Below are 144179 nucleotides of genomic sequence, written 5' to 3' on the forward strand. Positions count from 1 at the left end.
TCTTCTTCGCATATCAAATCTTACTTTTTGAACTCCAAAACCCAAACAAAATGATTTCGGATATGCAATCATGAATAGAACTTGTCAGGCTCTACAACGTCAATTTTGCATCCGAATCAGGAAAAAGCAAGCGTCAATCACCTTCTTCGCATATCAAATATAACTTTTTCGAATTCCAAAAACAAAAAAATGATTTCGGTCATGCAATCATGAATAGAACTTGTCAGGCTCTACAACGTCAATTCTGCATCCGAATTAGAAAAAAACAATGATCTTCTTCGCATATCAAATCTAACTTTTTCGAACTCCAAAAACCAAATTCCAAAATCCAAATAATAATTCGGTCATGCAATCATGAATAGAACTTGTCAGTCTCTACAACGTCAATCTTGCATCCGAATCAGAAACAAACAACAATGATATTCTTCGCATATCAAATCTTATTTTTTCGAACTCCAAAATAAAAAAAAACTTAATTCGGTCATGCAAGATGATTGTCGAACTTGTCAGGCTCTACAACGTCAATCTTGCATCCGAATCAGGAAAAAAGCAAGCGTAAATCACCTTCTTCGTATATCAAATATAACTTTTTCTGAATTCCAAAACAAAAAATGATTTCGGTCATGCAATCATGATAGAACTTGTCAGGCTCTACAACGTCAATCTTTCATCCGAATAAGAAGAAAAGCATCAATCATCTTCTTCGCATATCAAATCTAACTTTTTCGAATTCCAAAAACAAAAAAATGATTTCGGTCATGCAATCATGAATAGAACTTGTCAGGCTCTACAACGCCAATCTTGCACCATCATCAGAAAAAAAACTACAATGTTCTTTTTCGCATATCAAATCTAACTTTTTCAAACTCTAAAAACCAATTGATATCGTTCATGTAATCATCAACAAAACTTGCCAGGCTCTACAACGTCAATCTTCCATCCAAATAAGAAGAAAAGCATCAATCATCTTCTTCGCATATCAAATCTGACTTTTTCAAATTTGACTTCTTCGCATATCAAATCTTACTTTTTCGAGCTCCAAAAACCAAACTCCAAAATCCAAAAAAATTAATTCGGTCATGCAATCATGAATAGAACTTGTCAGTCTCTACAACGTCAATCTTGCATCTGAATCAGAAAAAAACAACTATGATTTTCTTCGCATATCAAATCTTATTTTTTCAAACTCCAAAAACCAAACTCCAACCCGGTCATGCAATCATGAACAGAACTTGTTAGGCTCTAAAACATCAATCTTGCATACGAATCTGGAAAAATCATCAATGATCTTCTTCGCATATCAAATCTTACTTTTTTGAACTCCAAAACCCAAACAAAATGATTTCGGATATGCAATCATGAATAGAACTTGTCAGGCTCTACAACGTCAATTTTGCATCCGAATCAGGAAAAAGCAAGCGTCAATCACCTTCTTCGCATATCAAATATAACTTTTTCGAATTCCAAAAACAAAAAAATGATTTCGGTCATGCAATCATGATTAGAACTTGTCAGGCTCTACAACTTCAATTTTGCTTCCGAATCAGAAAAAAAAACAATGATCTTCTTCGCATATCGAATCTAACTTTTTCGAACTCCAAAAACCAAATTCCAAAATCCAAAAAAATAATTCGGTCATGCAATCATGAATAGAACTTGTCAGGCTCTACAACGTCAATCTTGCATCCGAATCAGAAACAAACAACAATGATATTCTTCGCATATCAAATCTTATTTTTTCGAACTCCAAAATAAAAAAAAACTTAATTCGGTCATGCAAGATGATTGTCGAACTTGTCAGGCTCTACAACGTCAATCTTGCATCCGAATCAGGAAAAAAGCAAGCGTAAATCACCTTCTTCGTATATCAAATATAACTTTTTCGAATTCCAAAAACAAAAAAATCATTTCGGTCATGCAATCATGAATAGAACTTGTCAGGCTCTACAACGTCAATCTTGCATCCGAATAAGAAGAAAAGCATCAATCATCTTCTTCGCATATCAAATCTAACTTTTTCGAATTCCAAAAACAAAAAAAATGATTTCGGTCATGCAATCATGAATAGAACTTGTCAGGCTCTACAACGCCAATCTTGCATCCGAATCAGAAAAAAAGCAACAATGATCTTCCTCGCATTTAAAATCTTACTTTTTCGAACTCCAAAACCCAGCCTACAACTGATTTCGTTCCTACTATCATGAATAGAACTTGTCAGGCTCTGCAACGTCAATCTTGCATCCGAATCAGCGAAAACATCAATGATCGTCTTCGCATATCAAAATTTTCCGAACTTCAAAACCAGCCTACAATTGATTTCGGTCATGCAATCATGAATAGAACTTATCAGGCTCGGCAACGTCAATCTTGCATCCGAATCCGAAAAGCATTAACAATCTTCTTCGCATATCAAATCTCTCAGGTTAGTACCCCGAAAACCAATCAACAGTTGATTTCTTACATGTAATCATGGATAGAACTTATCAGGCTCTACAACGCCAATCTTGTATCCGAATCAGAAAAACGTCAATGATCTTTATCTCATATCAAATCTCACATTTTCGAATTGCAAAAATCAGCCTACAACTGATTTCGGCCATGCAATAATGGAAAGAACTTGTCAGGCCTACCATATTTATCTGTTCACCATATTTATCTGACCACCGCCTTTTCCATCGGGGTCTCTTATCTGTATCAGACCACCGCCTTTTCCATCGGGGTCGCATATTTATCCGACCACCGCCTTTTCTATCGGGGTCCCTTATTTATCAGACCACCGCCTTTTTCATCGGGGTCCCAAATTGTCGACATCCGTCTTTTTCACCGGAGTCCAGACTCTATCAAAGCTTTTAAATTTTACTCACAAGTTTCCGTCGTAGATTCGGCATCTACCGTCCACGCCATTGTCGTAATCTGACGTTTCGCCTAGCTATTCTTCCTCCGCATCAGGACCGCGTCACCGGCCACTGAAGCGACTCTCACGCTTCGACTGATGGGGCGGTGCCACCCGCTTACCCGGTCGAAGCGGAGCCGTTCCTCCGAAGGGCTCCCACGCTCAAGTAATAGAGCGGAGCTGGTCCACACATCGGCTCCCACGCTTCGACAGGCGGATATGGTGCAACCCGCTTATTCGGATCGAAGCGGAGCTGGTCCTCCAGGCGGCTCCCACGCTCAAGTAATAGAACGTAGCTGGTCCACAGGTCGGCTCCCACGTTTCGACTGACGAGGGTGGTGCCACCCGCTTGCCCGGATCGAAGCGGAGCTGGTCCTCCAGGCAGCTCCCGCGCTCTGCCGAATAGAGTAGAGCTGTGGCTGCCTGTTCCGCGTCCGTCGAAAAAGTGACGAGTTCACTGTCATGCATGCGCTTTTATACTCGAAGAACATGTACTGTTAGCGATGCGGTAGTCGTACGTCATTTCGTTTTGTTTATTTTCAATTTGAGCATTGTATGCAGTCCAGCAAAATAGGTTTTAGATTCAAATGCAGGTGGTCCGTTTTTTAGTGAATAATTTAAAGAATATTTTTTTCGTTTTCAATTTTTTTTTATTTCTTTTTTTATTTCTTGGTTACTATTTTTAAACATACAGAATTTTCATTCACGCTGGTACATATATATACTACATATATAACTATGAAAACCAATTTAACTGGATTTCACATTTAAGACTTAGAACGGGGACATCTCGTACCAACCGCTCTGTTACATTATTAAGTAAGTAATGAATGATTATTTGTTCACGGTAATCTGAAACTACACTTTTATGACTACAAAGTACGCCTATTCTTGGGAAAATGGGACTACCCACAAAAGGTGTAAATTGTGTTTACTCTCTTATGTGTACTTCGCGTATACGTCAGAATGTGCATACTTTTCAGTTCATAGCGCAAATTGAAAAATGCGTTATATTGAGTCCTATTTTCCGATTTAAATGCATAATTTTTACTAGAGGCCTGGATTTTATTGTTATGTGATGTGGACACAAAATAGCGGATTGTGAGATTTTATCCACATAAACCATTTCTTCCTTTTCATGTGTTGTTCTTTGATGAAGAAGATTGAATGCAGTGTTGGCAGAGTCATATTTTCTATCCGCGTTTCTCTTATTCAGGCCTCTAATTTTTACCCCCTGAATAAAATTTAAAATGCATACTTTTCACACCCAGAAGGCAAGCATTCATCGATGCATCATACACACTTAATTCTATTCACCGGGCTCGGTAAATGAATTACCGATTTCTCAACAGCTGAGCTCTCGGTAGTCACCTCGGTAATCGAATTATATTACCGAGTTCTCGGTACAGCATTCATGGTAATGAATTGTCAAAAAATACCGAGCAGATTTGTAATAGTTACTGAGCACTCGGTAAAAAAATACTGGTAGTTCTGTAAAAACATAACCGGCTTCTGTAATTCAAAGTACCGAATAAATTGTAATTTAATTTACCTCTTCCTCATTTAAAATTAAAAAAAACAACAAATAAAATTTCAGTTCTTTATTAGTCTTTATATATAAATATATACAAAGCTTTTGCGTCAGAATTTTTGGTTTTCTGCATCTTTCTTCTTCCAGTGCCATTACTTCACTCCCATCTCGGAGAACTACCTCCGAAATAGCGGGATAGGCCTCATTGTCGCCCTGCAACTTTGTTCCTAGAACTGTAGAATGTAATTTGTAAAGAAAAAAAATCTAGGGAAACAGTAATTTTATAAAAGTTACATACCTGCAGTATTAGTATAGATCCGGGTTCAGAATTTAGACAAAAATATGCTTGTAAGCAGCAGCGGCATCATGAACGGGCGATGCAATTTTTGGTTATTTTATTTGCCTAGAAAATTAATGAAATTTATCAACAAATCTATTGTAAATTGGAAAATAATCTTATCAATGCTGGTAAAAATACTGGACCTTACCTGAATATTTAATTAGGACCGGTGTTACTATACAAATGCGAAAAAACTCGTGCAAAGGAAGTGATCATCAGATATTTCGATTCGCAGAAAAGACGCCATATCAGGCGGCACTTGATTTGATCCTAAACTGAGAACTCGGTACTTGTTTCAACGGATGCTCAGTAAAACGCATTTAAGTTTACTGAGTAATCGGTTTATTTTTTGACAAGTGCAGAACATTTTTTAAAAACAGAGTTGATCGGTAATGCATATTGCCGAAACTCAGTATTCTTTTTTAAACTACTGAGATAGCGGTAAAAATGATTGCGTATATCAGCAAAGTATTTTCAATTAACTGAGCTCTCGGTTTAAATTTGCTTTTACCGAATAAAATCAGTAAACAATATTACCGAGCTGAAATTCTCGATTTAAGTGTGTACACAAGAAAATTTTAAATAAAACATATTTTCAGAACAAACCCGGATAAAAATGTACTATTGGTTCATTAGTGTAAACAATTGAATTACCATAAAATGTACGGTATACAATAGGATACATTGTTTCTTGATGGTTGCACAGATTGAATCAACACTGAGGATACAATACATCAACATATTTCTCTAATGTAACTATACTTGCAATTGTTTTTGAAACGTTTTCGTACATAAGTTTCATACATTGATAACTTTTGAAACGTTTCTTTACATTGCATATAAACTATATAACAATATTTGCCTCATAGCGCCAAATATGCATTTTTTCCCTTTAAATTGTATTGTTGAACAGTAGAGCTGTCACAACTGAGAAATTAAAATCGTATTGTTTTACTATACAAACACAATACAATCCATTGTATTTTGAACAGTTTTGATCGGATATTTCAACAATATATTAACCATACACTCTATTGTGCGACGAAAAAAATGTATGGAAAAATCTCAGATTTTGTATAGTTACGATACTTAACAACCCGTACATTCTATTGCGAAAACTTCATTTACATTTGAGTAAATGGTTCATAACAATGCATTCTAATGTATTTGTATGGTTTCATTTACAATATAATCTATTGCCAATTGAATGTTATTAATAGTAGTGTTACAATAAATTGTATTGTTATTCTACTGTATTTTTTATTCGGGAATAGCGATGGTAGCGATAATAATAAGGAATTTAAATAAGTAGCAACTTAATCTACATTGGCTTCAATGCTCCTTTGCAGTATGGAGGCGTACTATGCTCCATCACTAAATGTTCCATTAATTAGATTGATTATTTTTTACATTTTTATTTAGTTTAACATACCCTTACCATCGTTCTAGCTATTCCTAATAACCGTAATGGTTCGCTCAACCAGAATATCCGATTATATTGCACTGAAATGGACACCAGCTTTTTCTCGTGAAATAGATTCAGTAGAATAATACGAATTCGTGATTTCTTCAGTATATAGCGCTTCAACATCAGTTTCCATAGGTTCCAGGGATATATCCTTTCGGTTCATCCGGCTTAGTGGTGCAACCAGAAACGCGAGGACGGTGTCTATATACACTTGAAAACAGAGACCTTTACCACTTCGTCGTCAACCTCGACCTCATCGTTAATAAAACCTCCAAAACGTTCCTTCACGATGGTCGTCATCCTCGTATGTACTCCTGCGAATCCAAATCCTCCCCCTTCAGTTCCTGCTCGTCTTTGACCTCTTCATCCTCATCAGACCCTCCGCCGGAAATGTTCCGCTTCTTCAATCCACATCCGAATAGGAATGCGATCCGGCAGACCGTGACTTCGAACGGGAATTTCTTCAACAAATAGCGCTTCGGCATTAGTATCCATAGGTTCTAGGGATATGTGTTTTGGTTCATCCGGCTTTTTTTTTTTTTACAAGGGAGAATGCATTTACACACTAACCCAGTACACGTGCATTGTAGTTGCCAAACTACCACACGGAAGTGTACTGGAGTGTCGGACTCGACCATACCGGTAATACCGACTAAACTCCCTTGGGCTCCACCATCGTTTCCCCAGGAACTACCTCGCAGTACTACTTCTGGGGATGGCAGTACTAAGCTGTACTCGCTCATTATCGCTCACACAGGCACTCGTCCCATGCGAGACTGACTTGGGTGCTCGCCCACCATTCACTCCATTTGAGTCTTACTTGGATGCTCTCCGCTGCCATGCCTCGAGGTGTCAATAGCGGTAACTGCCTGGGCCTACAGATATTACGCTACGACACTCCTGCCTCAGCACGAGCAGATCAATCACACCACTGCCGAAGCAGACCACACGCTACCCTGCCGCCGAAGCAGCTTCTCCAAAGACCATTCGCTCCATGTGACCCTTTTTCGGGTGCTCACTCTAACACTCCACTGCCATGCCTCGAGGTTTCGATAGCTACCTCGACTCCTACCTCAGCATGTGCAGTCCATACTCAGACTTCTGCTGCGCTTCGAGGTGACAATAGCGGCGACACGCTATGACACTCCTGCCTCAGCCCAACCAGATCACTCACTCCCTGCCGAAGCAGCTCACGCGCTACCCTACCGAAGTAGGGACACTCCCCAACTCACTCTAACACTCCACTGCCATGCCTCGAGGTGTCGATAGCGGTATGTAGGGACAAATCAACGATACTACGCTACGACACTCCTACCTTAGCATGTGCAGTCCATACTCAGACTTCTGCTGCGCTTCGAGGTGACAATAGCGGTGACGCGCTATGACACTCCTGCCTCAGCACAAACAGATCACTCACTCCCTGCCGAAGCAGCTCACGCGCTACCCTACCGAAGTAGGGACACTCCCCATGCCAATTGGCACTCCCTGGGCTTGTGCTTTTGAAGCGGCACACAGTCGCTTTGATAGAGTCTGATTACGGGCACTTGTGGTTTTTGGGAGGGATTTTAGCAGAGCCCACTGCTAAATCCCACCACGCCCTAGGCAGTTCTCCCTGACTCGCAGACAGCTGGGGAGGGTCGTCAAGCCCTTGGACATGGTCCATGCTGTCCCTGCTGTCCCTGCTGCCCCTCCTGCTGCTCATCCGGCTTAGACACTTGAGAAGGGAAACCTTTACGTTTTACAATTTATTTATATATAAAAAGACTTGTAGTACCTGATAAGTTCTGTTGTCGTTATTTATCCTATTTTATTGAAAAACTCCTCCATTGCCATCTTACGTGAACACAATATCGGAAAATGAAAAAAAGCTACTTTTGGTCTGAAACTATATTTTTCGAAAATGGCTGCTATTGCTTGTTACCGATTGAATTTCTTAATATCTCACAAGATTACTTTTTAAGCATTTTTATTTGCTGTTCACTTTATCAGTAATGTGTAAAAAATAGTTCGCATTTATATATAAAATCTATGCATTTTTTGACGTTTATCTTGTATTCTGGAAAATGTGTGAAAAATAGTCATAAAATGCATAGATCAGAATTACCGTGTTGGGAGTGACTTAGCTAAGAGGATTAATGTACACTCCTTAGGTTTTCGACGTCTTGGGATGGGACACAATTTTTAGTCTAATGCCCTGGCACAATGATGGTGCCTTTCGCGTGTATTATAAAACAAGAAAACAAGAATAACAAAAAAGCAAATAGGGGAAAAACAATGTTTTTTCAATAACTCCGAACGCAACCCGAATAAAAAATACAGTAAAATAACAATACAATTTATTGTAACACTACTATTAATAACATTCAATTGGCAATAGATTATATTGTAAATGAAACCATACAAATACATTAGAATGCATTGTTATGAACCATTTACTCAAATGTAAATGAAGTTTTGCAATAGAATGTACGGGTTGTTAAGTATCGTAACTATACAAAATCTGAGATTTTTCCATACATTTTTTTCGTCGCACAATAGAGTGTATGGTTAATATATTGTTGAAATATCCGATCAAAACTGTTCAAAATACAATGGATTGTATTGTGTTTGTATAGTAAAACAATACGATTTTAATTTCTCAGTTGTGACAGCTCTACACGGATACAAATTTCATCCATTTGCTTCAAAAATATACATGTTTATTTCCAAAATGGTAATATGTTTGAATCAAACATATTTATTTTTGAAACTAAATTAAATCCCTGTTTGTTTTATACATTCACTAGTGGGCAGCCCCTCGCTCGCTCTTGCAAAAGTAAACAAACACTCGAGTTCGGATCGGATCCGATCGGAAGCAGCAGAGGAGTAGAAGCAAGAGTAGAAGCAGATGTTTTCTTGCTTCCAAATTAATGATAAGGATGTTTTTTAGGTACAGAAAGGTAAGTAAATGAAATATGAACGTTTGAGTTGTGAAATCTGGTAGTCAAATGCTACCAGAATATGAAAATTGGTAGAATTGTTATCAAAATATTATGAGTGGTCGAACCAAAACAATAATAATCGTGTTTGCTTCAAACATTTAGCTGGTTGAAACAACTTGAAACGCACATTTGATTCAAAAAAAGTTTTAGTTCGCTTCAAATGCAACAATATGTTTGATCCAAACATATTTATTTTTGATGACAGAACAAACTGAATTTATGTTTGGATGTACCTAAAATATGTTTGTTCTTAACGTAGTTTTTTCTGCGTGACTGTTCAACAATACAATTTAAAGGGAAAAAATGCATATTTGGCGCTATGAGGCAAATATTGTTATATAGTTTATATGCAATGTAAAGAAACGTTTCAAAAGTTATCAATGTATGAAACTTATGTACGAAAACGTTTCAAAAACAATTGCAAGTATAGTTACATTAGAGAAATATGTTGATGTATTGTATCCTCAGTGTTGATTCAATCTGTGCAACCATCAAGAAACAATGTATCCTATTGTATACCGTACATTTTATGGTAATTCAATTGTTTACACTAATGAACCAATAGTACATTTTTATCCGGGAAGGGCCGATTGGGTCAATTTTCAATAGCGAAAAACTAGGAAGGATTCCGCGTCGAATGCAACCTGTTGCAAGGATAAGGTTATTGTAGTTGCAAGAAAATTCCATTTGTACAAAAATGATAGCAAAGAACTTGAAAATAAATAAAAATAATGAAATAATGAAAATATATATATGTATATAATAATTAATAAAATTTCTCATCTGCATACGAACCTAAAACTTTTGAGCTAAATTTGGTTCAACTGCATACGATTCGCAAACAGAAAATTAACAAACAAAAAATGACATGCGACATTGCGACGACCACATCACTAACGTTACATGTTCTCGAAGTATGAGAGCGCATGCATAACAGTGAACTATGGTCGCTACAGAGCTAACATCCTCAGCAACAGGAGCACAGCACGCCGCAGAGCCGCTATCATTCATCACCAGGCTACGCTCTCTCCGACGGTTGCGCTCTCGTGATAAAAAAGCGATTTCTCCGAGTTTTGCTACTGTTTTTTTTCCAACGGCAGATGGAGACGGAGGAGACTCCGTACGATGCGGCTGCTTCCACGGAAAGGAAGCACAAGCGGAAGAAGACCGACCCGGTGGCTATCATCGATGGCAAGCAACTCAAACGCCAATTGCTGAACAATAACACGTTCAGCACTCTAGCAAACGAAAACGAGGCCCATTCCTCCAAGTCGAAACCGGTCGTTTCGATTCCGGGAACACCCGGCGCGAAGAAGCAACCACCCCTGGTTGTGAAAAACGTGGATTTCACAACCCTAGCGGGTAAAATAGAATCGTGCGACGCTAAGCTCTCGTACAAAATCACCCGATTTGGTACGAAGATTCACTGTGCCTCCGATGACGACGTGACGAAGGTGCGTAAGGTACTCGAGCAGTGCGGCTTCGAATACTACACACACGACAAGCCATCCGACCGACCCTACCGGGTTGTGCTTCAGGGGACTACCGTTAGTGGCTCCGGAAGTGCTGCTACATCGGCTGAAATTGAGCACAAACTTGATGCGCAGGCCGCGCACATTATCAAGAGGAAAGGCGAATGTGCAGCTCTAGACGAGGCCTTCTACTTGGTTCACTTCGCGAAGGGTCCACCACCTTGCTGAAGCTGCGCGAGATCAAGCAGATTGGCCAAATCATAGTGCGGTGGGAAGCCTACCGAAACAAGCGGGCCGATGTGACGCAGTGCATGAACTGCCTGTATCATGGCCACGGAACGCGGAACTGCCACCTGAAGAGCAGGTGCAACAACTGTGGGGACAACCACAGCACGGAAAAGTGTCCGTCTAAAGAAGCCAGCACCAAGCGCTGCGCCAACTGTTGCGGCGCTCACCCAGCTACGGACCGTAGCTGTCCCAAGCGTGCCGAGTACCAGCACATACGGCAACAAACAACCACGAAGAACCACCCCGGCCAGAAGGTGGTTAACAAGCGAGCAGTTTCAACTTTCCAGCGTTACCAAACAAGCGTTACCAAACAAGCCGGTAGCAGCAGAAGAGCCGAAATTCGTGAACCCTCGAACCACGATCAACACCGGGACCATCCATCGTCACATCGATCCCCGCACCAGGGCAGGTGTGAATCAGAGTGCACCACCAGTCGATACCTCACCCGAGGTTGGCAAAGAGGAGCTCTACAGTTCAGCTGAGCTATGGGCTATCTTTACAGAATTCCGCGGGAGAATGCTGCGGTGCAAGACCAAATCGGACCAGGTCGATGTCCTAGGCTATATGGTGTGCAAGTATGGGGTCAATTGAGCCCCACTGCATCCGCATCGCCAATTGGAACGCTCGCTCTGTAAGGGCGAAAAAGATTGAGTTGGGCAATTTCCTTGCCCAACAAAATATCGACGTAGGAGTGATCACTGAGACCCGGCTCAATTCATCAACTAACTTCTCGCTCCCAAATCACACCGTAATCAGGCTAGATCGGCCTAATTCATCTGGAGGCGGCGTGGCGGTACTTGTTAAACAAGGCATCCGCTACCAAATACTTCCTCATCCGAAGACAAGCGTCATCGAGGCAATTGGCGTGAAGATCCACGCCCTCCATGGAGACGTCCTATTGTTTGCTGTCTACATGCCCAGACAATGTTTGGACACCGATGGCACGTCGACACTCTTCGCTGAAGACCTGCAAAAGCTCTCCGCCAAACCAGGATTCGTGGTGGCTGGTGATCTGAACGCCCGGCATCCGCTCTGGCAAAATCACCGACATAACAGGAACGGTAACCTCCTCGCTGACCACCTCAGCTCAGCAACGTGTACTGTCCACTTCCCGGATGACCCCACATTCCTTTCTCCAGCTGGACATACGTCTACTCTGGACGTGTTTCTGTCTGACCTGCCACTGAAGAAACCAATCACCCATCACGAACTGAGCTCCGACCACTACCCGGTGGTGTGCGAACTGGACTGTAAACCTACGGTCGCACCGCAGGCTATGAGACGAGATTACCATCGAGTCAACTGGGTGGCTTTCAGTCGCCTAGTGGACGCCCGTCTCCCTGAAAATGCGGACCTATCATCCATCGAGGCCATCGACAACCAACTTAATGTCTTTGAGGAGGCAATTCATGTCGCCGAAAACGCATGCATCCGTTGGGTACCCGTGAGACGGCAATTTACCCAGATTGACGCTTCCACCCAGCGGCTCATCCAGCAACGAAATGCCGTTCGTCGACAGTTCCAAAGAACCGGCTGCGAGCTCAAAAAGCTAGAGCTGTCGATTCTCAACAGGCAGATTGGGGATCGTATGACGACCATCCGAAACCAACAGTTCGGAAGCAGCATTTCCCGATTGAAAGACCACTCGAGGCCGTTCTGGAAGGTGGCCAAACTACTGAAGAAACGACCAACAGTTGTTCCACCTCTGAAGGATGGCACCGGAGACACTCTGGTTTCTCCGTTAGAGAAGGCCAACGCCATCGCCAGCAAGCTCGTCGAGGCACACAACCTCGGTGCTGATATGACGAGTCCCCACGAATCAGCGGTACAGCACACCATCAACCAACTTGAGCAAGAGGACGCCCGGTCACCTGTTGATCGCGTGACAGAGGACGAAGTTCGAGCTGCAGTCAAACGCGGTAAGAACATGAAGGCTCCCGGAAACGACGCTATCTTCAACTTAGTTTTGAAGAAACTTTCTGGAAAGGCATTCCGCCACCTTGCAGCAATCTTCTCCAGGTGCTTCGAAGAAAAGTACTTCCCAACTAGGTGGAAGATAGGGAAGTTATCCCCATTCCGAAACCTGGGAAGGACCCTACGGCCCCAACGAGCTACAGGCCCATCACGTTGTTATCGGCAGTCAGCAAGCTATTAGAGCGGCTCATCCTCCAGCGGCTGATGGCGCATGTCGAAGAGCACAACATTATCGTGCCAGTACAATTCGGCTTCAGACGAGGGCACTCCACCGTCCACCAGCTGGTCCGTGTGGAGAACACCATACTCCGGAACAAGGCGCTCTCCAACAACACTGCGATGGTTCTCCTGGATGTCGAAAAGGCGTTCGACAACGTATGGCACGATGGGCTCGTACACAAACTGGTTCAGGCAAATGTTCCAGGCTACCTCGTAAAATGGTAAGGAACTATTTGTCAAATCGCACGTTCCAAGTCCATCTTTCAGGTGTGAAATCGGATGTCATGGCAATCACGGCAGGCGTTCCCCAAGGCAGCCTTCTGGGTCCAATGCTGTACAACTTGTACACCTCTGATGTTCCACAGCTCCCAGCTGGGTGCATCCTAGCGCTCTACGCCGACGACAGTGCCATCATAGCCAACGGGCGGACACCGAAGGACTACCGTTCACGACTCCAGCGAGGGGTAACAGCATACGTGACGTACCTCACATCGTGGAAGATAAAGGTAAACAAGGCCAAGAGTCAAGCCATACTCTTCCGGCATCGACAATCACCAAAACTTCTACCGCCTCCAGACTGCTTCATCCGGGTAAACCGCTGCCCTGTTGAGTGGTCCAACGAAGTCGGATACCTCGGCGTCACGATAGACAACAAACTGATTTACCGCTCCCACACGGACATCCTGAAGCGAAGGTGCATCGGACTGTTGAAATCGGTGTACCCATTGATCAACCGCCGGTCCCGTCTATCACGCCGAAACAAGCTGGCTACCTTCACAGCGATCATCGCTCCGGTGGTCAACTATGCGATGCCGGTGTGGGGAACATGCGCTGCAACCCACGTCAAGAAGCTGCAGGTGGTGCAGAACAGATTCCTCCGAACGATTTTGGACGCTTCGTACGACACGAGGATCAGCGAGCTGCATCGTGCTGCTGGGTGCAAGACAGTGCAGCAGAGGATCGAGGAGTCGATTGACAGCTTCATAGTAAGTGCTACCCACTCCAAACACCCGCTCATCCGAGCGCTGGTCAACTAGGTTTTCAAATTATTAGGTTAAGTAGGTTTTCAAATTAAAATTAAACACATATACCCATGTATACACACACAGAACACAAAACATAATTCCACACACTCATCACTGATGAGAGAGATACAAGCAAAGGATGAAAAAGTTGAAGTAAACTTATATCACTTAAAAAGTAGACATGTATACACACAAATTTATAAAATAAAGATATATATAATGGAATAATGGAATGAACTATGGTGACTTTTTCGACGGACGCGGAACAAGGAGCTACCAGTTCGCTCTATTTAGTTAAGCGTGGGAGCCGACGTGAGGACCAGCTCCGATTTGATTCGGGTAAGCGGGTGGCACCACCCCTGGCAATGAAGCGTGGGAGCCAACGCAAGGATCAGCTCCGCTTCGATCCGGGTAAGCAGGTGACACCGCCCCGGTTTATGTTTTGCACCGAAAATGAATTTTTCACCCCCGCCTTCTTCTCGTCCATAAATTGGGCAGATTGAAACACCTAGCTGTGTATTCATCTTGGTTCTATCCATCATTGCATGACCGAAGTCAACTGTGGGCTGGTTTTTGGAGAAGAAATGCTAAAATTTGATATGCGAAGAAGATTATTGATGCAATTTCTGATTCGGATGCAACATTGATGTTTTAGAGCTTGGTAAGTTCTATCCAGGATTGCATGATCGAAGTCAACTGTGATAACTATTATAATAGCCTTATGTCATTTTTAAAACGGTTTCTATTGAAATCAAACGTGGGTACATCGTTGAGCATAACATTTTTCCAAACTAAGTGCGAAGCCGATTTGTATAAAACAGGGGACGTTAGCGGGAACTACGTGCTGGAACATTGAAAATCGCCCGACGTAGAAGATCAGGGCAGAGTCTATCCGGTTGCCACTTATATTGCTTATATCGAAGGCAAACGTGCTTCGAAGGAAAGATCGACGTTGACGTAAGGTCTCAAGCTTTATTGACTGACATCAGTTTTCGTAGGGAGGCAAATAGAGCGGATTGTCCCATAGTAATCTCCGTAACGCGAAACGTACAAAAGAACGTTGGATTCTTTCGATTCGAGATGCATGAATTTCCTGGTAAGGGGCCCATGGTCGGACGGCGTATTCAAGAAGGCTGCGGATAAGCGAACAGTACAGTATTTTTAATTTGGGACCAAAATCTATGCGAAATGCACTTTGGGAGGATCCACTTCCAAGCCAGTGACGGAATCCAGATAGGCGTTTCACAGGACGCTTGCTCACATTAACCTATTGTCAACCTTAGATCGTTGATAGTTGAAGCGGGAACGAGTTGCACCAGACTGAAGGGCGAAGCTAACCGGTGTGGACTCGCCAGCAACACGTCGAAGACGAAGTACATGACAGGAAGAGGCTCAAGAGAGGACAAGATTATAAGCCACACACCACGAGTTTGTATCGGTGGTAACGAAATCGAGGTGGTTGTGTGTACTTGGGCTTACAGGTGATATCCGATAATGATACCAGCAGAGAAACTCGGAGACGCATCATGGGAGGAAATCGTGCGTACTTTGGACTCCGCGAAACGCAAAACGATCGAATAGAGTTCGCCGCCGTACCAAACTGACTATCTAGTTCTCTACGGACACGAGACCTGGACGATGCTCGTGGAGGACCAACGCAGACTAGGAGTTTCCGAAAAAAAAAATGCTGATTACCATCTATGGTGGGGTGCAGATGGCGGACGGCACGTGGAGGAGGCGAATGAACCACGAGTTGCATCAGCTGTTGGGAGAACTATCCATCGTTCACACCGTGAAAATCGGAAGCCAGAATGTCGGACAGTAATCCGTTGAAAATGGTTTCTCGACAACGATCCGACGGGAATAAGAAGGCGAGGTGCATAGCGAGCAAGGTGGATCGATCAGGTTGAGGGCGATTTGCGGACCCCCGCAGACCGTGAGGTTGGCGACGTGTAGCCGTGGACTGAGTTGAATGGAGAAGACTTCTATGCACTGCACAGGCCACTCCGGCCTTAGTTTGAAAATAAATAAATGAATAAGTTTCCCGGAGTCTGGATATATTTTCGGCATAGAAAACAGAACAAGATTTCAACAAATTCGCTTCAAATTCGGTTACCGCTAGTCTTTTATTTTCCTCAATTTCTTAGGACCTAGATGCGCTTAAAAATAGAGTGCTTCTTAAGTCAGGTGCGCGATAATCGCGCTTACACGTACTTGGTTTTGTAGAACCTTCGTCTTATTTGTCGGTTTAGAGTTTCCACTCTCATATAGAAAAGAAATAACCAAAAATGTTACAATCGAATATTTTTTTTAGCTAGGTAGGGTCTTGTTTTCCTTTATTCGTGTGTTATTTGTCTTTCGAAATACTAAAAGATAACTCGGGCATCTCATACCTTATTAATAATATATATGTGTATACTTATCTCGCATTCGTAGTTTCATCCATCCAAAATCCGGTGTTGCGCGTAGTCATGGCCATATCCCATTTAGGCGACCCGATCCATCGTGAGCTTCTTGTCAACGAGGGCTAGCGTGTCCTTGATAATGACCACAATCAACGGGATACTCCCGAGCACCATGCACACACCCATACAGTAGAAACAGATCTCGTAGCCACCGGACAAGTCCCGCAGAAGACCTGGAGAGTTTTGGGTTTTAATTTGTTCAAAAAGTGTAACATGTTTCGATAATAGTTAGTTTATTAGTTTTCGAACAACCGTAATCACACGATCGAGGGCGGAAGAAACGACGACGTTGATGCGGGACGTTGGAGGCGACCAGGACGTGCACGACGCATCAAAGACATACGCGGCGAAACGGAGGACACACGGTATCAATATGCGAAAAAAAGAGAACGGAAAGAGAAAGAAAGAGAAAAGATACAGATCTGTCCATTTGCGCTGGGCAGGGGGAAGTGTTTGGTTTCGACCGAATCGGATCCTAGTTTATCGTGCCATTGGCAAAAACACATTATCTTGAATTTTCATCATTCGAACTGTGGATCACTAGGGGGTCCGAAACGGGTCGAAGTATAAACCTGCTAGTGGTGGCACCGAGATAGCACCAATACTCTGAAACATCCGGACCAGCCCGTAGCTCGAGCTGATCCTGTCCGTCCCGAACAAGTCGGCCAGCAGCACCGGCATCAGTAGGTACCAGCTTCCCAGGCACAGTCCGTAGCATCCGGCACTGCACACGATCACGACCCACGTGTCGCTCGTGGGGATCGTCAGCACGGCCGTGCCGGCTCCCAGTATACTGTGGAGTAAAGTGGATCAGTTTCGGCTGGGAATCATTAGAAGAGTACAATGCTTCGGAGGTCTTACCAAACAATATAAGCCTTCTTTCGGTCGAACAGATCCAAATCAGATAAATATCCTAGAGCTAAACGGCCAATCAAATCCAGTGCTGCGCTGACCGCTACCAGATAACCCGCCTCCGTTTTCGTGTAGCCTGGAACGTAAAAGATGACATGTTTAAATGTTTGGTAATTTGGGGGCTATTTTATCATTTTGGTAAATTATGCGATTTACAGGATGCGAACAGCTGCATATGAAAGTAAATTGGAGACACAAAAAAACATACTTTTCCACTGAACAAACTGGCGCTTCAAGCAATAGAACGTTCCAACACGCCCTAATCTAAATGTATGCTACACAACGCAGACATTTCAATGTTTTCTGTATTTTGCGATGATCTCCAACCAATATTTGCATATTTGCTAGCACTTTCGGCCACGCAATAAAAAAATGAATAACCCTCAAGAGTTTAACGAACACTCCACGGTGAAGGAATGAGATTCAAAATTATTTTTCTGACTAAAACATTGTTTTAATAACACTTTAATGTATCTGACAGTGCCATATCTACATTTTATGAGACCTATTCAAATTTACTCTAGCATATTCGAATACGATCCGTTCCAATTTATTCAGAACACATATTTCTTCTTATCCTGTGTATCACATTCGTTTGTATCCTGGAAAGATAAAAGAATCTTATAAACACTATCCAATTTTTAAATCCAATCTTTTCAAACCTTCAGATCGTCTTCATTGCGCTGGATCCCATGGAGTAGCTGCTTGTACTGGCTCGCCCCGGTCCTGCCCCACAAGAGATACGATCCAGAAACGGACACTGCGGTACCACCTCTCCGATCCATTCCGGTTCGATTTCGCTCACCGTTCGGAGGTATCGATTCCCTGTTGCCACCAATTCGGTGAACAGCACGTAGCCGGGCCTAGCTCGACCGCAGAGGACACTGGACGGATGGATGCGTGCTACGGTTCGATTTCCCAGGCAGAGGTAAGAGTTGTCCCGTTGCAGCTCGGCGATGTTCTGATACAGGCCCTTGAGAAGGCATTTCACCACTGGAATGGGGTCATTACCGCACGAACTTGGCTTGATTCCCATCATGCTGCATATGTCAAACAGCTGTGTCCGTACCGAGGCCGCGTGTGTCAGATGACGTTCCATGAGAAAATTTTCATAGCACCACTGTTTCGGTTTGCTTTTGGATTTGAACTCGTTGAACACATTGAGGAGGGTAATGTGATCGCCGCATTTGGCGTGGAACTTGGAATGGGCGGTTAGTTGCTTGTCTCGTTGTTGACTTTTATTGAGGAACACATTTTCACCGGATAGCATTGCTACGATGGTGAGTATTTCGTCAAAACAGCCAAAATCTGGAGCACTCAGGACGATTTTGGCGTACTTGGGATCCAAAGGAAGTTTGGCCATTTTCCTTCCTAGTTGAGTCAGGACAGGTGTGTTGTTACCAATAATCGCATCCAGCGCTGAAAGTTCTTCCAACGCGCTTTCTATGGCTACCGCGGGTGGTTTGTCCAGAAAGTCGAACTCCCTGCAGTCGATGCCCAGTGCCAACAATTGGAGGGTAGAAGCGGCAATACTGCACCGCAAAATCTCCGGTGAGCTGTAATCATCCATGGCTTCAAAATCCTTTTTGGAGTAGGTCCGATAGCATACACCGTTTTCCAGACGACCTGCTCGACCCGTCCTCTGCCATGCCTGAGCTTTCGATATCCAGGAAACCTTGAGGGTGTCTATTCCCGTGACTGGATCGTATATCCGTTGCTTCGCCTTACCGCAATCGATGACGTGTTTTATGCCGGTAATAGTGAGTGACGTTTCCGCGATATTGGTGGCAAGGATGACCTTTCTTGTGTTCGGTGGCGCTGGCAAGAAGGCATCCATCTGTGCGTGTTGAGACATAGCGGCGTACATGGGATAGACTGTCATTCGCATGGTAGCATTACCAGAAGAAATCTGACGAGAATAGTGAAAATTATGAACTGCGTTTTGAAATACACTTTGCAGCTGTCGCGCAAAGAAACACGTCGAATATTGTATGACCGCTTACCTGCAATTGCTGTTTGGCCAACCTCCGAACCAAGGTTGTAGCCGATTCGATCTCCTCTTGCCCGGTAAGGAACACCAAAACATCGCCACTCTCCTGTTCCTTCTCGTGGATTTGAAAGATCGTTGTTATACAAGCTTCCAAGTAATCAACATTGTCCATCGCCTGATAAACCCTCACAATGTGATTGCTTCCCTTCAGATACAGCGCCGGGCATGAATTGAAGTACTGTTTGAAGTGATCCATGTTCATGGTGGCCGACATCACAATCACTTTTAGCGGATCCATCATCGTCCGGCGTGTTTTCTGGGCCTTCTTAACAATGCCAAACAGCACGTCCGTGGCTATCGTCCGTTCGTGCGCTTCATCCAGAATAATCACGTTGTAGCTCTTCAGCAGTTGATCCGACAAGGCTTCCCGCAGCAACGTTCCGTCTGTCATGAACTTAATTTGGGTGTTCTCCGATGTGACATCTTCGAATCGCACCGAATAGCCTATGGATTACGTTCCGGATAATGGAATATGGCGAAATGACTTTGTAATTGTAGTTGATGTGTTTTACGGAAATTTTCATTAATTATAATTAATATCTTTTAACTTCACGATTGCAAACACAATTTGCGCAAAACACACCATCCAAAATAAATGCACTACCAACCTACGACATCGCCGATGATCGATCCTTGCTCCTGAGCCACCCGTCTCGCCACCGTGATGGCGGCCACTCGCCTGGGTTGCGTTATGGCAATCTTCTTTCCGCCGTGAATTCCGGCCTCGTACAAGTACTGCGGAACCTGGGTACTTTTTCCAGACCCGGTTTCGCCCATTAAAATCAAGGTTTGTGATTCCTTCACCTGTTCGACAATCTTGTTCCGGACGTGGAAAATTGGCAGTCCCTGTCGCTGTCGATTGATGAGCTGAGCACTGGCTGGCTGTCGAAAAGTGGTGGTCGACCCATTGTTTTCCGCCGATTCCGCACCAGAACCCGGAACCGGATCCTTCGGGTAGGCTCGTTTCATTGGAAGCACTGTTTTTTCCGGTTTTGTTAAACTTTTATCTTGATTTTTCCACGAAATTAAAACCCGCACGACGCGAAAAAACAGTTTTCACGTTTTTGTGAACTCTTCTGAGAAACGTCATTTGACAAACGAATGAACTCTACAAACTGCGCATGTTTTCATCTGATGAACGCTCGTGGAAAATGAATCACACATGGGGTGGCTGTAAAATTTGTATTGATGACGACAAACATTTTTCCCGCGAAATAAATATGGTTTTATAAAATACTTTAAATAATAATTATATTTTATTAATTAATCATAAATTTGTCCGTAACAAACTAACCCGCATAATTACAAACTGAACGTGGATATTTTCATTCACGGCCGGCAAAACTATCCTTCACTGTTGCGATGATTACCAATAAAGTTAGCAGCAGTAGGGTGAAACGACCTATTATGGAGTGGTTAAGCACCATGTCAAAACAAAATTGATTTAAAAAATTACCTGTTGGTCGTTTTTCATATTGTAGTAGTTGAACAGGATGCTCGTTAACTATTATTTCGTAAATATTACGTCAATTGTCCTGAACTTCTGTTGTTTTGTTTTTAACACAATAAAAATAAACTACCGCAATAATAGGACGCACCTGCCTATCGTTGCGACATTTTTTTAAGGTCAGTCCTATTGCTGCGGTATTGTATGTAATTCTTATGGAGAGCGATATCGCAACAAAAGGACCTTAGCACTACCGCAATAATAGGCTCAAAGGATTCAAATTTTTAACGAAAAATGTTGATTTTTGATCATTTTGAACGGAATTTTGTCAAACAAGAGCTGTTCTAGTCGTTAATTCGAAGAGTTTTAGTGTATCCACAATTGTTTTTAATGCTATTATATCCAGAATGAACTACTTTAACACTACCGCAACATTGGGACATGAACTACTGCATGTTTTTCGCTTAAGCAGCTCGGAGAAGCTGATTAAGCGGAAAACGTACTTTTAAAGGAACTTTTGGTTACTTGGGGGCCGACCCATCCCCAATTTCGATCCCGAATTTCTGTTGCTATCGGCTTCTGGTGACAACGACGATAGAGGTCGTTGATTTGAGATCCAGGCCCGAATTATATACCGCAGGCATCTGTTGATGAACACATGCAGCCGTTGAGTGTTCTTCACTGATACACACCATGTTTCGGTAGCGTAAAACAGCACAGATTTCACGTTAGAGTTGAAAATTCGTGTTTTGGTGCGTTCACTTATATGCCTGTTTTCCAGATATTTCTTAAACTCGCAAAGGCAGCCCTTGCTTACTTGATTCGTGCGCCTATGTGCGCCTTGATCTTGTGCCTATATCTTACAATCAAGTAGAAGTGCAATGCTTGTTTCAAATCAAGTTCAGGTCATTCTGCCCAGTTCAAAGAAATCAAATGACTTATTGGATTTTTTTGCGTGCCCCATAGTGACATTCCAGAATACGCGAAATAATGTGAAGTTCGGTTCGTAAGGCCTCCAACGGCCTCCAAAACGTTTTCGGCAACTATCAACACCCTTGCCAACAGATCCTTGGATACATGCAAAGAAACGTTATACTGATCTTTTTTGCATTGCAATACACTGAAGGCCATCTGAAACGTTCTTGAGTTCAAGTCGACAGATCTATAATCCAGTAGAAGCGCAATGCTTGTTTCATATCAAGCTCAGCTCTTCCTGCTCAGTTAAAAAAAATCAAATGATTTATTGGAAATTTTTCTGCGTGCCCCATAATGACATTCTAGAATGTGCGAAATATTCTTATAAATCCTATAGGTCTTATAGATCTTATGACCTGAACTCAAGAACGTTTCGGATGGCCTTCAGTGTATTGAAATGCAGAAAGATCGGTATAACATTTCTTGGCAGGTATCTAAGGATCTGTTGGGAAGGGTTTTGATAGCTGCCGCAAACATTTTGGAGGCTGTTGTTGCGTAGGTCTTACGAGCCGAACTTCAGAACATTTCGCGCATTCTAAAACGTCATTACGGGGCATTTATATGCACATAACCTTTCGCTTCTATGGTAGAATTCAATACCTGAACTCACGGATATTTTGGATGAACTTGAGTGTTTCAAAATAGTATTTTTAACACATAAAATTGATTACATATATGTCAACAGTTTTTTGTGATATTTTTCCCTCATGTTTGGCACAATTTGGTTTATTTTTTTTTTCGTTTTGGCTGATTATTTAGAAAATGAAAGCCAATTTGTGTAGTGATTTTTTACAATAGTTCGAATTATAACGTGCGTTTGTGATTGCGGTGGTACGCTGCTTTAGTGAAAAATTAAACTATTTCCGAGGAACATCGGCTGATGAGTGTCGTATGTTTGTCATAATTCGCCGCATGTAAAATCAGGATTCGCAGCCGCAACCTGCGACCGAATTTGGTGAGATTGTTTCATTATGGATTTGCTACTATTTCATTTCAACGTTCATTTCATTTTTTATTTCTAAACCAAATACGCGCTGGATTCGAGAATCCGGAAGTTTGTTTATTAAAACGTTGTTAAAACGCTGTTTGTTAAACAGGCGGGGCTTATTGTAAGCAAAAGTGACCTCGAACTGGTCATGAAATACCAGGCAGTCTGGAATGGGTCACTGGAGCTGCAATAGAGCTAGCACTTTCTAACTCTCGGATTAAATCTGACTGTTAAATCATGTAATACAGACAGCTTTCTTCTATAACATCACTGCCAGACAGTGGGGATTAGATTGGAGGCACAGAGACACTCACATGTTTGGCACAATTTGGTTTATTCCGTGATCAAATTTTATGAAATAAGGCTTGCTGACGTTTGATCATCTTTCTCTTGCACGCGTACAAAATAGATGGGATTTGTTTTCATCGGGAAACTCTTCGGAAGCGTTGCCCGATGAAAACAAATCTCGCTTAACTTTTCAAAAGGTCCTAAGTAACATTTTTTTCATGATTTAATCTGAATAATGCAATCAACGTATTTCATGTTAATCTGTGGATTGCAATACTCAAATTAAATCATGAAAAAAATGTTACTTAGGACCTTTTGAAAAGTTAAGCGAGAAATCACATCTGTTCTGTGTGCATGCAAGAGAAAGATGATCAAACGTCAGCAAGCCTTATATGATCATAACGCTTAGATCAGGGATATGGCTTTCAATATCGGTAATTACAGTAATCAGATAACTTGGAAACGTTCAAAATCACTTCTTCTTGATATATTTCATGTACGAGCACTTTGAAGGAGGTGAATGTCGTCCCAGCCTTTTAAGGGTTAAGCGCCGTAAGATATCGCAGAGGAGGCGAATGTCCCCGGTTGCTGCGGCTCTCTCTCCTTCGTCTGCCAGAGCCCAGAGAGTCCGCCCACGCTTGCTTTTCCCGTCCACATGAGCGTTTCACTGCCTTCTCCAAAGCCGAGTATCGTTGCCGGGCTAAGACTTTAGCTCCTCTGGTTTTTGATCACTCTATCACGGCTTCGGCTTCTCTTCGCTTCTCTATCTTTCTCCAGGTCTCATCGTTGATACATTGTTTTCTCTGGGTGCGCAGTTCGCTTAGATTATTCTCGCTGGTGACGATGAAGGCATTTGGGCTTATTCTACGAGTCGAGTGACGTGAGGTGAGTAGATTTTAGCAATTCTCACGTGAGGTGACCATGTTATTCAAATGGGGCTATACGACTCTTCTCACGTCATTCGAGCAAACTCACGTCACTCCACTCGTAGAATAAGCCCAATTCTTCATGGCGGTCCATTGGTCTTCCACCTTCCGGAATATCTGCAGCACGTGGTTTTTCAGCGGAGGACCGTTTCACGTGGTTTCACCGTGGCATCTTCCGGTCGGCGTGTGTTGAACCGTCGTCCAACTCTCTCCTTCTGCCGACGAATTCATTTACTGTTGACGCAGATGTGGTCTCTTTGATTTTCTGTAGAGCCGTCACGGGAGACCCACGTGACCTTGTGAATCGATCGATGAAAGAAGAGTGATCCCCCGATCACTATGTTGTTATTACCACTGAATTCTGCAAACAGCTCTCTGTTTTCGCTAATTCCTCCGAGACCATGGCGTCCCATAATGCGCGAAGGCGCCTATACAGATCTTGATATCAGACTTCGGAATTCTATCAACGGCATTGAATTGGCTGTAGAAGTTCTCTTTGTCTTACAGATTGGCAGCATCGGTTGACGCATAACACTTCATAAGCTGTGGAGTCACATACTGGAGTGCGCCAATTACCGAGGAATAACCCTCCTGAATTCGGCGTACAAAATTATGTCCCGTATTCTGTTCAATAGATTGATACCGCTTGAAGAGTCCTTCGTCGCCGAATACCAAGCAGGTTTTCGTGAGGGCCGTTTAACGACGGATCAAATGTTTACCCTGAGACAAATTCTTGATAAATTCCGGGAGTACAACTTGCAGACACATCATCTGTTTATTGATTTCGAGGCGGCGTACGATTCAGTGAAACGGAATGAATTATGGCAAATTCTGCTTGAACATGGTTTTCCGGCGAAACTGATACGGCTGATTCGTATAACGTTGGACGGATCGAAATCAAGTGTAAGGGTTGCGGATGAAATATCGACGTCATTTGTTACCTTAGATGGATTAAAGCAGGGTGTTGCACTTTCGAATCTACTGTTCAATATAGCGCTCGAGGGAGCGATTAGGACAGCTGGTGTGCAAACAAGCGGTATCATTATCACAGGATCGCATATGCTGCTGGGATTTGCGGACTATATCGATATTATCGGGATTGATCGCCGTGCCGTGGAAGAGGCTTTTGTGTCTTTTAAGAGGGAGACAGCGAGGGTTGGACTCACGATCAATACCAGCAAAACGAAGTACATGGTCGCTGGCAATCAACGTGGGTTCATTAGTGGTGGTGGTAGCGAAATGGTGCTGGATGGTGAAAAATTTGAAGTGGTAGAAGAATTTGTGTATCTTGGAACATTAGTGACGTGCGAAAATGATGTTACCCGCGAGGTGAAAAGGTGTATTGCAGCTGCAAACAGGGCTTATTACGGACTTCGTAACCAGCTTAAGTCTCGTAGTCTGCAAACGAAAACAAAACTCGCGCTGTATACTATTCTGATTCTTCCGGTGGCTTTATACGGTCATGAAACATGGACGTCGGCGGTAAACAGGAGAACGGTATCTGGCGGCGTCGCATGAATCACGAATTGTACCAGGTGTATAAAGGGCTGGATATTATTAAGCATATACAACACGGCAGACTACGGTGGGCTGATCACGTTGTTCGTATGCCAGAAAAACGTCAAGCGAATATAATGTTTAGAAGAGAACCCGGATGAGGTCGCAGGCTTCGTGGAAGGCCGCGTACACGATGGCTTTTTGCAGTTGAAGAGGACCTGAGGGCGCTCAATGTGAAGGACGACTGGAAGCGATTGGCCCAGGATCGAGTCCAGTGGAGAAGGATACTCCATTTGGCGTAGGTTCATTGAAGAACTGTAGCCCATCAAGTATCAAGTAGTAAGTAAGGTATTGTTTAAAGAAAGTCGAGCGAAACAACAGACAGGTGGTCTCTAGCAAGCGAGAGTGGCGCTGAAGTCATCAAAGTTATTAGAACCTCTGAAAGATTTTGCGAAAGGTTTTTTGTAGAAGAACTATTTTGTGATCGCTGTCAGGTTTTTGTGTACATAATCATAATTTCGTCTTTAATTATTTTTTTTTTGTAGCTTCAGTTCGCCCATTAAGGTCATTGAAATGAGTTGAAAGTGGTCTAGCCATAATTTGATTTTTTCACTCACCTGTAGAAATAGCATAAGCCGGCAGATAGTACAGCATGTAGGGACACCCGACCGACATCAACGTCACAGACAGGCACATTAAAATGAACGTGACATCCTTTAAAAGTGATATGTCCAGGTACCTGTGGATACAATAGAATAATACGCAACCATCAGTTAGACTTCCATGAATTTCCCTACCCTGAGCTCATACTCACTGACTAACTTTATCTAGCAATCCTTCACTGTATTCTTCGTACTCATCGTCAAAGATGTTGGACAAATCTCGGGCCGGTGTAGGAATGATCATGCTTTTGCTCAGTCCCCTGTTCTGCGATAGCTGGCAGTTGTTGTTGTTGCTATTGTTGTTACCGATGGCATCACCCCCGATCATCCATTCCGGTTTGTTGGTCTTCTCCGTCAAATCCACGTTGCTCGTGTCCTGCACTGCTGTCAGTCCCATTGGTTGCGGTGGTTGTTGTTGTTGCTGATCCGTCTTTGGTGGTAGGGTGTCCTGTTGCTGATGTTTCTGCTGGTGGATCCGGTTGTACATTTCCTCGTTGCGCTGCTTGAAGCGTTTGCTGTTCCGCTGTGAGTCGTAGCCGCTGCCGCGGTTCTTGTAGACGAAGGTAGAATCGGTGCTAAGATCTTCAACCGAGTGCAGAATGCTGCAGCTTTTGATCGAGGCAATGGGCTTGAGAAAGATCGCATTCGATATGATATCTTTCAGTTCGTCCTCACTCTCTTGGAGCGTTTTTTCCGTTACATTTACTAGAAGAAGCATGATTTGGGAGGAAGGCGGCACATGTTGAGGAGTTTGGGATAGGGTTGCGGGATGGGTAACGAAACAAATGTCAGTTTTATCGTACCAAATTTGCTCTGTTGTACATGACAGAGTCTATTATATAGAGTTGCGCAAAGAGGATCTTCTTACACTTATTCTGAATAATCTTCTTGTTATTGTGTTTGCAACTTTCATTTTCGTTCAACCCTTAAAGTGACTTCATGGGAGTGTTCACTGCTAAAGCTTTTTAATTCGATAACCAAGTCACCCACAGAGTGCAAACACGTGAGTTTCTTGTTGCTACTTTATTGGGGGGGTGTATTGAAGTTTTTGAAGCTGTTCCTAGAACAAATCTAATACATTTCAATTCGTGCGTTTTAATTCGCCATAAAAATCATTAGGCGATAACAATACTTCCGCCTTACCAACAAGCATTTGTTTACTTTGCTCGATAGGTAGACGGTTTGACAGTTCAATAGGTAGATTTGGCTTCACTCTTTGCGTAACTCTATATATAATAGACTCTGGTACATGATTATGCTTAGTTAGCGTCTTATTTTTGAAACACTTTGCGACTTTTTTTTCATATTTTTAAAAGGGAATTGGATTTAATAATCTTCTTTTAGTTAATCTGATTTCGGGTATTACGATTACGGGAAATTTTCAAGAAAAATGACCTGTAGTGTTGTTTCTTACACTTTTTGTACATGGATTGGCGGCATTGTTTGATAAAAATTACTTTTGATTCAAAAACACATTTTGGGAGCGCGCATTTGATCCGAATTTGATAGTTTATCGCGGACAGAGTTTCAAAACCAAACATATTCGTTTCACGATGGTAATTTTGATTATACCGAATAAAAGTCTCTTCAATTTAATACTGAATCGTATCACAAATAATTGGTTGAATATTCCGATTTGACACAATAAGTTTCATATATAATTCATGTGCTGAATGTAAATAAAGACAAATGAACTTATAAATTGTGCAGTTAATGGTGAAACAAAATAGTTATATATGTCTAATTATTTGTTAAAAAAATAATAAAAGATATTCGATTTCTCATTTTGACCGCATGTGTAAGTTTTATTTTGCATCTTTCTGTCGTTAAATATAATAAAAAAAATCCATTACTTTTTTTTTTGGTTTTTTTAAATTAGCGACTAGGGGTCAAAAGACAAAAAGTCGTATGAACAAATGGTCGAAAAAGCCAAAGGGTCGAAAGAACGAAACATCGAAAGTGACAAACGATCTAAAAGGACAAACGGACGAAATGGACAAAAATTGTAAAAGGACATCCTTCTTTCTTTTCTATTTTTCCTCTCTCCTTCTTTATTCTTCTTTCTCTATTCTCCCTTTTTCTCATTTCTTTCTTTTCTTATTTCTTGTTCTTTTTTCCTTTCTTCTTTCATTTTTCTTCTAATTTCTCGTTTCTTTCTTCGTTTTCATCCTTCTTTCGCTTTGCTTCTTTCGATATTTTATCTAGTTTTGTCTTTCGACCTTTTGTCGTAGATTCGTTTTTGGAGTTTAAAGATAATTTTTGTTGCTATTTTACCTTTAGTTGTTTAACTGCAATACAACAGTTTTTTTTTCAAAGCATTTGTTGTCAAACTCTAAGTTTGGAATTGGTGCTGTGACCCACATATGGATCATTGTGACCACCGGGTGATCCCTAGAAGATCCGGAACATCCGTAAAAATGGTCAATTCGTAAATTTCTTCGTAGTGTGTTGCGATTTATAAGAACCTTGTGTGTTGTACCTACCTATCTACGATGAAATCCGTGAATTGATCATTTTTTTGGATGTTCCGGTTTTTTCTGGGGACTACCAAGTGGTTACAATGGTCCGTGTGTAAGCCACAACATCAATTCCATACTCTCCACGGCCATTGTTAGTTAGTTGGACTGTCTAGGACGTGGTGGGCTCTCCTAAACACCTACAAAAAGCTACATGTATCCGCAAGCAGGCCCTATCAAAGCGACCATGTGTCGCTCGAAGCACACAAGCCCAAAAGGATTGCCATTTAGCACATCAGATCGTGAGATCCTGATAATAGAATCCTGGCCGCGTGTTAGCGGACCTTGCTTTTGAGTATCGTTTTATTATATGCGAGCGCTGATAGCCGAGTAACTCTACTCTTTCAGTGACACCGAATCGAAATGGCGAGTGGGCTTGTGGTCAGGCTGTCTACCGTATCCTAGAACCGTGGCGGGCCTTGTATCACGCTGTCCAATCCTGCCACCAAGCTTTGCCTGCTGGGTGGGAGTAGGCTCAGATGCCCTTTCCTGACTTGCGCTGATCTGGCTCTGAACACGAAAGTGTCAACCCTTGCATGGCCTCCCTGCCAAGAGGCGATTAAGGTCAGAGAATAGAAAACCATGGGATCAAAAAAGGCGACTACCCAAATAACCAATAAGCACTAAATTTCGCCAACTCGGCCATATAGTGCTACTTTAAGGCTTATAAGTTTGTAAATAGCCTATACTGCCCATGATCGCATATTTGTAACATTTGCATTTTTTACGATTTTGAGATAAGCTCATGAATCATCTCCAAATTGCTAGTTCTTCCAGCTGACCAGGTGAAATAAGAAAGTTTGTTCCCAAAAACTCAAAAAAACTACCAAGTTGTTTTGTAACATTAAGCAAAGTGACCGCATAACCGTAACACTAGAAAACTTTTTTGCCAGTACGCCATGTGCTGTGTATAAAAATATTCGAAATTATTTTGCATTCAAATACCAAGTAGTGGAAATCTTTCTACCGAAGATTCCAATTGGATAAAATGTTTGTGTAATTTTTGGGAATTTTTAGAAAATCATTGAGATTTGCATACTCATCCATATCACAATCTTCATCGTTCCATTTCTCCCATGCCTACTTTTGTCGATTGTTACAAATATGCGATCATAGGCAGTATAGTGGCCTTACATATATGGCGGATTGGCGTAATATAGTGCTAATGGTTACTTGGGTACTCCAGTAGGATTCGACAGTAGCCACAAGGATGGCCCAATAGAAATAAGTGCTGAAGACTTCGCCAAAAGAAGTCTGGCGACATCTCCTCCGAGAAGGAGGAAGAGTGGAGTGACGGAGATTGCTACCAGCAGCACCAGAATCTCCCCGATAGCCCTATCAGCACGTTCGGCGGGCCACTACCCAGGATGCAGGTGGCAACGACGAGATAATCGAGTACACGAGCGCGCGGATGAACATCAGCAGAGATCTAAAGCAGAACCTTCTGGTGCTCTGTTCATCAGGCGGATGGCGGGAAGCGAGTAAGCCGACAAAGGTATGCAGACCGAGGCCTTCTCCTTCCATGGATGAACCACGATGGCCCAAGAGGCGATTGATTTCGCTTTGACGGCCAACGAAGAAACGGCTCAGGCAGCAATCCGGTTACGGAAACGCAAACGCAGAGCTAAACGATGCGCGACCATAAAGGCGAAACGTCGTTACTTCTCGGCCTAAAAAGAAGGTGAAAGGCACCAACAAGACGTAAGCCGTCGAGCCTCAGAGAGTACCAGCCAGCCTTTGCCATCGGCACAACAGACCGAAAATCTCTGGTAGGTGGTTTGTAGGGCGAAGCGGAAGTCAAACGCATTTCGAGGTGAGGTTCTTCTTCTTCTTTTTATTGGCATTACATCCCCACACAGAGCCGCCTCGCAGCTTAGTGTTCATTAAGCACTTCCACAGTTATTAACTGCGAGGTTTCTAAGCCAGGTTATCATTTTTGCACTTTTATGCCCAGGAAGTCGAGACAATTTCCAATCCGAAACATGTCTAGACCGGCACCGGAAATCGAACCCAGCCACTCTCAGCATGGTCTTGCATTGTACCGCGTGGCTAAAGAGGGGCCCCCCGGAGGTGAGGTCTTGTAGGTTAAAACCGACAAGAAAAAATACGCCGAAGTCCTGAAGCGGGCGGCCGAAAGACTTTCGGCTCTGGGACAGGACGTGCGAAGCGTTAGACGCACCAAGGCACAATCGAGCTGCACGGTTTACAAGAAACTGGTCCAGGAGGTCCTGGGTGACAGCGTCAACGTGGGATCGTTGGGTGCCAAAAGGACCCTTCAGCGTAAACAACTAGACGAGGTCACGGATGCAGACGACATCGTCTTTGCCGTTAGCATGCAGTGCAGTACACATGTTGAAAAGACCTCTGTACGCCTAAAAGGTGGACCCTTTGATACGCAGGAAGCCTACTTCAGGTTACTGGTCGCCCCTAATAGCACAATATAGACCGATTCAGTTGCAGCAACTTATATATGACTAGATTTGGTCGTATATAGGTTACAGTAACTCGTTTATGACAAGTGTGTTGCTTGGGGCGGAAGCTAAAAAGGTCCTAAAACCAGGGAAGTTGAAGATCGATTGGTCAATATCGCCAATAAGCATACTCAGTGGAAAGGTGGTATCGGTGCTTAGAGTTCGGACACAAGTCCTGTTACTGTACGGGTCCAGACCGTAACAACCTGTGTTGTCGCTGTGGTGAGGAAGGGCACAATGGGCAGTAATACGATACGGCACCAAAGTGTCTCATCTGTGCCAGCAAGAAGCCCGTAAACACGTTATGGGTGGATCTTCGCATCCTTTCGGTGACGTCAAAAAGAAGAAGCCGTTTCAGTAGCACAGCTCAATCTTTTCCATTGTGCATCTGCCCAACAGCTGCTGTAGTATTGGATCTCGGAATCGACGACCGATGTCGCCCTCCTGTCCGACCCGTACAATGCCTATGACGATAGCGGCAATTGGGTGGCGGACGGGCCTAGGATGGCGGCTATTGCACGAAGGGACGATATCAATCACTTCAACAGCGAAGTTTTCACCCGGCCCTGGGACTGGATTTACAACGACGCCTACGGGGATGCGCTGTTAGCTGCCCTAGCATGCGCGTGTGACGCCACCATGCCGAGAAAAGCCCTGCCGAGAAATGGGAGACGCCCGGTATATTGGTGGAGTGCCGACCTGCCTTAAGGCTAGACTCGTGCTTGATGCCGTAAAGTGTTTCGATTTGCGAAACTAGCCCTTAACAAAGCCATTAAAAGCAGCAAGAGACCGTGTTTCGACAACCTGTGCGAAAGTGCCAACGCGAATCCGTGACGCCTACAGGATTGTGATGGCCAAGACCAATGATAGGTTGGAGGTATTCTTTCTGCCCCGAGCCACAAGTCACTGGCCTCCTGCACCGCACGGCGTTATGGGTCGACTGCACCCATGGCTCCGGTGACGAATGGAGAGTTACTCGCGGTGGCTAATTCCCTGGCAACGAACAAAGCTCTAGGGCCTGATGGTGTTCCAAACAGCGCTCTCATGACAGTAATCATAGCGAACCCGAACATGATCAGGCTAGCTATGCAGAGATGCCTTGAGGAGTGTAGATTCCCCGAAAGATGGAAAGGGCAGTAATTGGTGCTGTTGCCGAAGGTCGGGAAGCCGCCAGTCGACGTATAGACCAATCTGTCCAATCGACACCACCGGCAAGTTGCTGTATAGGATCATCCTCAACAGGCTGATCCCGTACTCCCCTAGCAGCACAATTCACGTTGATTTGGTTGAAATAACTCATATATGACCAAATTTAGTCGTATATGAGTATAATAGACTGATTTACAACATGTGTGTTGCTCGGGTCAGATGGCAAGTTCACGTTGGACGCTATCAACTCAGTGGTAAAGACTGCTGAGATAGAGATCCAACGGAAAAGGCGAGGTATTCGATACTGCGCATTAATGACACTTCTGTGAAGAATGCATTCAACAGTGCCAACTGGGATGCCATCGCGCTCTCGTTTCGCCTGCTTAGCTTGCTGGTGGGCCTGTATCGGATCTTGGAAAGCTACTGCCAGAACCGTGTAGGGTATCCAATCATGGTTTGAACTAATGAAAATCGTATCATGGTTTGAACCATTTTGAAATCAGTAGAAATTACCATCTCATTGGCAGGAAATGAACCTAAAACAGTATGAATGGCATATTTAGGTATACTGGAAGTGATAGAGTTCATTTAAACATTCGTACATATTGTTTAAGTAATAAAATAAAGCGATTTAAAAACGTCCTGAATTTGCGCTAAATCCCCCCACCAGTGGCATCATTTCAGATAGCTCGTAAAGGACACATTTAATGACTCAGGAGTGAGATCAATATATCAAAAGAACGCTATTTTTATCTGTAATCGATTGACATCATCATACAATTGAGAAACAAGTTTTAAATAGTTAAAATAGTAACATTTATACAAGGTAAAAACTGATCATGGTTTGAACTAAATTCGTACCATGGTTTGAACTTGTAAATGCAGTCATGTTCTGCTGCTGTCCGCTAGGAGCGCTGCATGCGCCTAGCTGGAGCATTTTGTTTACATTTCCAATATGAAAAATCGCAATTTTCATATCGATAATTTAGACGATTTCACACGTTTAGAGTTACTAATCGAATGCGAGAAGATGAATAGTAATACAAATTTGCTTTTTTATAGATTTCCTCAGCGTTTCATGCATGTGATTAGTATTATATTTAGGAGCTGCTGGCTGCTGCAGTAGTTCAAACCATGGTACGAATTTAGTTCAAACCATGAACAGTGTAGTTCAAACCATGGTACGAATCAAAGTTATGTAATTTTTAAGTTTTTCAATAAAACTATGCATAAATATGTGCACCCAGGATGTTTTGGAAAAATAATGAACTAAGCTTTCATATAAACTAGAAATCGCAGTTCTAACATCGTCCCTTTATGAAATAAATCAACTTTGTTTTGACGGCTCATCTAAAACCCGCCATTTGGTTCAAACCATGATTGGATACCCTACTCTTATACGAGACTTAAGCCGGTCAGAGAAGCGTTTTTATTACCACAGGAGTTCCGCAAGGATTAATACTGGGCCCGGCATTATGGAACCTTATATACGGCGAAGTTTTGAGACTCAAGTACCTTCCTGGTGTCAAGTTCGTCGGCGATGACGTAACCCTACGGGGAGTTTTTTTTCCCGAGGTAGAACAAACCGCAGCACACGCGATCAGTATGGTGGCGGATTGGAGCGGAAGTGGCGGTGTCGGAGCTCGCTCAACATAAGACTGAGGTTATCGTCAACAACTCGTCATTATCGAGGATGATGTCGGAATTGCCGGACAATGGCATAACAGATGTTCCGACATACATCATATTGAAGTTTTCCTAACAGCTTCGAGTGATATCGGCTCGGACAATGGCCTGTTATAATACCTGTGTATGTGTTAAGATTTTTTCTGAAAGATCTAAAATGTTGCGAGTGATAAATACGTTTGGTGTGATGAAATGTTTTGACTGCCTTGCAAGCAAGGTGTTTTTCAGATGTTTATTTTAGAATGTTCTCAAGATTTGAGCTCGATTCGAAGAGAACACGCAGATACACCACAAAATGGTTCGGGACCTATGAATTGTCGAGATGAACCAAGTCTGGCCAGCATATCAGCTTGTTCATTATCTTCAATGCCACAATGGACAAGAAACCCAATATAGGTTCACTTTGTTACGACAACTCAAGGTTTGGAGTGACTGAACACATTCCCAAACGAGTTTAGATCTGCATGTTGCTGATTTTAAAACATTCAATGCTGCTTGACTGTCAGATATTATGCAAATATTTGAATGCCTATACACCCAGGTTTTTTTACACGGTTTGGTTTTAGTCGTTTAAGACCTTAAGCGTCAATGAAACAATGAGTTAACCCCACGAAAAAAATTCCATAAATCAAAGAAATTTCAAGGGGGTATTTAAAAAGCTGTGAAAGTTCAGGTTAACCGTGAAATTATTGAATTCCAACCGTGTACAACCGTAAATCTGGGTGTAATTTCAGCGTAAGCATAGTTTAGAGAATTAGTCTGCCCTGATTGCCCAGGTATTGACGAAACTGCAAAGCAGTCTGCAGAGAATTTCGACAAGCAAACTTATGATTGGCTCATTAGAGCGGACATCGGTTCAAAATACCATTTTGGTCATCAAAATCGACCAATTTTCAAAAGAAAAGAATGAGACAGGATTTCTCGTCGAATGTAATCTGTTGCAAGTAAATCGGTAAAGTGCCTAAAAGATGAACGGTCTTCTCGAGCAAAGCTTGAGATCAAATCGATAACTTGTTTTGTTCTTGAGGAACCGCTGATTTTGATTACTTAGGTTGATATCCTTTTGGTCAATCTTACTGTACATTATTACTTTTACATTACCGCTAGTGTAACCTAATGAGGGTAACCTTAAGCTAACCGTAGCATAGTGGTAGAACACCCGACTTGCGTACAGGGAGATGTGGGGTCGATTCCCACCGGTACTCAGTATCGTTTTTCACATTGTAACATCAAATTAAAAACTATTTCTGCTGCCATTTTTTTCAAATACTTTATACTTTTTCTTGATAAATACCCATTTAAATATAAGGGGTTAATTACCCTATAAATAAAGAATTTCAAATCTTTCATAGAGGTGTTGAATTGGAAAAAAAGTTTGACAAATCTATAACGTAATTATTGAACCACTCCTAAAATAAAGCTTTGGTTTATTATTTTCGATTACGACAAAATGAGAGATCGGTAATGAAAACGTAAACCGTGCATTAAGATAAAAAGTCAACGAAAGATAATTGTTTATGTCTGCGTTATCGATTTACTAATTATTGCATTGATTACTTGTGAAACTACTTTTTGGGACTTAAAACAATTTGGAGCTTAGAAAATTTTTCGAAAAAAATATAATTCGATGCCAAATGTCTCAAAAATGCATGAAACGTCAAGATCTGGTGTAATCTCGATAAAAAAATTTTTGGAAGAAAATGACTTTTTGGGACTTTGATTTTCGAAATCGATTGTTTTGATACCAATTTTCTTACAAATCCATGAAACATCGTGTTAACACCAATTTTTTTTTAAAGATAACACTAGATCTCGACGTTTTATCATTTTTTTAATTTCGAAAAATTTTCTTAGTTTCAAAAAGTCCCAAAAAGTCTTTTTTTTTTTCAAAAAATTTTTTTTTTTCGAGATAAACCAGATTTCGACGTTTCATGCATTTCTAAGACATCTGGCATAAAAAAAATTGATTTCTCCCCCTTGGGAAATTTTCGTGTTTCAAAATAGTCAAACTTTGACCGCTTTGGTCGAACACACGCTAAAATTTTACATAGCGACTTTTTTCGAGGAGATGAAACTTTTGAGCGCTACCCGTTTTTGAAATTCGAAAAGTCGAATTTCATTTGCACCCTAGTGTCACAGAGAACAGACATGGAGGCTCGAACAAAATTTCTTGCAAAACATGTGTAAACAAACACAGCGAACCTCAACGCCATCGACGTCGACATTGCAACTCACAATCTCATTTTGACAACCCGATGGCGCTGGTATGCTCTTGCGTGCGTAACGACGCTAGCGCACAGTGGCATTTTTTGATGACGCTAGCGCTGATTATGCACGGGATAACGGCGACATTCCAAAGTTATTCAAAATGAACAGTAAAAAGTTATCACAACATGGTGAGTGCAGCTTCAACGTCTGTTCTCTGTGCTAGTGTGTATGAGTGCATGTGTTTAGTGCCTACGTCTGTGAAATCTATGAGCCATGGTGTAGGTCTACTTTTCCACTTCTACTCTATTCATGTTCAATTTAGTTGAGTCTAGTTGCGAAGGTCTAAAACAACAAGGGCGTAAAAATTATGACGCAAACGCTCGAGGAATTCAACGATGGATAAGATGTTTAACACACGGATGATCCTTCATGACTCCGGTTCCGGTTAGCTATGGCACATCATATTTAAACATGGATTTCCAGCGAAACTAATCAGGTTGAAACGTACAACGCTAGATGACTCGAAATCAACTGTTCGAATTACGGACGAAGTTTCAATCTTGTTTGTGACCTTCGACTGTAATGCGCTTTCGAATTTGCGTTGTACTTGAGGGTGCAGATGAACAGCACTATCAGCACACAATCACATATGCTGTAGACAACGTCAACCTCATTGGAATTGATCGTAGGTCAGTACTGGAGGCTTCTGTCCCACTGAAGAGGAAATCGGTGAGAAAAATCTTAACCCTCATCTCTATCAAGGCAAAGTACATGGTTACGGGTAGAGACAGTGGCAGTGTGGCCTACTGCTTGATGTTGGTGCTGAGGCAGTGCTTGGCGGAGATATGTTTGAACTTGTTAAAGAATTTATTTACCGTGGGAAACTTTTGACATGTGATAATAACGCTTTCCGCGAGATAAAAAGACGCATTGTTGCTTGATTTGGAGAAGGACACGGTTTGAATTACCGACCTTCTGATTTTTAAGTTGCTCTTCGATAAACGCTTGCGCCCGGAGATGCGTGAACTGACGCAGGTTATCAACTGCCTCGAGCATGAAAATTCTAAGTACTAACCCTTCCACCGCTCCATCCCATTCGTCAGAAAGCTCCTCGCTAGTCATTTTTTTTTAATTCTGAAACATTTCATCATTGAAGTCATAGACATGGCGGTCAATACTCTTACAAATCGTGAGATTGTCAGAAGCAGGCAGTATTAATGCACTAATCTGCGGAGGCTATCAATAAACCGTACCGTATTCAAATGATCAGATCTCAATAATCGCTGCTGACATGAATTTTCTAACAAACGTCTTTTTTTGCCGAAGGTCAGACTCAATCTCAAAATTAACTGACTTCAGCAGTGCTTGGTGATTAAGGTACAATATAACAAAGCTGGAGAATGTGGATTCGAATTCCGGACTGTTCGAGGGAACCTTTCGAATTGAAATTCTTTCAAACCCAGGGAAAACATTATATCACAGACAAACAGACGTAACAGTTTGAACATTTTTCAGAAAAATCCATCGCCCATCTCCTCTACCACCATCTTGCGAGCATGTTGCACAAAACAATGTTTCGTATGACATTGTCACCAGAAGGCGCTGGAGTGAAATGTCAAACTCGAAGGATTACGACGCTAGCGCCTCTACTTGTGAAACGCGCAATCGATCAAATTCAAATTGATCGTTGAAGTCATGGTCGATGGAAATTTCTTTAGTGTTACGTCTGTTTGTCAGTGATTATATTAAAAATCTATGTCTCGAGGTCTGGAACACCCACTAAGTGATAGCTCATAGACGTTATTATCATATTAGGTCAATGTCTCGTTTAGTCTAGTCACCGTCAGTCCTGGTTTGTCTAAATAATGAAAAATGAAACATTAATAACAATAATAAGAATGGTTACAAAACTTAGTACAACCAAACTGAGAAATCAATTCGAATCAGACTTTTCAAAGGTAAATTACACACATGGTTCAAATCACCCGCAGGGATGTATGCATATCGTGATGCACATACGGCAGATCGTTTACCGATTCATGTGTCTTTTAACTGTCATTACGAACAGCTGAGATATCTGATCTGCAAGAAATCTAAAAAAAATTATAAGCAATTTATTTTCGATGGGAAAAGTAGGAACCTTTTATGCATCCTCAGTTAGAAATTTTTTAAATAATTTTTGCCAGCTGCATAAATTTCCTATCACTGCGCTGCCGGAAAAGGGCCGAAATCCCTTGCGTCCTATAAAGTTGCCTAGAGACCAAAACGTGAAGTGGGGAGATTCCTAACATTGTACCACGGTATTTCCTGATAGCCTACCAATCGACCCGGACGTTAAAAATTAGAAATAAATTAATTTAGGAAAGTCATAACAAAATCCTACCCGAACGCGTTGCCTGAAGATAGTATCTGCCTGCACGGAACTGAGTTAAATATACGAACGGAAGGGATGAGCAAAATGAAATTTAAACCTGAGTTTGGACCGCAAAGCTTAAACTCTATGACCCTACTCAACTAAACACGCTTTTTATCTACATTATGGCTGACTATCGATTGGAAACTATTTACAAGGGAAACCAAGTTTGTTACGAAATACAGGAACGAACTTTGTCCACCATAAACCTAGCGATGATTCCCAAGGTTTGGCGGCATCCGTTCTGCTTTCGGAACTTCTCAAACTTACCAAACTTGCCGTCAAAGTTTAAACTGTTGCGGTTCTTGTCGGCACGAATTGTTTCGTCCAAAAATAAGTCCTCCAGACATCGTCGGCTCAGGTGATCCTCCGATGAGCTAAGGTGGCCAAGGTTGTCCTTGAAATCCATGCGCGTCGCATACGGCGTGATTTCCCGCTGGTTAGGCTTTTTCTGAGCCCCATCGTCTACCGGGCGGTAAAGCGCTCCGGACACGCACACGTGCAGCATGCAGCCACCTACAAAAAAAAAACGAGCGGGAAATTAGTTGCAATGATCTCAGGTTTCGTTGTATTTTGTCATACCCAAGATAAGGATGGTTCCATGGAAACCGAACAACTGAATCAGTCGCTCGATCAGCATCGGAAATATGAAACTTCCGGCCGCCGTGCCGGAAATGGTAATTCCATTGGCCAAAGCCCGTCGTTTCTCGAAGTACTGCGAAACGATGACAATACCGGGCGTGGTGGACAATCCACCGCCGATTCCGGTGAGTATTCCAAAGGTGAGCAGCAAATGGTACAGACTTGTGGCGAAAAAACTCAACGTGAGCCCAAGGGCACAGAAGACCCCACCAATAATTACGACGATACGCGGCGAGAAACGTTGACACAAAGCACTAGACACCGGGGCTAAAACTAAGCACAAAGCGGATAAAATAGCCGGAATCCACGAAGCCGTGGTTGCCGATGAGTTGGGAAAATTTTCTAAGATTTCTACGTAGAGTACTCCGTACGATTTGACCAGGCCTGCAACCCAAAACTGAACGGAGAATGCTCCAAATACGATAACCCATCCGTAGCCTCCATCTGGAGGTCCTTCGTCGTCGTCTTCGCTACTAATTTCGGTGATGACCTTTCTTCTACGCTTGATCTTAACCTCCCTGAAAACATTTGAAGCGTGTTAGCTATTGCCAATCACCATTTATGTCGACTCACTTTTTGCTTCTTAGTTCACGAGACTTTGCAATCAGCGGCCTGGCGGTTAAACTCGAAACAGTCAAAAGGTTTTCATTGTCGTCTTCGTCCAAGTCGGCAGACAACTGGGGCTCAGCTGTGAAATAAGGATTCAATAAGTTTTAAACTCGTACAATTCTCGGTTGCATAGATTCTCACCAAGAGGTTTGGCAACGTGGTAGCCAGTGTCGAAGGCCAACGAAGACGGTCGCAGCAAGGTGTCCGTGCGAGGATCTTCCCGAGGAATGCTGCCGGAATGAAGCGGACTAATGAGTGGGCCGGTAGCTCCCGGGTAGGAATCCCGCTGCCGGTCCAGGATGGCGTCCGCTCCCATGGGGTCGATCGGCAGCAGCGTACCGGACATGGCCCCATTGATGGCGGTGTCACCGGTTGACGGGACAACCGGTGCCGACTGGATCGAGTACAGCGAACCGCTGTTGTCGCACTCGGCCAGCAGGGCTGCGTTGAGCGGGGCCCGACAGTGATCCGGCATCGATGGGTGGTACACGGCGTGGAGGAACTTGTTCTCGTACTTTGGCTGTATCTCAATGTCGTCCGATATGAGACTCTGGGGTCTGATGGGTTGATCGAGACAGACCTGCGATGCCTGAAGAAGAGAAAAGAAAAACGATTTTAATTTAAAAGCTTTTATTTTATTGATTCATTATTATCTACTTGTCTTCTTAATTTAATATCTACGAATCATTTTTTAATTTTTGGTATTCTGCATTTTTCATATTTTGGTATGAGCATGCGCATCAGTAAATAAGGTACCAGTCAATCGTCAGACCGCATCGTGCTTTCGTGCTGTGCGGTTCTTTCTCTCTTTGCGGACGGAAGTTTTTAATACTACCCGAAGCTATTTTAATTTCAACGGTGCTTCTTAGCGCTATTTGTACCCACTGATCCCGTTACGATCTTTGCAAGGACCCGTGCCTTCGTTTTACGTTGGACCCGTTTGTGGAAGTAAAATTCCGACAAGCGGTGGTAATCCTGCAGGGACACCGTTCTGGGAAAAAACCTCTTAGAAGGTCACGTCTCCACGCTCAGCAATGAGTATTAATAAAAACAAGAGGAAGGGAGAGTCTTTGAATTCTCCACTTCCTTCTAAGAAACAAGGTTTCAAGACCGTCCTGCCAAAGCGCGGAAAAAATAGAAGGAAGCTGGTGAATTCAGATATTCCTTCAAACTCTAATCTCGGAAATAATTTTTCTCCTATCGAACTGAGCAATCAGTTCGATTTGATTAATGATGATATTGAGCAAATCGAATCTAGCCCAGGTGATTCGATTCATGCGAAAAAGCAAAGGATTCCGCCGATTGTGGTATCTGTTGCCGAGTTTTCTGGCTTTAGGAATGAGATTTTGAGTAACCTTCAGGGGATCAAGGTTTCATTTCAGATTGCTAGGAAGGGTGACTGCCGCGTTTTGCCGGGATCCTTTGACGATCGCAAACGTCTTCTTCAGTATTTAACTGTGAAGCGCCATAAATTCTTCACATACGACGACAAAACTGAGCGATTGTTCAAAGTCGTCTTGAAAGGTCTCCCAGTGATGATAAATCACTGGATGAGATTAAAATTGAAATTTCTCAATTACTTGGATTTTCACCAGTCCAAGTAATTAAGATGAAAAAAGAAATCCCACTCTGGTACTTCCCAGAGGGCATTTCTCAAGAATTTTATTTAGTTCATTTTAACAAAAGTGAACTAAATAATATGAAAAGTTTGGAAAAGGCCTGTATTATGTCTCATGTCCGTGTTACATGGGAACATTTCCGCAGGCCTGGGGAAATTCAAAACCCCACCCAGTGCCGTAAGTGCCAAAAGTGGGGTCATGGAACCAAACATTGTCACATGGATGCTAAATGCATGATTTGTGGTGGAACCTCTCACGCCAAGGACGCATGTCCTGTGATAGAAGATTCAATAAATTTAAATGTGCAAATTGTGGGGGCAATCATAAATCCAATTTCTGGGAATGCCCTTCACGCAAAAGTTTTGAATTCCGTGCAAAATTGATGACGGGAAATTCCAATCGGATCCCAGATTCGACGGGTAGACATTTTCAAACGCTCAAATTTCGAAACCGGTTACCGGTCGAGCAATTCATACCCACCACAATTCACAAACAAATTTTGCCGCTCGTCAACGGGTAGCAAGCACTTCAGTAAATTCCAATTTTTCGAATGTACCTACGTATGCAAACATCGCTGCTGGTAGACAAAATTTCTCTTCTCAAAATGAGGTTTATACCCATGTCCCAACGGAAAATAACGGTCATGTTGCCGATTCAGGTAGCATGACTGCTTCCGATTTTGATTTTTAACTGAACAATTGCATCACATGATTGATGCAATGTTCAAAGCAAATACCATTCCTGAAGCTGTTCAGGTTGGTATAAAGTACACACAAAAATTGTTATCGGACTCCGTTTCAATGGATCCAAATAATTGTGTGAAAGTTCTAAATTGGAATGCCCGCTCTCTAAAGGGTAAGGAAGATGAATTATTCAACTTCCTTTCAGTTCATAATAATGCATATTGCCATTATAACTGAAACGTATTTAAAACCAGGACTCTCCATTAAAAGAGATCCAAACTATTTTATCTACAGAAATGATCGTCTTGACAGCGCCTGTGGTGGGGTCGCCATTGTCATTAATAGACGTATCAAACATAAATTATTTTCTTCGTTTGAAACCAAAGTTTTTGAAACCTTGGGAGTTTCTGTTGAAACAAATTTTGGACAATTTGCCTTTATTGCAGCCTACTTGCCTTTTCAATGCAATGGGCAGCAAAAGAATTTGTTGAAAGCTGATCTTCAAATTCTGACTCGCAACAAATCAAAATTCTTCGTAATTGGTGACTTCAATGCCAAACACCGTTCATGGAATAATGCTCAAAGCAATTCCAACGGCAAAATTTTATTTGAAGATTGTTCTGCGGGATATTATACTATTCAATATCCCAACGGCCCTACTTGTTTTCTTCTAGTCGAAATCCTTCTACAATTGATTTAGTTTTAACGGATTCAAGTCAGCTGTGTGGCCAATTGGTAACTCATGCTGACTTTGACTCTGATCACCTTCCTGTGACGTTTGAAATTTCACAAGAAGCCATTTATAATCCAATCAGCTCTACTTTTAATTATCATAGAGCTGATTGGGATTTATATAAAACGTATATCGATAGGAATTTTGATGTTGATATTCCTTTGGATACCAAAAGTGATATTGACAATGCGCTCGTATCTTTGACAAATTTAATTGTCGAAGCCAGAGGCATTGCAATTCCTAAATGTGAAATTAAATTCAACTCCATTATTATTGACGACGATCTTCAGCTACTGATCCGTCTTAAAAATGTGAGGCGAAGGCAATACCAAAGAACTCGCGATCCCGCGTTGAAAGTTATTTGGCGAGATTTGCAAAATGAAATTAAAAAACGTTTCGCTATTCTGAGAAATACCAACTTTGAGAATAATGTCTCGAAGTTGGATCCCAGTTCGAAACCCTTTTGGAAATTAACAAAAATTTTAAAAAACCCAAAAAACCCAATCCCAGCGCTAAAAGAGGAAAAAAAATTTTTATAAAAAAGGGGCGAAAAGGCTCAAAAACTTGCTCAGCAGTTCGAGAGTGCCCATAATTTTAGTCTAGGTTTCGCTAGTCCAATTGAGGATCAGGTTACACGGAGCTTCTCAATCAAGAGAATGTTTTTGACCCTTCGTTGGGAACTAATTTGGATGAAGTGAGATCTATTACTAGAAAATTTAAAAATATGAAAGCCCCGGGTGATGATGGTATTTTCTACATACTTATCAAAAAACTTCCTGAGAGCTCTTTATCCTTTTTGGTTAATTTATTTAACAAATGTTTTCAATTGGCATACTTTCCAGATAAATGGAAAAACGCCAAAGTTGTTCCAATTTTGAAGACGGAAAAAAAACCAGCTGATGCTTCTAGTTATCGCCCAATCAGTTTGCTTTCTTCAATAAGCAAACTGTTTGAAAAGATTATTTTAAATAGAATGATGGTTCATATTAATGACAATTCTATTTTTGCTGATGAACAATTTGGTTTTCGCCATGGGCATTCAACCACCCATCAGTTATTAAGAGTAACGAATTTAATTCGGCTCAACAAATCTGAAGGATATTCGACTGGAGTTGCTCTTCTTGATATAGAAAGCATTTGACAGTGTTTGGCATGAAGGTTTGATTGTAAAATTGATGAATTTAAATTTTCCTCTGTACATTATTAAACTGATCCAAAATTATTTATCAGATCGCTCACTGCAGGTAAACTATCAGAATTCTAAATCTGATAGATTACCTGTAAGGGCTAGTGTCCCCAAGGCAGCATACTGGGGCCCATTTTGTATAACATTTTTACTTCTGACTTACCTGATTTACCACCAGGGTGTCAAAAATCTTTGTTTGCAGATGACACGGGCCTTTCAGCCAAAGGGCGAAGCCTTCGTGTTATTTGTAGTAGATTGCAAAAAAGTTTGGATATTTTTTCCACTCACTTGCAAAAATGGAAAATTTCCCCGAATGCTTCCAAAACTCAGCTTATAATTTTCCCACATAAGCCGAGAGCTTCTTTTTTGAAACCTTCTAGCAGACATATTGTCACTATGAATGGGGTTCCAATTAATTGGTCTAGCGAACTAAATATTTAGGACTTCTTCTAGATAAAAAAAATAACTTTTGAAAGTCACATTGAAGACCTTCAAGCCAAATGTAACAAATATATTAAGTGTCTATATCCACTTATAAACAGAAAATCAAAACTTTGTCTTAAGAACAAACTTTTGATTTACAAACAAATTTTTAGACCTGCCATGTTGTATGCTGTGCCAATATGGACTAGTTGCTGCAATACCAGAAAGAAGGCACTCCAGAGGATTCAAAATAAAATTTTGAAAATGATTCTGAAGTTGCCTCCGTGGTATAGTACCAATGAACTTCATAGAATTTCTAATATTGAGACATTGCAACAAATGTCCAACAAAATAATTTCCAATTTTAGACAAAAATCGTTGCAATCTTCTATTGCAACGATTAACTCCTTGTACCCTTAGTATAAAATAGGTTAAGTTTAGTTTAAGTTGAAAACATTGTAATTCCTACATGGTTCAATTCAACCAGAGGAAAAATTCTAACTGCCAGAGGCAATTGAAATGTATTAATAATAACTAAAAAGTAACATAGCAAATAAGGATGATAGTGTTAAGAAAACACGGAACACCTAGTCTAAGAGATGAATGCATGTATTAGATAATTAGCAAATAAAATTAGTTAAAAAAAAAAAAAAAAAAAAAGGTACCAGTCAAAACGATTAATGCAAGAGATGGCGTTTCTTCAATGGTAGTATAATCGAAATTTCATTTCAATTATCGAAATATGATACTTCATAGCATTCATGTCATGTGGAATGGTGATGTGATCCATTGGCTTAGTATATAGTTATTATAGCTTAAGTTATAACTCTCACAATGGCCCATCTTGATTCTCTAGAATGTTCCAGGAACTATTTGCACTTAGGCGCAATTATGCATCGACTATTGCATATTACGCATACTTCAGCAACATGTTTTGGATGCTTCGTTACCGGCATACTATTACATTATTTGAAAAACATAGTAAAAAAAGACTCGGAAAACGTCTCTGAATGGGCGTTCCGGTACACATTAGACTTCTCGTTCCATGAAGAATTAGAAATTTTCCATAAAAAATTAGGAAATTGCCAATAAAGTAATCAGGGTATGAGCATTAAATAAAAATGAAATTTTCATAAATAATACAAAATTTCCACGAAAATTAAGAATTTTCCAGAAATCAAAAATAAATTAGGTAACACTTATAAAAATAAAAATTGCAATTATAAACGAAGAATTTTCCTTAAAGAAATCAAAATGTTCCATGGAAAAAATAAATAAAATTTCCAAGTAAATCAATATTGGCAATAGACATTTACAAAATTATTCACAAAATAATTTTTTCCCAAAAAAATAAAATAAACACACTAAATAATCAATTAAGCGCACTAAAAAATAAGAATTTTTTTACAAAATAATACTAAAAAGCAATAAAATTGATGAAGTTTATCATGAACTTTACGCTTTTAAAGAAGAAAATCTATGAAAAAATGCTCAGTTTTATGACTTAATTTTTTTTTTAGAAATTTTCATATTTTTTTATTGCTCTTTATTGACTTTTTCTTGGAAAGTTTTTAATTTTTGTAGAATAAAATATTTATTTTGTGCAAAATTTGGAATTGTTTTATTGCTAATATTGATTTATTTATGGAAATTTTGTATTTGTTGGCGTGGAACATTTTGATTTCTTTATGGATTACAATTTTTGCTTTTCAAAGTGCAAATTTATTTTTGTTCTGTGGGAAATTCTTAACTGGAAATTTTACATAATTTTACCACAAATTTATTTATTGCTCATATCCTGATTTCTTTATTGGCAAATGAGCATGTGTAGTAACATTACTACGCTTTCCTAAAATATTGAATTCAATTCAATTCATTTAAATGCCTCAAGTTTCAGTACTGTACTCATGACCCACATATGGCAATTGCATCTCGTCAGAATATCCTATTTTTATTGCCTTCTCAAATTTATGACGACCTCACAGTCAACACCCAAAATATGCATAACAACTGCGACCTCCCAGTCAGCAGTTAATATTTCCTCATTTCATTATTTTGAAACCTTCTTAATTGTTGCCACATGTGCGGTACATAGTCAGCCTCGTTTCCAAAACATACTCGCTTCGCTCGTGCAGCATGGAAAACAAACTTTCGTTGCATCAATGGAACTTCAATAAATTCATTCGGCTTTTAGATTCCAACCAGTATACACAGTCACTTACAAATCGTATCCGAAGTCCGATCATGCCAAATGGCTGACCGTGACAAAGGTAAAATAACCGAACCGAAACAAATCAAAGTGTTGTAAAGTCGCCGCGAAGAGTCGAAGAACAGCGCCAAGTGTTAACAGTATACCGTTTTGATTCGAAGTCCGGACACCTAAGCACTGCTGAATTTTCAGTTGAATATTTCAAACGGAATTAAGTACTTGGCACTTAGTGATAGCACATCCTGTCAAGATTAACTTATCAAATTTGCTGTAGTGTACTGAAAATTTCATTTTGTATGCACGAAATAGCTAATATAATCGAAAACATTGAACATCGCTTGCTTCGAAATCCGGACATAGTATAAGGGATGCTTCAAATACCGGACAATTTTGCTTCGAATTTCCGGACACTTCGAGTTTGGCCTATATTGATTCTCAAACACGGCAGGTATTTTCGTCTGTTCGTCATAGTCTCGAAAACCAATAAAAGAGACGCTTTTTTGTAAAACTCATACGTACCAAATCGTAAGCTCAGGAGAAACGTTCTGCTATAGTGGAGTTCTAGCAAATGTACGTTGCTTTCGTTGGTTTTAGCCCCTACGACGATGGACGGAAATACCTGCCGTGTCCCTATCATTCATATTTCTCGATTAATATATATCCGTAAGGTATGGTTTCTATACATATTTGTATGGAAATCTGGCATCCCCCGGTTGTGTGTACCATCCGAAGTTTCTGCTCCGAGATTGACCAGGACTACCAGAAAACAGCATTTGAAACCAAGTGGGAGCATTTAACTGCAATATACAACATTAGGAATCTAATAATTTCATACAATCTCCCCCACCACCCCCCTCCTTTCATTTTTCAAGGTAGAACACTTTTTTGATATTTGACGTGTCTGTGGGTAATGAAATATTTTCTTCGAAACTACCTCTCAAATTCAACGTGGATAAGCCGCAATAGATCATGAGAATCATTAGATGACCAAAATTCTTTTCTAATCAAAAATACCAGAAATAAATATGATAGGGGAAACTATGCCGATTTCCATTTCACTGGATATATATACATCTCATCGCGAAACAAAGAAATATGGCACCAAACTCGTCGATTCTTTTTATAAACCTGCGTAGTCACTACGGAAAAAATCACAAAAAATCCTTTTATTTTTCTTTATTTTTGATGGGACGAACATCGGAGAATTAAAATTATGCATTATCTTATCATTGTTAAGAAATACTTTGAAATATAGACATTAGTAGTATTTATGTGTCTTTTGAAATCCGTTTCAGTTTGCTATTAGAAATCAAGGATTGAAAGGAGCGATTGAAAAAATTAATTCATGTGGATTGATAAATCCGGGCGTGTCCGAGAAATGTTGAGTTTTTTTATTTGACTGGTTACAATTCTGTTAAAAAAGCTAGTTTTTTTTCTACAAAAATGTGAATGGTTAAAAAAATACTTTTGAAGACAACCTTTCACTAGAAACTGAAAGCAAGTTTTGCTACTTGTGTGCAATTCAAAAAGTGATACCATTTACAATATGTGTATAAGTATATATCGATAAGCTGAGAGCAAGCAATGTTCCTTTTGGGGTGTAGCAACTCAAATCTAATGAAATTGTTACTATGCTTGCTCATTACGAATCATTTGATTTCAATTAATTTAACTGATAAACAGTTATTTAACATCATTTCAGCATGTCCGGAAATCGAAGCAATTGTAAAAACTTGCCTCGATTTCCGGACATACAGAAAATGTAATAAAAATTATAAAACTATGAATTCTCAAGCAATTTCTCTAATTCATGACAAAGAGTGCTATCATACTATGTTAATAAATTACTAATACCCCTTGCAAATGATAGAATATAGAACATATGAGCTTAGTTTTTTAATGTTGAGTCTTAAGCTGCATTCTAAGAAAAACGAAATTCACCGCTGATTATTACATGCCTTCAACTTTTACCTCTAATTTTCAATTTTTTACCACAGATCACGGATTACTTACATTTGTTAAAATGGTTTCAAGTCTAAGAATCGTTCCCTGCACTGATAACCCAAGAAATACTTGTTGGGATGGTAAATAAAGTCAAATAACAATTGAAGTGTCCGGCTTTCGAAGCGTCCGGCAATTCGATGCAAAACGGTAGTAGAAAAATACTTAGCATAACGTGGAAAAGTGAACAAGATAAAAATGTCGTTCCTTTTCGGTAACACTTATGTTACGCAGAGTATGGACTCTACGGAAGTGAAAATCATTGCAGGAGTCGTAGTTGGACTTTTTGGTATGATTATCGTGTACGGTGCCTTGAGGATCCACAACAAACTGCTACACGCGAGAATGGAGAGGACCGCGCGAAAGGAGATACAGATGAACAATGTACAAAGTGTTTAAATGGATCCGACCGGTATCAGAATCTACCGCAATAGGTGACTAATAAGTGGTGTAGTGATTAACTTAACCTGAACAAAAAGTGTCGAACTATGTACAAACGAACTATCAATGTGCTGATGTGCTATAAATGAGAATTATCAACAAAGAACGGAGGACCGAACGAGATTTCCAGATTGACATCCAGATGCAGCAGCCCAGGCCAGCAGAAGGCAGCTAATAAAACGAAGTGATGGAAAGCGACCCGACAGATAAGTAAAACCAATCGAAGTGTTTCTACATAAAATATATTATTAGTGACATTTGAAAATTGCTAATTGTTAGATCTGATAAATATGAGTAATGCCGAGCGAAACATTTATTAATAATCTAGATAAACTACTTCAAATCGAACAAAATCTTAGAAAATCTATTAATAAAAATACAGGATCAGACACATTAAAAATAAATCTAGAAGCCGCTTGTAAATTATTTCAGGATATTGAAACCGAGTTGATTGAAAAGCAAAATAAAATTACAGATACCCAACTATTTTCTTATCTAAAAAGAGCGAGAAATTCAATCGATTATATAAAGCAGGTCATACGTAGCAAGACAGTAAATACCACAAAAGTAACCATCAAAAATCCCATAAATATGGCTTTCGATGCGAAACTAGCCGCATCGATACTATTACCGTTCGATGGTGATAGTGAAAAACTGTCCAGTTTCAAAGACAGCGTAAATTTTTTAAAATCAGTTACACAAGCAGCAAATCTCCCAACACTCAAACTTTTCATTTTAACGAGAATTTCAGGCAAGGCTCGTGATGCATTGCTTACTGATATTGAAAACAAATCAATCGATGAAATAATTAACCCAAAGTTGTGACAGCAAAATAACCTCAGACCAGGTTCTTGCTAAGTTAAAAGCAGTCTTCCCAACGAACATCAAACCCGGTCGGTACGAGAGTACGCGTAGTTACTCTTTTTGAACTCTCTTCTTCCGTTCGAACCGCAACGCACGATGATGTTCTCAAACCCGAACTTGCGTTCGAGTTCATTTTCAAACCCAAGTTCAAACTTCGGTACGGTAAGGGTACAGTACAGCTGACGTGTTGTGTTTCACACTTATGTTCGTTTATTCCGAACGGGAGGTGCAACATTTGTCACCGCAAATACGAACAGTTTAGGTGCAATTTTTTGACTGCCAACACATGTTTTCGATGGAGTTGGTGATGTCGTCAATCGAATAGCAAGTAAATATTATTGATCGTCTTGTTTTTAATGTTTTTCAATATCTACTTTATATTGCACAAATTATTACACCAATTTTGTAATTTAATTTTGCAAATTGAAAACGTAAAACATGGTTAGGCATAAGGTTTTGCTTATTGTTAATAATATATGTAAGTGTAGAAAAATCTACAAAAAAAAACAAATGGTTCTTGTAGGATTTGATAAATTGTGAATGCTAGAAATTTACAAAATCGTTCGAAAAGGACTTTCATAATTAATTAATTTTCTTGCACTAAACACATTCTAAGCTGTTGAAAAAGTGACCTAATCTCAACCCTATTCTCACCCCTCGATAACTGTATCAAAATGATCGTAGAATTTGAGTTTTATCCAAAAATAATGAGTTTGTAGACTTCAACATAAATAATTTATTGATTTATTATTACATTTATAAATGGTTAAATAAAAAAAAAATAGCACGTTGCAAGATTTACTTCAAAGTCGGTCTCTGGAAACTTGACATTTTTTCTTTTACTCCAATTATTTCATATAAATAGTATAGAACATAATTACACAATACATTTATATTAATAGTAGAAAAATTCAGATATGTGAATGATCCAAGTTTTGAATTGAAGTCCACCTTATATCTTTGCTTTTAAAAATGATATGATGCGTAAAACTGATTGAAGTTAAAACCAAGAACACTGTTCTTGATCGCATATGTGCGAATTTAAATTATTTTTCGATTTCAACATAATTATGTAAATCGACTATTAATTTGAGATCTATTTCAGAATTTCACAGTGAAAAACTGTTAGATTGTCAATATTTGTTGGAAAAAGTTAAAATAGACTGACTAATTGTTAGGTAATATGACTGACTGCAAGGTAATATTGAATATAGATAGATTTTTCTATGAAAATTTAACATGTATTGAAATTTGATCTCCCTTTTTTAATGTCTACCTACTTTTATTGATTTTGATATATTTAATTGTTTATTTTAACCACTGATAATTGTAATAATCCATTAATATTATAACAAATTGTACATTTATAGAAAGTTCTTGGATAAAGAATCTTTGCAGCTTTTGATTGTACTTCAACAACACGACATTATTCTTTTTGATTCTCTGCTGAAAATAAAACAAATAAAACCAAAATTATTCTAACTTTTCTTTCGACATATAAAAAGAACGTTGGATCAGAACACTAGCATTCAACTCTTATCTTTACAGCCTCTCCCATTCTCCTTTCGCTTCTTTTCGTCGAAGTTTACAGTGACATAGGGGTAACGGCTCAAACCTTGGCCCATTATGCTACGGCTGAGCACATTTATCGCTATAAATCTTCATATATTGCATTTCCAACCAGAATTATTCCACCAGCCGGCTTGCTTACATTTGGTTTTGACGCCAAATAGCAAACGACGACGATGAATTTCCACAATATCTCATTTAAACCAGCGAAAGTCTCGAGAGAAATGGCCAAAATATCGGCATCCGTGTCCCTATCATGTGGATAATTTTTCAGCCCACTTGGGACGAGTGATTGTTGATTTCGAACATACGAAAGATAAAGATGGGTTGCTGTTTATAGTGCCAGTCATTTTGCTTGCGTTGAATAAAGGCAGCATGCAAACAAATAGAGAAAATCAAATCATCTTATTGAGCGTGAATTCTAATTGGTTGCATGTAAAATACTACCACACTGATTGTGAGAGTGCGTTTTAGATTCCCCCAATAGCACGATTACCAAGGACATGCTAACGAAAATACAATTATATGTATCATTTATTTCCCAAATATTTACCATATTTGCAAGTGAAGAAGTTTAGAAAAATGAAAACTGTGTTAAAAACTGCAATTGCAAAAAGGCTACATGTTCTAGCCCTCATGTTGCGCCTTCAAACAAATTGCATACGTTAATTATTGGCTGCCGCATAATTTTGAGATTTACTGCTAGTTGAAACCATGGCAGTTGTGTTGCTCTCGCTCTCGCGATACTCTCAAAGAAACTTTTTTCCAAAACGTAAACAATGCTTTAGGTGGGGATGATGCATAACGCACTACTGAAGAAAGCCAATTGTAAAACTTATTCTAGGCAATTCCTTGCTTTGTACTGTGCATAAACAGTTATAACTGTGCCAACTACCTGATATTATTACACAATTATTCATAAATACAATTATTGGATGCTTGTTTTAACTCTGCCTGCATTGAAGTTTCATGATTGGTACGTGCGTTTGATTCCACTCCTCTCTATATCGATCAGCTGTTGTGAATCCTCTCAAAACTCTCACGTGTTTCAACTTCCCGAGTTGAAAAAATACTATTTTGGGTTCATTTTACAGATCAAAATGCTTTTTGCAAGCAATAATAGATCTAAATTATGATGAAGGTATTTGTCAAGTAATTTGACTTGAAATTATTCACATGAAATGACGTTGGAAGTTTATCTAATGAAACATACGATCCATTGTATCTTTCCATTATTAAGTGAGAAAATGTTTGTAGGATACGTGCGAAAGATGATTAAATTAAATATTCATACACTAATTGAATAATTTATTTGCAAAATTATAAAGAAAATGGTGTATCGAACCTCGAAAGGTTGATGCTTGAATCGCTTTTGCTTGAATCGTGTTTGGAAGCCGTAAGGTAGGCAATTATTTTTGGTATGTTCTGCGAATGAAAGCGATTATATCGTGATTCGAGAAAAGCATCATGAGGGCCCATTCACAAACTACATGACGTTTTAGGTTGTGGGAGGGTACTTGTCTGAGCGTTAAGAACTTTATAAATTTAAGAACTCTACCATATATGAAGCGTTAGTAGGGGCTGGGTGTGGGTTGACAATAGTTTAGCGTTATGTAATTTGCGAAAGAAACTTAACGGTTGAGTGGATTAACCTGTTTTTTCAAAAATTCTCAGAAACCAAATCGCAAGCGTCGGATATTCTATCTGCAGCTTTCGGTTATTTTCTCCAGTACGGGTTATTGGTGAGAATGTTTTGATTTTAGAGTTTCACCTATACTAACGTAGTGCTACAAATCGAAAGCGCATGCCACCATTTGGCTACGGGTGCCCCCAGTATTGTCCAAAAAAGTTTTGGTTAATTATGTCGCTATACTAATGGAAATTGTGAAATAAAAATGATAGCTGACATAGTATGGTTGTTATCCATTCATCTGATGTGCGAAAGCAGGTATGTTCATTCAGAAAACTCTTTTATTTGGCAAATGCAAAACTCTAGCACAGCCAGCCTGCATAAGTCAACGAAACATGGCTGCTAAAAAACCGAGTCAAAGTGATTTTTCACGAAAGATAATTGCTTTTAATAGTTTAAGAAGTGTATAAATCTAGAGTTATGAAGCAGCTATATGTTTGATACACTTTTCTAAAGAAGCAGTGGTTAATATCTTCCTACAAATCGACGTATTATCGCTGAAATATTGATTTATTTGCGTGATGAGCCAATGTTACATCCAGGGCCAACATTACCGCCGGTTACCCTACTTCGTCTTTTGTTCGTATATAGCTCGTCTGTGTTTGGTGTACCACAGTTCGAACCGAAGTTTTGTACTTCAGTTTATACATGTACCGCTCGGTACACGGTATACACCCGAACCTGAGTACAGTAGCGATGCGGGTTTGGAACTGAACGCAACTGAAGAAAAGTATACTCAAGTTGAACTCAGTTCAGGTTCGTGGGAAGACTGGTTAAAAGCTATAAAAAAGGGAACAGCTAGACAACAATACTGCGAAGAAATTGAATCGCTTTGCAGCCAATTATCAAGAACATACGTTAAAGAGGGCATTCCACAAGTTACTGCCAAGAAAATAGCTACGAAAGCAGGCGTGGAAACGTTGATTAAAACCGTCTCCACAGAAAATGCGAAAATTGTTCTACAGGCTGGCTCATTTCCAACAATTGAGCAAGCTATTCAAAAACTTAACGAGCTACCGGATAATGCCGAAAGCAACGATGTCAACCGCATTTTTAATATAAACGCAAACCAAAAAAGATATCAGAACTTTAACCAAGGTCAGCGAGGAAACTGGAAGAGGGGTGTGAATAGTAACAACAACAATTTTGCACGCCGTGGTCCCCATGCAAATTACCAACGTTTCAATAATGCAGCACGCTTTGACAACCGTCCGCATAACGGTAACTATCGTGGCCGTTCTTACTACCGTGGTCACCCACCTCAAGGGCGACAATCGCATAGAATTTATTTTGCTGACGCCCAAAATGATGCACCAGCAGCAAACGCAATTTACAGCCAACAACCATATGTTAATGACGAAGGTCATTCAAACTGGAACATGAACCCTCAACCTCAACAAAATTCAACCAATCAACCTCAGAACCAAAATTTTTTAGGAACATTGGGTCAGTATACTCAATCAATGTAGCAGCATCAAATTTTATTAACGTATCAGTTAACGCATCAAACAAACTATGCTCGTTCCTAGTTGATTCAGGAGCAGATATTTCATTGCTAAAATCAAATGTTCTAAATCAGGGAATACCTATTAATTCAAATAATACATGTGTGTTACGTGGGATAACAACTAGCGAATTAAAAACCACCGGAACAATCAATTGTTTAACCTACATACAAAATACAGCCGTAAATAGTACTTTCCACTTAATTAGTGACGACTTCCCTATACCTACTGATGGTATACTGGGAAGAGATTTCTTGACATCATACCGATGTGAAATAAATTATGACACATGGATTTTATCCGCATATGTGAACAATACCCGAATAGAAGTACCTATTCAAAACAACCTAAACGGATCCACATGGATTCCGGCTAGGTCAGAAGTTTTTAGAATAATAAAAGATGTTAATACAAGTAATGATGTAGTTATTAATTCTTCATTTCACCAGGCGTCTTTTGTGCTAATGGCATTGTAAATAATATTGCACCTTATGTAAAAATTATCAATACTAATGAACACCCCGTACAAATAAACAACCCTATATTCACCTTTACTGATCTTAATGAATTTCATATAGCAAATATACAAACTAATCATAATGCCGCCAGGCTTGAAAAACTGCATGCAGAGTTAAATTTAGAGGGAACTCCATCATTTGCTAAGGAGCCTTTAAAACAACTTTGTAATGAATTTAATGATATTTTTAGCTTAAAAGACGATTTATTAACATGTAATAATTTTTATAAACAAAAGATAAATTTAAAGGATAAAACACCGGTTTACATTAAAAATTACCGAAATGCACACTGTAATAGGGAAGAAATCTGTCATCAAGTCGATGATTTAGTTGCAAACGATATTATTGAACCTTCGGTATCGAGTTATAACTCACCATTATTACTTGTTCCTAAGAAGTCCGCTACTAATGAGAAAAAATGGAGATTAGTAGTTGACTTCCGGCAGTTGAACAAAAAACTACTCGCAGATAAATTTCCTTTGCCAAGGATCGATGATATCCTCGATCAGCTTGGCAGAGCTAAATATTTTTCAACCCTGGACCTCATGTCTGGCTTTCACCAGATTGAGATCGAGAAAAACTCTAGGGAGTTTACCGCATTCTCATTGCAGGAACGTGGACATTTTCAGTACAAAAGATTACCGTTTGGGCTTAACATTAGTCCCAACAGTTTCCAACGAATGATGTCTATTGCACTCAGTGGTTTGAACCCTGAGTGTGCATTTTTATATATTGACGACGTAATTGTCGTAGGTTGTTCAATCGAGCACCATCTGAAAAATTTAAGAAAAGTTTTCGAATGTTTCAGACAAAAAAATCTGAAACTAAATCCTTCAAAATGTAACTTTTTCAAAATAGAGGTGACATTTCTAGGTCACAAAATTACCGATAAAGGCATATTACCTGATAGCTCTAAACATGATGTTATAAAAAATTATCCTACACCACAAAACGCTGATCAAGTCAGAAGTTTTGTGGCTATGTGCAATTATTATAGGAGATTTATCCCCAATTTTGCAACAATTTGTTCTTGCTTGAATAAACTACTTCGTAAAAACATTAATTTTACTTGGACAGAAGAATGTCAGCATGCTTTTGAAAAATTAAAGAACATGTTAATTTCACCCAGAATATTGCAATATCCCGATTTTGACAGAACTTTCATATTGACAACAGACGCATCCGACTTTGCATGCGGTGCTGTTTTATCGCAAAAACATGGAAACGATGATCTGCCTGTTTGCTTTGCCAGTCGCGCGTTTACAAAAGGTGAAGCAAATAAACACATCATCGAGAAGGAATTAGCAGCCATTCATTGGGCCATTATGCACTACAGCCCATATTTACTAGGTAGAAAATTTATAGTACGTACTGACCATCGACCATTGGTTTACCTTTTTGGGATAAAGAAACCATCGTCAAAGTTGACTCGAATGAGAGTGGATCTCGAAGACTTCGACTTTGAGATTGAGTTCGTCCCAGGTAAAAGCAATGTAATGGCCGATGCATTATCTAGGATTAAAGTTACATCAGATGAACTAAAATCGATGCACATTTTACAAATACAAACTAGGTCAATGTTACGCAAACCTAGTCTCGTCAGTAGTAATACGAGAAGCAGATTACCAGAGCCTGATCAACTCCGTGTGTATGAAGCTGTCAATAACGAACAAATCTACAAACTTAGAAAACTGCAATTTTCATTACGTCAACATAAAAAGGATCCTATCATGGCAATACGTATACATGAAAGAAATTTTAAAGTGAGCCTAACTCTAGCGTCAGGCATCCCAATCAATACAAGAGAACTGCCAAATATTTTCCAATTAATTGAGAAGGGTACCCTACAATATATCACATCGATGAAAAGTGAACCTAAGCGTATCGCTATTTCGACTAGCGATGCCATATTTAATTATATAAGTATCAATGATTTTAAAGCTTTTGGAAATCAAATGCTTAAACACATTTCAATAATAATTTACAATCCGCCGAAAATAATCTCAAAACCAGAGGATATACAAGCTGTGTTACGACATTACCATGACACGCCAATCGGAGGTCATGTCGGAATAAATCGCTTGTACAGAAAGCTTAAAAATTTATATAGTTTTCCAAATATGAAATATATTGTTACTAAATTTGTTAAATCATGCGAATCATGCATAAAAAACAAACATTTTTCCGCAGTACAAGAAAATATGGTAAAGACCACAACCCCCATAAAAACATTTGATATAGTTGCAATAGATACTATTGGACCATTCACCCTAAGTAATAGAGGAAACAGATACGCAGTAACAGACCGCATCGTGCTTTCGTGCTGTGCGGTTCTTTCTCTCTTTGCGGAAGGAAGTTTTTAATACTACCCGAAGCTATTTTAATTTCAACGGTGCTTCTTAGCGCTATTTGTACCCACTGATCCCGTTACGATCTTTGCAAGGACCCGTGCCTTCGTTTTACGTTGGACCCGTTTGCGGAAGTAAAATTCCGACAAGCGGTGGTAATCCTGCAGGGACACCGTTCTGGGAAAAAACCTCTTAGAAGGTCACGTCTCCACGCTCAGCAATGAGTATTAACAAAAACAAGAGGAAGGGGGAGTCTCTGAATTCTCCACTTCCTTCAAAGAAACAAGGTTTCAAGACCGTCCTGCCCAAGCGCGGAAAAAATAGAAGGAAGCTGGAGAATTCAGATATTCCTTCTAACTCTAATATCGGAAATAATTCTTCTCCAATCGAACTGAGCAATCAGTTCGATTTGATTAATGATGAAATTGAGCCTACCTCTAGCCCAGGTGATTCGATTCATGCGAAAAAGCAAAGGATTCCGCCAATTGTGGTATCTGTTGCCGAGTTTTCTGGCTTCCGGAATGAGATTTTGAGTAACCTTCAGGGGATCAAGGTTTCATTTCAGATTGCTAGGAAGGGTGACTGCCGCGTTTTGCCGGGATCCTTTGACGATCGCAAACGTCTTCTTCACTATTTAACTGAGAAGCGCCATAAATTCTTCACATACGACGACAAAACTGAGCGATTGTTCAAAGTCGTCTTGAAAGGTCTCCCCAGTGATGATAAATCACTGGATGAGATTAAAATTGAAATTTCTCATTTACTTGGATTTTCACCAGTCCAAGTAATTAAGATGAAAAAGAAATCCCATTCTGGTACTTCCCAGAGGGGCATTTCTCAAGAATTTTATTTAGTTCATTTTAACAAAAGTGAACTAAATAATATGAAAAATTTGGAAAAGGCCTGTATTATGTCTCATGTCCGTGTTACATGGGAACATTTCCGCAGGCCTGGGGGAAATTTCCAAAACCCTACCCAGTGCCGTAAGTGCCAAAAGTGGGGTCATGGAACCAAACATTGTCACATGGATGCTAAATGCATGATTTGTGGTGGAACCTCTCACGCCAAGGACGCGTGTCCTGTGAGAGAAGATTCCAATAAATTTAAGTGCGCAAACTGTGGGGGCAATCATAAATCCAATTTCTGGGAATGCCCTTCACGCAAAAAAGTTTTGAATTCCCGTGCAAAATTGATGACGGGAAATTCCAATCGGATCCCAGATTCGACGGGTAGAAATTTTTCAAACGCTCAAATTTCGAAACCGGTTACCGGTAGAGCAATTCATACCCACCACAATTCACAAACAAATTTTGCCGCTCGTCAACGGGTAGCAAGCACTTCAGTAAATTCCAATTTTTCCAATGTACCTACGTATGCAAACATCGCTGCTGGTAGACAAAATTTCTCTTCTCAAAATGAGGTTTATACCCACACGCTTAAAATCAATAACACAGAGATGTGTTTGCATCACACAAAACGGACCTAATGCGGAACATCCCCTAGATGAGCGATAGTTACACAGCCACAAAAATAGCTCGTGTGGTTTTATTGAAGCTTGGATTTCAATATTTTCAACAGTATTTGGTTCCTCATAAAACAAGGAATCTGTACAAACGTTAACATGTTGAAAAGGACCGTTATCAAGACCGTACGAGGCATTTTTGTGCCTGTGTAACTGTCGCTCATCTAGGGGATGTTCCGCATTAGGTCCGTTTTGTGTGATGCAAACACATCTCTGTGTTATTGATTTTAAGCGTGCATGTCCCAACGGAAAATAACGGTCATGTTGCCGATTCAGGTAGCATGACTGCTTCCGATTTTGATTTTTTAACTGAACAATTGCATCACATGATTGATGCAATGTTCAAAGCAAATACCATTCCTGAAGCTGTTCAGGTTGGTATAAAGTACACACAAAAAATTGTTATCGGACTCCGTTTCAATGGATCCAAATAATTGTGTGAAAGTTCTAAATTGGAATGCTCGCTATCTAAAGGGTAAGGAAGATGAATTATTCAACTTCCTTTCAGTTCATAATGTGCATATTGCCAATATAACTGAAACGTATTTAAAACCAGGACTCTCCATTAACAGAGATCCAAACTATTTTATCTACAGAAATGATCGTCTTGACAGCGCCTGTGGTGGGGTCGCCATTGTCATTAATAGACGTATCAAACATAAATTATTTTCTTCGTTTGAAACCAAAGTTTTTGAAACCTTGGGAGTTTCTGTTGAAACAAATTTTGGACAATTTTCCTTCATTGCAGCCTACTTGCCTTTTCAATGCAATGGGCAGCAAAAGAATTTGTTGAAAGCTGATCTTCAAATTCTGACTCGCAACAAATCAAAATTCTTCGTAATTGGTGACTTCAATGCCAAACACCGTTCATGGAATAATGCTCAAAGCAATTCCAATGGTAAAATTATTGAAAACTGCAATTATTATTATTTGAAGATTGTTCTGCGGGATATTATACTATTCAATATCCCAATGGACCAACTTGTTTTTCTTCCAGTCGAAATCCTTCTACAATTGATTTAGTTTTAACGGATTCAAGTCAGCTGTGTGGCCAATTGGTAACTCATGCTGACTTTGACTCTGATCATCTTCCTGTGACATTTGAAATCTCACAAGAAGCCATTTATAATCCAATCAGCTCTACTTTTAATTATCCATAGAGCTGATTGGGATTCTCTCAAAACGTATATCGATAGGAATTTTGATGTTGATATTCCTCTCGATGCCAAAAGTGATATTGACAATGCGCTCGTATCTTTGACAAATTTAATTGTCGAAGCCAGAGGCATTGCAATTCCTAAATGTGAAATTAAATTCAACTCCATTATTATTGACGACGATCTTCAGCTACTGATCCGTCTTAAAAATGTGAGGCGAAGGCAATACCAAAGAACTCGCGATCCCGCTTTGAAAGTTATTTGGCGAGATTTGCAAAATGAAATTAAAAAACGTTTCGCTATTCTGAGAAATACCAACTTTGAGCATAATGTCTCGAAGTTGGATCCCAGTTCGAAACCTTTTTGGAAATTAACGAAAATTCTTAAAAAACCTCAAAAGCCAATTCCAGCGCTTAAAGAGGGAAATAAAATTTTATTAACAAATGGCGAAAAGGCTCAAAAACTTGCTCAGCAGTTCGAGAGTGCCCATAATTTTAGTCTAGGTCTCACTAGTCCAATTGAGGATCAGGTTACACGAAGCTTCGAAGACGTTCTCAACCAAGATAATGTTTTTGACCCTTCGTTGGGAACTAATTTGGATGAAGTGAGATCTATTACTAGAAAATTTAAAAATATGAAAGCACCGGGTGATGATGGTATTTTCTACATACTTATCAAAAAACTTCCTGAGAGCTCTTTATCCTTTTTGGTTAATTTATTTAACAAATGTTTTCAATTGGCATACTTTCCAGATAAATGGAAAAACGCCAAAGTTGTTCCAATTTTGAAGCCGGACAAAAATCCAGCTGAGGCTTCTAGTTATTTCTTTCTTCAATAAGCAAACTGTTTGAAAAGATTATTTTAAATAGAATGATGGTTCATATTAATGACAATTCTATTTTTGCTGATGAGCAATTTGGTTTTCGCCATGGGCATTCAACCACTCATCAGTTATTAAGAGTTACGAACTTAATTCGGCTCAACAAATCTGAAGGATATTCGACTGGAGTTGCTCTTCTTGATATAGTAAAGCATTTGACAGTGTTTGGCATGAAGGTTTGATTGTAAAATTGATGAATTTTAATTTTCCTCTGTACATCATTAAACTGATCCAAAATTATTTATCAGATCGCTCACTGCAGGTAAACTATCAAATTCTAAATCTGATAGATTACCTGTTAAACTAGTGTTCCCCAAGGCAGCATACTGGGGCCCATTTTGTATAACATTTTTACTTCTGACTTACCTGATTTACCACCAGGGTGTCAAAAATCTTTGTTTGCAGATGACACGGGCCAGATTACAAAAAAGTTTGGATATTTTCTCCACTTACTTGCAAAAATGGAAAATTTCCCGAACGCTTTCAAAACTCAGCTTATAATTTTCCCACATAAGCCGAGAGCTTCTTATTTGAAACCTTCTAGCAGATATATTGTCACTATGAATGGGGTTCCAATTAATTCGTCTAGCTAAATATTTAGGACTTCTGCTAGATCAAAATTAACTTTTAAAAATCACATTGAAGGCATTCAACCACATGTAACAAATATATTAAGTTTCTATATCCACTTATGAATAGAAAATCAAAACTTGCAAACACAGATTTTTGATTTACAAACAATTTTTTAGACCTGCCATGTTGTATGCTGTGCCAATATGGACTAGTTGCTGCAATACCAGAAAGAAGGCACTTCAGAGGATTCAAAATAAAATTTTGAAAATGATTCTGAAGCTGCCTCCGTGGTATAGTACCAATGAACTTCATAGAATTTCTAATATTGAGACATTGCAACAAATGTCCAACAAAATAATTTCCAATTTTAGACAAAAATCGTTGCAATCTTCTATTGCAACGATTAGCTCCTTGTACCCTTAGTATTAATTAGGTTAAGTTTAGTTTAAGTAGAAAACATTGTAATTCCTACATGGTTTAATTCAACCAGAGGAAATATCCTAACTGCCAGAGGCAATTGAAATGTATTAATAATAACTAAAAGCGTAACATAGCAAATAAGGATGATAGTGTTAAGAAAACACGGAACACCTAGTCTAAGAGATAAATGCATGTATTAGATAATTAGCAAATAAAATTAGTTAAAAAAAAAAAAAAAAGAAAAAAAAAAAAACAAAAAAAAAAAAAAAAGATACGAAGTAACCATACAATGCGACCTGAGTAAGTACATTATTGCAATTCCTATTCCCGACAAATCTGCTGATACAATAGCCAGAGCAGTTGTCGAGGGATGTATTTTAATATACGGACCTATGAAAGCAATCAGAACTGATCAAGGAACAGAATATAAAGGTATTTTTGACTCAGTTTGCAAATTGCTAAATATTAATCACACACTAGCAACAGCTTACCACCCTCAAACTTTAGGAGCATTAGAAAGGAATCACAGATGTTTGAATGAATATCTGCGAATCTTTGTCAACAATTTAAAAACAAATTGGGATGGATGGTTAGTGTATTACTGTTATAGCTACAATACTACTCCTAATACAAATCACAATTATACTCCATTTGAAATTGTCTTCGGTAACTCAGCAAACCATTTCGATAACATAAATGTAAATCAAATAAATCCTGTTTATAATTACGAATCCTATGTAAACGAACTTCAATATAAATTGCAAATTATACATCACCATATATTCATATCATATCATTCATATCATATATTCCAACAAATAGAAAAAGTGAAACAAACAAGATTAAATCATGCAAACCAATCCATACATCCAACAGCACTCAATATAGGAGATAAAGTGTACCTTAAGTTAGAAGGCAGGAAGAAACTAGATATTGTTCAAGATGGACCATATATTGTAATAGAAATAGACGACACAAATGCCGTCATAAAGCATGAAATAACGACAAATATTTTGAAAGTTCATAAAACAAGACTTATCAAACCCATAAACCTGTAATAAGAATAAATCATGTGAAGCGACGAAGTGAGTTCATTTCTTTTTATTTTTCGAAGAATTTTTTTTTCGAATGGTTACACCATTCTTCTCTAAGAGCGGAGGTGTAGTAACATTACTACGCTATCCTAAAATATTGAATTCAATTCAATTCATTTAAATGCCTCAAGTTTCAGTACTGTACTCATGACCCACATATGGCACATATGGTCAGAATATCCTATTTTTATTGCCTTCTCAAATTTATGACGTCCTCACAGTCAACACCCAAAATATGCATAACAACTGCGACCTCCCAGTCAGCAGTTAATATTTCCTCATTTCATTATTTTGAAACCTTCTTAATTGTTGCCGCATGTGGGGTACATAGTCAGCCTCGTTTCCAAAACATACTCGCTTCGCTCGTGCAGCATGGAAAACAAACTTTCGTTGCATCAATGGAACTTCAATAAATTCATTCGGCTTTTAGATTCCAACCAGTATACACAGTCACTTACAAATCGTATCCGAAGTCCGATCATGCCAAACATGAGCATGAGCAGGATAACCGTACAATTCGTAGTTGCTACTCCGTGATTGACTAGAACTTTGCGAAATTGCACAGGGAACCAATTGAATGAAGCTTGGGTTTAGCTATCATTCTCAATGTGCAAATTTCGGAAATTCAATGCATTTTACTAAGTCAATTACGGCGCCGGCCACGTCCTTACGGTCATCAAGGGAAGGAAGGATTATTAGTTCAACTCTCGTTGCTACTAGAGACCGAGTATACCTCTGCATCTCCACGATAGTCTTAGGATAGGATATTGTGTTAGTATGAAGGGATATATTATCTGGATTCACTTTGGTAAGTGATGCGATCTATGGGATAGGAATATATGAATGAGAATTAGAAGTACTAGAGTAATGAGAAAGTATTAAAGTGAATTCTAATGGGATTAATTTTTTACAATTGGAATTTGAATGCTATTGGATTCTAATACTACGCACACGTCTACCACACCATCGCTACCCGCACATCAACCTCACACATTCTTACTTGTATGAGGCCTGCACGAGCGTAGCGACCGTATATAGCATTCGTATGCGGGTACAAATGAATACCAATCTATTTTTACATTTTATTTACTGCTACTAAGTAACAGGCAGCTTTTTATAACAATTCTATATTTAGAATCATACTTGCTAGCAATGAGTTATATGATTAATGAAATTATCTAATAGAAAGTTAGAAAGGGCCAGGGATCAAACCCTTAATCTCCTGCTTATGAGGCAGAAGCAGTGACACATGGCCACCAAGCACCCCTTGATTTCTTTATTGGCAAATTAATGAAAAACTAGCTGACTCGGCATGGATCAGTTTTCTGATATAATTTGTTACGTACATAATTTATCTAGCAAACAAATTGGTTCAACAGAATGATTTTCATTTTTTTACAGTTTTGTAGTAACATGTTTCCTATTAGTTAAGTACACAAACAAAAATTAGCACATATCGATCTTTCCATTATCGGTTGATAATGCCAACTTCGTGTTTCTCATACAAAATGTATGAAAAACCATTCCATCGAAAAGATTAGATTTTATTTTGAAATTTTTCCAGTTTCATTATAAAAAGAAGAAGAAAACGAATATGAATTTGCAGAAGTTGGGCTTTCTATTCTTGAGTGATGCGCGGTCGTACAAATGCCAACTTTGTTTTATATAGGGGAACTGTTCCATTTCCCATCTCACTGAACAAATATTCATCTCATCGCAAATCATAGAAATGAACTACCAATCTCGTCGCTTCTTTTTGCTAACATGCATGCTCACTGCTAAAAAAACTCACAAAAAAGAGAAATAAACCAAATTCTTTTTCATTGATTTGTTTTTAATTAGATGAATATAGGAGCTATGGGATGAAGTACCGCACCGTTCCCCTATAAACGCTAAGCAAGAGTTATAAACGCTTAACGGAAGCCTTTGGTGTGCTTTACAAGTCTTGTAATCATTGCGATTCATTCCGTTCATCTTTTGACCATGTTTCAAAATCACGTTCATACTTTTAAGGGCATAACCCGTAACACGGTAGATCACTTTGACGTAGTGTGTTGCGGTGTAAGATCTACCAAACAGAACCTTAATCCATTTTTCTAGCTAGGGCAATACGTTGTGGCAGTTAAGGATTTATCGTATTTAGTCCCCGTTACCAACAGCAGTCTCAGAAATAAAACATAATTATAATTAATGTTACCTTGCAGTCAGTTGAAAGACTCGAATTCCGCCGCTAAACTGTATGCAGAGTAAACAACTTTTCAAGCAATTAGTTAAAAATCCTTGGTACCCGGTCCTGACTGCTGGAAAAATCGAGTTAGGGGTTTAAATACGTACTTACTCTTTTTGAACTGATGAACAATGGTAGTGAGAGGAACACACGGAAGTTCTTATTATTGAACAAATTCTCTTGCTTGAAATGGTCTTGTAGACAGAGCTAAATCCCAAGTTTGAAGCTTTACTGATGATATTCTAGAAGCAAGACAGGATGTGGCTAGGGCTCCGATGCATGGCCAAAAATAGTATTACTGTTCTGTTTTCTTAAGAAATGATTGATTTTCTATTGATAAGGGGCGCGCCTTCAATGGGTTTGCTCTCTTTGAAGGGTCTAAATAGCGGGACCTCTAAAGGTGACGATGCCTTTCTCGATTCAATCCCTTGGTTTTGCCTTAGTGTGATACACATCATAAATAATTGCCTAAATTACGGCTCTTGCAGACGCTGTAAGCCGTATATGGTTTAATTGACCATTTTCTTTATAACTTTTGAACGCATGACCGATTGTGATTAAATTCTATAGTGATCAACTAGGGTTTGTCCCCCGAGAAAATCGGTTAAGAATTACTATATGAAAAAGTGGCTAATGTTTTTCGGTTTTCGTGTGCACACACACGCATACACACGGACTGACAGATATTTGTTCAGCTCGACGAGCTGAGTTAATTGGTTAATAACATCATGGGTCTCCGAGACTTCTAGAAAAAGGTCGATTTTGGAGTGAAATGATAGTCTTTCGGTACAACTTTGTTGTACGAGAAAGGCAACAATTATAACTTTTGATCGGCAAAAGATTTTGAGCATATTTATATATCAAAAGTAGCATTTTTCGAGCTGTAAAAGTCACCTGAAGACAACTTTTCCGAAAAATAAAAAAAAAGATCAAACATTTTTTTTAGGGACAACCTAATTCAAGTAGGTAAAATTGCTCTAAATCAGCCAACTTAAGAGCTAAGTCTTATGGAACGCGAGATATCCTTTTTTTGTTTTTCGATCCATAAGTAGGGGCCCTCTTTAGCCGTGCGATAAGATGTGGGGCTACAAAGCAAGACCATGCTGAGGGTGGCTGGGTTCGATTCCCGCTGCCGGTCTAGGCAATTTTCGCATTTGAAATTGTCTCGACTTCCCTGGGCATACAAGTATCATTACTTACCCTTGACCGATTTCTTCGCAACAGGTTGCATCATTGGCGTAACTAATGAAAAAATCTAGGGGGGGCTAACTTTTTTTCAAACTTTTCTAGTTTAACACTCATAACACAGAAAGTTTACCATTTTCGCTCGATTCAACTGATGTATATTGTTGGTCTACCAGACGACTTAAATATTTGAAATGATGTTCATCGTCGATCAGCTCTGTTACAAAAATCTATAAATCTCGTAGGATTCCTAAAGACCTTGATAGGTCCAGAAAACCATAGGTGTTGCGCTCGCCGTAAATAGAATGTGAAGCACGATCCTGATTTTTAAAGGATTTTTTGATTTGCTTCGAACCTAGAATACATTATAAATTAAATATTGAATAAATTAGTTAGTTAAACTCTTTTCGCCAGCTTTCAATTCAGTGGCCTGACAATTCCTAAGAGCTTTCAAACGGCGATCTGACCACAACAAACTAACCTTTTCTGTTAGAATAACTTCTAGGATGATTTAAAAAAAATCAGTTTTACATCCCAATACAACTTATTGGTCGGTAATTTTCAATTTAGTTAAAAAAAATTGCAGCAAATTAACAAGATAACAAGTAAACAGATAGGAACATTCAATACATCTTTTCTCTCAGTAGATCTGTTTCACGCCTACTGAGACATTTTCACTGGTTTCATTGTTGCAGCGACAATAGGAGTTTAGAGAATTAAATAGTATGTGGAGTTTCTAAAATGCATCCGAAAGAACACAAAGTTCTTTCTTATTCAACTTTTAGTTACCTCTACTTGAAATCTAAGAGTTTTACCGAACTTTTCTCAAGAAGCCTGCAGTAATAATTAAAATGCGCTGCAGCTTTAAGGATTGGTATTAGTTAGGAAGGTTAAGATCATACACTCGATTTAGATAACAATTACTCACAAAACCCTGGAAAAACTTGACAATCTGAAGGAATTGTCCATTATCCATTAAGTAGGGGGAAAGACGGCTTTGGCAGGTTTTGTTCTATTATTGTCAGGGGGTTTTTGTCGACCAAATTTTATGAAATTTGGCCACAATATTCTTTGATATGCAAAGAATGTTTAGGCCAAATTTGAGCATAGTCAGTCATAAAAAACCCCCCTGCCAATAATAGAACAAAACCTGCCAAAGCCGTCATTCCCCCTACTTGTAATACTAATAAATAATATATATTTTAATTTACTTGTTGATGAGGTATTTTCTTTGGCATTTCATAAGTTATAACGTGTTTTGAGGGGTCTAGATTTTGTCGTGAGCAAGTCTTATAACAATTCTAGAGTGCTTTGAGAATAGGTCGTATGTGCAAAAGAGAGCCTCTCTTCGGTTACATTCTCTTTCGATTATTACAAAGCTATACACAAATTTATGTTGGATTTTTTGGCAGATATCTAAAGACAATAACTTTGTCTAGCGTGCTAAAGTGAAAATGTACCAGAAAATGCTAAACTTGCCGATCTATTAGCGAAAGAGAGCGTGAACAAAGAGAATCGAGCAATTATTGCTCGAAGTTCAACTACTTGAGCGAATAGATTGCTGTATAGTGTTTCGAAGAGAGGGATTGGATAATGAAGACAATCCTTTCTCTGCATTTACCCCCGTATATAATCAGTGGACTAGATATGCGCAATACTTTATATACGAAGTAACAAATTTTCTAGGAGGGGCTAGCCAGATCCTAGGTGGGGCTATAGCCCCCCCTAGCCCCCCTGTAGTTACGCCAATGGGTTGCATTCGACGCAGAATCTTGTCTCATTATTTCCTATTGAAAATTGGCCGGATCGGGCGATGGGCTCAGAAATAATGCCCAAAATACTATTTTTTATCGCACGAGAAAGGAATCATCACCGCTACAATGGTCCAGACTTGTGCCACCTACGAATTTGTCCTAATTGTTCAATGCTGATGCTAGTCTTTGGAAATGCTTCATCGAGCAGCTAACAGCCCAGCAAAAAAAATAAGCTGAACAAGCTAGTTATTTAGCAGAAGAAGCTTATTTTCAACGAAATACGTCCTTTTATGTTATGTTTGTTATGTGCCGCCGAGAAAAAGAACACGACTCAAAATCTTCTTCATATCGCTCTGAGGGAATGCTTAGCTCACGAGAGAATCTTCCTTTGTTGCTGCTGTGTAGTCGGTGCCAGAGCCACACCTTTTCTTGCTGAGTGAACGAAGTGTTCCTCTGCTGGCTTGGAAGACGATATCTTGCTGGCGAAGCAGAACCGATTTGAACGAGTAGTTCTGCTTAGAATGCCTCTGTGGGTTGGATATTTCTGCCATCTGCAGTTCTATTGCATCATCTGCATTGCACTGATTTCGTTCGCATCTTGAGCCCACTACTGCCTTACACGATTATGGGATCCGATATACGCTTTGCTGCATGCTGTTCTTCCTCTAGTAGCTCTAGCTGCTTTTTTTATTGTCTTTATTAGGGAGACTTTCAGCCCGAGGCTGGCTCGTCTCCGGCCCTTAGCTGCTGTTTTAACCCTTTCGAGACGGATGGGTCATACCTAATGTCGTGGACCCATTAAGCTTTCTGCGAACGTGTACGTACATACACATTTCACTTACACTTTTACTCAGAACCTGCTTGGCTGTTTAGCGATGCATGGATATATCTTTTAGGATTTGGTTGATCGAGTAGTTCGTATGTTCTGAACTCCAGGACGTTTTGGAGAAACAAAAATGTTCTGTAAAAACTTGGGTTAAATCTCAGTTGGGCCTGCTGGGATGTTTAGTGATGCAGGGATGGATCGTTCAAGATTTGGTTGATCGATTAGATATCGTATGTTCTGAACTCCATGACGTTTTGGAGAATTAATAAGGTCCGCAGTAGCTTTTGATTGTGAAAGTAATGAGTGAAATTCTATCGGCCCGAAGTCTCTGCTTGGATGTTTAGCGATGCACAGATGTGTCATTAAGGACTTGGTTAATCGGTTAGAATGCATGTTCTGAACTCCAGATCTTTTTGGTGAATAATTAAGGCTTGCAGTAGCTTGAAAAAGTAATGAATGAATTCTTATTAACTCAAGACAAAATTTTCAAAACGACTTATCTGCTTTTGTAAACAAAGATTCAAACGATGATTTGACGAATCTGATAGCTCTTCCACGCAAACCAACACCATCAATAGGTAGGTGAAGGATTTCACTACCTGTTGATGGTGTTGGTTTGCGTTGGAGAGCTATCAGATTCGTCAAATCGTCGTTCGAATCTTTGTTTGCAAAAGCAGATAAGTCGTTTTGAAAATTTTGTCTTGAACTGGACCTCACCAGTCATAAGACGAGTTTAGTACTATTCCATTAAATTCAACCACGTTGTAATTGTAATCTTTACAGATACTAGTTTCGATTGTAAGGCCGTCATCACTATATCACTGTATGTAGAGAAAAATATCATTCTAGGAAATTTAAAATATCAGTAAAAAATACATATAGACGTAAGACGTAAGACATGCCGTATCAAAGTTTTACCATAAAGTTTGGACCCTATTTTTTTTAAATTTCTTTATTAATTTGATTTTATTTAAATAATTATAAAGTTTATCACTGTGTTTGGACTCTATATAAAATGTAAAAATTAAGAATTGGATGGCTTTTATTGACACATTCTCCGAGATAACCATTTTTTCGAAGTTATAAAAAGTAGACCTATAAAAAATGGAGTTTTTTCAAAACATTCGTCGGGGCTACCCCTAAACGTCATTTCCCAGAGCTGTCGTAGAACGATTTTTTTGTTTTCATTTGCTTTCATTTTGCTTTCATTTGAAGGTAGATTCCCCAACTTTCCTGACTTTGTGCAATTTTGGGACACCCTATTGTTGGTACAAGGAACGTTCATGAAGCATCACAGCATACGCCATCCAAAATCGTCTATTAACCTTCAGCAATTCGCCTCAACTTGTAACTCTTCGTGACGTCCACACGTCTATAGAGTGGACGTCCAAACGCCCTATGCCAGCTCAAACAACTTCTCAGGGTCGACTCTTTCCTGCTTAGGTGACTCACTGGTAAATCGAAGCGGACACTAAGAAACCCAATGGACATGCATGCACTTGTAGAAATTAAAAGAGGAATTGGTACATTTTACTTAGAAATTTATTGTTTTTTTTTTCAATGGGAAGGTTTGGGGTTAGTTTTAGGATAAGGATCGTTGCGGCCGATCGGTGGGTTGGGGCCCATCATGCGAGGTGGCAATTGTGCACGACATACCTTTGGTGCTGGAGCAAACGTCGTCGCTGGTAGAAGCACCAGAGGAGGAGGAGATCGGAAAACGGTTCAGTTGGCAACTACGGTCCAACGGGTCGTCGTAATGTTGCGACGGATGCTTGATGGGACGACCTGCTCAGTCGTCGTGTGGGCCGGAAAGCTCTGCTGGCTCTGTATTGCTGGAAGTGGACCGGGTAACCTGGTAGCTGGAATGACTGGTGTGGATTCCTCGGGCTGTCGATGAACCGGAACTCACGGCTGCGGCTCGATCGGACGGCCGGAAGATTTTGATCCGGTTTGGTGTGGACGCCGCTTCGAGCCAGAAAGTGCGGCTGCAACCTGACAGGGGTCGTCCTCTACTGCCGGAACTTGAACGGATAACCTGGTAGCCGGATTGACTGGTATGGGTTCCTCGTGCTGTCGATGAACCGGAACTCACGGCTGCGGCTCGATCGGACGGCCGGAGTGGCCGGAAGATTTTGATCCGGTTTGGTGGGGACGCCGCTTCGAGCCAAAAGTACGGCTGCTGGAGCACTGCAGGGGTTTGAAGGGCGACTGAGTGGCCGGGATTTTCGGGCCTAGATCCACAAGCTGTCTATAGGCCAGAACACACTGCGGCGACTTAATCAGACGACCGGATAGCCGAAACACGGTGCGGCGAACTCCCCTCCTGAGGCTCGCTGGAAAATAACCCACGGCTGCGGATTGGTCGGGCGGCCAGGGTTCCCCGAATAAATAGCTTCGGCTTGCTTGGAATGCCGCGTGGGCCGGAATTTAAGGCTGAATCCCTGTTGAGGCTTAAACAAGCGACTAGGCTACCGCGTGGCCAGGTTTTCCTTTTCGTTTTTATAACACTTTCTATTTTTTCACGTCTTACTTTGTCCAACGACTAGCAACGACTGTCACTATCTTCTGTCCCCAACTCTCTCTTCCTCAGTTTATCTCCTCCGTCTCCTTTTCTCTTTTTCGCCCGGATATGGAATTGCCCTCTCTGTTTTTTTTTTGACAGTAGGAAGTGAACAGGATTGGGAAGATTTTACAAGGGGAGTATTTTGGGTAGTAGCGCATTAGCATGTTGGGTAATTATTATATACAAAATTCATTTTTGTTAACGTAAACGGTAACAAACTTTCATAACGCGAGAACTCGCGTGTTGTAAAAAGTACAACAGTCCTAAAATCCGTTATAATGAAGCCAATTCAAATGATATCAACGTGATTTTTTTCGGGAAAATAATAAAGGGGATATATTCTCTCATTGAGGACATTTTTTAAGTCAAATGGATCACCGGCCTCCTCACCGCCTCCGGAAGATCCGGAACCAACGGAACACCGGTGAAAATAGTCCATCTTCTCAATAAATGGCGCAATGTTTCTTATAAGGATTCTAAAAACTCTAGAAATTCCGAAAAAAAATCTAAACTCATCTATAATCCCATGCGGCCCTATGAGTCAAAAAAATGATTTAGAATTCTCCCACTGAGCGGCGCTAGTGTATATGAAAATACCAGTTTGGTTCGATATCTCGGGATCTGTGGGAATTAGAAAGTTGCCGTCTTCTACAAAGTTGTTCGAGGATTGGAAACCAATATGTTGAGAAACTGAATAATTTAGAATTCATCCGCAAGGAGGCGCTCCTGTTTATGAGAGATCAGTTTGGTTGATATCTCGGGATCTATTGGCTTTGGAAAGTTGCTATCTTCTATAAAGTTGTTCGAGCATTAGAAACCAATGTGTTGAGAAACTGTTTAGTTCAGAATTCAGCCATAAGGTGGCGCTAGTGTATATGAGTTATTAGTTTGGTTAGATATCACGGGATCTTTTGGAATTAGTAAGTTGCCGTCTTCTACAAAGTTGTTAGAGGATTGGAAACCAATATGTTGAAAATCTGAATAATTTAGAAATCATCCGCATTGAGGTGCTACTGTATATGAGAGATCAGTTTGGTTTGATATCTCGGGGTCTATTGGTTTTGGAAAGTTGCTATCTTCTATAAAGTTGTTCGAGCTTTAGAAACCAATATGTTGAAAAACTGTTTAGTTCAGGATTAAGCCATAAGGCGACGCTAGTGTATATTAGAGATAAGTATTTCAGAATCTGTGGAATTTAGAAAATTGCCGTCTTGTACAAAATTGTTCGAGGACTAAAAACCAATATGTTAAAAAACTGAATAATTCAAAATTTATCCGCAAGAAGGTGCTACTTCATATGAGATATGATATCAGTTCTTTGAATTTTGGGATCTGTGGGATTTAGAAAATTGCCGTCTTCTACAAAGTTGTTCGGGGATTGGAAACCAATATGTTGAAATATTGTGAAGTTTAAAATTCATTCGGAGAGTAATGATAGTAAATGTGAGACCACCAGTTTGAATATATAACCCCAGATCTGTGATATTAGAGAGAAAATGAACATTTCTACGGACCTTCCGGATTATCTGGAAAGCCGTCTGGTGGTCACCTACAGCCATAGATGAGTGAAAACTGCGATTTCACTTCAAGGTTGGTTTAGAAAAAAATGCGCTGCTCGAAGACAATCTTTAAAAAATGACAATTCTTACGGATGTTCCGGATTATAAGGAAGGCCGTCTGGTGGCCACCTACGGTTATAGCAGAGTAAGAACTGTGGAATATCTCCAAAATCACCATCAGAAATGGTTTAAAAAAAATTGCGCTGCGCTGGGATGAACTTCACAAAATAACCATTTTTACGGATGTTCTGGATTTTCCGGAAGGCCGCCTGGTGGCCACCTGTGGTCATAGCATTGTGAGGAATGTGTTTTAGCTCAAACATCCTCATCAGAAATGGTTTAGAAAAAAATGGGCTGCTCTCGGACGAACTTTCAAGAATGACATTTTTTACGGACGTTTCGGATTATCTGGAAGGCTGCCTGGTGGCCACCTACGGTCATATGTGAATGAGAACTGTGAATTAACTCCAAGGTTATTATCAGAAATGATATAGAAAAAATCGCGTTACTTTAGGATGAATTGTCAATGAAATAAATAATAAAAAAATCATTATTGGTCACTTTTCCCTGTGCACCTGAGCATTTATTTAATTAAATTTATACGAGCCTTCTATCGAACCACTTTTAATATCTTTTTTATTTATTAGGAACTACTTCTTTGAGGAATACGTGATGGTTTTGTGCAAATTGGTCAACTGACTGAAAAGATATCTCATTTTTACTCAATCTGTTGTACCTTTTACAACGGTGCGAGTCCCGGAAGGTTAAGAGAGTCACCATGCAACGTGCTGTTGCACGAAGAGGCATCACCGATATCCAGACACTATGTGTTTCACAGATACAGCAGTTGTATAGTTACTTTGTGGAGAGCCAAAACTGCCCGATATCTACCGCACCGATCTCGGATTCTGTACCCTGCATCTGACACAGGAAAACTATCAGCTGAATTGCGACATCAAAACTGTAAACTAGATGTTCGCACCGTGGAAGCAGAAGGAGTTGCATGAGACGCGCCCCCATCATTTGGAGCGACGCGACGTCGAATACGTGGCTGGTGCGCGGTAAACTTTTTCAGAAATAGAAGGATTCATGACAACCATCCAGGACCGGGAAGTGCAATTCAGTAGGAGAGACGATCGAGCACATTGTGTCTGGGTGTTCGTTCAGCCTATATAGGTCGCCATAACGAAACCGCCAAGATTGTAAACCAATAATTTCTTTTAAAATGCAGTTTGGTTGACTAGTTTGGCGCCTACTATAAATACATATGTGCGTGTTCCGGTTCTGGAAAATAGCTTCGTAAAGCTGTATTTACTGGATCGCGAGATCTTAACCGATCTCCTCATTCGTGCCAATCGGCCCGATATTATGGATGAAGCGGGTAACTCTAAACGACATTGCTGTACCGCAAGACCATAATGTCCAAACAACATTGTCGAAAAAGGCCTGTAAAAATAAAGTTGATAGCTCTTGAGTTTTGTTTAGAATGTCTAATCATTCGTAAAAAGGCAATATTTCCCTCTGTAATTCATCGACTCGATATAATGCAATATCTCATGATGCAGAAAGCACAATTACGAATGGAGAAATCTAAAAGGCATAATAATGATTCCCATGAGGCTGTTTACCGTGGTCCGTTCGATCTTCTCGAAACAGCAGAACAAAACAGCCGAAAAATGTCGCAATACTTATGGTGTAATAATTATAATAACACTTTAATTATACAAAAGTTCTTAGGAAAACCACTCTAATTTTATTACTAAACTATGTCTTATAGACAATAGAGAAGGAGTTGTCGCAGCTGAATAGTTTCATGTTGCAATAGTTCCTACGAACGACGAAGTGATCTGTTTCCATTACCATTGTGTCACAAGACAATTGGGTACATACGAACGAATAAAACTTTTCTATTTCAACGAACAAATCATAGATAAGCTTTTTCCTACATTTTCTAGCTGCCGATCTGTTCCCATTACTACCGTATTACGCAACTAGCTCCATGATGACAACCAGCATGGCTTTATTCCGTTCCATTGTCGGGACATACCATTCATGATTTCAATCGAACCTTCAACTTATCAGCGAGGAGATACGGAAAGGAACCCGTATCGTTGGTCGGTGCCATTATTTAATTCGTTTTATTACCACCCACCAAGAAAAGTTCCGAAGACCCACTCTTTTACGTTGATTGGCGCAAGTGGGTACCGGAAGCAAAGGGTTCTTCATGTTCGTCGATTCAATTTCCTATTTTGTCCTTGAATGCTACGCAGACAGAGGCTAGAGGATGGTCCATTGCCTGTTAGATGTGTGTATCTATTTTTTCATTTGAAGAAAATAAATTCCTAGGTGACAAAAATTCGATATATTTAAAACTTCTGCAAATTCAAATAAAATCTTTGAAATCAAAAATATATGAGTTCATATAATAATATTTTCGATTTTGGATAAGAATGAAAAGAAGGGGAAGATTAACCAGTTTAATCGAAACGTTTAGAATAAACAATTCAACTTAATATTTATGAGCCATAAATTTTGAGGATTTCCAACAAGATTTGAGTAAACATCTGTCGAATTTCTCCCATCCAGTAAATTATTTACGACATGGAAACCAACGAGAAAAGCTAACAGAATTTCTCTTTTGTTACGTAATCGGGATGGTCCGTCCCACACGGTTCGGATCTCCAGCATCCCCAGCCAAGCATGCTTATGCTTACGCAAGTAGAACTTGCAAAATGAGAATGATAATGACCGGCATGAGATTGGTGATAAAGCTGACTTTTTGGCGGGTGAAATAACGTGTATCATGCGAGAATGAACATTTTCTTGGGGGTTGAGAAGGGTAAACAAACGCAGAGCTGATGAAATCCTTGTGCGTTGTTGTCCTTCTAGCTTATTTTTATGAAGTCGACTCGAAGCCATTGACCTTCGGACAAGGTCACCTACATTCAGGAAGGAACGATAAACGAAAGCTTTTCGTGAAGTCATTGAGCAAAAATAGAATTTACGGCGTAGTTGCGTTTTGACTGCGACACGTGTTGAAATTCGTTCAAATGTAATTTTTGACACGCAGATTAGTGGTTGAATAGCAGACATAGACGTATCTTATTTTAAAATAGTTTTTTGACGTAGGACTTACGTCTCTCTTTACTATACCGGGTGTCATTACAAAATTTCTAAATCGGCCGCGTTACGCTGTGTTGAAAGATTTCAAACGTTAATAGCTTTTATCCCAGTGAACAGATTTCAGCAGTTAACCCCTCAATCGACAGCTTTCAAGTATGCCTTTCATATTAATGCTTGATAATATCCGAAAACTTGTTTCAATAGGCCTAAAACTGTTTTCAAAGCAAAACATTGAATTCACGAAAACCTATAAATATGGGTACCGCATCATTCTTGCATCATTCCATTACCACGCTCTGATTGGTGCAGACGTCAACGAATGAGCTCACGCTAGGTCTGCTAAGAAGGCATAAAACAGCGCAGCGCGAATTTTTCCTGACCGAAACAGGCAAAGCAATAACAGCATCGCATCGTCCGAATTTTTGAAAGGTTGCATCATCGTATCAGCCACGCATTCGCAAACCTAAAGCCTTTTTAAGAGCAAGGCAGAATCGTCAGCATCATCGGCATTTTCAGCCCGGCATTGTCGAGAAGCCAACAGTAAGCGCGGCACGGCGGTGTGTGACGATAGAGTGTCGACAACAACACTACTGATCAAGTTTTCTCGGCCGATGACAGCAGCGGTTAAGCGTTTGGTATTTCTGCAGACATCGATTCATAATGTTTTAAATAATCATAAACTCCCAGTTGAACCGCTCAAGAGGAAATTTACATCTAACATTGTGAATGGATCTTTTCAGAACCACTAATATACTTAGTAAAGAGTTTTTCGCAATAGAATCTGAGGTGAACCGGTCAAGGGCCGAAAACCTCATTAATAAAGACAATAAAAAAGCAATAGAATCATTTTGAAAATGTAGTACAATCAACTAATTAGCGAGCGTTTGCGTGACAATTTTATTAATTCGCGTTCCTGGCGATGAATTGTTACAAAATTCTGTCCTCCTCGCTCACGACAAAAGAAAATGCGTTTCTTATTCCAAGATTTCAACAACAAATTTTGAAATTTCTCCATTAGAATTCCAAAAATTGTCACTTTTTTGAGTCTAAATATTTCAATTTAGAATTTGATTTATTTGTTGATGTGAATAGGTAAATAGCTACTGAATTTTGACTTAGGACTTACGTCTCTCTTTACTATACCGGGTGTCATTTCAAAATATTCAAATCGATCGCGTTACGCTGTGTTGAAAGATTTTAAACGTTAATCTCAGTTCGTCTCAGTGGACGAATTTCTGCGGTAGGCCCCTCAATCGACAGATTTCAAGTACGTTTAATAGTTCATCAAATAGCAGCGCTGTTTATCGCGCTACCAAATTTGATCACCTGTCAGCTGCGCTACTGTTTTAGCAGCGCGTTTAGTAGCGATCGGTAAAGTGTCAAGTAATGATACTGCGCTGCCAAACGGCTTATACTGACCACGACATCTTGTTCTAAGTTAATGTATTGAAACTGTATATTTTAATAACCAACGAGAAAAATTAATATTTTCTTTTCTCAATCCATTAATACTTCCAGTATAGGAAACGATACCCTGGCAGGATGAATTCTGTTGCTTATAGAGGCAATGAATACATGCCCCATTGGATGATTTATATTTGTACGTATCTTCTCACACGTTATGTGTATCGATAGTACAGTGGTGTAGTAACCGCTTCCCGTTTCAGAGGTCACGAGTTCGAATCCAGAGTATAGCGTTTTGCTTTTTTTTTGCACGTTAAAACAGTTTTTTGGCCATAACTCCGAAACGCAAAGTTCGATCGATCTAATTTTAAATAGGAACCAATGGGACTGTATTCCGCGTCGAATGCAACTTGTTGCGAGCAAATCGGATGATGCTAAATACCCAAAAACGTGTCTCACATTTTTGTACACACACACACACACACACACACACACACACACACACACACACACACACACACACACACACACACACACACACACACACACACACACACACACACACACATACATACACACATACAGACATCACCTCAATTCGTCGAGCTGAGTCGATTGGTATATAACACTATGGGTCTCCGAGCCTTCTATAAAAAGTTCGGTTTTGGAGCAGTTCTATAGCCTTTACGTATACTTAGTATACGAGAAAGGCAAAACAAACGGTTCTTCAGAGAGCCAATAATAGAGATCAATATCAAAGCTTTCAATACCCTTCGGGATAGAAATTGTACTTGGGTGCCAAATCCAATATTATAGTGCTAAAATTTTATGCGTGATTTTCATAAATAACGAATGATCGTCCCATGTTACCAATTCTAAATCTTATCACCTGAAATCCCATGTCCGGGTGTTTCCTTCCTTCTACTACTAACAATGTTGTCTCAGAAAAGAACACGCACACGGCTTATTGGCTGTATCAAACGAAGTCCCGTTAGGAAATAGACGCCAGCAGCGAGCAACAAGCGTAAAAAAGAAGAAGCCCTTCTCGAACGCGTTGATGATGATGACGCTTTGTCTGACAAAGAAGCAATACAATACAAGACACAAGACACTAGCTGATTGGCCCACCAATTGGGAAGCAGAGAAGATTCAAAATTAAGTAGTATAAAAGAAAAGTGCATTCGCTCGCAAAGCATTCAGTCTTTTTTATACCATCACTAGAAATTCGCGGTTATTTGAAAAGATCGTTTTCTTACTTTCTGCACTTAGCCGAAGCAAACAGCCTTTTTCAAGGCTCTAAGAGTTAAAAATAATGTTCTCCTTCAGTCGCTATCGACGGATTAGAAGGCCCTTCAGTGGAAGGGCTGAGATACAGTCTATATCCCCTGCTGAGCCAACTTGAGGTTTATTTCAGGCAGTCCTTCAGTGGGAAGGTTGCCACTGTCGAGGCTAATATTTCGTGACCGGACAGATACTTCCTGAATTGTTTTAGATGATTCTTGTTCGAGGTACATTTGATTTCTGTGTCGGTTTGATGAGAAGATTTGGCCAAGGAATGGTATGCAACGCCGATTATGTATCCTAAATAGTTGAAGTGAGAAATTTGGACCTATTATGTATCTTAAAGGCATGGTCAAGTCAAGTCCTACGTCCACTTAGCGGTTATGTCACAGACATTACCCACTGTTCGTTTTTTTAATAAAAAATACTCACTTACAGTGTTGTCCTACACTCAGGGCAAAAAATTCTGCTCTTTGATTTTGCTCCATCTAAACGATTTTATAGTCTCAATTGAGTAAGTTCAACTAATAGAAGGATATTTGAATTTTCTAAATGTCATGGCAAACTGTCAAAAAAATGCACTCCAGAGCCACAGGAGCGCGCGCACTGAAAATACACTGGAGTGTTTTCACTGGAGTGTATTTTCAGCGCGCGCGCTCCTGTGGCTCTGGAGTGCATTTTTTTGACAGTTTGCCATGACATTTAGAAAATTCAAATATCCTTCTATTAGTTGAACTTACTTAGTTGAGACTATAAAATCGTTTAGATGGAGTAAAATCAAAGAGCAGAATTTTTTGCCCTGAGTGTAGGACAACACTGCTCACTTACCTTTTCATTACTAAGTGAATGTATTTGGGTTTGAATTATAACTTTTGATTGCAACTAATGGTCGTAATAAAATTAGAATACTGTCAAAATAGGAATGAATCCCTGAGGAAAATATCAGAAGGATTGTGTACTAGACATGAACGCTTAACGTAAACTGCGTAAAATAGTTTTCACCATTCAGAGTTAAGGCTCCCCCAAACCTAAGCGATTTCATCGCCGCGACGGCGACAACTAGTCGCCACGATTCTATCGTTGGGTCGCTGCAAGCAATTTGGTATTTACGCTTCCATATTGCCGAAGACAGAATCGCTGTTGCCAAGCGATAGAATCGCGTCGCGACTGTCGCATCGCGTGTGTTTGGGGGAACCTTTAAACTCTAAGCTTAAGTAGCTTTGTCGTAAATCAAATTAAACGACTGCCATATTTTTCTACAACGGCCACCACAAAGTCAATCAAATGCAACACTATGCAACACAAATATGAAAATATATGTGGTATGAAGACAGCCAAATTCGAATGAGCCGTAGCAGCACAATTTGAACCGATTTGGTTGCTGCAGTTCAGATAAAACCGAATTCAATTGTATATAGGTAACAGAAACTGCTCTGACACATGTGTGCTGCTCGGGAACCAGCCGGCTGACGAACGGAAACGAGTTAAGACTAATTGATAAGAGAGATTTCCAAATTTGGTTGAAATCAGAAAAGGGTTCAGAAGTTACACTGCGTTGATCGATAATGAAACAATCCCTCCCCTTTTCCCTATTACTCTCCCATCCCTATTCTGATGGTCTCCGTGACACAGTGAATATGTGATCCCTATTTTCCAAATATCAACCCCCACTCCCTTCCTTATCGTCGTCACATTCAGATAAAGAATGTGTGTACTGTGTAGAGGTGTGCGCCGGTTCGAAAATCGTTGGCGGCGGCGTTTGTCATAATTTTGGTGTGCGGCGGCGTCACGCCGGAAGCCATTTTAATCGACGGTGGCGTGAATCGGTGTGACAATTTTTTGTTATCGTTTCTCAAATATTTTTATTTTGAATTTTAGCCTTTCTCGTATACTAAGTATATGTAAAAACTATAGGACACTCCAAAACCGAACTTTTGACAGAAGGCTCGGAGAGCCATAGTGTTATATACCAATCGACTCAGCTCGGCGAATTGAGGTGATGTCTGTACCGTCGTCGGGGGTGACAATGGGTCAAATGGGGGTGAGAATGGGTCACTGTTTCAACCATTTAGAATGCTTGTAGATTGGATTGAATGCATCTGAGGGCAAGAAGACTAAAATATAAGAGACCTTTTTGAACGATTTTGCTCTACGACCTCCAGACTGCCGGTGAAAGCGATGACCCATTCTCACCCCCCAGACCCATTGTCACCCCCGATGGCGGTATGTGTGTATTTATGACTGTATGTATGTATTAGGGTGGCTCAAATTAGTATGGGAAAAACTTTTTTCAATTTTTTTGGTGGGCCGCCCTCTTATTCGGTTCTATTTGATGCCCTGATGCTCTGGACAAAATTTCAGCCAAATCGGTCAACGTTTGGGTGGTGCTAAACTCGTTGGAAGTTTATATGCAAAAATGTATGCAGAAACATCCAAAATCAGTGAATTGCAGTTGGACGGCACAACTTACGATGAAGAACTATAATACTTATTCAGATCTTGAAGAATTTAATACAGAATGTTATGCAGAAAACCGCGAGAAGATTAGAGTTAGCCCGGCTAAGTTATTAGCGTTTCTCTAAAGTGGGGTTTGAGCAAATTTCGTTTCTTTTACCTTTGAAAAGAAATAAATTCACCCCTGCAACACTCCAGTAAAATGCTAATATCTTTGCCTAATAAACTCTAATCTTCTCGCGGTTTTCAGCATATCATTCTGTATTTAATTCTACAAGAACTGAATGAGTATCATGGTTCTTGATCGTAAATTGTGCCGTCCAACTGCCAATCACGGTTTTAGGATGTTCTGCATACATTTTTCCATATAAACTTCCAACGAGTTTAGCACCGCCCAAACGTTGACCGATTTGGCTAAAATTTTGTCCAGAGCATCAGGGCACCAAATAGAACCGAATAAGAGGGCGGCCCATCAAAAAATTTGAAAAAGTGTTTTTTGAGCCACCCTAGTATGTATGTATGTGCAACACGCTTTTTTTACAACAGCAACCAATTCGATGCAGAATCCTTCCTTTGACTTTGGATGATTTGTGCAGTTGATAAGATTAAGGTCACTGGGGGAAACTGTAATCTGAACTGATAAAGTCTCGCTTAACTTTTCAAAAGGACCTAACTAACATTTTTTTCATGAATTAATTTAAATAGCGCAATCAACAGAAAAACATGAAAGCTTTCGATTGCAGTACTCAAATTAATTCATGAAAAAAATGTTACTTAGATCCTTTTGAAAAGTTAAGCGAGAAGTAATGACGAGATCAAATTTTGGAACTCAGGATTTATTTAGGGATTTATATTGATTTATTTAGCATGAGGGTCGAGGGATAATCGATAACCAAAAGTTATTATTTGAAAATCAACAGATTGAAAGCCGTTCTCTGGGGTACGAACAAGTATGAAGCGACAGAATGTGAATGGAAGGCATAGATACCATCTATTGAATAACACACAATCGAGGAGTGAGTCTTCTTGCCTAACGTCCTGGTTGTGGGCGGCGACGAATTTAGGAAAATAGGAACTTAGAGATTTAAAAATTTAGGAATTCAGGAATTTATAAACTTGGGAATTTACTATTTTAGAAATTTAGAAATTTGGGATTTTAGCCATTTATAAAATTATTGATTCAGGAATTTGTGAATTTAGGAATTCTGGAAACTGGGAATTTAGGAATTTGTGAATTCAAGAGTTTAGGAATTCGGAATCCTCGATGAATACCTTCTAGAGTTCTTCCAGAAACCCATCATGGAGATCCTCAAGGATTCCATTCAGGAGAATCCCACAGATATTACTCTTGCGGTTCTTATATAAATTCTTCCTGAAGCTCAACCATGAATTCCTCCTGGATTTCCTGTAGGAGTGATTCAAAGAGATCTTAGAGAGTTTCTACATTTTTTTTCTGAAGTTCATCCACGAATATCTTCAGAAGCTCTGCCAAAAATTCCCCCTGGGGAGCCCATAGCAATTTCTCCTGCAGTTCCTGCACAATTCCGCTCTGATGCACTACAATGAATGTGTCATGAAATTCTCCCAAGAACTCCTTCTCGAATTCCACCATAAATTCCTCCTGGAATTCCTACGATAACGCCACCCCGATATTGTTGAGAGTTCATCCTGGAACTTATCTAGTGATTCCTTCTTTGATTCCATCAGAAATTTCTCCTCGAGACCCGTCAGGAATGCCGCCTAAAGCGCTCTTCAAGGAATCCATCCTGAAGTTCCACAAGCATATTATTTTTGATTTCCTCCTGGAATTTCTCCGGGAATTTCATAAATTTAACATAATGCTGCCGAATGATTTTTATTTCACATTTGTAACTAAAAAATGTAACCGACGTGAGTTACTCCAAGAATTCCTGAAAGAATAATTTCTGGAGGAACCCCCGGTAGGATTCCTGAGGGAACTCAAAAGAAAAATCCCAAAAGAATTTCACAAGGAAACCCTGGAAAAGCTCCTGAAAAATCAAAGAAAATTTTTTTGGAAGAACTACAGGAGAATCTACAGGAGTAATTTCTGGAGGAGCTCCAAGAAGAACTCATTCATTTGAAGAAATTCCAGGAAGGAATCTTGGAGGAGCTGCAACAAGAATTCCTAAAATTAATCTTGAATTAGCCCAGGATTTCATTCTGAATTTCCCCAAGAATTAATTTTGAATTCCCCCATAATACATTCCCAGGAATTCATTCCGAATTCTCCCAGGAATTCATTCCGAATTCCCCCAGGAATTCATTCCGAATTCCCTCAGGAATTCATTCCAAATTCCCCCAGGAGTTTATTCCGAATTCCCACAGAAATTCATTCCGAATTCCCCCGGAATTCATTCCGAATTCCCCCGGAATTCATTCCGAATTCCCCCGGAATTCATTCCGAATTCCCCCGGAATTCATTCCGAATTCCCCCGGAATTCATTCCGAATTCCCCCGGAATTCATTCCGAATTCCCCCGGAATTCATTCCGAATTCCCCCGGAATTCATTCCGAATTCCCCCGGAATTCATTCCGAATTCCCCCGGAATTCATTCCGAATTCCCCCGGAATTCATTCCGAATTCCCCCGGAATTCATTCCGAATTCCCCCGGAATTCATTCCGAATTCCCCCGGAATTCATTCCGAATTCCCCCAGGAATTATTCCGAATCCCCTCAGGAATGCATTTCGAATTCCCCCAAGAATGCATTCCGAATTCCCCCAGGAATTCATTCCGAATTCCCCCAGGAATTCATTCCGAATTCCCTAAGGAATTCATTCCGAATTCCCCAGGAATTCATTCCGAATTCCCCAGGAATTCATTCCGAATTCCCCAAGGAATTCATTCCGAATTCCCCCAGGAATTCGTTCCGAATTCCCCCAGGAATTCGTTCCAAATTCCCCAAGGAATTCGTTCCGAATTCCCCCAGGAATTCATTCCGAATTTCTCCAGGAATTCATACCGAATTTCTCCAGAATTCATTCCGAATTCCTCCAGGAATTCATTCCGAATTCCTCCAGGAATTCATTCAGAATTCCTCCAGGAATTCATTCCGAATTCCCCCAGGGATTCATTCCGAATTCCCCAGGGATTCATTCCGAATTCCCCAGGAATTCATTTCGAATTCCCCTAGGAATTCATTCCGAATTCCCCCAGGAATTCATTCCGAATTCCCCCAGGAATTCATTCCGAATTCCCCCAGGAATTCATTCCGAATTCCCCAGGAATTCATTCCGAATTCCCCCAGGAATTCATTCCGAATTCCCCCAGGAATTCATTCCGAATTCCCCCAGGAATTCATTCCGAATTCCCCCAGGAATTCATTCCGAATTCCCCCAGGAATTCATTCCGAATTCCCCCAGGAATTCATTCCGAATTCCCCCAGGAATTCATTCCGAATTCCTCCAGGAATTCATTCAGAATTCCTCTTGGAATTCATTTCGAGTTCCCCTAGGAATTCATTTCAAATTCCCCCAGGAATTCATTTCGAATTCTCCTAGGAATTCATTCCGAATTCCCCCAGAAATTCAATCAGAACTCCCCCAGGAATTCATTATGAATTCCCCCAGGAATTCATTCCGAATTCCTCCAGGAATTCATTCTGAATTCCCCCAGGAATTCATTCTGAATTCCCCCAGGAATTCATTCTGAATTCTCCCAGGAATTCATTTTGAATTCCCCCAGGAATTCATTCCGAATTCCTCCAGGAATTCATTCCGAATTCCTCCAGGATTTCATTCCGAATACCTCCAGGAATTCAATCCGAATTCTTCCAGGAATTTATTCCGAATTCCCCAAGGAATTCATTCCGAATTCTCCCAGTAATTTATTCCGATTTCCCCCAGGAATTCATTCCGAATTCCTCCAGGAATTCATTCCGAATTCCTCCAGGAATTCATTCCGAATTCCTCCAGGAATTCACTTCAATTTCCTCCAGGAATTCATTCCGAATTCCTCCATAAATTCATTCCGAATTCCTTCAGGAATTCATTCCGAATTCCTCCAGGAATTCATTCCGAATTTCACCCTGAATTCATTCTGAATTCCACCAGGAATTCATTCTGAATTCCACCAGGAATTCATTCTGAATTCCTCCAGGAATTTATTCCTAAATCATTCCGAATTCCTCCAGGAATTCATTCCGAATTCCTCCAGGAATTCATTCCGAATTCCTCCAGGAATTCATTCCGAATTCCTCCAGAATTCATTCCGAATTCCTCCAGGAATTCATTCGAATTCTCCAGGAATTCATTCCGAATTCCTCCAGAATTCATTCCGAATTACTCCAGGCATTCATTTCGAATTTCTCCAGGAATTCATTTCGAATTCCTCCAGGAATTCATTTTGAATTCCTCCAGGAATTCGTTACGAATTCCCACAGGAATTTATTCCGAATTCCTTCAGAAATTTATTCCGAATTCCTCTAAGAATTCATCCGTATTGCTCCAGGAATTCATTCCGAATTCCTCCAGGAATTCATTTCGAATTCATCCAAAAATTCATTCCCGTTTCCACCAAGAATTCATTCCGAATTTCTCCAGGAATTCATTCCCAATTCCTCCAGGAATTCATTCCGAATTCCTCCAGGAATTCATACCGAATTCCTACAGGAATTTATTACGAATTCCTCCAGGAATTCATTCCGAAGGAATTCCCAGAATTCATTCTGAATTCCTCCAGGAATTCATTCCCAGAATTCTCCAATTCCCAGAATTCATTCCAAATTCCCCAGGAATTCATTCCGAATTCCCCAGGAATTCATTCCGAATTCCCCAGAATTCATTCCAATTTCAGGAATTCATTCCGAATTCCCCAGAATTCATTCAGAATTTCAGGAATTCATTCCGAATTCCCCAGGAATTCATTCCGAATTCCCCCGGAATTCATTCCGAATTTCCCCGTAGTTCTTTCCGAATTCCCCCGCAATTCATTCCTAATTCCCCCGTAATTCATTCCGAATTCCCTCGGAATTCATTCCGAGTTCCCCCGGAATTCATTCTGAATTCCAGGAATTCATTCCGAATTCCCCAGAATTCATTCCGAATTTCAGGAATTCATTCCGAATTCTCCAGAATTCATTCCGAATTCCCACGGAATTCATTCCGTACTCCCCCGGAATTCATTCCGAATTCCCCAATAATTCATTCCGAATTCCCAGAAATTCATTCCGAAATCCCACAGGAATTCATTCCGAATTCCCCCAGGAATTCATTCGGAACTCCCCCAGGAATTCATTCCGAATTCCCCCAGGAATTCATTCTGAAATTCCCAGAATTCATTCCGAATTCCCCCGGAATTCATTCCGAATTCCCCCGGAATTCATTCCGAATTCCCCCGGAATTCATTCCGAATTCCCCCGGAATTCATTCCGAATTCCCCCGGAATTCATTCCGAATTCCCCCGGAATTCATTCCGAATTTCAGGAATTCGTTCCGAATTCCCAGAAATTCATTCCGAATTTCCAGGAATTCATTCCGAATTCCCCAGGAATTCATTCCGAATTCTTTCAGAAATTCATTCCGAATTTCCTCTGGAATTCATTCCGAATTCCTCCGGGAATTCATTCCGAATTCCCCCATGAATTCATTCCGAATTCCCCCAGGAATTCATTCCAAATTCCCCCAGGAATTTATTCCAAATTCCCCCAGGAATTCATTCCGAATTCTCCCAGGAATTCATTCCGAATTCCTCCAGGAATTCATTCCGAATTCCTCCAGGAATTCATTCCGAATTCCTCCAGGAATTCATTCCGAATTCCTCCAGGAATTCATTCCGAATTCCTCCAGGAATTCATTCCGAATTCCCCCAGGAATTCATTCCGAATTCCCCCAGGAATTCATTCCGAATTCCCCCAGGAATTCATTCCGAATTCTACCAGGAATTTATTCCAAATTCCCCCAAGAATTCATTCCAAATTCTCCAGGAATTCATTTCGAATTCCCCCAGAAATTCATTCCGAATTCCCCCATTCCGAATTCCCCTAGGAATTCATTCGAATTCCTCCAGGAATTCATTCCGAATTCCTCCAGGAATTCATTCCGAATTCATTCCGAATTCCTCCAGGAATTCATTCCGAATTCCTCCAGGAATTCATTCCGAATTCTCCCAGGAATTCATTCCGAATTCTTCCAGGAATTCATTCCGAATTCTCCCAGGAATTCATTCCGAATTCCTCCAGGAATTCATTCCGAATTCACCCAGGAATTCATTCTGAATTCCCCCAGGAATTCATTGCGAATTCTCCCAGGAATTCATTCCGAATTCCCCAATAATTCATTCCGAATTCACCCAGGAATTCATTCCGAATTCACCCAGGAATTCATTCCGAATTCCCCCAGGAATTCATTCCGAATTCCCCAGGAATTCATTCCGAATTCCCCCAGGAATTCATTCCGAATTCCCCCAGGAATTCATTCCGAATTCCCCCAGGAATTCATTCCGAATTCCCCCAGGAATTCATTCCGAATTCCCCAGGAATTCATTCCGAATTCCCCAGGAATTCATTCCGAATTCCTCCAGGAATTCATTCCCAATTCCTCCAGGAATTCATTCCGAATTCCTCCAGGAATTCATTCCGAATTCCTCCAGGAATTCATTCCGAATTCCTCCAGGAATTCATTCCGAATTCCTCCAGGAACTCATTCCGAATTCCTCCAGGTATTCATTCCGAATTCCTCCAGGAATTCATTCCACATTCCTCCAGGAATTCATTCCGAATTCCCCCAGGAATTCATTCCGAATTCCCCCCTCAGGAATTCATCCTGAATTCCCTCAGGAATTCATCCTGAATTCCCCCAGGAATTCATTCCGAATTCCCTCAGGAATTCATTTCGAATTCCTCCAGGAATTCTTTCCAAATCCCTCCAGGAATTCTTTCCGAATTCCTCCAGGAATTCTTTCCGAATTCCTCCAGGAATTCTTTTCGAATTCCTCCAGGAATTCATTCCGAATTCCTCCAAATTCTTCCGAATTCCTCCAGGAATTCTTCCGAATTCTCCAGGAATTCATTCGAATTCCTCCAGGAATTCATTCCGAGGAAAAATTTTCTAAATTCTAAATTCTCCCAGGAATTCATTCTGAATTTCCCAAGAAATTAATTCTTAATTCCTCCATTAATTCATTCTGAACTCCTCATAGAATTCTTGTTGGATTCCTCCAGGAATTTATCCTGAATTCCTCCAGGAATTAATCCTGAGTTCATCCTGAATTTTCCAAAAATTCATCCTGAATTTCTCTAAAAATTATCCTGAATTCTTCAAAATTCATCCTAAAATCTTCAAGAAATTCTTCCTGAATTCCTTCAAGAATTCATTATGAACTCTTCCAGGAACTCATCCTGATTTCCCTCAGAATTCATTCTGAATTCCTTTCGAATTCCTCCAGGAATTCTTTCCAAATCCTCCAGAAATTCTTTTCCGAATTCCTCCAGGAATTCTTTCCGAATTCCTCCAGGAATTCTTTTCGAATTCCTCCAGGAATTCTTTCCGAATTCCTCCAGGAATTCATTCCGAATTCCTCCAGGAATTCATTCCGAGGAAAAAATTTTCTAAATTCTAAATTCTCCCAGGAATTCATTCTGAATTTCCCAAGAAATTAATTCTTAATTCCTCCATTAATTCATTCTGAACTCCTCATAGAATTCTTGTTGGATTCCTCCAGGAATTTATCCTGAATTCCTCCAGGAATTAATCCCGGAGTTCATCCTGAATTTTTCCAAAAATTCATCCTGAATTTCTCTAAAAAATTATCCTGAATTCTTCAAAAATTCATCCTAAAATCTTCAAGAAATTCTTCCTGAATTCCTTCAAGAATTCATTATGAACTCTTCCAGGAACTCATCCTGATTTCCCTCAGGAATTCATTCTGAATTCCTTTCGAATTCCTCCAGGAATTCTTTCCAAATCCCTCCAGAAATTCTTTCCGAATTCCTCCAGGAATTCTTTCCGAATTCCTCCAGGAATTCTTTTCGAATTCCTCCAGGAATTCTTTCCGAATTCCTCCAGGAATTCATTCCGAATTCCTCCAGGAATTCATTCCGAGGAAAAAATTTTCTAAATTCTAAATTCTCCCAGGAATTCATTCTGAATTTCCCAAGAAATTAATTCTTAATTCCTCCATTAATTCATTCTGAACTCCTCATAGAATTCTTGCTGGATTCCTCCAGGAATTTATCCTGAATTCCTCCAGGAATTAATCCCGGAGTTCATCCTGAATTTTTCCAAAAATTTCAATTCCAAAAAATTATCCTGAATTCTTCAAAAATTCATCCTAAAATCTTCAAGAAATTCTTCCTGAATTCCTTCAAGAATTCATTATGAACTCTTCCAGGAACTCATCCTGATTTCCCTCAGGAATTCATTCTGAATTCCCCCAGGAAATAATTTTGCTTCCCTCCTGGAATTCAATCTGAATTTTCCCAAGAACTCATTCAGATTTCACCCAAGAATTCATTCTGATTCCCCTGGGATTCTTTCTGAATTTCCCCAGGAATTCATTCTGAATTCCCCCAAGAATACATTCTGGAAACCCCCAAGAACTCATTCAGAATTTCTCCAGGAATTAATTTTGAATTCCTCCAGGAATTTATCCTGGAGTTACTTTAAGAATGCCTTGTTGGAGTTTTTTCAGGAAATCGCACAGAAATTCTTCCAAAAATTCTTACTGAAGCTCCACCAGAAATTTCTACCGGAGTTCCTCCAGGATTTCCTCCTGAGCTCATTAAGGAATTCCTCCTGGGGTTCCTGCAGGGATTCTATACAGGGTTCATCCAGGATATTTTTTGGAATTCCCACAGGAATCCTTCTTCAAAAATTCCTCTTAGAGCTCCTCCAGAAATTACTCCTGGAGTTCCTCTTGGAGCTCTTCCAGAAATAACTTCTGGATTTTCTTCGACAATTCCTCCTAAAGTTCCTGCAGGGTTTCCTTCTGGAGATCCTTCAGGATTTTTTCAGGGATTCCTCCAAGCGTCCTTTCGGAAATTCTTTTTCGTTTTCCTTCGGGAACTATTTTTGAGGTTCCTCCGGGAAATCTACCTGGTGTTTATCCAGGGTATCTTTTTGGAGTTCTTACGGTAATCCTTCCGAAAATTCTTCTTGGAGCTCCTCCAGAAATTTCTCCTTGACTTCCTCCTCAAATTGCTCCTTGATTTTCCCCCAGGATTTTCTTCTGGAATTTCTTCCAAATATTCTGCTTTAATTTTCAGGAGCTCTCTTATGGCTCCTCATGGAGTTTCTTCAAAATTTCATCTTTGAGTCTCTCCAGAAACTTATCTTGGAGTTACTCCAGGAATTCTTGGAATAACTCACGCCTGTTGGAATTCAGAATTAGTTCCTGGAGGAATTCAGAAAGATTTTTTTGGGAATTCAGAATGAATTTTCCTGGGGAAATTCAGAACGAATTCCTGGGGAGATTCGGAATGAATTCCTGGAGGAATTCAAAGTAAATTTCTGGAAGAACTAAAAATGAATTCCTGGGGGAACTCAGTATGAATTTCTGGAGTAATTCAGGACGAATTCCTGGATGAGATCACCAGAAGCAATTTCTTGGGGAGCACCAAGTAGAATTTTGGGAAATTCATCCTGAACTTATTCCTGAAAATCCTCTAGTTGCTCTTCTTCAAATTTCTCTGAGAGTTTCTCCTGGAACTGCTCTAGGAATTTTTCTTGGACTTTCTCCAAATATTCATACTGGAATTCTTGATGAAACTTCTTCCTGGAACTACTAAGCCCTAGAATAAATTTCCCATAATTTCAATAGGAAGACCGCCAGATCATCAGAACTAATAATAAATTCCCCAAAATTCTAGAAGGAACCTCTCGGTCATTAGAATTTACTCAGAGTTACATGTAAGATGTTGATATTAATGGAAGATTTTCTAAAATTACTTCAGGATTTCTGATTGGCTTGATTTTCAGTTTTTTTTGGTGTGTTTTTGAGATAGGTACGCTCGAAGAAAAATTATGTCTGTAATAGTTTTTTTTTTTAAATCGAGAGCTGTTCTGTGAAAAAATCAAGAGATTTGGATGAAAAACGGCTGAGATCTGGTTGCTTAAAGTTGCCGTTCCACGTTTTTTGCGAGCTTGGTAGGTACTTTCGTTACAACTCCGACCAAAACCGTTTTTTTAAACTGCTGCGATGCATCCAAATCAATACAAACAAATATTAATTGATGGAAATAGCTAAATCTATTTGCCTAAAGTGCAATTCTGACCTCTCGTATGTGCTTTTCTCGTTACATTTTATAATACAAGAGAAACGCACCATCACCGCTAGGTGGATTATGCTGTTTTCTTTTTATAGTTTCAAGACATTAATGGTAGAACCATTTTAATATTTCGTCAGAATTATCTAATGAACTTCCTGTTCATAGCTGTATCAACGCTGTAACTATCCAGGTTCCCAGATAGATGTCCATATTTTCCCTTTAGACTTAATAGATCATAAGAACTGCTTTTACTGAGCAACTCTAATGTGGAACCAACCGCACACTTCAAAAAACGGTAATCTTAAGCTTTTACCAGCTGAATCTAAATTCAAATGACAAAATATGCCATTCGTTTTTCATTACCTGTGAGGGCAATACCTGTCGTTACCGTAATTATTGGAAAATCTTTGGTAAAGAACAAACAAGTTGTCTATGTACCATCAAAGAAAAAGTTTGCATGAGAAATGAAAATGTTTGATCGATGTAGCGGCACATGTTAAAAGTTTTTCATCCAACTCTCAACATTTTTCTCGACGCAGAAAGATTGCATAAAACTGTTAGCGGCACGGGACAGAAATTGATTTTAAAATTACGACACGTGTTAACATGGAAAATCAATTCCTGTTGGTTGTTGTTGTTGTTGTGGCAGTGGGTGGCCTTGTCTCGAAGGTTCATGGTTTTATTGCAATTTTCTCTGGTTCGACGCGAGGAAATTGCAATGGAAATTTTGCTTTATTCAACCCAGCTAGCATCGACGATAACAATGCGCATAAAATATGACGTCAATCTTTCGTTTTGTAATCATAAATAAAACAAGACGCTCTTCTGCTGACAAGTCCGATGGCTTGACATCAAATCAACCACTAAACCACCGGCGAAGATAGTCACGCGAATTTGTGACGAATAGTTCTGGAATCATATTTTGCGCTCTTGAAAAAAAAGTAACAGAATTCCTCAGACAAGAAGGCATCATTGTTTCATTAGCATATTTATCCGATTGCCTCTAAGCAGACGATCTAGCAGAAAACTTTCATAAGATTGCGTGATAAAATGACCTTTCGTTATTAGTTAATTGAAACAATAAAACTGATGGAAATAGTTGTTTGATTATATTTTCATGACTTATAGTCACATGATTGATTGGATGATTTGCATCATAAACATGCGATGCAATTTTATTTCATTCAAGTTTTTATAAGCTAGGTATATGACTTCATCCCGTTTTAGTGATGATGAAAGGGGATTAGTGATTTTTTTTGGCTTTTCAGCACTTAATATCCTTGGACATCCATTTATCATTAAGTAGGGGAACAGACGGCTTTGGCAGGTTTTGTTCTATTATTGGCAGGGGTTTTTGTCGACCGAATTTTATGAAATTTGGCCACAATATTCTTTGATATGCTAAGAATGTTTGGGCCAAATTTGAGCATAATCAGTTATAAAAAAACCTCCTGCCAATAATAGAACAAAACCTGTCAAAGCCGTCATTACCCCTATATAATAGAGAAATTTACAACTTAACTGGATGTTCCGCATCTTTTGGTAAACCATCATATGGCCTCCTGGAATCATGGATGGGTTAAATCTGAGAGGTTAAATATTTAAAATTGTGGATTTACACTAAGCTAAACCACCAAATGTTGAGAGATTAAGGGAAGTCATAGATGAGGTTCAAAGTTTATGTATGAACATGCATTCAGTTTCACGATGTTTCATTTGGGAAAACATGTTTTTGCATATAAACATTATTAAATTAATTTCAAAATAAAAATAAAAAATAAAACTATATAATACCTGAAAACGCAACCATAAAGAATAATTTAAAGATCGCTAACTAAGCTAAAATTTAGCAATTAATAGGACATGACCAAGAAAAACAATAACATTCCTGCTGTATTCCTATGAAAGTATAACAAATTACGCTTCTTTTCTTCTTCTTCATTGGTATTACATCCCAAAATTGTCTAGACCGGTACCGGGAATTGAATCCAGCTACCCTCAGCATGGTCTTGCGCATCTTACCGCACGGCGGCTAAGGAGGGCCCAAATTATAATTTTTTTGTTTTTTCTATAATATAAAACAAAGTTGCCATTGGTACGACCGCGTATCACTCAAGATTAGACAGGCCAATTTTAACTAATTTATATTCGTTTTCTTCTTCTTTTTACGAGGAAAAATGTTATGATGAAATTGAAATGCCTTGAAAATAAAAACTCAATCTTTTGGATGAAATGGTTTTTTTACAACTTGCACTGAATTTTAAAATTTTAATCATCTAATGAATGGGTGCCAATGAAAATGACATTTTCGAATTTCAAAAAACAATATTGCTCACAAGTTTCATTACCCCAAAATATGACCCCAAGCAAAATTTGAGCTCAATCGGACATGATTTAGAGGTGCCTAAAATTCATCACAATTTTGAAATTTTTACCCATGATAAATTTCTCATTTTTTGATTTTTTGAAATGTCGAGATCTGATGTTACCTGAAATTTTTTTTTTTAAATAATCATTTTTTTCATTTTTGGGATTTTTTCAAATGATGAAAAGTTTTTTCTTCGACTTTTAACACCGGACGATGCACAAACGTTTTGTATCCAAAAATATCCCCCTATGCAAAGTTTGACCTAAATCGGACATGATTTAGGGTTGTTCAAAATAATTCAAAACTTTTTTTTTCTCACAAGGGGGAAATTTTTTTTGTTATTTGATGCCAAAGGACTCAAAATGCATGAAACTTTAAAAATAAATCGACTGTTTTGGGACGAAAAAAATCTTTTAGCGAAAACAATTTTTAATCAAATTTAAAAACCGGACGTTACGCACACATTTCCTAAGCCCTAAAATATGCCCCTATGCGGTTTATTTTTATTTGTTTTTGATTTACATAAAACAAAATTAAAAAAATTTACATAAAAAAATAAAAAGAAATAAAAATTTTGCATAGGGGATATTTTTGGCTACGAAAATGTTTGCATATCGTCCGGTGTTAAAATTCGATGAAAGCAATTTTCATCATCTGAAAAACTTTCCAATTCCCAAATTTCCAATGTTCTAAGAGAAAAAATCGATTTTTTTCAATTTTTTTTTGCATAACTTCAGATCTCGACGTTTCATGCATGTTTAAGTGATTTGGCATCAAAAACAAAAAAAACTGATTTTCGACTTTTCCTTTGGCCCCCCTTGGGAAAATTTTCATATGTGAAAATTTCAAAACTTTGATGAATTTTAGGCACCCCTAAATCATGTCCGATTGAGCTCAAATTTTGCATGGGGTCATATTTTGGGGTAATGAAACTAGAGGGCAATGTCGTTTTTTGAAATTCGATGACAATTTTTATTCCCCATACATTCCATTGGCACCCTACTATATAAAACAAAGTTGGCATTTGTACGACCGCGCAACACTCCAGAATAGACAGCTTAATTTTTGTTAATTTATATTCGTTTTCTTCTTCTTTTTACGAGGAAAACTGTTATGATGTAATTGCGATGCTTTGTAAATTAAAAACTAAATCATTCCGATGAAATGGTTGTTTGTTAATTTGCATTTAATTTTTAAATTTTGGCGATTTGTTTGATCTAAAGTCGGCAACATGCACTTCAAAACAAGTTTGGGAATGCATTCAGTCCCTCCAAAAATTATCTTGTCTCAACCAAGTCAACCTGTATTGGGTTCCAGAACACTGTGGAATAGATGGTAACGAAAAAGCCGATATTCTGGTGAGACTCGAATCATCAAGTTGGTTTACAGGACCGGAATTTTATTGCAGCTTGCCAGCTTCATCTCTTCGTATGGAGCTGAAGCCATGGGGACCTATGAAAATAGAAACCAATTTTAGAAACCAACTTTATCACCCTGAATGTTGACTCGACTCGCAACATTTTAGAATTTCCTTAAAGAGACCCAAGCACTCATACGGGTTTCATTAGGTACAGGTCATTGTACGAGTCGAAAATTTTATAAATAGGTGAACTTTTTATAAATAAAATGCTAGATATTAGGGGTTTTATTTCGGTGTTGAACTTAATCTGTAGAATGGAAAAAAGAAGGGGTTTTATTTGAAAATAAGTTTTATGTCGTAGTAGTTTATGTTTTATTAGTTATATGTCTATTAGTTTTATGTCTATTTTCATAAGCAAATGTTGATGAGAACAAAACTTTTGATTGAAGTCTATTGCTCATGGCCCAGCTAGTGGGATGTATTTTTCTAATACGATGTAAGGCACTGCGCGCATCCCGGGCAGAAGCCATGAACAGAATAACAAAACATGATATGGACTTGATTAATATAAGAGATAAAAGAACAGGCAACAATATCATCAATATGCATCGAAATATCATTTAAATATCAAGACATGCTATGAATAAGAACAAACAATGGCACATGATATTGATCACTTCTTACAAATAGCATAACTTGATCTCCTCACGATATTTTAGTGCAAAATGTTATGTTATTAAAATAATGATTTTTTATCAATCATGTCCATATCTCATTTTGCTATCTAATCAACTTTTGACATTATCGAGCTATTTTCGGGATGGGTTGCAATAGAAATTGTTTGACTAAGTTTTTCGCTCATTCGTCCTGAAACTTACATTACGAAACTCGAGAAAAATACAACTGATCTAAAATGATGCTGTAATTGTGTCAAAACGCTGTGTTTGTGTCGAGAACTCGAGAAGCAACTAAATCGATCTGAATTGTGCTGCAAGAGAAATGAATCATTGGTTTGAGAAACTGCATTTATTTTACACAATTTCGAGAAAACATAAAAAACTGTTTTGAACAAATTGGCACCGAATTTTTCGATTTCTTTGATACAGATCAATAGTTTTTGGCAACCTTTGGGCGCTTCCAGTGCGAAAACTGTAAGCAGTACTCCATAATTGCTCTTCAAAGTACGTGCACATATGTAGCCAACGTTATACGAATCAGCCGTATCAGTTTCGCCGGAAAACCATGTTCTAGCATAATTTGCCATAATTCTTTCCGTTTCACTGAATCGTACGCCGCCTTGAAATCAATAAACAGATGATGTGTCTGCAAGTTGTACTCCCGGAATTTATCAAGGATTTGGCTCAGGGTAAACATTTGATCCGTCGTTGATCGGCCCTCACGAAAACCTGCTTGGTATTCGCCGACGAAAGACTCTTCAAGCGGTCTCAATCTGATGAACAGAATACGGGACATAATTTTGTACGCCGAATTAAGGAGGGTTATTCCTCGGTAATTGGCGCACTCCATTCTGTGCCTTTCTTAAAAAGAAGGCAAATGAGGCCGTCCAACCAGCTAGCAGGCAATTCCTCGTTTTCCCATATTTTCGACAATCGACTTCTCACTGCCATGTTTGAGAAGTTCAGCCGGGAGCTGGTCCTTCCCGCAGCCTTATTGTTTTTCAGCTCTTCAACAGCTTTTTTCCTCATCTAGTGTAGGCGACTCCACAGCTTGTCCATCGTCGCTAATATTTATTCTGTTCACCGATGCACCGTCACTTCCACTATTCAACAAAGTCTCGAAGTGTTGCTTCCACCTGGCAGCCACTTCGGTTTTATCTGTCAGCAAATTCCCTTCTTGGTCGTTGCACATGACGGGAGATGGCGCTGTCTTTCTCCGCACGCCATTGACAGTCTCATAAAACCTCCGCATATCATTCTGCTCCATTTTTCCTGCGCCTCGCTAATCACTTGTTCTTCATACTCTTTTTTCTTCCTGCGGTGGGTTCGTTTTTCGGCTGCTCTTGCTTCCTTGTACCGATCTCTATTCGATCGGGTACCCGACACCAACATCCGGCTTCTGGCAACGTTCTTCTCGTCTGTCATTTTCTGAGAATCCATATCAAACCAACCCGTCCTGGGTCGCCTCTATGCAGTGCCTACTACTTTTCGTGCTGTTGTGCTCACCGCTCCATGGATCGACTCCCATAGATCGTTGATGTTGTCGCTAACGTTGATTGCACTTATCCGTTCGTCGAGCTTCTGGCGGTACTCAACCGATACTCCTTCCGCCGACAATCGCATGGATATTGTAACGCATTGTTCTCTGTGATCTTTCGTTCGATACAGTTGACAACCGTGATCGAATTTTACTGACAATGAGGTAGTGATCAGAGTCAATGTTCGGACCTATGAATCCTAGGATCAGCTAAAAAGCTTTGAAATATATTTATTAGCTGAAGTAAAACTTAAAACTATGAAGATTGACTTAAAAATTCGGTAATTAATAGTAGGAAAACATTTTGTCCCTATTTTTGCATTCCATCCTACTCGCAGTTCAGTTTCACTTTTGATCAACTTTAGCTTTCAATACAAAAATATACACTTAGCGCCAATAGGGAGGGATGCTTAAGTTTTTCTCTGATCATTACTTATAAAATGTATAATTTGGGTGGAATTAAAGAAAATTTTTGGATTAACAGTTGAGTTTTGCATAAAGAGTAACCAAGTAGAAAGAGAGATTCTCACTGCGGTTTCCTCTATTATTCTTTCCAAACATGCTGAATACAAAGTTGTTAAAACGTACAATTTCTTTTTAATCTAATAACCTTTTTTATTTTACACAAATTGAATCTCATTAGGGCAAAAACATAATTTCGATATTGTACCACAATTCCATTTTACTAATGGGTAAACGATTGTGTTGAATCGTCTCTGATGAAAACCACTTTCCTAATAGTGCTCCTCATTTCCGGTGGATTATCTGCCTATGACCTACAGCACTTTTTTAAGGTGCATCGTTTCACTGTCATGTACCAAGGTTGCAGTGTTGCTACTTCCTCATCTCGCGCTCTATGCACCTGAACAGGAGTGTATATACATAGAAGAAAAACGAACAGCTGGAATTTTGTCGCCAGTGCAGTGGGAGGAAAACTGTGAACAGAATGCAATCGATAATTGCACCTTCTGTTGTGACATCAACGTTTGCTAGGAAGAGGTATTAAATTACCGATCGATGGGTATCATAAAGGGTCGCACACTAATTGAATCATTTATTTGAGAAACTTCATTCACATATCCATTTTACACAATTCTGAGAAAACAACAAAATACTGCTGTTTAGCAATTTGGCATTTTTTTTAAACAATTTAACAATTTGGCAAACCCAACGCCCTGGGGCATTTTCTTTCCGGAAACTGCAAACAGTGCTCCATAATTACTCTTCAAAGTGTGTGTACTTCCAAACAAATTTTTTTTCGTGTTTTTTGCCGGAATACGCCCTTTTGGGCGAATTTGGAATATATGAATTTGATATTTTGGCCAAAAATGTCACATATGCAAATTCTCAAACAAACGGTTCAATATGTCTGGGATTTTTTCTTAATGGTTAAACCCCATTGCTTCACAGAATTCTATTTTTTGCACAAAATTTGAAGAAACCAAACATTTATCCCTCCTTTCGATGTTACAATATATTGCTACTAATAACAAATGGACTATTGACGGCAAAACATTGTATGTCAAATTGATTACATATTACACAATAGCTTCTATTCAATTTGGTATCGCATTGTGGTAATGGCGGTACACTATCCCATAATTATTAAGAAAATATATGTTTATATAGTAGGCACAACACTCGAATATTGGTACACTGTGGTACAATATTATTAGCTCACATTGAAACACTCCCACAATAAACTTGTGACCACATTGTTGCACAAGTGCACTTATCAGTGAGTTCACTAAGCATCGACCAGATAGTACCCTGGACAATGTAACGTGGAACATCTTCTCTGGTGCCAGAGAATCTTCTCCCAGGGTTACATTTCAATTTTCGCAAAGGATGTGACCTCCATCATACTTCATACCACAGTTTATACCCTGAGGTACGGGAGGTATCGATCGATATCATTCCAAGCAGAAGACAAAAAGTGCACTATCGTCTACCCTACGGCACCAAGGTTCCGAAGTGCACACAACTTTCTTTTATAATTTATCCTGGTTCAAACGTATATAATAGAAAGCTGGGAGTCGAGGGAATGCTCTATTTGCTTCACAAATTTTACTCTGGGTAATTGGTTGTTTCCCTGGCTTCTAATATTCCTTTTTGTCAGCAGTATCATTACTTCTTCTAGGCATTTGCAAGCTTATGCCTTATGGCAATTGCAATTAGCTTATAGCCGTCTCACAACACAAAGTAGTGTTCTAGATGCAACTGTTTGACCATCTGAGGTCTTTATTTGTCCTATAGTCAATACGCACTTTTGTATGCACGGTATACGACATTGTTGTAACGGAATGAGCAAACATATTATTGAGGAGATAACATACGAGAAAGATGAACTGCAGACATGGTAAAAGTAATAAAAAGACATTTGTGAAATTCATAGTTTGGTAAACTATGATCTACTGTCTCACACTCATTTGTGAATATATCAATTCGTGGTACAAAAACAGTTTATATATTTATAAAAGAAGATGTTTATTATTTGAATTAATCATTACATACTTCATTACGGTTCTTCAAACAGTATCGATACTTAATTGATATTGATAATGTCCCAGTAGAACTGCTCGTTCAGTGGTTCGCCCTTCTTCCTGCAGGTGTACACCCTACCGGCGGAGGGGCAGTTCGACGAATACAGATACTCGCCATATTCAACACTTTCGATGAGATAGTGTCCTTCGGGGGCGTGCTTTATATCCCAGAGAAGATTCGAGCCGGAGGGTCCAGGAATCCACGTCAACACTGTACGCCGATCCCCATCATATGCAAAAGCATCGGACCCGGCCACCAGTGGTTCATTGAGGTGATGGTGAACAATTTTGTAGTAATTCCCCTCACGTGTTGGAACCAGACGCCACTCCTTATGAAATAAACTGATCGATTTTCCGGTGGCCACACAGCGACGTTCCGAATCTTTCGGCTCCGTTGCGTGGAGATGAGTATTTTGGTACACGCTAACCAAATGCACGCGTTGATGATCACTTCCCAAGCGAGGAGTATGTTGCGACATATTGACTATGGAAACTGTACAGGCAAAATGAGCACGTTGCATACTTGCCACACCATATTTACAACATCGTCATCGTCTTCATCTTAGAAGCTTATCAGTACATGAAATTAGGAATATTTGATTATTACCTAAAGTTCGTTCTCTATTTGTTCATCTGATAAAGTTATCTGCGGAACTTTGTTTTATTTTTCTGTTGCAGTGATCTTTTGCTAATGAGAATATGTTAAACCCATGTTAACGAACATCGTTTGCATTTATGCATGCGGCATCAAATGAATGTCACAGTTACATAAAACGCATTATAATACCTCTGAGAAAGCCTGTTGTTGGACTCCCAGCGTCTCTTTTGGTCAGTATGTGATGGCGCTGACTCCTGCTGTTTTTACTAAATCGCTTACATGCCCAAACAGCTATTGTGTGTCTTTTAGAAAATTCTGATGATGGGTTTATTTGGTACACCCAACCGGCGATTTTTAGATTTTTTAACAATTCTGTATAAGAATCTAACAAACCCTGTATAAGAACTGGGCATATGCGAAGTTGTTAGATTCTTATACAAAAAATGTAAGCTATCAAACAAATATTGTTAGAAAAGCTTACAAAATTGTTAGATTCTTATACAATACTTGTATAAGAATCTAACAATTTCGCATATGCCCAGTTCTTATACAGGTGCGGGTAGATTCTTATACAGAATTGTTAGGAAATCTAACATCCGCTGGTTGGGTGTACATATACATACACAAAAATGCGTTTTTTACGCGTTTCATTGAAATTATTTGTATGTGAAATTGATTGAAATCAGTTTCATTTCACTTTGTGATTGGAAAATAATTACTAGTGATCAAATTGCTGTTTTCAGCAAGCCTATCCTCCGGTGCCTCACAATTTTCAACAACGTCAACAATGCAACTACCCTTGTAGCATAATTTGGGTCCATGCAAAATGTTGAATCATTTACAATAGTTATGCTGTTACTTTAACATAAGGTCGCATTCCCATATCTGCATGAGTTTGTGTCTACAGGGGCCAAATCAGCCTTAAAGGCAGTTTAGGTGATCCAAGAACTTCTTGAAAAATACTGAGTAGCACACATGCTGCATATTACTTACCGCAGCTTATTACAATTCACATAGGGTAAAAGACCCAATAGTGGAGGAACTAAGTATGCTCTATCACTATTTGTGCTATACTTCATTTGACTTACCTCGAGACTACATAAGAAAGATCATTAAATATATTTCAACCGAAAAGTGTTGTAACCAATTATTGATGCATTGTTCCAATAGTTGCGTTATTTATTATTTCGTGTTCCTATAGTTGCGAATCCCATTGTTTTCATATTGAGCTCGCAACTATGGGAATACCGCAATTATTAGTGATACTTTACCGATTTTAAAGGAAATCCAAACCTGTTTTCTTTTATTTCGTCTAGTGACATATCAACAAATTGATGGATTACATGGGTTGCTGCGTTAAATACGTAAATTTTGCCTTATCACAATTAAGTTCACTTGTCATAAGACGTCGTACTTGACTCGACTTACGACTTACGAGACACTGAAGACGGCCTTACTGTTGAGGTCGAAATACGTATCTGTCAAGATACAATTAAGTGGTGGAATTCAATGGGATTGTACAAACTCGTCTTATGACAAGTGAAGACATTTCACTAAAAAGCTCAAAATAACTTTCTTAACAATTAAGTTGCTGTAACCAAAATCAGTTCATAATGTGCCACTTGGGATAGAGCTACGGAACCAACAGAAAGAATGGATTCCAATCTATCTGGTAGTAATGTCAGTTGAACAAAATATGCTAAATATAGAGATAATTAGCCTTTCAAATTCCAAGGCCAGGCCTACGTTTTGATACATTTTTAAAATGGATAGTCAAAAATTAGGGGAGATTTTAAACACTAATAGCGCCTTTAACTTCCGATGGATTTTTAAAATTTATATATCAATCGAATCGGAAACGCTCCATCAATGTGCTAGTTTTATTAAAACTTTTGATCATCATTGTGTTACTATAGAGAATTTGTTTTTTTTTGTTATAAACCCAGTAAAAATTCAGACATGGACCTCAGTTTGATGAGTGTAATGGGCCTTTTGGTCAACCGCTTCATATGTTCTGTGTATAAAAAGTGTTTCTGACGCGTTCTCTTTTTGCAGGGTGGCCACCGAACCGGGAAAAACGGGAAAAGCGGGAAAAAGACGGGAAATTGAAGTCACCGGGAAAAAAGCGGGAAAACCGGGAATTCAGAACATGAACCGGGAAAAAATATATATCCTGGTCACGGCACCAATGTTTCGTCCAGGGTGGGACGACCCTACAGTGTCTCGAAAGTAACCTCCGAGTTGGCACGCTGCCTCTCGGAGGCAATAAATCAGAAGTCTCGATCAAGCAGAAGTTTTCTTTAATCGTCGCCCAGAGTATCACCATAAGAAAAAAGAACACAACGTAGGGTCGTCCCACCCTGGACGAAACATTGATTGATATTTTGATAACTTACATTAAAAATTCTTCAAAGTTTTTAATGAAGTTGATATAAAAAGGAAAGTTTTTCTCTTTGATATTCATTGATCAATCGCTTTCTAACTTATTTGATTTTAGTACATAATGTGTGAGGTATAAAAAAAGTAGTTTTTTTCTAGATCCAATTGTCTCTAGATCATTTTGATTCCAATTTCGAGTAAGCGGCTTTTTGCTGATTTATGATATTTTGTACGTAAAAGGAAAACGGAAATCATTTCAAATCAATTCATGCGTACTTTTGTTGAAGGATATCCTTAGTTTATTGGGTTGATCAGAGTTTGCAGAAATCGCACTTAATGGATAACGAACAACGATAAAAGAGAGGCAAAAACAGATCCGAATCATAACAAGCCATGATAACAAATTTATCAAACTTGTATACAAGTGCGAAAAAACAGAATCGGATAGGCAGCCACCACAGAAAAATGCTGATTCTCGCTTTTTTTTCGCTCCTTTCGTGTTGGTTACTGCACAGATCTGTTCAACAAGTTGAAATGCATCGTCAGAGCCAGTGCTCCCCGCATTTGAAGCTTTCTAAAAGAAATTTATCATGAGCAATAGCATCCCGGATCAATTCTCTATCATGACAGTTTGCGTAAAAAGTTTCTCGTGGTATGCTCCCAGGAATCGAATATCGAAATATTCATTCTTTCGAATGAATGTTTTCATCTTCAAGTTATCTAATATCCAAGTTTGCCTTTGTACTTTTGTTGTCTGTATGTAATTTCCAATTGCACACAATTCGAAAAAAATAAATATGACACATTCCACGCACTTCTACGCCAGAGGACCAACATTTCTAACTGAAAATTAGGGTCCAGTATCAATAGGACACGAAAACATATATATTGAATTATGAGAAGAAAAGATTTTTTCCATTGAGAATTGGTTTAGGAACATAGTTTATCAGCCAATCAAAGTAGTAGACTTTTAGCATGAGAAAAAGACTTCGTAATCATTTGTTTACAAATGTGCTCCATCGCACCTATTTGGGTTCTAATGTATTAATGAATACACGATAAAGAGGAATAGAGGCTTTTTTAAACATCTCTCGCACATCTTCACACTCAACATCATCAGGTACTCATAAGAGTATACGCTACGAACAATTTGCGAACTTCGATACTTTAGTCACTAGACACCAACTCCTGCCGCATCCACACAGTGATTCCAATCTTCAAAATCCTCAATAGCAGGACTTCAAAAGCTCCTACCGCATCCACACAGTGATTCTAATCTTCGAAATCCAGTCCGAAATCTGAAAATAGAGAGAAAAAAAATGACAAGCGCAGAAAAAACCGTCTAACCTGGTCAAGGCCTACTTACCAAGAAATTTCAATCAGAAATGTTGTTGTTTTTTACTCTACGTTTCTACTGGAACGTGGTCTGCTGTTGTTTTTTACTCTACGTTTCTTCTGGAACGTGGTCTGTTTTCAACTTTTTATTTATACCCTTTCAAAGACATTGGTGTATGTTTCATGCCTCAACAAATGTTCATTACAAGAGAGTGCACTACTTGCGTGCATTTTAAATCTTTACGCTCTAGAGTCAATATTTTAAGTAAAATGAGAATTGCCGATACCTCCTATATAAATTACACGGTCTGTCACGTGAGACGTGTCAGATTCGACAATTCTCGAGTCATTCAAGACGCATAATTGGCACAATTGTTGTATATTCAAGATCAAAGTGAAATTCATTCCAACGTCTAATATAATATGTCTTTATTAAGGACCTTCCTCAAGGAATCCAAAATTAAATGCACTCGCGTTTACAAGGGCACCAGTTGAAGAAATCAAAAAAATTTCCCTTGATAAATTGAGAGTTGTGTTTGGTTCTCGCAATGATGCCAATGATTTATTGAATTCAAAATTATTTTTCAATTTATACCGAGTATATGCTCCATGCGACTCATGTGAAATCACGGAATTATTTATGATGAATTTTTAGATTGTTCAGATGTTATCAATCACGGCTCAGGAATTTTCAAAAATAAATCTATTAAAGCGGTTAAGATATTAGATTGCACTCGTTTGTCAAAATAAAATACTCTGACAAAGAAACTAAATATGAGCACTCTAATTGTATAAAAGTAACATTTGCTGGATCTATTCTTCCCAATTTTGTTCTTATTGATAATGTTATTTTTAACGTTAGATTTATTTCCCAAAACTTATGCATTGTAATCGTTGTCTTCTTTTTGGGCATACATCACATTTTTGCTCCAACAAACCGAAATGTTCTAAATGCGGTGATGTTCATAATTCGTCTGATTGCGAGAAACAATCTGATGTTTGCATTTATTGTAGAAAAATTCATCATTCATTCAAAGATTGTTCAGTTTTCATTTCCAACCAACAAAAATTTAATCAACAATTAAAAAATAAAAATCGATTGTCCTATTCAGAAGTAATTAAATCTTCTGACAATTTTATCTCTTTGAATACATTTGAGCCACTATTAAAAGTTGAAAATGAGAATGTAAATGAAATCAATGATAATTTTGTTTATAAACCTCCTAGCAAAAGAAAAAGAAATCATAGTTCACCCAAAAGCCAAGATTACAGTTGCGATCCTCAACCCTCAACATCTTATGATAATAATTTCCCTCATCTTGTTCCTCCTTCTAATTCTATTCCTAATTCTCAAAATAATATTCATAATTCTTTTAGAAATAATTACGATCAAACTAATACTAATACTAATCTTCACAGTAATGAATGTAACGATAATTCTGTTTTGAGTATTTTGGAAGATTTAATAGAGCTTTTAGGACTTAGTGATTTTTGGAAAAATATCATTAAGAAATGTCTTCCTTTTTTGGCTTCTATTCTTGAAAAAATAAATTCATTTTGGCCCCTCATTAGTTCTTTCTTTTCATCTTAATGGCTACTAACAATAATAAATTGAACATTTTACAATGGAATTGTCATAGTATTATTCATAAAAACGATAGATAATAGCTGTAATACATAATAATAATATAGATATTTTTTGTATTTATGAGACATGGCTAGTTCTGGAGAAATCTTTTTGTATTCCTTCATTCAATATTATTCGAAAAGATCGTGATGTTCCATATGGAGGAGTTTTATTTGGCATTCGTAATAATATTGAATTTAAATATTTAGATATTTCATTAAATTCACAAATTGAATACATTGCAATTTCAATTAATCATTATGGTTTGACGTTTTCAATTATTTGTTTGTATATTCCTCCTAGAGCAAACTTTTCTATTTCTCATTTAAAATATTTATTAGCTGAAATTCCTTCACCTTTTTATATACTTGGTGATTTTAATGCTCACAATCCTGCTTGGGGTAGTGACAAAACTGATGGTAGAGGTTCATTGATTATGGATTCAATCGATGAACTAAATTTGAATATTCTTAATGACGGCTCATTTACTAGAATTGCTGTTCGCCCTGATCGTCATTCATGTATAGCTCTATCGCTTTGTTCTACTTCATTATCCATGAACTTCTTTTGGAAAATCATTGATGACCCAAATGGTAGTGATCATTTACCAATAATAATATCAATTTTCAATAAAACTCATAAAGCGGTATCTGAAGAGATTATTGTTCCTGATTTAACTGTAAATGTTGATTGGAATAAATTTTCTGATTTAATATCTCATTCATTAACTAACTTTGACAATTCAATTTCACCCCTTCAAAATTATAATATGTTTTTAAAAATATTGATCCAATGTTTACAAAAGAGTCAAACTAAAAAAAATCTTTCGATTTCCCCAAAGAAAAAAAATCCTACGTTTTAGTGGGATGACGATTGCTCCGTCGCTCTGAAAAACAAGTCGATTGCTTTTAAAAAATTTCGTCATCTAGGATCTAGAGAACACTATTTTCTATATTGCAAAGCAGAAGCACAATTCACTAGAATAACGAAATTCAAAAAAAGAAATTATTGGAAAAATTTCATACAAAATCTCGACAATGATACCTCTTTATCCACATTGTGGTCTGTTGCACGTAATTTAAGAAACTATAATTCTTCGTCTCAACCTATCTTGGAATATACAGAGGATTGGGTCGATCAATTTGCTTCTAAAATTTGTCCTGATTTTGTTCCTTCTTGTTTAGGCTTTAGAAATAATCAAAAATTCAATTATTTTTCAGAACTCAATGCAGAATTTTCTGTTGAAGAAATGGACTTGGCATTATCAGTCACCAAGAATACTGCTCCTGGTTTAGATAATATAAAATTCATTATATTACAAAAATTACCTTTTGAAAGGAAATTGCATTTACTTTCTTTATATAATTCTTTCTTATTCCAAAATATTATTCCTCTAGAATGGCGCTTCATTAAAGTAGTTAATATTCTTAAGCCTGGTAAAGATCCATCGTTAGTTGATAGTCGTAGACCTATTAGTTTGTTATCATGTATACGTAAACTTATGGAAAGAATGATTTTAAACCGTTTAGAACTGTGGGCTGAAAAAAAAACAAATTTATTCGCCTGCTCAATATGGCTTCCGGAAAGGTCGCGGTACTCGTGATTGTATTGCGCTTTTATCTTCGCAAATACAATTGTCTTTCAATAAAAAAAACAAGATGTTCTTGCTACGTTCCTTGATGTTTCTGGTGCGTATGACTCTGTTCTAATTGATCTGCTATTTAATAAATTGAATGATCTTCATTTACCTTTTATTATTTCCAATTTTTTGTACAATTTATTTTCATTCAAAATTATGCATTTCTATCATAATGGTTCTTCCAAATTGATTTGTTATAGTTATTTTGGTCTTCCACAAGGATCTTGTTTAAGTCCATTTTTATGTAATTTATCTACCAGTGATATTGCATACATTATTCCTAATGGTTGTTATTCAATTCAATTTGCTGATGATAATGCCTTATTTATAAGCGGAAGCAGTAGAGAAATCATTCGTCATTTTATGCAATGTTGTTTGGATAATATTGATATTTGGGCACATAACAATGGTTTTAAATTTTCTATTGAGAAAACGAAATTCAAACAACATAAGGAATTTCACGTAGAAATCCAAAGAAATTCCGTAAAAAATCCTGTTGAAATTTTGTTGGGAACAATTTTTGTGAAACTTTAAAAAAATCACAAGGAGATTCTGTTAAATTCGAAGCACGCATGCCCGGTGGCATAGGCAAACTCCTAAACAATTTCCCGTGGAAATTTCAAAGAAATTCCCGTGAAAACTTTAGAACAATTCTTGTTGAAATTCCAAAGAACTTGGAAGAATCTCCAGGAACAGCTCATTAGATTTTTCCGAGGAACTTAAAAAGATTCTCCCGTTAATGCCTTAAAATATCCTGAAAAAAAAACTTTACGTTACGAACGTAATAAAAAATCGCCAAGCCATCGCCGACCAAAATTATGACAAACGTTGCCGCCGACGATTTTCGGATCGGCGCTGACCTCTAACGGTAGCCAGAATCCATGAACGGACCAACGGGATATTTTATTAGATGTTATATAACCAAAATAAAGATTATTTGAGCAAAAGTTAAATTTTCAGCAACAACAAAAAAATGGCTCGATTATCCGGAGGATTCGATTATCTGGAGGGTTCGATTATCCGGAGTGAAATTTTTTTCAACACTCCGGATAATCGAGTCCGGCCTGTATGTAGAACAACGTCTGCCGGGTCAACTAGTTCTGAATAAATCGAAATCATCCACTGTAAAAAAACGGCATGAAAAAAATAATTTATAAATCAACTGGACAAAATCGAGTTTAAGGCAGAGGGAAAAATTGGTCGGATTAAAGGCTAGATTTGAGGTCCCCACGTACTTTAAGACTAGTTCACACATCAGGAGCTTGTCTGCAAATTTCGCTCCCATGTGTGTGGACGATATTTTTGGGTTTCCGTTATGAAAAATTAGAAATTCGGCCCGATTCAAAATAAATCCGGCGAAAATCTCCTTAAGTCCGAGCTGTGAAGCAGCCTGAATTGGCCAGGATTTTTTATCTTTTTGCGATGAAATTGCATTAGTCACACTTTTTTTTTGGTAGCACATGGGAGCAAAATCAAAGGACAAGATTCCCGAGGTGTTAGGCTACTTTTAGCGTCACTTTAATCAATTTCGATCGAAAAAGACTGTGAATTGATTAGATTTGGGAACTTTGACTATTGTTTGTTATTTTCAATTGTTCAGATTAAGATAAGTTTTTGATATTGGTCAATAAAAAAAACCTTAGTGTATGTCTAAGAAGAGATTAAAATAAAATTTCAAAATAACCCATTTTTTTTAGTATTAAATTTTGTTATTTGCGTAATTTTCTGATCCGTCTTGTTTTTGTCCGCGTCCCTTTGAAGAGTGAAATATTTGTAGTTTAGTTTTTTCACGACTAGCATAATACAACAGAAGGTTATGGTGGTGAATGATTCACTCTAAAATATTTCTAATTTCTTACACGGAAATGAAAATTAAGCCCATAAATTTTGAAGTTTTCACAGCTCTTAAATTTTATCACAAGGTTTTTTGACATGTCCCGTTTTGCAATCGCGTTTGTCCCGTTTTTTTCACAGAAATGATCTCGATAGCCCATATATTATTTCACCTTTTTCATCTCTGGCCTGTTACATCTTCAAAAATCAATAACTGGACACTTGTCCTAAACTAGCAAGTTTTGATTTCCAAAAACAAATTGTTCGAACAAAGTTAGTTAGGGATTCTCTAGTAATGTTACAGTTGCAGTTATACTTCTTCTTCGAATTACAAATTTTACAACTGTCAAAAATATGAAATAAGAGATGCACCTTCAGTAGCAGTTTTAAACGACATATGTTTTAAATAGAAAAATACGCGCGGCTACAAAGCAAGACCAAGGGTGGCTGGGTTCGATTCCCGGTGCCGGTTTAGGCAATTTTCGGTTTGGAAATTGTCTCGACTTCCCTGGGCATAAAAGTGTCACCGTGTTAGCCTCATGATATACGAATGCAAAAATGGTAACTTGGCTAAGAAACCTCGCGGTTAATAACTGTTGAAGTGCTTAATGAACACTAAATTGCGAGGCGGCTCTGTCCCAGTGGAGGATGTAATGCCAATAAGAAGAAGAAGAAGAAGAAGAAGAAGAAGGAGAATAGAATGAAGTGACTTCTTTTGTTTTAAACATAATATAACTCGAGTAAATACTGTTGCAAATTCGTGCAAAAATACAACTGAGCAGTATTCCAGTTATATTTTTTCTAACGAAACTGTTCGAATTTTTAAAGCTACGTATGTTGAAGATGGCATTTTTACAGTTTCAATTTCATTTTCTAACTACCATACAATTTATAACTCCCCTAAAGATGTACTCAGATATACAAGTTACTATTATGCAACTCATTTAAGTGCTATTATAATGGTCATTCAAGCACTCATTCCTTTGATACGGAAAAGTAGATTGTTTATCACTCAAACACGAACTGTAAAACCAAGTATGATGCCGAGAATATGTATGATCTTAAACTATATACAACTTTTTTTTTTTAATTTATGCATATCATAAATTAATAATCAGTTCACCCAATTCTGAGGCACGTTGGCTGCATAGCAACCACACGAAAAATAATAGAGGCTTTTACACATCACATTTTAGTATGGAACTGTGTCAACCGCAGCAGAAAAGAAAATTCTTGCATCACTCAATCCCCGCATAACGTCTACTGCACAAGTCACAGGGCCGAACACGCAGAAGGGACTTCCGTCGTTGGCTGCAGCTACACTCGTACGGAATGCAGAAACGAACCTATCGCAACCAAATTGGCTTTGTGTGAAGTCTACAGCAACAGACGGACACCACCGCGCATATTGTCCTACGTCGGAAAATCCTGCACGAGAACAAACAATAAATGCGGAAAAGGGAAAACGAAATTTTCACGACCTATTTCGTAATCACCTGACGGGTGGCTGTGCGGTTAATGCGTGCGTCTGTGGCACGTTAGAATAAAGGAAGGAAAAAACACTCACCTGGAGATTCCACTCTTTTGGCAGAGACATTTTTCATAAATTGATGTAGCAAATTTTCCGTTTTTAAAACTTGGTTTCATTGGATTTATCTGTGGTTTCGACGCGACGGGAGATGCTTTAAAGTTGCAGCCTCTTTGACCCGACGGCGACGACAACGACGACGATTACAATTTGCGGTAGAATTCAGTAGGCTGGAAACTTTCGCAGACGTCCGAATTTAGTTGACTATGTTCGCACTTTAGAATTCTTTGAATTCCGATTAATACTTATTGGTTTGGTGGTTCAGCGAACCACAATTTTAGACAAAATACTGATTTAATCCAATTTCAATTGAAAACTTTGACCTATTTTCTAATTATTTGCGGTTTTTATTATTTCTTTTTTGTTGCTCAGTCGTGTTTTTTCCTACAGGAGCAAGCACTTTGTTACGCCCGTCTGGCGGCTTTGACGGATTTTTCAAAAGTTCTCCGTAAAGAATTAATTTTCAAATCTACACTAACAACTAGAAAAATTTGGTCTAGATTCGGTCCTATATGATAGGAAAATTTGTGTCTTGTTGCAACGTTGTTCGAAGTCCCGACCAGACCGTCGTTTGGCCACCCGTGTCGTCCCGTTATCGATTTTTTGCTCGATGCAGATTTTGATTTTCTTTCAGGTTTCATAAATCACACGATACGACGAACTAACTTTATCACGGGTACTGGACTACACCGAAACGCGTACGCCCTGAATGTTTGCTTTCTGGTCGGTCAAGGGAAAAGATCCCTTCCCAGAAAGCCTTCGGAGGAAAAATCTCCTGCTTCTGATTTTTTTTTGTCTGATGTAAATTTTTTTATGAGAGGCAGAGGATGTACGATCGCGATGCAGCACTGATGACGGCAGAAATGAAAATGTCCAATCAATACTGGCTGGTCTGCTTCCAGAGCCGAGGATTTTCCGTCCCGCGGAAAAGAACAACATGATGGGACTTTCCCGGCTCGCTCTGACTCACTAGTGTTATTAAAGGTTTTGCCGACCGCGGACCTGCGCAGTTACTTTGTTGTTGTCGACATTCAGGCGTTTATAGCAAACAATATATTAGCGATTGCTATAATAGGCTCCAGTTATGAACAGGAGAGAAATAAGCCGGATGGCTTTCTTTTGCATTAACAGCGTAATTTTTATTCTTAATGAAAGTTCAATTATTTCGAATGATTTATGCCATTCTTTCAAATCACTTAATGTATCTCAATTGAACGAACAGCATTACAATATCTCGTATTTGTTAGGATAGGTCTGTTATTCTGTTTTATGGCATTACTTGTTAGTCGTGTAAGGACATTGACCTTTGATCAACCTTGACATAGTATTCTATAGATTAATCTACATAGATTGCCGCCAAAACAATTTTTATGGCATTGAGCGTCGCGTCTATATCGAACGACTTTTGTGTGGCACTGGTTCCTTGTATTGTTCCCAATTAGGATATAAAATTAGCTCCCAAATTAATCATCAAAGACTGTGTTCAGCTTGTGCTTTGTTGCAATTATATATGTGTGCTCATTGCTAAAAAAAAAATCACAAACATATGAAGCCAAGCTGTTTGTGTCCATTTTTTCGATTGTAATTGAATGGGATCAATTTCAAGTAATAATACTTCTTATTGGCATTACATCCCCTACTGGGATATTGCCGCATCGCAGTTCATCAACTATGAGGTTTCTAAGGCATGTTGCCATTTTTGCTCTTGATAAAGGTTTTTATGCCCAGGGATGCCGAGATGATTTGCAGCCCGAATATTTCCTAGACCGGATTCGAACCCAGCTATTCTCACCATGATCTTGCTTTATAGGTTTGAAACTAACCGCAAAGATACATTGCGAACTGATTTAACGGATTTAACGGCAACGTAAATTGGCACAATTTCCCAGCGAGGCGCGACGCATGAAGCTAGGAGTCCTGGGACTGAGTGAACTGACCCGTTGACCAAACTTTGGAGAACACAAACTATCCTCGGTGTCCGGTACCTCGGGGACAGGTATTGTTATATTCCGGTATTCGAGGTGACAACACTCCCCGGCACTGAGAAGTTGGTTTCCTGCCGTGTCGAAGCCGAAGCAAATCAAGTGTTGGTAAGAATAATCATTGCCAGATTCAAAACACGGGTTAGGAACATCATTATAATTCAATGTTATTCGCCGATCGATGTTACCGATTTATAGGGCATTTTTACAGTGAATTGAATGAATTTTAAATAATTTAGAAATTTTAATTTTAAAATAAAGCACAACATCCTTTCATGAGTGCCTTTCATGCGAAATTGATCAACGAACTCACGATGCTTTCATTTGGTCGCCTGAAATAGAAAAAGGCGCTTTACTCTCTGTCTTATGACGATCACGACTTATTCCAGTACTGAATTCGGTCTTTTATCATCGACCGGTACACAAAATCACGTACCCACGTACTCTGGTGATGAACAAACTGAATATCAAATCGACCACATCTGCATCAGCTGAAGATGGAGACGAAGCCTTCTTGATGTCTGGAATAAACGCAGCGTTGACATCGCGTTAGACTATCGCCCCTAATTAGCGAGATTCGATTACGCATTGCTTGGATTCAGCGGCGGCGAATAAATCGTTTGTAGAAGAAATTGGAACTCGAGCAGCTGATGTTCCGGAAGGTGGCAGCGTAGAAGATTAATGGACGGTCACTAAGAATGCCTTTATTTAAACAACCTTAATAAGCTGCACATTCATGCCGTCCATGGTATTCGTCTCTAGAAAAGGAAATTGAACGCTACCAACAAGGGTAGTAAGGTGCTATAACGCCTCCTCTAGTGTATCTCACGACGTATAAGTGGAGAAAGAATACATCTGATGATGCCAGTGAAACACGCGACAGGTCAGTTACTCACCGACCCAATTGATCAGTTGAAATGTTGGTTCGAGCACTTCGAGCAACTTCGAGCCCGAGCTGTAAAACGTAGACTGATCTTGGCCCACCGTCCGAAGTTGGCTGTCTTTGGTTTTCGATCTTCTTCACTGTTAGCTAGGCTACCGTTGAATGGGATTTGTTTACATCCAACGATTTGGTCTTGTTGACGTCGATGAGTGGAAGCGTACGGCCAAGTCATTCAGTTTACTCTACATGGTAGAGCTCTTTTACGTTGGTAGAGCAGTATCGTCATCTGGGTCGAGGTTGTTCGATTGCTCTATGGTGGTGGGATGCTAAAGCGGCCTATGGTTTCGTCGATTACGATGGGCAACAGCAACAGAGATATAATACATCCATCCTTGCCTCACTCTAGCGATTTCATTGTGCAGGACTCTGGATTTTGTCTTGACCTCCCTTGCTTCTAGGGACGCTCCACAGTTTTTCCCCAGCAAACACAAGATCGTATATCATAGCGAATAAGTGTACAAAGTGGAGGCCATATACGTGCATTTTGCATGCAGTCAAATGTCGCCTCCACCTTGTACACCTATTCGCTAGCATATGCGACTTTGTGTTGGCTGGGTCGTGATTCAGACGATAGAAGGCTTTTCCGTAGCCAATCGATACCAAATGGAGGGACTCTTGAAATGCGTTGACCTGCTCCAGGATGATGCAAAGCATGACAGTATGATTCTCACATGATAACCCGGGAAGAATCCTGCCTGCTGCCGGGGTAGAATTATCAATCTATATACGAATTAGGATAAGTCGTCAAAACTTGAAGAAGTTGTTCTAAGTGGTCGAGCCAACATTTCAGCTGATCAGTTGGATCGGTGAGTGACTGGCATGTCGCGTCTTTTGCTGGCATCCACGGATTTGTCCTTGTAATACCTCCAGGATTTTCCCAAGAAATTTCAAAAAAAATTATAGGAACTCTTTCAAAAAATATTTCAGGTATTCCTTTGGATACCATCTAAAGTTCTATTCCCTCGGAAATTCCTCCGGAATTTAAATTTTTTGTTCCCACAAAATTTCAAGAATTTCCTTAGGAGTTTCCGAACGATTTCTTAACGGAATTTCCAAAGGAAATCATGAAAGCATTTCTGATATTCTCATATTTCTCCAAGAACTTCGAAGATAAACCCAGAAATTTGTTTGGAATATCTCAGAAGATTCAAAAAAGGAATTCGAAGAAAATTACGATTTTATTTTTGAAATCTATTCAGACAATCTTTTAGAAATTCTTTTGGATTTTTTTAGGAAATCCTTTTAACTTTCCTAGTGTATTGGGATCCATTTCGAACCAAGCACACCCAAAACAACGCCGTAATTTTGTAACGCAACGGTATAAAAATCTAAAAATTCCGACTTTTCCTTACTTTCGGAACCTAAGATTCCCGCCACAAAAAAGTTCATTTGGACCCAAGATTTCATCACGATCACAAACACTCAAATTTCAACTGATTTTCGATTTTTAGGCACCAAATGAAAGCTGTAGGTTCCTAGAACAAGCCCATGGGGCAAATTGACCTCTCTAGTCCCCAGGGAACATGTACTAAAGAGGTTTGAGCTTCTCAATTTGGCACCAAATTTTCGAGTTTCGTAATATGAAACATGAAATTGCTTGCAAATATGTGCTCTGATGATCCCACCTGTATTTGCTATCTTGTATATGCCATTTTTGGGCAAATTTATCCCTCGAGCGGTCATCGGAAATCTTTGGGATTAACTTTTAGAATTGACCAATTCTAAAAATTAATCCCAGAGTTTTCGTGATTTCCTCGTAACCATTCATTCTGGCAAATTGTGGGTGCAATCAATAGTAAATGTTTTTTGTGACCTCCAAATGCCCCAGAAATGGTTGTCCGGAAGATCCGGAACATTTGTAAAAATGGCCAATTCCAATAGTTGATCCCAGATCTTCGCGTTTTTTTCGTAACCATTCATTCTGGCGAATTGTGGGTGCAATCAATAGTTCAAGTCTTCTGTGACCCCCAAATGTCCCAGAAACGGTCCTCCGGTAGATCGAGAACATCCGTAAAAATGGCCAATTCCAAAAAATCGTCCCAGAGCTTTGCGATTTTTTCGAATCCATTCATTCTGACAAATTGTGGGTGCAATCAATAATTAAAGCCTTCTGTGACCCCTAAATGTCCCAGAAACGGTCCTCTTGAAGATCCGGAACATTCGTGAAAGTGGCCAATTCCAAAAGTTCATCCCAGAGCTTCACGATTTTTTGGTTACCATTCATTCTGGCAAATTGTGGGTTCAAGTCTTCTGTGACCCGCAAATGTCCCAGAAACGGTCCTCCGGGAGATTCGGTTCATTCGTGAAAGTGGCCAATTCCAAAAATAATTCACGGAGGAACTTCCGGATTCATCGAAGAACTTCCTTGAGAATCTCTGGGGGAATTTCCGGAAGAAGTTCGGTGGAGTTCCCGGAGCAGCTCCCCGAGGAATTAGTTGATAAACTGCTGGAAGGATTTGCGGAGGAACTCTCAGAATTCTCAGAAGAACTTCTAGAGGAATACCTTTAGGAACTTTACTTGATGATTACTTGATGAGCTTCCGAAGAGATTACCGGAGGAACTTGTGGACGAACTTCCGGAGGAAGTTCTAGAAGAGCTTCCCGAGGAGCTTCAGGAGAAGCTTCGAAGGAATTCAAGGAGGAACGCTGCCACGCCGCCGTCACTGGCTAATTATGACCTATCACGCTAACTGTTGGAAACGGCCTCTTTTACAAATGTTCCGTATTTTACGAAGGAATTTTCATTATTGATAAGAAAATTATTTTTAGCTATCAGTGGCATGTCTTTACTTGTCATCAGACGAGTTTGTACAATTCCATTTAATTCCACCACTTGATTGTACCTTTGACAGATACGTATTTTGACCTTAACAGTAAGGCCGTCTTCAGTGTCTCGTACTTGACTCGACTTTTATTATTGTCATTGCATATCACGGAAGATTTTCGCCATTGATTGCATACATAATTCACCCGTATGAATGAAAGCGAAAATTACCTAATCTTGTTACCATTCTGGTGCGTTCACCCTATTTGCCCAGTCTAGAGCAAGAAAGCGCAGAGAGCAGAAGAGCATACTGCTGTTCAGTATGAACTCAAAGAGAGTAAACCGCTGTAATAAATATTTAAATTAGCCACTCCCAATAAACCAACTGCCAAATCAAATAATGTAACCATTAAGTTAAGCACACTTCACACATTAAACCCACGATACAATAATCTACGGGATGACAAAGGATTGGGAAAGAATTGGAGTTGCGGAAAGGATATAGGAAAAGGGAATGGGTTGAGATAGATACCACATCCAGTGTTTTTGGGATCATTCAGAGCATTCGAGCAATCATTGAGCATTGCTTAATATATTGGAGACAGGCATGAAACCAAAGAAAACCCCAGTAGCATCACCCTTCCTTAAATGCCCTGTCCAACCTTCATTAGGACCCATCGTTACTGATCGCAGAAGTGTGGTTCATCCACCAGTGCCGGATTTGGTCCCCGTACGGCCAATCACGCTTGCCTCTTAGCGGGAAATTGCACTGCGTCGTAGAGCGACATCGTTCACCGGCAGCCATCTTGGCCGAAAGGACCACGTCGTTTGGTCTGCAGTGCCTCCCGAGTATTCCGCCCGCCCAACCCATTCTATCTCGAGCATCTCGTCACCTTACACGAGACACGCCACACAGTAAGTCCTAATAAAAATAGTTACTAAAAGTAAAATCGCGGTGTAGTGTTTATTTGTTCCCTGATCAGCTGAATAGTGAAGAGCCGGCCCTGGGAAAAAAGGTGGTTGTAACCCACACCAGACGACTGTATTAACAGAACACTATAAACTATTTACTGATAGATTGTATGGACTACTATTCGTGATATGTAATAAAGGAATTATATTCAATACCAAGTTTGCCTCCGTCTAAACCAACGGCTCAAGCTCGAATGAGCATTTATTGTTCTTTCGATCGGACAAACTGTCCATGCTATAAAAACATCGATTACACCGCTAAAGCAAGTGATAGGGTGATCATTACAATTCTTCCCTCTTAAGCAGGAAACTACAACATATAATTATTCGATAACAAATTCATTGTAACTTTCTCTATAAATTCATTTCAATTTGTAATATTCGAAGCATATACTATTTCACACTTTTTTTCCCATCTCTTTCAGTTGCTATGCACATTTTTCGAACGCGTGATTATAGGGCTTCTTTCCCGCGTTCTGATTTTCTTCTTCCCGGGCTGGGAGCTTTCATATCGATCGTCTGCGAATCCTTGGAACTCATCTTCGTCATCCAGCGAGGTCCTTCTACGCTTATTCGCACCTGTAGGTTCCTGACGAGGGCACTCTACCACACTTTTGCTTCTTCGTGGTTCGTACGCGATCTTTAGCTGATGTCTGTGTGCATTCGTAGTGTGTTTACCCACGAGGACCTGGAAGATATTCAACGATATTCTTTTAACAAAAGTAGCTTCTAACCATCGGGGAAATTTATTAACATTCTTATAAAAAAGTTTATCCCCCGCCACTAAAAAATCCAAGCCTTCTTGAGGCATTCTATCCGGTACCTCTAACTTGTTTTGGCTAGTGGATTGCTTGCTCTCAGTAGGGTTGTGTAAGAAATGTTTATATGATTTATTCGGGTTAATTAAATCCAATAACATTTTAGGCTTATACGACAACATTTTTTCCGAAGGAAATAAATCTGAATCCCCAGCACAACTGTTTCTATAATTCATAAGAAATAAATTAAGTTTATCGTCTACCTCCATTTTTTTTATTTTGTCGTCAAGCAAAAACTTCTTCATCACCTCCTTAACAACCCTCACCATCCGCTCAGCTTGGCCGTTACTGGCCGGATGATATGGCGGACTTTTAAGCACCTTTATTCCATTATTTTCTAAAAAATTTATGAATTCGTGTGAATTAAAGGGTGGTCCACCATCTGTGACCACAACGTCCGGCAGCCCGAAACGAGAAAAAACAGCAGCAAATTTTTTATTTACAATTCTTGCCGTCGTACCTGAACGCATCCATTCAATTTCTAGCCACTTAGTGTGACTGTCAACGATCAAGAGAAAATTGTTACCTTCAAAATAAAAAAAATCCGCGTGTACGCGACTGAATGGTCTAGTGGTAACTATCCAAGATGTAGCAGATTCTTGCTTTTTAACTATTTCCATTTTAGCACACGATTCACATGATTTTACAAAATCCTCAACATCTGAAGACAGTCCAGGCCAATACACCGTTTTTCTCGCCAAAGTTTTCATTTTGATAATTCCTTGATGATTTGTATGTAACAATTTTAAAATACCATTCCTTAAAGCATGAGGAATTACTACTTTTTCCTCAACCATCAATATGCCATCTATTAATTCCAGTTTTGATTTCTGCGCGAAAAAATCCCTGAATTGAAACGCAATCTTTTTTGGCCAACCAAGAGTCATAAATTTGATTATATCTACCAGAAACTTATCTGACTGGGTTTCTTTCGAAACCAAGGAAAAATCTATAGGCAGTTCATTGGAATAATTTAAGCTGAGTATGCGTTCTGGATCTAAACTGCTTGGAATTTTTTGATCTAATGGAAACCTGCTACAAAAATCAGCATTCCCTAATTTGGACCCAGGACGGTATTCAATGTCAAAATCATAAATTGATAGCTCCATTATGTACCTTTGCAATCTGGTCACAAATATTGAATTTCGTCCCTGTTTCCCGAAAATTCCAATCAGTGGCTTGTGATCAGTGTATACTTTAAAATGTTGACCGAAAAGAAACTTGTGGAACTTTTTTATAACGCATACTAAAGCCAATGCTTCGAGATGTAAGATTGGATATTTTTGTTGCGCAGAGTTTAGCGAGAATGAAGTGAAGCATATAGGCCTTTCATTTCCTTTTTCTATTTGGGCCAATACGCCCCCTAATCCATAATTACATGCGTCTGTAACAACAATAAGCGATTTTTTGGGGTCATAAAAGGTCAATAGATTAGCATTCAAAAGATTGGATTTACTTTCATTAAAAGCATGGTCACAATCCTTTGTCCAATCAAATTTAACGTCTTTCCTTAGAAGATTGTATAACGATCTCAGCTTTGTAGAAACATTAGGAACAAATTTATTATAATAATTAATTAAACCAAGATAAGCCTTCAACTCTGTTACGTTTTCTGGGGTTTTTGCTTTTTCTATGGTTGATATCTTGTCTGGTGCCGGCAGTAAACCGCTGCTCGTAACCAAATGTCCAAGGTATTGCAAAGATGAAACAAAGAATTTACATTTTTTAAAGTTCACGTGTATACTTGCGTCAGATAGTCTTGCTAAAACTTTTTCTAATTTATTCAAACATTCTTCAAACGTCTTGCCAGCAATTAGCACGTCATCTAGGTAACAACAAACACCGTCTAGTCCTTTGAGAACCTGGTCCATAACTTTTTGAAAAACAGCAGCACTAGAGCTAGCACCTTGTGGTAAACGATTATATGTGTAAAGACCCTTTATAGTATTTATAACTACATATTTTTTTGACCGCTGAGAGAGTTTTAGTTGAGTGTAAGCACCGGCTAGATCAAGAGAGCAAAATACTGTGCAACCCGATAAAGATCCGAAAATGTCTTCCGCAAGTGGAAGAGGATAAGTATTTGGTATCAGAATTTTGTTCAAAGACACCTTGCAGTCAATTACCATTCTAATATCTCCATCCTTTTTCATTACGGCGATGACTGGCGAGGCCCATTCACTGGCTTGAATTGGTGATATCACTCCTTGTTTTTCTAGTATATCTAAATGCTCCAAAAACTTATCCTTGATTTTGTATGGCACTTGATAGGCCTTTTTAAAAATCGGCTGGGTTGGTTTGTTCTGAGTTCTGCTTCATATCCTGCAATTGGTTCAGTAAAATCTTTATCGAAAACCTTAGCATATTGTTGCTTTATCGTACTTATTGTTTGTTCACAATTGCTCGCAATATCTAAACTCTTCACCTGTTGAGGTACCTTGAAACCATCCTTCCAATTTGGGTAGAACACTTTTAGCCAATCCCTGCCCAGAAGTGGAGTGAAATCCTTGGTGGTTTTTAAAACGATAAGTTTTCTTTCGGAGTGTACACCGTTCAACTCAACATCAACCGAAATCTGCCCAAAAACTGCAATGCTAGAACCGTTCACAACTACTAACGCTTTATCACATTTCGTCACTGGGAGTTGATAGAAAATTCGCCTATATAAAATTTCACTTATTACGGTCACTGCTGAACCTGTATCAACCTCCATTGAAAGCTTACGATCTTGTATAAAAACATCTACTAAGCATGGTTCGGAAATACTGTTGACGTTACTGATCATCATGCAACTTATTTCTGATTCATCGCTTGAATCATTTACGCGAATCCTGTCAAACTTATCCATTATCACTGGCTCTACTGTTTCTTTCTTCTCGTCAACAAAATTAACAGTCTTACTGCGCTTGTCGCCTTGCAGAAAAAAACAATTTTTGCGAATGTGACCCTTACGTTTGCAGTAGTTGCAAACTGCGCTTCCATGAATGTGCTTCGGCCTGTAATCACGACTTTCTCTATTCCATTCCTGATCTCTATACTTGTTTCGGTCAAAACTTCGGCTGCGTTCATTGCTTCTACTACGGTCGCGGTTCCAACTACCATAACGTAGTCTGTTATAGTCATTTCTGTGCTCATATGTATTATAACGTCTACCTAAACGCTCTTTCACCGATAGTACTTTACCATTTTCAACACCATCGTCCATATGATCCGCTCTACTTTCAGCTTTCTCACTAGCTATAATTGTTTTTTCCACTGTTTCTAAATTCACATCGTCATCTATAAGCAGTTTTTTCCTAAGATCTTTGTCACGAAGTCCAATAATTAGCCTATCACGAATAGCCTCGTCTTTGAATTCCCTGAAATTGCAATTCTCAGCTAACAGTTTAACTGCCAACACAAAATTTTCTGCAGATTCATTCGGTTTTTGCAATCGGTTATAAAATTCGTATCTATTCATTAAAGCTGGCTCAACCTTATCAAACCTTGATTTCAACTTTTTTATCATTTCATCGTATGGAATTTCACACACATCCTTTTTGGGAAAAATCAATTTTATCTCCTCAAAAACTTCGTCTCCGCTAACAGATATAAACCAAGACTGTTTTGTCTCATTATTCACTTTATTTAATTTGCACATAACTTCAAAACGTTCAACATAGTGCGAGAAAGATTTGTGTCTTTGGTACTGGTCTATCGACCCAATCATACCAGGTGTCGTCATTTTGAACCTCTACTGTTTGGTTATAAATTAAAAAAGGAAAAAAATGTATTATTTACTCACTGTTACCGTTGACCTATCTCACCGTATGCCTTTTTTTGCCTTCCGTAGACAACAGCATGCACTCCTCTGACTACGGTAGTATGTAGCACCTTTCATGCAACCTTTCTTGCGATTCCCGATTGCACTTTCTCACCACAGGCAGTTCAATCCGGTGATCATCACCAAGGCGCAAACGCCGATGAGAACGATGAGACGTGAAGACAAATGCCAATGTGGTATCGCTGAATTCAGTTTAGCTTGTCCACTTGATACTCTCACTTCACCTAGGCACAACAACAACAGCAGCAGACAACTCACCCAAATAGCAAAAGCAGACACCTCAGCAACAGCAGCAACAACTCTCACCACAACCACTCTCGCCGTGTTTTACAATACCAGAATTTGGCTATCAATTATCACTCTGAGAGGCTATGAGCAACCGGAGAGCGTTGGCCTCAAGACTGTTGAATAAAAGAACAAAATGGAGTTAAAACGATGCCAATTAAAAAATCTTATTATCTTTCACAATATTGAAATAGGCACTATATAAAACAATTTTCTTTCGACTCAACAAGTGCTCTAATTGTTTCTTTTCACAAAACAATTCACAAGCTAAACTTGTCTGCCTTTGTCCAAGTTTCTCGAAGTGCTAATTTCGAAGAAACTCTTGTTGTACTTACGTCTGCTCACGCTGGATTTTATCCGTCTGAGCTAGTCTATCTGGGATCTAATACGCACTATACTAATTAAATAATACTATACCACTGTGTTAACCCTTTTGTTACCGACAAAAAAAACACCCTTACGTTACCGACAGGGTACCCGGGTACCCACGGACTTAAAATGATCATAACATAGTCAGTTTTTCACCGATTTAGACGATTTTGGTTGCTACGGATTCAGGAACTTACCCGCTATTCGATACATGTTACAGAGAACCGATTCGGATTACCTGGTAACCGGAATTCCGGATTAACTGGGCCAAGTCCCAAAGTATGTGTGAATTGAAGATATATATTCAACCAAATGAAGATTTCTTTGCGTGATGACTAATAAACTTCGTTGGAAATTTAAAGAATATAACTTAACTACGTTACAGGACCATTTTATGAATTAATCCCGGAACGGTTATTCCGGAAACAGGTTCCCGTCGGGCCTAAAGTGGCCACGAACTTATTCTGAAGAAACCCTGGCAATATGGGTATCAAAACTCATGAAATTGTTTCGGAAGCATGATCCGATAAGTAATTGGACCATATGATGGATTGACAACGGACCGGTCATCCTGAAACAGGTTCCCGTGGGGCCTAAAGTGGCCACAAACTCATTCTGAAGAAACCCTGGCAATATGGGTATCAAAATTCATGAAATTGTTTCGGAAGCATGATCTGATAAGTAATTGGACCATTGGATGGTTTGACAACGGATCGGTCATCCTGGAACAGGTTCCCGTGGGGCCTAAATTGGCCACAAACTCGTTTTGAAGAAACCCTGGCAATGTGGGTATCAAAATTCATGAAATTGTATCGGAAGCATGATCCGATAAGTAATTGGACCATATGATGGATTGACAACGGACCGGTCATCCTGGAACAGGTTCCCGTGGGGCCCAAAGTGGCCACAAACTCATTCTGAAGAAACCCTGGCAATATGGGTATCAAAATTCATGAAATTGTTTCGGAAGCATGATCTGATAAGTAATTGAACCATTGGATGGTTTGACAACGGACCGGTCATCCTGTAACAGGTTCCCGTGGGGCCTAAAGTGGCCACAAACTCATTCTGAAGAAACCCTGGCAATATGGGTATCAAAATTCATGAAATTGTATCGGAAGCATGATCTGATAAGTAATTGGACCATTGGATGGTTTGACAACGGACCGGTCATCCTGGAACAGGTTCCCGTTGGGCCGAAAGTGGCCACAAACTCGTTTTGAAGAAACCCTGGCAATATGGGAATCAAAATTCATGAAATTGTATCGGAAGCATGATCCGATAAGTAATTGTACCATAAGATGGTTTGACAACGGACCGATCATCCTGGAACAGGTTCTCGTGGGGCCTAAAGTGGCCACAAACTCATTCTGAAGAAACCCTGGCAATATGGATATCAAAATTCATGAAATTGTTTCGGAAGCATGATCTGATAAGTAATTGGACCATTGGATAGATTGACAATGGACCGGTCATCCTGGAACAGGTTCCCGTGGGGCCTAAAGTGGCCACAAACTCATTTTGAAGAAGCCCAGGCAATGTGGATATCAAAATTCATGAAATTGTCTCGGAAGCATGATCTTTTGGGTTATTAGGCCATAAGATGGTTTGACAATGGACCGGTCATTCTCACACAGGTTTCCGAGGGGACCCTCATTTAGAAGAAACACTTGCTCTCTTCTTTGCCCGTTATTTCTTGTCAAAAAGACTTAAAAATTCTTGACAGGTACTCAGAAATGATTTATAATGAACCACAGACGCTGTAAGTATCATTGGTGTTTGCTGAATAATTTACAAAAATAAAAAGAACGACTGAAATTTTCTAAAAAATTTATGGATGCAAAATGGGTCAAAAACGTGACAAAAGCGGAACGTGATGAAATCGGGTCGAAAATGTGATAAAGTCGGAGGTAGATAAAATCGGGGAGTGACAAAATCATTTCCCTCATTTCACTTTTTACTTTCAATTTCTCACTGCTCACTTCTCACTATTCACTCCTCACTTCTCATTCGACCCAATAACCATTCGGCCTAACAGCCATTCAGCCTGATGACCCAACATCAGTCCCATCTTCTTGGAAAAACATGTTTCCGAAAATATTTCAAGAACTTTGATGCCAGGGTGTCTTCTAAATGAGTTTGTGGCCACTAAAGGCCTTTCGGGAACTTGTTCTAGCATGACTGTTCTGGTTGATATCCATCCTATGGTTTCAACTTTATGAATAACATGTTTCAGGAAAAATTCCAAGAATTTTGATACCCATATTGCCAGGGTTTATTCTAAATGAGTTTTTGGCCCCTGCTGGCCTTCCGGGAACTTGTTCCAGAATGACCGTTCCGGTAGATATCCATCCTATGGTCTCAACTACATGGAAACGTGTTTCCGAAACAATTACAAGAATTTTGATACCCATATTGCCAGGGATTCTACCAAATGAATGAATGATCACTTTAGGCCCTCCCCTCCGGGAACCTGTTCCAGAATGACCGTTCCGGGTCATATCCAATCTATGGTCTCAAGTACATGGAAAACATGTTTCCGGAACAATTCCAAAAATTGTGATACCCATATTGCCAGGGTTTATTCTAAATGAGTGTTTGGCCCCTGCGGACTCTCGGGGAACCTATTCCAGAATGACCTTTCCGGTTGATATCCATCCTATGGTCTTAACTACATGGAAAATATGTTTCCAGAACACTTCTTCTTCTTCTTCTTATTGGCATTACATCCCCACACTGGGACAGAGCCGCCTCGCAGCTTAGTGTTCATTAAGCACTTCCACAGTTATTAACTGCGAGGTTTCTAAGCCAGGTTACCATTTTTGCATTCGTATATCATGAGGCTAACACGATGATACTTTTATGCCCAGGGAAGTCGAGATAATTTCCAATCCGAAATTGCCTAGACCGGCACCGGGAATCGAACCCAGGCACCCTCAGCATGGTCTTGCTTTGTAGCCGCGCGTCTTACCGCACGGCTAAGGAGGGCCCCATGTTTCCAGAACAATTCCAAGAATTTTGATACCCATATTGTTAGGGTTTATTGTAAATGAGTTTTTGGCCCCTACGAGCCCTCCGGGAACCTGTTATAGAATGACCGTTCCGGTTCATATCCATCCTATGGTCTGAACTACATGTCTCCGGAAAAATTCCAAGAATTTTGATACCCATATTGCCAGGTTTATTCTAAATGAGTTTTTGGCCACTACGGGCCCTCCGGAAACCTGTTACAGAATGACCGTTCCGGTTCATATCCATCCTATGGTCTCAACTACATGGAAAACATGTTTCCGGAACAATTCCAAGAATTTTGATACCCATATTGCTAGGGTTTATTCAAAATGAGTTTTTGGCCACTACGGGCCCTCCGGGAACCTGTTCCAGAATGACCGTTCCGGTTCATATCCATCCTATGGTCTCAACTACATGGAAAACATGTTTCCGTAACAATTCCAAGAATTTTGATACCCATATTGATAAAGTTTATTCCAAATGAGTTTTTGGCCACTACCTGCCCTCCGGGAACCTGTTCCAAAATGACCGTTCCGGTTCATATCCATCATATAGTCTCAACTACATGGAAAACATGTCTCCGGAACAATTCCAAGAATTTTGATACCCATATTGCTAGAGTTTATTCTAAATGAGTTTTTGGCCACTACCGGCCCTCCGGGAACCTGTTCCAGAATGACCGTTCCGGTTCATATCCATCCTATGGTTTCAACTACATGGAAAACATGTTTCCGGAACAATTCCAAGAATTTTGATACCCATATTGCTAGGGTTTATTCTAAATGAGTTTTTGGCCACTACGGGCCCTCCGGGAACCTGTTCCAGAATGACCGTTCCGGTTCATATCCATCCTATGGTTTCAACTACATGGAAAACATGTTTCCGGAACAATTCCAAGAATTTTGATACCCATATTGCTAGGGTTTATTCTAAATGAGTTTTTGGCCACTACGGGCCCTCCGGGAACCTGTTCCGGAATGACCGTTCCGGTTCATATCCATCCTATGGTTTCAACTATATGAATAACATGTTCCCGAAACAATTTCAAGAATTTTTTATACCCATATTGCCAGGAATAAATTTGCGGCCACTATAGGGACCACGAGAACCTATTCCGGGATGTCCGTTCCGAGTCCATATGATCACGTGGTCCTAATACATTGGGAAGTCATAATCCTCGAAATTTCTGCGAAACTGGTAGCTCAGGGTACAAGAAATCATCATTTGGATTCTATAAGATCAACTTCTCCATTTTTGAGACATGGTCTAGCAAATCCGGAACTCCGGTAACCAGGTAGTCCGGATCGGTCCTATGTGACATGGAACGGATAGAGGATGAATTTCTTAATCCATAGCAAATGGAATCGTCCAAATCGGTTGAAAACTGACGAAGTTATGGTCATACCAAAACGTGGGTACCCGGGTACCCTGTCGGTACGTTACGGGGTAAAATATTCAGAAGCCCCTCCCCAAGCCCCCCCTTACTGGATTTTCATTTTCGTACCACCCAAACCTTAATTTTGCCGAGTTTGAAGATGTCACGGAGTTTCAATTTCCTGCGATGTTCAGAACCCTAAAAAAATTTCACTTGAAAACGAAAAAGGTACCCGGGTACCCTGTCGGTAACAAAAGGGTTAACCGAACACTATAAACTATTTACTGATAGATTGTATGGACTACTATTCGTGATATGTAATAAAGGAATTATATTCAATACCAAGTTTGCCTCCGTCTAAACCAACGGCTCAAGCTCGAATGAGCATTTATTGTTCTTTCGATCGGACAAACTGTCCATGCTATAAAAACATCGATTACACCGCTAAAGCAAGTGATAGGGTGATCATTACAACGACGTCCGTGGCCGTGACCAGAAGTCATGGGTACCCCAGGTGGCGAGATACTACTTTTCAAGTCACCCTAAAAAGTAGTATTGTTTTTTAACAACCTTAAGGATGCACTTTTGGAATCGACGAGTGACCAGTGAAAACTGATACCTGATCTCCCGGAGGACGGTTTTGTGGACATTCAGACGTCACAGAAAATTCCCACCATTGATTGCACAATTACTTCCCCACTAAGGATGGTTTCGAAATAAAATGTGGAGCTCTGGGATAAATTTCTGGAATTAATCATTTTAGCGGATCTCCCAAATTTCCCGGGTAACCGATTTGTCGACTTTTGTTGTCGATAACAGACGTAACACGCCGATAACAATGTTTTCTAAAAAATCGAATGTGATTAACTTTTGGTAGGTCACAGAGGACTTTCACTATTTACTCCACATATAATTCACCGTTACTACGTGAATGCTAACAAAAATGCTCAGCTCTGGGATCAACTTTTAGGATTAACCTATTTTACGGATGTTTCGGGTTTCCTGAGGACCGTATTGTGGTCATTTCGGGTCACAAAAGACTTTCACTATTGATTGCATAATCAATTCGCTGATATAAACAGTTTCTAAAATTTGCTTTGAGATGAACTTTTGGAATTGGCCACTTTTACGGATGTTTCGGATTTCCCGGAGGGCCGTTTGTGGTCATCTCAGAAGACTTAAACAATTTATTGCGTACACAATTTGCCCGTATGGATGGTTACGAATAAAATAGCAATGCTCTGGAATGATGTTTTGATATCGGCCACTTTCGGGAGCATTTGCGGGTCGCAGAAGACTTGCACAATTGATTGCACAGGCAATTCGGTTATGAATAAATTGCGAAGCTCTGAGATGTATTTTTGAAATTGGCCACTTTTACGTATGGTCCGGATCTTTCGGATGACCGTTTCGGGAGCTTTTTGGGATCACGGAAGACTTTCACTACTGATTGCATCCATTATTCGTCAGGATGGATGATTACGAAATAATGCGAATCTCTGGGATGAACTTTTGGAATTGACCATTTTTATGGATGTTCCGAATCTTCCGAAGCACCGTTTTGGGAGCATTTGGTCTCAGAGCACTTTCACTATTGATTACATACACAATTCGCCGGTATGAATGGTTTCGAAAAAATCGCGAAGCGCTGGGATGAATTTTTGGAACTGGCCATTTTACGGATTTTCCGGAATATCCGGATGACCGTTCCTGGGGCATTTAGAGGTCACTGAAGACTTCAGTATTGATTGCACCCACAATATGCCAGAATGGATGGTTACCAAAAAATCGCGAAGCTCTGAGATAAACTTTTGAAATTGGCCACTTTTTCGAATGTTCCGGTCAATTTGGAAGAACCACCCCATGGGCTTATTCTAGGAACCTACAGTTTTCGTTTGGTGCCTAAAGGTTGAAATTTAAGTGTTTGTGATCATGATGTGTGAAATGTGTAACTTTTTTCTAATGCATAAGGAAGGTTACATTCCTTCAAAACTTCGTCGGAAATCTAAGAATTTTTTTTCGGATATTCATTATTTTAGGAATTCCTTTAGGAGAAAGCGCTCGGAAATTTCTTTAGGAATGTTTTTGGAATTTTTTTTACATTTTTTTTTTGGGAATTGATTCAAACATTTCATCGGGATATGTTTCAGGAAATTCTTTAGAAATTGTTTTAAGAACTCTTCCAGGAATTCACTCCAGGAATAATCGTCTAGACGTATATTCTCTGGAAAGAAAGTTCTGAAATTATTGCTGAAGCAATTTATTAAAAAATCCTAAATAATTCCTAAATCATTTTAAAAAAAAAACATACAGAAACCCCCTCCTTTTGGAAGATTTCCCTGATACAATTTCCGTAGGTATGTCCGAAGAATTTACCGTAGGACCAAATTTCTAATGGATTTTTCGATGGAATTTCTAAAAGAATTACCGAAGAATTTCTAAAAATATTTCTTTCAATAAATTTTGAAGAAACCTCTGTAGGAATTTTCGAAGAAATCTCGAAAGGAATTTCCGAAAAAAATCTCAAGACACAAGTATTCCTTATGTATTTTCCAAGGTTTTAGTATATGAAGGCACAGCAGAGTGCGATTGATTCGCACTCTATACAAATCCGCCCAGCTCGTTGTTGGGGGCATGGAGTGCGATCCTCTCGTTTAATAAACAATGTGCACTCGCTTGACTGTGGATATACAACAGTAAAACACATGTGGAGATTGGACAAATCAAGCATCCGAAAGATATTCAATTTGCAAAAAAGAGCTAACCGCGGTGGAGGTTGGTACTCGGATTCTGATTGCTTTTCCGCAAACGTGACCTTTAAGTGTTCTTGTTGTGTAGGGGTTATCACGCCTATCTAGAGAGTAGGAGGTTGAGGGTTCGAGTCCCTCCAAGACACATGGATTCTTTTTCGCAAATTTCATATCAATTTGTCCATTTCGAAACATGTGCTGTGCATATGCATTATGCACAGCCAAGATATTTAACAAAAAAAAAAATTCGATGTTTCTGCATACAATATTTTCCCATATAAACTTCCAACGAGTTTAGCACCGCCCAAACGTTGACCGATTTGGGTGAAAATTTGTCCAGAACATCAGGGTATCAAGCAGAACCGAATAAGAGCGGTACATCAAAAAATTTGAAAAAGTGTCTATTCTGGATCTATCACCGAAGTAATTTCCTTAGAACTTGTCGAATGAATCCCTGGTGGAAATTTCGAAGGCATTCATAGAGGAATACACAACGAATTTCGGAAATTTCTTTAGGAATCAATTCACAAATTTCTGAAGGGAATTCTGGGAGCTGAGCCAATGTCTGGAAAAATTTCTGAAAGTATTGCTAAATGAATTTCTGAAGGAAATTCCGCAGGAGTTTCTATAGACTTCCTAAGAAATATCAGAAGGTATTACTAGATTTATTTGCGGAGCATTTTTGAAAAAAAAACATTGTAGAATTTTGCAATAAATCACTGGAGGAATTTTCGAGTTTTTGAAGGTATGTCTAAATGATTCTCTGTTGGACAAACAGAAATAATTCCTGGAGGTATTTTTGACGTAAACTACGTCTAAGGGGAAGCCTCGGATACAGGGTGCAAAAAGAAAATTTCCAAATTGGGGACCGTCACGAAATCATGTAAGATTTCAAACGGTAATAGCGACTTTATCTTTCGACGGATTTTCGAGATTTTCTTATTAATAGATTCGGAAACTTTCCACCAATTTGCTAATTGTATTAGAACTATTCATTATCAACGGAAAACTATTGAAAATGTTATTTCTTTCCAAACCGGGTGAAAATTCAATTCCGTTCATAAATCCTCAACACGGACATCAGATTGCAGTAAGGTACGGGCCTTTTGATCCACTGCTTCGTTTTCCCTGTGTATAAAAAGCCCCGTGTTTCGCGTGCGCGCTTCATTTTCATTCTGGATTTCATGGAAAGCGGACCAAGTCGTCCAGAAGCGGTCCCAGCGACAACGGCTGTGGTGGTGCGGATGAAAATTTTTCGTTCAATGGTGGTGGCAGTCGTGGCAACAGCAGTACATCTTTACATCCGTGTTACAAGCAGCATTTTTGGATCTGGCAATTAACGGCGTGCGTAGAGCCAAATCATCGGATGGCTGTAGCGCAGTCCAGTAGTTGTTGTTGGTAAGGCACATAAGTGGGAATAAATCGGTTCTTTTCAGAACCACCATTATGTTTGGGAGGAAGGTTAAGTTGAAATAATTTGTCTATAGTGCAACCGCTAGGAACTAGAAAAATTTTCAGTGAAATATTCTTGCGTGATTCTGAACTTAATTATATGATGTTTGTCTAGCACTTAATTTTGAACAATGATTCAGTGATTGATAAGTGATTGAGAAAGTTGATATAAGACTTATTTCATAGAACAAAGCATAATTGTTTGGTATCGGTAGCGGAATCATAGCATTAGTGCCGGTCCGAGCGCGCGTCAGAAGGAGAAGCTGCAAATATGTATTCGCATGGATGGAAATAAAACCTTAAACAGGCTACCTACTAGAATTATAATCTTGAGGGGAAATTTCTCTTGACTGTTACTGCTATCCACGCGAATAATTTTCGGCAGCGTCTTTCTATAACGCGCGCTCGTGATTCTGCTACCAATGGAAAACAATCTGCCATAACCAAGCAATTAAGTTTTACTTTGGTAGCCAATCGTTAAAACTTCAGATAAGAAAATTTTCTTCTGAGCTCTGCTAATGTTGATGACGACGACCGCACGACCCACACCATCAGTGAGAATAAGATTTCCGGTAGGAGCTCCGCCGATGCCGATGATGGGACTACGATCTGCTTTTCGCGACATCTCGAACAAAATGGCTCGCGTGCGCGGAAGAGTTGCTTTCTTGTAATCAATAAAGTTGAACCTGTAGCCACGCCCCTTTAGTGAGTGTGTGACGGGTACACAATATTTGCAGTCATACCGGACAACAAAGAGGCGGGACTAATGGGCCATCTTTATTGATTATAAGAAAACTGCTTTCCCCCGCGCGCGTGGCATTTCATTTGAAATATCGCGGAGAGCGGTCCCAGCATCGGTAGAGATGTCGCAAATTAATCGATTACTTCGATTAATCGATTATTTGTTGTGATAATCGATTAATTTTGAATCGATTACTTCCCAACGATTAATCGATTCAATAATCGACAAGAATCGAGAGTAATCGATTAGTTACTAATCGATTAATCGGGATTTTACGACAACTTTTAGATGTCGATTACTTCGATTAATCGATTCATCGTTATGATAATCGATTAATTTTGATTCGATTACTACTCAACGATGAATCGATTCAATAATCGTCAAGAATCGAGAGTAATCGATTAGTTACTAATCGATTAATCGAGATTTTACGACATCTCTAAGCATCGGCGGAGTTGCTGAGCAAATTTTATTCCAAATACATATGGGATATTGGAAAAATCGGTTCTTCTCAGGGCCTCCATTCTATACAAAGGAAGATTGAGGCGAGGCGAATTTTTCCAAAGTGCAAATTAACCGCTTGGAGACGCCATAAAGTTGCCTGGCGTCCGTAGCGGAATCACGAGCGTGCGTCGGAGGGAGATGCTACAAATATGTATTCGCATGGATGGCTGCAGTGGCAGTCAAGTTTGATTCTTTCAAGATTCTTATTTGGTTTTGTTATTCCAGCCAATGGCGTGTTAATTAATCCATTAATTAATTAATCCATTCTTCTCAGGGCCACCATTTTAAACATATGAAGATTGAGGCGAGACGAATTTGTTCAAAGTAGGACGTCGTAGCAGAATAACGAGCGCGTATTGTAGAGAGCTAATGCAAATATGTATTCTTGCACTGGCACTAGATTCTTCATTTCACCAAACTGTTTTACGTAGTTTACGTCGGGCGGTCGTGTCTTGTACACAACCCTTATGATGTTTTACATAAAAAATGTATGGAGTAGTTTTCGAGGCTTTTGGATAAATTCATGAAATACCATCGGAATACTGGAGAAATTTCCGAAGAAGTAAATTTTCAAGAATTTCTTGAGAATATCCAAAGAAATGTAATGATGGATCAACTGCAATTCTGATATATTTGGCATGAAGTCTTAATTCAAAATTTTAAACAGGGTTTTGTTTTATTACTGTCTGGTCTGGATTTTCGAAGGAATTCCCAGATAAATTCTTAGAAGACTTCCGAATTAGAAGAATTCCGGAAAGAATACTACTACAGAGATTCTTGCATAAAACCTTTCGACAGGAGGTTTCATTTGTTAAGGAATTGCCCCAGAAATTGTTTCACGGTTTTCTAAAATAAATACTTCCAGTAATTCCTTAAGAAATCCCTTCCAAAACTCTGGGAGGAAATTCTTGGAAATTTATTCAGCAATTCTTTTAGGAATCATTGGGAAATTACTTCAAGAAAATTTCATGTGGAAAATACTTTAATAGTTTAATATATCCTTTCGTAACCCTTCCGGAAATTTCTTTAGGATTTAATAAACTTCCACAAAAATCTCCCAACAAAATTATTTCGGTACGAATTTTGTGTGGTTTTTCTAAAGGGCAAGGGAAGTTCCAGAGGAATTTCCGGAGAAATTTACAAAGTCCTTTCCAGGGGATATTCCGAAGAAATTCCAGGAGGAGTGTCAAAAGGTATAAATGGCGTAATTTTCTAAATTACTCCTGAAGGGATTTCCTGGAGTGAAAAGTATTTCTGAAGAATTTTCAGAATAAATTTTCACAGAAATTCCTGGAGAAACTTCAGAATGAATTCTAGAAGAAATTTCCAAAAGGAAAAACCTCAAAGATTTGCAAAATAATTTCAGAAGGAATTCTTACTGGAATCCGCGATGGAATTTCTGATAGACATTTCTAAAGAAATTCATAGATTTTTCCAAAAATTCTTTTAAAAATAACTCCGAATAACTTCCTTGGAAAGTATTCCTCTCCAAAATTAATAAAAATTGATGGAAAATCAGTTTTGTTTCTCACACTTTGGCATAGGGGAAGTGCACCGGTTTTGGCTAACTTAGTGCCTAATTTGGACAACCCTGAAAAAAAACATATTTTTCCAAAATAATCGATCAGTTGAAAGCAGCATTGAACCGTGAGGGATATATCTTTTGATAGAACTAAGAACTAATAAAACCCTCGAGAATTGCTTTATTTTTAGAGTTATTCGCAAAATTGGTCAAATTAGGAACATGGCCAAAACAAGTACAGTTCCCCTATATAATTAAATTTCAGGGATATTCGATTTGATGGGTCACGTGCCCAGTTTAACTCAGCCAGTGTGTATTATGAAAGCTAGGGCTGCTAAATTTCGAATATTCAACTGTAACGTAAAATCTGTGTTGTTATATGCCAGTGAGACTTGCCGTTTATCAGCAGAGATCACGTATCAGCAGATTTATAATTCGGGCCTGGTGGCCTTACGATATCAACAGAAATTTGAGAGCGTCAATGGTGGCCCTATGTACCCATAGGGGTGCTCAGGATACATGCGTGAGTGCTTCAGTGTTTTCACTTTTAAACAAATTTCCTTTTAAAAACGCCAGTTTCTGTTTTTTTTATTCCTTCCTAAAAATAGATTCTGTGTGGATTCTGGCTGCAGAATACCACAGTAGATCTCGGCTTAGTAGCGGTTAAGTAACATAGAGTGCCTACCAAATAGAGAAGGATTAAAAAAAACCTTCTGAAGAAGAAGTTCTAATAAATTTTATGACCACTTTACAATTTTTGTAGATGAATGGTTTTATAAATTTATCAAAAAATCTTGATACTATAACTCATGAATCGACTTAGAAAATACTACTAGCTCACCTTTCTGAAAAAAAAAAAACTTTTCAAAGAGCTTTTTATTTCAGGGGAATAAGTATCTTAGGGTCTGTCTCATTTGGAGAATTAAACTTAAAAGTGACAGTTCGAAAATTAAAAAATCACCCGGTCATAAGAATTATTGGTGCTACTCAAGTAATTCCAATAAGACATCGATGAAAAAAGATTCGGTATCTGTCAAAAGTAATCTTGCTCTACGAGCAGGGTTATTCGATAATTATTGAAATGTCAATGCCAAATAAAAGTCTAATAGTTAGGCTGATACAATTATTTAAAAAAAAATGTTACACCCCCCCCCTTTATTTGGGTTTTATGCCCAAACCTAATAATATGAGGGAGAAACAATAAAATTTCCAGAGATTTTTTAGGATTTCAAAACATTCTTTAACAAAATCCTAGGAGTTTTTTTTAAATTTTTGTTTTAATTTTTACATTTTTGCCTCTCTCGTGAACGTGCTCCAAAACAGATTTTTTTTTTACATTATCTCCTCCTTCCCTTGACCTTTTGTTGAAAATATTGTCCCATCAAATGTTCCCATCAGTTTCTCCATATATGGATGACGACGTCTCAACTCGTAGCATGCGTGAAATAATAAAAATGATAGTTGTGCGTTGCTTCCGTATCGAGTGGTGTGCCCCCGAAAACGCGAGCACTTTTAAACTTGGATTCCGTTAGGAGTGACCTTAATTTTTATGAAATAGGAAGTGTGGAAATTTGTTTTAGTACTTCGACAAATTTGCAATTCTTTTATGAAAAAAAGCAATAAATGGTTTAAACTGAAGCTTTTTCAAAAAGAGTATAAATTCCAATATCTCAACAAAAGGGTTGAGAACCGCTGGTATAGGGGAAAAGAAATAAATGTTCTTCTTAACGCACTATTTTTATTGCATTCAGTAGAAATCGTTGATCATATTATCATCATAGAAAGGCAAATCAAACCATTGCCACTTACGGTCCTTCGAACTATCCAAGACATACCGTACGCATCGCCGCAAAAATAACCTGAAAAAATCAAGAAATATTTTATATTCACCCCTTTCACCAGAATACGCTTCTCACATATTTTTCTTTTCACCACATTCCACGATGGGATGCTGTTTCTTGTAGCACTTGTCCCGAACCGCAAAGTAGAAGCTTCCCAAACGGTTCGAAAGGGTGGTGTTGATCTTCTTCAAACACTGCTGAAAGTCTCGGTCACACTTGCAGTGCAACCTAGAAGTATTGTCGAAGCGCAACCAATCAATGATCAACCGTAATACGATTGTAATTCTGGACTCTCACCTGGTGAAATAGTCATCGTTCTTCAAGCCGTACTTCTCCTCGCCGGAAGCAATGTTATCACAATGATCGTGCTCTCGGCAGCACTTATCCTCATCCTCATGCTTGCCCAAATCGTCGTAGTCGTCGGCCACATTTCCCGGACCGCACCACTTCGTACCCGGCAAAGTAAGGTTGATGCGTTCCACGTTCGAACGGTTCGACCTTATCCCTTCGTCGTCCGGTTGTTCCACGATTTCGTTGCTTTCGAAGTCAAACGTTTCCATGTTTCTGAAGAGTTGCTTGGAGCAGACATGACTGGCGGCGAACGCGACCGCCAACAGGACCGAAGTGGCTGTACAAAGTCTCATTTTACGATCGGATACTGCTAATTGCAGCTCAATTAAAACTAACCTACCGTTTGCTTAGAGCGTAATAGTTTATATACCAATTTTTGGGAGCATTTATCGAAAGCTTTGCATTCGCCATATCACTCACCCTGTTGGAAAATGTTCTGATTCTAGCGCAGAAAAACCGCCCGCTGGCATGAACAATGGAACGGCAAATGTTTGCAAATGAGTTTGTCCGCACATAGGTACTTGTAACATAATTGAATCGCAGCAGAGTTTGAATTGTAGAACTTTTTTGCAATGAAGGTTCACAATTTGGGTGAACTTTTTGGAGGTTTGAATTTCAGACAGGGCCAAGGTTGGCAGCCCTATAGTTCAAAGTACTCGAAGGTAGCTTCCGGATATCAAATTAATGCAACAAAACTGCGATGATTCCGTCTTGTAACGACTTATACCGCCTTCTGTATATAGATTTCGATAAGTTCTACTAGATTGATTATCCAACAGATGAGATTTAATTTTATGCATTTAGGTATCGGCGAGTTTTGAATCGTGGGATGGAACAATGGAACACTTCCCATACAGTCCTGTTGAACATTATAAGAAGCCATCAAATCAGTCATACTCCGTTTTTAAAGGCTTATTTGAATTAATCTATTTAACCTTCTTGCTGTATGACAAGAATAGAGATAGGTTTGACGACGGTCACAAATGACAATTCCCTGACTATGTAATTGTACTGATTGCTCTCTTTAATTGCTCATCTGTCGAGCCGTCTGAAACCTGTGTAAACTTAAGTAAGTAAAATCCTATCCTGTGTTCCGAGTTATTACAGCCCACGTGATCCGAAAACATAAAATAAATTTCGGCGACGAGTGGTTGGAAGGCTCTAGTAGAAAATGATTTTCGCCAAACCATAGAAAAGCAAGTGATTTTAAACGTACGGAAAGTAAGTAGGTAGCGGCGTAAAAGAATCGTTATTCCGACGACAGTGAACACGTGATTCGTTTGAGGTTAGGATTTGGGAATGTTTGAACACAACGTCGCGGGTGTAGTGTATGAAGAACGCATGGCACATTATTTTCTCCTTTATGATGTTCCAGAAGCGAGAATAGAAGCATGATTACTGATCAATTTGGGAACTCATTTGGAATTACTCAAGCATGCGGGCCCAACCCAAGTATGAAAAAAGTACGATGATATTTTAATATAGTTTTTTAATAAATCAATTTATGCAAAATCGTAGGATTACCAATCCGTTGCCGGCGAGTTTGATTCTCGGTACTGACTAGTTAGTTTTCGGGTGGGGGACCTATTTTCACTTTCAGGGCATAGAGTATCTATTGTGCAGCGAACTGGTCATTTGGGCGAAAGACCATTTGGCTGAAAGTGTTTTTTGATTGATCGAGTCATACGTCCGAAAAGTCGTTTGGCCGAATATGACAAATGATCGAAAATCTCATTTGGTCGTACGATTAACACACCCGTGAATGCAGTTTGCGGTCATGCGGTCAAAAATGTCGTTTGAATAGTGAATATGAAAAGTAATAAAGATATGGTCAACGTCTTCGACCAGAGGTCGCACAGACTGAATATCTGTATACCTAGCATTAGACAACGAACACTCACATAAAACCCAGTGAACACTCAGAAATTCATAGGAGACGTTCTAAATTGTTCCGGAGTTCATCTACTGTTCAAATATTTCTAAAGCAGATCTTCTAGGATTTCAAATGTCGTGGAGTTGAGATCAGTTAGACAGGTCAACTACTCTTGCTACTTAACCGAAAGAGCCATTGCGAGTGATTCACTATTCATTATTATTTATTCAGACTAAGGCCGAAGTGGCCTGTGCGGTATATAAGAATCTTCTCCATTCGGCTCGGTCCATGGATATACGTCGCCAACCACGCAGTCTACGGAGGGTCCGCAAGTCATCTTCCACCTGATCAATCCACCTTGTCCGCTGCGCACCTCGCCTTCTTGTGCCCGTCAGATCGTCGTCGAGAACCATTTTCACCGGGTTACTGTCCGACATTCTAGCTACGTGTCCGACCCACCGCAGTCGTCCGATTTTCTCAGTGTGAACGATGGATGGTTCTCCCAGCAGCTCATGCAACTCGTGGTTCATTCGTCTCCTCCACGTACCGTCCGCCATCTGCACCCCACCATAGATGGTACGCAGCACTTTCCTTTCGAAAACTCCTAGTGCGCGTTGGTCCTCCACGAGCATCGTCCAGGTTTCGTGTCCATAGAGGATTACCGGTCTAATGAGCGTTTTGTAAATTGTCAGTTTGGTACGGCGGCGAACTCTATTCGATCGGAGCGTCTTACGGAGTCCAAAGTACGTACGATTTCCAGCCACTATGCGTCTCCGAATTTCTCTGCTGGTATCATTTCCGGCTGTCACCAGTGAGCTCAAGTACACATATTCTTCTACCACCTCGATTTCGTCACCACCGATGCAAACTCGAGGTGGGTGGCTCACATTGTCTTCTATTGAACCCATTCCTATTATGTACTTCGTCTTCAACGTGTTGATGACTAGTCCGATCCGCTTAGCTTCCCTCTTCAGTCTGATGTAGGCTTCCTCCATCGTCTCGAAGCTACGTGCCATAATATCTATGTCGTCGGCGAAGCCAAATATCCCTGCTCTTCGTATTACCCCTTCCAAAGCGATGTTGAATAGCAGACACGAAAGACCATCACCTTGCTGTAACCCTCTGCGAGTTTCGAAGGGACTCGAGAATGCCCCTGAAACTCGAACTACGCACATCATCCGATCCATCATCGCTTTGATCAACCGTGTCAGTTTATCCGGAAATCCGTGTTCGTGCATTAGTTGCCATCAGGGTTGTTAATCGATAAATTATCGTCGGTAAATTAACGCCAACTTCGATAACGATAATGGTTTTACGATGATGCTTCGTTGACGATAAAGTGAGCGTTGAATTAACGTTATCGTTATCGAGTATTCGTTGATTCATCGATAATTATCGAGTTAACTGTAACATGTACTACACAGTTAAAAGAACAAATACTCACAAGCTGGGTTTGCAACATCTGTTTAAAGTATTGTATCGCCTTAAAATATACAAAAACGCTTTTAAATCCTGAAATAAATTTGGGATTCAAAGAGGTCACCGAATTGACCAACACATTATTTCGGTCAATTATTAAATTTCATATAGAGTCGCAGTTGTCCATAGTAGATAATCTGAGAGCATTTTTAATGTCTACACTTATGTTTAATCTAGCAAGATTAACAAACTATTTGGAAGATCCGGAGCAACCAGTTATATGATTATTTTATGACTCACAGTGGAGACCAAACTCCTTAGCCTAACTCAAACATATTGAATAGGCGACGAGGTTAGTCCACCAATCCATTGAAGTATGTTTATTCGGTACTGGTGCTATATGCCTGGAATGCAGCACTAAAGATTGCTGCATCAAATAAATTTCTAATATATATTGCCGAGGAGTTCCGATTCCAGCTGGATATTCTTGCTTATACGATGAGGAATAAGGATTGACAAAGGAGAGTATTCATGTGCTCTCAGTAGGAAGCGTACTTATGTTTGTGTGTCTCTGTTTCAGAGAATTAAGTCCGCCTGGGTATAGAGCAAATTTCCGCGGTCTTCTTATCGGAAAACTGCATAGCTGCATAGCGAAAAAAAAATCACTGAACCACCAACAGAACACCTCACTTTTGTTTCGTTTCATAGAGTTGCAGGCATTCAGCATTAATTCTAGAGTGCCCCGCTTCAATAAAAATTAACTCTGGTTAACCAGTTGCAAACAATTTGTTCCATTCTCGGCGTCTGTCAAAATTTTACACCTGCTTTATTCGCGTAATCTAGTAACCCCATTATCGCAAAATTATCGAGTTAACTTACGTTAAATTATCGAGCTCCGATAATAATTCAGTTGATTCATCGTTATCGTAGCAACCGATAACGTTGATCACAATCAACTTTATCGGCGATAACGATAAATTAACGATTAACAACCCTGGTTGCCATAGCTGGTCCCGATCGATTGTATCATATGCGGCTTTGAAGTCGATAAATAGATGATGTGTGGGCACGTTGTATTCGCGGCATTTCTGCAATACCTGACGTATGGCGAACAGCAAGCTCTATAGTAGATCTGTTCAAATTTCAAAAAGTTTTTTAAAATCGACCGGTCAACTGGTATTCACAATTCTTATGCTAAGATAGACTTCTGGTGAAAATTTCAGCTCAATTGGTTGAAATTTAGGTGTGCTTCAAATCGATTTAGTGTGTTTGGGATGATTTTGCCTCTAAAAAAATCGTTACTCTGAGTGGGATGAATGAAATTCATTGCAACAACAACTAAATGAAAGCCAAACCTATCCTCGAAAACTTTGTAGAACATTGTGTTATAATCGGAACAGATCTTCTACATGTTTCAACAGATTTCGTCCTTCGAGATACTCAAAAATCAACATTTTTCATTAATAAAAGGCCTATGAAATCTACATCCAGATATTTTTTTGGATTGAATTTGTCGGGGAGTTGCAGCTACACATTCATTTTAGTATAGCACGGTATTAAATTTTGAGCAAGTATCAAATAAAAATTGTAGAAAATTGAGGAGTGGATTCACATTTTAATTTGCTTAATTGATTGCCTTATTACAAAGACTTGCACCACATAACATATAGGCATCTTTGCCGTGGAATGTGGTCCTTCCATGATTTTGAAACGCTAGCGAACCTAGCGGTGGAAGTCAAGCTTTACTGAACAACACGCATAAGACAGAGCAGCATCGCATGCTTTGCTGTCTCTTTCTTTAGCCTTGCATATACGGGAGTGCCGTTCGTCGATTGTTGGTACACAAAGAGCCTACTTTGAAAATTGCAGTTTGTTCTATGATACCTATCTGTTTTGTGCTTGCACGCTGGCAAGCATTTCCATCGATTAAGTTACCATTGCTTTTCAATGATCGTCATCAAATAGTTTTGGTTGGGACCTGAAATGCTGTGACAAAGTAATCATTGGTGACTTGGTAGATTGTCATTCAATTTTAACGGTGTCAGGCCATTTGGCCGAATGCCGTTTGGCCGAATGCCATTTGGCCGAATGCCGTTTGGCCGAACGGGTCGTTTGGCCGAATGCCGTTTGGCCGAATAGTTAAAAAAATTGACCTCATTTTACTAGTGGTCCTTCTTTACTTCCTTTTTCTTTCTTCTTCTTTCTTCCTTCTTCCTTCCTCCTTCTTTCTTTTTCCTTCTTCCTGCCTTTTCCTTTCTTCTTTTTTCCATCCTCTATTTTCTTCCTTCTTCCTTCTTTCTTCTTTCTTTTTTATTCCTTCCTTCTTCGTTCTTCCTTCTTCGTTCTTCCTTCTTCGTTCTTCCTTCTTCCTTATTCCTTCATTCTTCTTTCTTCTTCCTTATTCATTCTTCCTTCATTCTTCTTTCTTTTTTATTCCTTCTTCAATATTCCTTCATTCTTCTTCCTTTTTCCTCCTTCCTTCCTCCTTTTTCCTTCTTCCTTCTTCCTTCTTGCTTCTTCCTTCTTCCTTCTTGCTTCTTCCTCTTCCTCTTAATCTTCCTTCTTCCTTCTTTCTTCTTCCTTCTTCCTCTTCCTCTTAATATTTCTTCTTCCTTCTTTCTTTATTTTTTCTTCTTCCTTCTTCCTTATTCCTTCTTCCTCTTCCTCTTAATCTTCCTTCTTCCTTCTTTCTTCTTCCTTCTTCCTCTTCCTCTTAATCTTCCTTCTTCCTTCTTCCTTCTTCCTTATTTCTTCATTCTTCTTTCTTCTTCCTTAATCTTTCTTCTTTCTTCCTTCTTCCTTTTTCCTTCTTCTTTCTTCCTTCTTCTTTCTTCTTTCTTCCTTCTTCCTTCTTCTTTCTTCCTTCTTCCTTCTTCCTTCTTCCTTCTTCATTCTTCCTTCTTCCTGCTTCCTTCTTCTTTCTTCCATCTTCCTTCTTCCTTCTACCTTCTTCCTTCTACCTTCTTCCTTCTTCCTTCTTCCTTCTTCCTTCTTCCTCCTTCCTTCTTCCTTCTTCCTTCTTATTTCTTCCTTCTTATTTCTTCCTTCTTCCTTCTTCCTTCTTCCTTCTTCCTTCTTCCTTCTTCCTTCTTATTTCTTCCTTCTTCCTTCTTCCTTCTTCCTTCTTCTTTCTTCCTTCTTCCCTTTTTTTTCTTCCTTCTTCCCTTTTCCTTCTTTCTTCTTCCATCTTCCTTTTTTCTTCTTCCGTCTTCTTTCTTCCCTCCTTATTTCTTCTTCCTTTTTCTTTTTCTTTCTTCCTTCTTCTTTCTTCCTTCTTCGTTCTTCTTTCTTCCTTCCTTCTTCTTCTTTCTTCCTTCTTCCTTCTTCTTTCTACCTTCTTTCTTCTTCCTTTTTCTTTCTTCCTTTTTCCTTCTTCCTTCTTCCTTTTTCCTTTTTCCCTCTTCCTGCACCATTCTTCATTCTTTCTTCTTCTTTCTTCCTTCTCCCTTCATAAGGAAACGTATTTCAACTATTCGGCCAAACGGCATTCGGCCAAATGGCGTTCGGCCAAATGGCATTCGGCCAAACGGCATTCGGCCAAATCCATGCTGCAACGGCAAGCGTATATGGTGCAGTTGGTAGGGCGTTCGGCTGCTAATCACAGCGTCATGAATCGAATCGCACAGAAATTGAACAAAAATTTTGTTTGTCAATTTTTTAAAAGAATCTGGCAAGAGCAATTGTTTTTAACATCAATCACGTTATAATTAATGAGATGAGTTTGTTACTTCTTGATATGGAATTGCAAAATGCTAACATCTTCTTTC

At 39.3% G+C, this 144179-nt stretch overlaps 4 protein-coding genes across 4 annotated transcripts; 1 reads left to right on the forward strand and 3 right to left on the reverse strand.

The window, feature by feature from the left end:
* Window positions 1-16291: 16291 nt before the first annotated feature.
* On the reverse strand, window positions 16292-112466 carry LOC134225183 (uncharacterized). The gene is made up of 10 exons (XM_062705045.1): window positions 111595-112466; window positions 40237-40684; window positions 40060-40174; window positions 39427-40004; window positions 39115-39360; window positions 26554-27106; window positions 26357-26478; window positions 17518-17644; window positions 17229-17449; window positions 16292-16829 (listed from the first exon to the last, which is right to left on the reverse strand). Exons 1-10 carry the CDS (start codon window positions 111622-111624, stop codon window positions 16678-16680), a joined length of 2592 nt encoding a protein of 863 aa, XP_062561029.1. The 5' UTR covers window positions 111625-112466; the 3' UTR covers window positions 16292-16677.
* Window positions 17998-20712, reverse strand: LOC134225184 (ATP-dependent RNA helicase DHX33-like). Its single transcript, XM_062705046.1, has 4 exons — window positions 20227-20712; window positions 19572-20062; window positions 18231-19477; window positions 17998-18170 (listed from the first exon to the last, which is right to left on the reverse strand). The coding sequence occupies exons 1-3, from the start codon at window positions 20585-20587 to the stop codon at window positions 18233-18235; spliced, it is 2097 nt and encodes a 698-aa protein (XP_062561030.1). The 5' UTR covers window positions 20588-20712; the 3' UTR covers window positions 17998-18170; window positions 18231-18232.
* LOC134219748 (uncharacterized) lies at window positions 49982-54982 on the forward strand. The gene is made up of 2 exons (XM_062698614.1): window positions 49982-50065; window positions 54155-54982. The coding sequence occupies exons 1-2, from the start codon at window positions 49982-49984 to the stop codon at window positions 54980-54982; spliced, it is 912 nt and encodes a 303-aa protein (XP_062554598.1).
* A 24190-nt stretch (window positions 112467-136656) lies between the features above and the next one.
* LOC134220686 (phospholipase A2-like) lies at window positions 136657-137413 on the reverse strand. The gene is made up of 3 exons (XM_062699791.1): window positions 137067-137413; window positions 136845-136997; window positions 136657-136787 (listed from the first exon to the last, which is right to left on the reverse strand). Exons 1-3 carry the CDS (start codon window positions 137411-137413, stop codon window positions 136676-136678), a joined length of 612 nt encoding a protein of 203 aa, XP_062555775.1. The 3' UTR covers window positions 136657-136675.
* Window positions 137414-144179: the final 6766 nt, after the last annotated feature.

This window comes from Armigeres subalbatus, chromosome 3 (genome assembly GCF_024139115.2).
Source record: "Armigeres subalbatus isolate Guangzhou_Male chromosome 3, GZ_Asu_2, whole genome shotgun sequence".
NCBI lineage: Eukaryota > Metazoa > Arthropoda > Insecta > Diptera > Culicidae > Armigeres > Armigeres subalbatus.

Excerpts from the sequence above, each read along its gene's own strand:
- LOC134225184 (XM_062705046.1), bottom strand. The coding sequence starts at position 20,587 with ATGAAACGAGCCTACCCGAAGGATCCGGTTCCGGGTTCTGGTGCGGAA. Across the intron at positions 20,063-20,226 it reads GATCATCGGCGATGTCGTAG|GCTATTCGGTGCGATTCGAA; the intron begins GTTGGTAGTGCA and ends CGTAATCCATAG. Across the intron at positions 19,478-19,571 it reads TGGCCAAACAGCAATTGCAG|ATTTCTTCTGGTAATGCTAC; the intron begins GTAAGCGGTCAT and ends TATTCTCGTCAG.
- LOC134219748 (XM_062698614.1), top strand. The coding sequence starts at position 49,982 with ATGGCTTTCGATGCGAAACTAGCCGCATCGATACTATTACCGTTCGAT. Across the intron at positions 50,066-54,154 it reads TGTCCAGTTTCAAAGACAGC|TTTATACATGTACCGCTCGG; the intron begins GTAAATTTTTTA and ends TTTGTACTTCAG.
- LOC134220686 (XM_062699791.1), bottom strand. The coding sequence starts at position 137,413 with ATGAGACTTTGTACAGCCACTTCGGTCCTGTTGGCGGTCGCGTTCGCC. Across the intron at positions 136,998-137,066 it reads AACGATGACTATTTCACCAG|GTTGCACTGCAAGTGTGACC; the intron begins GTGAGAGTCCAG and ends CAATACTTCTAG. Across the intron at positions 136,788-136,844 it reads TGTGGTGAAAAGAAAAATAT|GTTATTTTTGCGGCGATGCG; the intron begins GTGAGAAGCGTA and ends TGATTTTTTCAG.
- LOC134225183 (XM_062705045.1), bottom strand. The coding sequence starts at position 111,624 with ATGTCTCTGCCAAAAGAGTGGAATCTCCAG. Across the intron at positions 40,685-111,594 it reads CAAAAGAGTGGAATCTCCAG|GCATCGCAGGTCTGTCTCGA; the intron begins GTGAGTGTTTTT and ends TCTCTTCTTCAG. Across the intron at positions 39,361-39,426 it reads TGGAACCATCCTTATCTTGG|GTGGCTGCATGCTGCACGTG; the intron begins GTATGACAAAAT and ends TTTTTTTTGTAG.